This window comes from Astatotilapia calliptera, chromosome 8 (genome assembly GCF_964374335.1).
Source record: "Astatotilapia calliptera chromosome 8, fAstCal68.1, whole genome shotgun sequence".
Classification (NCBI taxonomy): Eukaryota; Metazoa; Chordata; class Actinopteri; order Cichliformes; family Cichlidae; genus Astatotilapia; species Astatotilapia calliptera.
The window spans coordinates 15729589-15852705 of NC_137429.1; the positions used below are offsets into that span (position 1 = coordinate 15729589).

At 40.5% G+C, this 123117-nt stretch overlaps 11 protein-coding genes across 18 annotated transcripts; 3 read left to right on the forward strand and 8 right to left on the reverse strand.

Moving 5' to 3' along the window:
- Positions 1–6242: 6242 nt before the first annotated feature.
- Positions 6243–8187, forward strand: LOC113013059 (neurexophilin-1-like). Its single transcript, XM_026153653.2, has 2 exons — positions 6243–6461; positions 6845–8187. Exons 1-2 carry the CDS (start codon positions 6402–6404, stop codon positions 7589–7591), a joined length of 807 nt encoding a protein of 268 aa, XP_026009438.1. The 5' UTR covers positions 6243–6401; the 3' UTR covers positions 7592–8187.
- Positions 8188–10239: 2052 nt separating this feature from the next.
- On the reverse strand, positions 10240–30388 carry LOC113019360 (speckle-type POZ protein). Of its 2 annotated transcripts, XM_026163019.2 has the most exons (10): positions 30253–30388; positions 20516–20716; positions 20303–20424; positions 18849–19000; positions 18581–18708; positions 18318–18495; positions 18167–18222; positions 15179–15301; positions 13842–13984; positions 10240–11982 (listed from the first exon to the last, which is right to left on the reverse strand). In XM_026163019.2, the coding sequence occupies exons 2-10, from the start codon at positions 20591–20593 to the stop codon at positions 11838–11840; spliced, it is 1125 nt and encodes a 374-aa protein (XP_026018804.1). In that variant the 5' UTR covers positions 20594–20716; positions 30253–30388; the 3' UTR covers positions 10240–11837. The 2 variants fall into 2 exon arrangements, with proteins under 2 accessions (XP_026018804.1, XP_080161230.1); XM_080305104.1 differs by lacking the exon at positions 30253–30388 and having other exon boundaries at positions 20516–20732.
- A 2704-nt stretch (positions 30389–33092) lies between these two features.
- cenpt (centromere protein T) lies at positions 33093–39193 on the reverse strand. Its single transcript, XM_026163016.2, has 13 exons — positions 38868–39193; positions 38584–38704; positions 38365–38509; positions 38194–38287; positions 37966–38102; positions 37783–37840; positions 37505–37641; positions 35411–36487; positions 35000–35323; positions 34815–34920; positions 34394–34567; positions 34186–34290; positions 33093–33487 (listed from the first exon to the last, which is right to left on the reverse strand). Exons 1-13 carry the CDS (start codon positions 38951–38953, stop codon positions 33358–33360), a joined length of 2694 nt encoding a protein of 897 aa, XP_026018801.2. The 5' UTR covers positions 38954–39193; the 3' UTR covers positions 33093–33357.
- Positions 39194–40493: 1300 nt separating this feature from the next.
- LOC113019359 (cytochrome c oxidase subunit FA4-like) lies at positions 40494–42928 on the reverse strand. The gene is made up of 4 exons (XM_026163017.2): positions 42667–42928; positions 41081–41169; positions 40914–40974; positions 40494–40758 (listed from the first exon to the last, which is right to left on the reverse strand). The coding sequence occupies exons 1-4, from the start codon at positions 42715–42717 to the stop codon at positions 40702–40704; spliced, it is 258 nt and encodes an 85-aa protein (XP_026018802.1). The 5' UTR covers positions 42718–42928; the 3' UTR covers positions 40494–40701.
- A 4204-nt stretch (positions 42929–47132) lies between these two features.
- LOC113019357 (protein FAM117A-like) lies at positions 47133–57558 on the reverse strand. The gene is made up of 8 exons (XM_026163015.2): positions 56840–57558; positions 55845–55990; positions 53897–53992; positions 53446–53562; positions 52607–52735; positions 52222–52408; positions 50203–50362; positions 47133–49285 (listed from the first exon to the last, which is right to left on the reverse strand). Exons 1-8 carry the CDS (start codon positions 57156–57158, stop codon positions 48997–48999), a joined length of 1443 nt encoding a protein of 480 aa, XP_026018800.1. The 5' UTR covers positions 57159–57558; the 3' UTR covers positions 47133–48996.
- A 5123-nt stretch (positions 57559–62681) lies between these two features.
- On the reverse strand, positions 62682–75255 carry rundc3ab (RUN domain containing 3Ab). Of its 4 annotated transcripts, XM_026163013.2 has the most exons (12): positions 74872–75253; positions 67225–67340; positions 66888–67015; positions 66677–66762; positions 66503–66592; positions 66327–66407; positions 66053–66218; positions 65652–65809; positions 65373–65492; positions 65175–65225; positions 63917–64017; positions 62682–63832 (listed from the first exon to the last, which is right to left on the reverse strand). In XM_026163013.2, exons 1-12 carry the CDS (start codon positions 74964–74966, stop codon positions 63690–63692), a joined length of 1335 nt encoding a protein of 444 aa, XP_026018798.1. In that variant the 5' UTR covers positions 74967–75253; the 3' UTR covers positions 62682–63689. The 4 variants fall into 4 exon arrangements, with proteins under 4 accessions (XP_026018798.1, XP_080161232.1, XP_026018797.1 ...); XM_080305106.1 differs by having other exon boundaries at positions 62682–64017; positions 74872–75255; XM_026163012.2 differs by lacking the exon at positions 65175–65225 and having other exon boundaries at positions 74872–75252.
- Positions 75256–77384: 2129 nt separating this feature from the next.
- pth3r (parathyroid hormone 3 receptor) lies at positions 77385–88284 on the reverse strand. 3 transcript variants are annotated; one of them, XM_026163007.2, is made up of 13 exons: positions 87924–88284; positions 84627–84732; positions 83093–83203; positions 82795–82919; positions 82140–82231; positions 81883–82036; positions 80038–80191; positions 79904–79964; positions 79752–79818; positions 79565–79659; positions 79322–79463; positions 79171–79212; positions 77385–79071 (listed from the first exon to the last, which is right to left on the reverse strand). In XM_026163007.2, the coding sequence occupies exons 1-13, from the start codon at positions 87987–87989 to the stop codon at positions 78601–78603; spliced, it is 1686 nt and encodes a 561-aa protein (XP_026018792.2). In that variant the 5' UTR covers positions 87990–88284; the 3' UTR covers positions 77385–78600. The 3 variants fall into 3 exon arrangements, with proteins under 3 accessions (XP_026018792.2, XP_026018791.2, XP_080161231.1); XM_026163006.2 differs by having other exon boundaries at positions 82140–82234; XM_080305105.1 differs by having other exon boundaries at positions 78899–79071; positions 79176–79212; positions 82140–82234.
- A 1446-nt stretch (positions 88285–89730) lies between these two features.
- taco1 (translational activator of mitochondrially encoded cytochrome c oxidase I) lies at positions 89731–93114 on the forward strand. 2 transcript variants are annotated; one of them, XM_080305107.1, is made up of 6 exons: positions 89731–89835; positions 90046–90325; positions 90420–90526; positions 91279–91412; positions 92022–92184; positions 92295–92452. In XM_080305107.1, exons 2-6 carry the CDS (start codon positions 90049–90051, stop codon positions 92379–92381), a joined length of 768 nt encoding a protein of 255 aa, XP_080161233.1. In that variant the 5' UTR covers positions 89731–89835; positions 90046–90048; the 3' UTR covers positions 92382–92452. The 2 variants fall into 2 exon arrangements, with proteins under 2 accessions (XP_080161233.1, XP_026018794.2); XM_026163009.2 differs by lacking the exon at positions 92295–92452 and adding an exon at positions 92500–93114 and having other exon boundaries at positions 89732–89835.
- A 1967-nt stretch (positions 93115–95081) lies between these two features.
- On the forward strand, positions 95082–109895 carry kcnh6b (potassium voltage-gated channel, subfamily H (eag-related), member 6b). The gene is made up of 11 exons (XM_026163003.2): positions 95082–96109; positions 97203–97628; positions 97791–98184; positions 98312–98511; positions 98597–98849; positions 98939–99132; positions 99237–99345; positions 99651–99914; positions 100050–100230; positions 101962–102166; positions 102294–109895. Exons 1-11 carry the CDS (start codon positions 95966–95968, stop codon positions 102588–102590), a joined length of 2667 nt encoding a protein of 888 aa, XP_026018788.1. The 5' UTR covers positions 95082–95965; the 3' UTR covers positions 102591–109895.
- LOC113019355 (DDB1- and CUL4-associated factor 7-like) lies at positions 104159–106745 on the reverse strand. Its single transcript, XM_080305750.1, has 6 exons — positions 106701–106745; positions 106433–106544; positions 106213–106331; positions 105897–106106; positions 105629–105746; positions 104159–104265 (listed from the first exon to the last, which is right to left on the reverse strand). Exons 1-6 carry the CDS (start codon positions 106743–106745, stop codon positions 104159–104161), a joined length of 711 nt encoding a protein of 236 aa, XP_080161876.1.
- An 8093-nt stretch (positions 109896–117988) lies between the features above and the next one.
- Positions 117989–118840, reverse strand: LOC113014356 (P2Y purinoceptor 3-like). Its single transcript, XM_026155817.2, has one exon. It carries the CDS (start codon positions 118838–118840, stop codon positions 117989–117991), a length of 852 nt encoding a protein of 283 aa, XP_026011602.1.
- Positions 118841–123117: the final 4277 nt, after the last annotated feature.

Consider the following 123117-nt stretch of genomic DNA (forward strand, 5'->3'; position numbering starts at 1 on the left):
CAGTCCCCTTTTTCACTCACTAATGTGTTTATACACCTCTCTGTATTTAATTATTTGTTATTTTTCATTTCTGGCTGTCTTCTACAGCATTTCTTTACTCCTGTTTTCCTTCTCTCACCCCAACCGGTCGCAGCAGATGGCCGTCCCTCCCTGAGCCTGGTTCTGCTAAAAGCGAGTTTTTCCTTCCCACTCATAGGGAGTCCGTATGATTGTTGGGGTTTTCTGTTTTCTTTGTATTATTGTAGGGTCTTTACCTTACAATATAAAGCGCCTTGAGGCAACTGTTGTTGTGATTTGTTGCTATATAAATAAAACTGAATTGAATTGTTCCAGGAGCCCACTTCTCATCCGTGTGTCCCAATCCTCAACACTTGACGCAGACCTTGTTAATCTGGTCGACATCCAAGCTGGTATGGCTGGTATGGCTTCAGCTATCTTTCTCTTACTTCATATTTTGAGGTATGCCAACAAATCTGCAGCAACTGTGCGATGCTGTCACATAATCTCTGGGTAATGTTTCCAGCATCTTGAAGAATTAAGGTAGTTCTGAAGGCAAAAGGGGGTCCAACCTGGTAGTAGCAGGGTGTAACTCTGAAGCTCTCCTTTTATCTCCTTGAAGTACAGAAAGGGGAAACCCTGCATTATAAGATGAATATTAATTATAGTTTACTGAGGGCAGTACTGTGTCTGCCTTGTAGAGGCAGGGCTCTGCTGTAATATCACCTTTTGTCAGCTTCACGTTGTGCCTGAATATCTTCTGCAGCCTTCTTCTGGCCCTCTACATAGCTATAAAGACTCAATGACTCTCCACCACCTCCTTCATTTCCTGACACTGAGCAGAGAACTCAGAGTCCTTTTCATAGCTTGTCTTTTAGAAAAAATATCTGGTAGAGGGAGCAGTCTGTTTCTCCTGATGTCGAACATGTCCTTATGTTAACAGTCATGCTGTTGGGACAAATGTTCCCTAAGACATTTTCATTAACTGGAAGAGACTGGACTCGAAAGCAGCACTGGTACCGTTCTGATGAGCAGTTTGACATTCAGTTTATTTCAATTACCTGGCATCCACGCTAAGGCAACTAGGTTTGGAAACACAGATTTTTCTCACAGTCGAAATGCAAATTTCAAAAGCAACAGATGGAATCTGTGTTGCATTCTGATGATTGTGCTGACATACATCACACCTGTCTGTTGGCTCACTGCAACACAACAATGTAAAGATTTTTACCCACATACCCACGCAAACATTACAAAGGCTGCTCAGCAGGTGACTGGCAGAAATGTAAAACAAACATGCATACTTACCCAACTTGTTTTGGCCCCATTCCCACTTTCATATTTTCATTTTCATTTTGTAAGAACCCATGTAGCAATGTGCAATGAGGGTTAGTGTATTCATGTATCTAATAGATACAAAATCACTTGAAAGAGAAACCTCCAAAGCAACTCACTCTGTGGGCAGTATTTACTTTTAAGGGAGTAACATTGTATTTTTATATATATTCATTTTCTTATTTGTTGTTCTTAGTGTTTTAGTGCAGTAAAAATCAGATAAGAGTAACATGAAAGTTATTTACCTTGATTACACACACACGGAGGATTGGGAGTGGATAAATACTATTGATGTGTAACAAACTGGACATGAATAACTTAAGCTCATTATATAATATTACACTGCAGTATATTTCTAACTAACTGCAGCTCATTCGCTTTCTCTTGACAATCTTTTCTTTAAAGATATAACTTATATTGGGGTCAACGTAAAAGAAAGACAGGTGAAATTTAAAGGGGGGTCGGAGCTGTAAAATCTGACATAGTATTTGAATGCAAACATGTGATATTTAGAATCCACATGTACCAGTATCTTTACCTGAATGCTACCAGTACAAACAAAGGCACTAGACTTTTAAGCATAGTTTTAAAGACAAAAGGTTTTTACGAATGTTTGACCTTATCTGAAGAGGTCAGCGGTCCGAGGTAACATCTTTAAAACTCCCATATATCATTCACTATATGTTGTCAGTACAGCTGCAGTAAGAAACGGTTTTTATTAGCTTTGTATAGCATTATTGTCACTGTGACCTTTAGATGAATCCCCACCAGCCCTTCAACATGGAGACAGCAGCAACTGCCTGGTCAGCTGATCTTTGATGTCACCCATTTATTACTGGCCTCAACATTTGGGCAAAAATCTTGTAAGCACTCCCAAATTCCTACTTCAGTGGGGCCCTACAAGGGGATAATCCAAATGTGATTTTTTTTTTTTTTTTTAATAGAAATAATGGGATTTAAGAAAGAAATCTTTTTGTAAGTATCAGGGACATCCCAACATCACACTCTGCCTCTTGATGTCAGTTTTTATTATGACTTATCTAAGCTTCTAACATCTGATGTAGCTACTGATTGGAAACAGGTGCCTTCATATCGTAGATCCTTACCATTATAATGTCCTTTTGTTTTAAGCATTTTGTCACTGTTAACTTGTTTTCATCTTTATGTTTTTACTAATCCGTCATGAAATTCATCTTGAAAGGTGTTATATAAATTGAATCTTACTTTAGTTTACATCCCTTCTTCTCCAGTCAGCCTCTGTTGATTTAAATCTCAGCAGTGTGCTGTCTTTCTGTCAATTAAAAACTTTCGCTGGTGCAGCCCACCTCTCATTCTTACATCATCCTCATCTCCCATACACGTTTCCACCTTCTTTCACTCCACCACAGTGAGTGTTAGACTCCAGCAGACCTGTCTTACTCCGCTCTGCTTCATCAGAGTCTAGTTGCTAATAGTTTATTGCTCAAACTCTTTGCTTAATTAAATTATGTCCACTTGTTTCAGTGATCTCTCTACTTTTCTTTTACACTCTCCAGTCGCTCCTATTTACTGCAAACTATGTCAGAGGTGCACACACTGCTGCACACCTGCCCGAATTTCAGCCAGTTTGACTGTGGTTAGGGTTCTTTGTCACCATGTTGGATTTTTGGAGCCAGAAGTAACTAAATTCGGACAAGAGGGTGGAGTGCTAACATAAGGGATCTTAGCAAATCTCATTCATAAACTGTACATATGAAGCCCACAGATACATCCAGCAGAACACTCAGTGTGTGCTGCAGTCAAAATTAGATGTCCATCAAAATTCTTCAGAAGGCACAAACATCATAATTAAAGAGGAGCGGCCATGGCCCAATGAATTCAAGTCAACGTGAACTGTCAGAGTTGCCAGTCTTCAATTCAATTCTTCAATGTCAATCAAAGCAGTCGGTCCCTAACTGTCAAGCCTTAGAAGTATAAATAATTGAGGAAAAAAAAGTTCTTGTAAATGTTCTTTTTTATGGTGTAAAGTTGGGCATTGTGACGTGGGTTTCAGTAAGAACTGATGTGCATTTGGCGCCACTGCAAGGGAACAGCCCAGGAACTGCAGTTTTTGGCCCTTGTTTGACTAAAATCCATGCATTTATGCATTTATGACCACTGAAATTTTTTTTTAAATGCTTATTATGTTTAAGTAAGTTTTGTTTTTTTTTACTTGTTACTTTTCCTGATGGTTTCAAATATAAATGTAGAAAAAAAAAACACTGACACGTCTTCCGAGGAGGAAGCAGAGTCTGGGGATGAGGGGAATGACCCGCCAATTTCCGGGGGCGAGGTCAATGAGGCAGTTAAACAACTCCTTGGTGGCAGAGCCCCTGGTGTTGATGAGGTCCGCCCCGAGTTCCTGAAGGCTCTGGACGTTGTAGGGCTGTCCTGGTTGACACGCCTCTGCAATGTTGCGTGGAGATCAGGGGCAGTACCTGTGGACTGGCAGACCAGGGTGGTGGTCCCCATCTTTAAGAAGGGGGACCGGAGGGTGTGTTCCAACTACAGGGGGATCACACTCCTCAGCCTCCCTGGGAAAGTCTATGCCAGGGTGCTGGAAAGGAGAGTTCGTCCGCTAGTCGAACCTCGGATACAGGAGGAACAATGCGGTTTTCGTCCTGGTCGCGGAACACTGGACCAGCTCTTTATCCTCTCCAGGATACTTGAGGGTGCATGGGAGTTTGCCCAACCAGTCTACATGTGTTTTGTGGACTTGGAGAAGGCATTCGACCGTGTCCCTAGGGGTGTCCTGTGGGAGGTGTTGCAGGAGTATGGGGTGTCTGGCCCATTGCTACGGGCCATTCGATCCCTATACAACCGTTGCAAGAGCTTGGTTCGCATTGCCGGCAATAAGTCGGACTCGTTCCCGGTGGGTGATGGGCTCCGCCAGGGCTGCCCTTTGTCTCCGGTTCTGTTCATAATTTTTATGGACAGGATTACTAGGCGCAGCCAAGTGGCGGAGGGCTTTCGCTTTGGTGGCCTCAGAATCTCATCTCTGATTTTTGCAGATGATGTGGTTCTGTTGGCTTCATCGGGTGAGGGCCTCCAGCTCGCACTGGAGCGGTTCGCAGCCGAGTGTGAAGCAGCGGGAATGAGGATCAGCACCTCCAAATCTGAGGCCATGGTTCTCAGCCGGAAAAGGGTGGAGTGCCCACTCCGGGTCGGGGATGAGTTCCTGCCCCAAGTGGAGGAGTTCAAGTATCTCGGGGTCTTGTTCGCGAGTGATGGGAGAAGGGAGCCGGAGATCGACAGACGGATTGGGGCTGCAGCTGCAGTAATGCGGACGCTGCACCGGTCCGTCGTGGTGAAGAGGGAGCTGAGTGTAAAAGCGAAGCTCTCAATTTACCGGTCGATCTACGTCCCTACCCTCACCTATGGCCACGAGCTGTGGGTAGTGACCGAAAGAACGAGATCGCGGATACAAGCGGCAGAAATGAGCTTCCTCCGAAGGGTGGCTGGCCTCTCCCTTAGAGATAGGGTGAGAAGTTCGGCCATCCGGGAGGGGCTCAGAGTAGAGCAGCTGCTGCTCCACATTGAAAGGAGCCAGCTGAGGTGGTTTGGGCATCTGACAAGGATGCCCCCTGGGCGCCTCCTGGGTGAGGTGTTCCAGGCATGTCCCACCGGGAGGAGGCCCCGGGGCAGACCCAGGACACGCTGGAGAGATTATATCTCTCGGCTGGCCTGGGAACGCCTTGGTATTCCCCCGGATAAGCTGGAGGAGGTGGCTGGGGAGAGGGAGGTCTGGACCTCTTTGCTTAGGCTGCTGCCCCCGCGACCCGGCCCCGGACAAAGCGGATGAAGATGGATGGATGGATGGAAAAAAACAAAACAACTGGTGACAACTGAATGTTGCCTAATGGTGGCATCTGGAGGCCACAGCAGGAAGTGCCCACTAATGAAGACAGGTATGTTAGAAATGGAGCAGATGGCTGTTTGCCTGCTGTTAAAAGCTTGGGGCTATGAATTCAAGGCTTTTCGGACAAGTGGCAGATGACTTTCAGTATAGCTTAAATACACTGATTCTATAATAAAAAACAAAATAATCAGGAAATATGTCGAAGTGGGTGAGTTCCAGGCAAATCGAAAAGTCTTTAAATGCTTCTAGTGGCACCTGAACTCTCGAACAGTAGACTTAGGCCTACTCTGATTAAATTTATCTCATGGACTGCCCAGAAACTCATCTGCACTGTTCTTTCTTATCAGAATTTTAATTACAGGCTGTAAAAAGTTAAAGTTATTTTCTGGTTTGAATTTAAGTTAAATTAACCTATACAAGAGACAATCAGCTAACACAATGTTTACTTTCCTAACAAAAATGACACAAATTCAGCTTACTTTTACTCCATAGTTCTTCACCTGCAGCATCTTCCTTTATCTTTAATATAACTTAAAGGCTATGAAATTGTTGACGTGACTGACAGGAACTGTGAACACATGAGCTGATTTTGGTTATTCTACATGAGAGATTTCTGTGTTTAGATTTAGTTATAGTGCATGTTCCTACACAAAGAAATAAATGTAATTTGTGGTTATTAATGTCGCTCTACTGCAAAGCATCATCCTTGCACTTTATCACACAACCACAAGATGCCAGTATCACATTGTCTTGGATTAGGTTGATTTAAAAAAAAAATAACAACAAAACAAAACAAAAAAACATTTTATGAAAGTGTTGATTAGTTAATTTTTTTCCCTCGCAATAAGATGCAAGAAGATTTTCAGTCAGAGAAAGAAGTGGAGGGGACCAGGGGCTGGCAGATGCTGCAGACAGCGCATATTCTTAAACAGAAGGGTGTGTGTTTATGTGTGTGTGAAAGGGGGAGGGAGGGAGGATTGAAGGGGAGGGAGAAAGAGAGAGAGCAAAACTGGGTGTCAAAATCTTGAGCTCTGAGAAAGCCTCCCAGTCTGTGTGTTGTGAGGGGAAGCAGCAGCACAGTGAAGGTTTCCAGTTGGGAGAGAGTTTAAAGAAAGTGTCTGTTTAGGATATCGGAAAGTTCGCTTTGCCTGAATGAAACGCAGCAGTGGATGGCTCGTGAAGGTTATGCACAATGGAGAAGATTGGCTTTCAGTGCTTTGCTTGGATACTTTTGAAAGGAACCATATGTCTGGTGAGTGAAACACATTATACATTCAAAGTTGAGTTATGCTGCATTTTAAGAGGGTTTTGAAAATATTTCAAGTTCTACATATTTTAGATTTGATGCATTATCCTAATGACGACTTTCTTTGCAGACTTAAGTTTCTTAAAACATGCTTAGTGAGGTTTAACAATATTTGTGTGGTGTGTGAGTCTGACAATATTAAGAATACTTCTCAAAAACTCAACAGTTCTTTCAAATGAGATTCTATTTAATTGAAGCAATTCTGAGACAATATTTCCAAAGCGTTTGGGATTTTTTTTTGTTGATTTGTTTTTAATCGTTCATGCTAGCACTTAGTTTACTTCCCGATGGGGTCAGTCTATAACTTTCTCCTGTGCTTATTTTTCTAGTTGGTTCTTGGACCACACCAGACACACAGCAACTTTACCTTCACCAAGAGAGCACCGCCTCATCCCAGCAGGGCTCACGAGGCTTCTTCACAGCAGAAGAACTCTGTGCTTCAGTCCAGGAGTCTAACTCAGCACACCAAGCTGCCCCGTAATCCCTTCATCCCTCTTTCAAAGCAGGGATTTGGGGAAATACTTGAAGGAAACTCACAGCCGCACTCCAAGCCATCATTAAAGATGAAGCTTCAGCCCATCATGAAAGTTCATGGAACATCTAAATGGTCCGAGACCTTCATCTGGGGGGACTTTTATTCAAATATAAAGACGGTCAAACTGAATTTGCTGATATTGGGGAAGATTGTGGATCATGGGAACGGGTCTCTTGGCGTCTACTTCCGCCACAACTCCACGGGGGTAGGCAACGTGTCCGTCAGCCTCATGCCACCGACGAAAGAGGTGGAGTTCGACTTGGAGCGCCAAAGCGTGATCCACCCCAAGGATTCAAAGACGTTCAACTGCAGAGTGGACTCCGAGAAAACCGAACGCAACAAGAAGGTGATGCTGTGCAACTACGACCCATCAAAGACATGTGATCAGGAGCACACCCAGAGCCACGTCACCTGGATGTGCTCCAGGCCTTTCCAGGTCATCTGCATCTACGTGTCTTTCTACAGCACAGACTACAGACTGGTTCAGAAAGTCTGCCCAGACTATAGCCTGCAAAGTCCAGCCTACCTGCCTGCAGGTTAAAGGACACTGGAGAGTGATGTCTCAGCAAGCCTCTATAGAGAAATCCAGTTAGTGCAGCTATGAGCCAGTTTGATGGATCATTTTGAGGTTCTTCAAGAAATTCGGTTGAAAAGTGTTTTTAAGTTCACTTTAGTTTCTATGTTTTTAGTGCAAAAAATGTGCCTGCGTTAAGATTAAAGTGTTTTAGATCATGTAACAAAAAAAAGGTTAGGGTGCAACTAAAAGTGAGTGATTTACCTGGCAATTGCTTTCTTAATTATTCCTTTGAATATATGGTTTTATGAAACCACAGTATTGTGAAAATACTCACAAAAATCTTGATATTTGCTCTTTTTCTGAACTGTAGTTACCAACAAAAAGGCAGTGGTAGTACTCAGCAGATTAATCAGCTATTCCCTTCATGTTTCTTTGTTTTTTCATGTTTCTTTGGTTAAAGCAGACAATGGTAAGTTTTTGGTTTAATAAAAGCCAAGATATAGTCATCCTCTAATGTTGTTGTAGCTGCAGGACCATAAATACTTGTGGTCCTGCAAATCAGTCCTTCAAAATTGTTTTCATGCCACTGTAATTTTTTTTTAAATAAAGAATTTAATTTCTTTTCGTGTAATAATTTGAATTTATTTATATTTTTATATGATTCTTGATATGAACTCACCCACTCAGAAGAGCTGCAGGCTATAAAAGATGAAGCGCACAGGTTTAAGCTTTGTGTTATTCCAATACATCTTGCTTTCCATTGCTAACAAAGTATGCTTGTCGTTGCCCACACGTGCAGGTTCGCATTATCTTTGAACAGCTGGCAGGTTAAACAGGCATGTCAGACTGTCTTTGAATAAACCTCAGTCTTATAACCTTGTTAAACTGTGTCTGCAGTTTAAACCCAGAGTGGCTCAGAGTGAAACTAAGGTGCACGCGAGAGTGCAGGGGTATGGTTCAGGAAACGGTTCAGGAGGTGCAATTAAACACATCTGCTCGATCACTGCACTCAAGGCACTGGCAACTAACCTTTTCTGCCGGGCAGACGGATGTTTAATGACCCAGACACAGGCCGCTAACTCGATTAAGTAGGTGACAGAGGTTAAAGACACCCCTCACCATCCACCACTGTTTCCAGCTGCTCCCGGAGTGGCTGGAAACAGCAGGGAGAACGTTTCTGTCAACAGCTGCAAGTGCAGTCAGCCATATTACGGAGTCTCAGCATCCTATGCAGCATACTGCTTTTTCTAAATTAGCAAGGACAGAGTGGTGGGAGGCCCATCCACTACCAAAGACATATTAAAGTTCTATGCAGACATTTGATTTCAGCTTCTCTGCAGGGGCGGCACCAGGAAGTTTTCAGTAAAGTGAAAATAATATATGGATAAGAGTGATTTGAAATCGCAAACTAACCTAGATAATTCTCCTTGCTGACAATTACAGTGAACAACACTTTTTAAAAAATGGACTAAATGTTCTTTGTGCAATCTACTGTCCCCTGTTGGTTTAAGGTATTTCCTGTTGGTTTCTCTTGTCAGGCCTAGAGAATATCGTCATAGCAACAAAGACAGTACCCCCCCTTCAGTTTTTTGAGATTTTCAGATTGCTTTTTGAGATTGCTTATACAGTTCTCTTAAGTTCCTGCAAGGGTAATCCAGCACTTTAGAAAAAAAAATTCTGTCATTCTGCCGCTTTGTTGCTGGGCTCAATATTATTGCGTTTGGTTTCAAGTAGATGGTTTACTCAGACTGCAAGGTCCTTAAATTCCGTGGCTGCAAAAAAAAAAAAAAAAAAAAAGCCCAAAGCATCGCCCCTCAACCACTGTACTTGACAGTTTTTTTGAGGTGTTTGTGCTTATATGCTGTTATTTTCACCAAACGTGGTGCTGTGCATTATGGCCAATCTATACCACTGTTCAAAAGATTTTTTGCCAAAGTCTCGTGGTTTGGTTAGATGAGACTTGGCTGTGCTGCCATGTTCTTTTTAGAGAGAAAAGGTGTGCTCCTGCTAATTCTTTAAAACAAGCCACACTTTCTAATAGTAATGTCATGAAATTTGGGTGACACCTAACTCTTGGGTTTGTTTTTTAATTTCTATTTTTCCTTTCCACAGTTTCTCAGTGTTGCACTGCATTGAATGTTCACATTCAATACATTTGCTAAATTGCCAGCACCTGGTTGCCTCTTACCCTGTAAATTCTTATGGAAGCAAGAGGTATACTTAGTTTTAAATTTTAAAAAATGACACCGTGTAATACATCACGTGTTGTGGTTCATCCAATCACAAGACCTATGGATCAGATTATTATTGTTACACAACATTGTTATGTAAAACCTTAATACTTCTTTTTACCTTGACTGTACATATCTTTTATACCGTCCATTGTTATGAACAATATCTATGATTTATTGTTCTCCTAAGCTGCTATACAGTGAGTAATAATAGACTGCAACAACATCTGCCAGAATTTGGGTATTGGAGACAGAATATAGTCTATATATAATAATTAATAGCTAACGATCTAAGACATTTAGGATACAGTCTGTGCTCACTTCAAAATATTTTTCTGTGGCAAAACTCCACAAATTCTCTTTCCTTTGGAGATTTATGTGCTTTTAAGCAAACATTTGACTACAACATACATAACTCAGAGAGACAAAGCTTGCACTGCATTCAATACAAAATAGTTGTGGTTTATTCTTTTGGGAACAAAAAATGGCAACAACTAAGTGTCACTTCTCATATTCAGCGATATCTACAGGAAAGAAACAACAATGGTTCCTTCTATCAATTACCATTTTTCACCAGGTTAAAATGATAACTTCAAAAATGTATTTCATATGGTTTTACCTTGGTGTGCATGTGTTTCACATTATGTCTATTCTGAACATTAAAACGTGTTCATTTCAATTTCATTTCCCTTCAGTCTTCATGCCTGCAAAGAATTTCTCTGTTGAAAATGCTTTTGTTTAAACACAGCTTCAAAAGCACTGGTGTCTGTACAAATTCCTATGAAGAAAAAAAAAATAGAAATAACATTTTTGAGGGGAAAAAAAATACCTCTCATAAAATAACATCGACACGCCTTATCGGACTCTAATGTAACCATTTCTTAACCTCCCTTTGTTGTCTTCTAGTAGGTTTGTCTGTCTACACCTTGGACATCATTTTCTCTCAAGGGCTACAAAGAGATCCAGACACAAAACAAATTTCCCCAAGAATGACATCCAGTTGTGCGTTGCTATTTTCCGTATCCTTTTTAAACTGGTTTTCTCCACTAATTAAAAAACAAACAAACAAAAAAAACAAAACAAAACAAATGAAAACAGATGCAGATGAAGTTTGAAGAGTTCTACATGGGAGATCATGTGTTGGTTTTTTTTGTCACTTGCTGATAAATCTTCTTAAAGGGTACTTGTTCTTGGTGGTCCAGCTGGGTCTCTAGTCCAAGAAGCTTGCGTCAATGTGTGCTTGCCTACAGTATTTCTACTTTACTGCTGGTAAGGGTTGACACGGGGGTGACCTGTGAATTTAGTGCAATGTTTTCCCCACTTTCTTTGGGAAAATTTGATTTTAGGCCCATATCTGCTCTTGCTGCTTCTTTTTTGTTTTTTTTGACTAGCCCTTGGTTGTCTTTCTTGGGGTCTTCTAGTTTGAAAGGCCCATTTCATCTTCTTTAGTCCCTCACAGGCCCACGTGTCCTTTAGTTTTTGGGCTTCTCTCACAGCTCTACTCCAAACACTAAGAACAGAGCAAAAAAAGAAGCCATGTGATAAAATAGACACTTAAAAGACCTTATCTGCAATAGTCCTTCAAGCCTCCAAGTTTCAAAAACGGTTGGCTCTTGTTGGGTTCATGTGTCCAGTTCTTCCTCCTGAACAGATTCCAAAGTAGGAACTACCAAGGATTTTGGATTTATTCACGGAAAAGAGACCTCACTAAACCAGAGCCGAGGAGAAAGGAGAGGGTGCTGTGGGTTTTTCTTTTTCCTTTGTAAACAACAAAACATCCACTTAACAATCCCACTTCTCCCTCTCTTCCTCCTCCTTCCCTCCATCTTTAGAAGAGACTAAATACAGCAGGTTCTGGATGGGGCAGAAGGGGGAGATTTGGGGAGAGGCTGTAGGTAGTGTAGTAGGTAACAGCAAGGGGGAAAGGTTGTCCCTGTGTGTTTGAGGGTTGGGGGGGGATCTGTGTGTTTTTGTGAGTGCATGTATGTGCAAAGGTGTGAGTTTGTATGAGTGTGTGTGGATGCCTTCCTGTGGGACTGTTAGGACTGTTTGAGGCGTTTGCGTGGGGGTCCGAGGAAAGGGCACTGAGCAGAAGCCAGGGAGCGATACGCTTCAGCCACCAGGTGCGGATGAGACGCCACCATGGACTTCCAGCCTGCTGTCTCCATCACCTCTGCAGCATGGCTGGTGGATGAGATGAGAAAGGAAGAAAATAAAAGATTACAAATCAAGTTTTCCTTAAGTAAACACATGCATAACAAATGTACAGACAGGCAATCTGGAAATCCTAAATAATGGCAGATTGTTTGGATCCAATTTTCCTGTGAATAGTACAGACTGCGTGAAACCATTTTACAGGTGTTATACTTCTGCCAAGGTCCACTTGAGGCTGATTGACTGAAATTTCCCTGTAAGATGGTGAGCGTGTGGCTTTGCCAATTTTTAGTTATCATGCAGACTTTGTGGAAAATTTACACAACAATGCTCCAATTACTGTGCCTTCAGACTTCAAAGAATGATAACAGGAATGACTGCTGGGCTGTGGTGACTCCAGCTGCTGGTTTACAATAGTGCTCAAAAGATACAAAATCTCCATTTCCAGTTAAAAGTTTATCCTTAAAGTAGGAGCCAGAATCAGGAGTTCAACTAAAGCTTAAGGGAGAGTTGGAAGCCTAAACCGGTGTAATCCCACATCATGACTGAGATTATAGTGACAATTTTTTTTCTAATATACTTTTTATTCATTATTACCTGAAAGTAGTGAGAGCACAAAGTCATCAGTGAAGTGTTCACAGAGGTCACAGATCAAGGGAAGCGATGGGCATTTTCCCAACAGACTGTTACACTTTCAGTTAAAGGTAAACATCGTGTAAACATAATGGTAATTTTATGATTTTTAATGATTTCGTTCTCATCTTTTATGCCTTAAAAAAAAAAGAAAAAAAAAAGAGAGATGGGTGCACAAATTTTAATTTTGGATTTTCCTAATCCACACAGGGTGAAAATAACACATACAGCCTCAAATATATACATACCTTCTACTAATATTTGGTTAAATGTCCCTTAGCAAGTTGCACCTTTTGGTAACCATCAACAAACTTCTGGCATGATTCAGCCTGAATCGTCTTGGCAGAGTAGTTTCATGGCATAAACCCAGCTCTTAAGCTTAGCTCACAAATTTTCAACAGGGTTGAGGTCGGAGCTTTGGGAACACCATTACATAGGCTTGTGGAAACATCTGACCACACCTGTACATACAGACTATAGCCCTGACGGTCACAGAACTAGCCGTTTGCTTCCATACACTTCATCCTGTTGTCTCCTATTCAAAAGCAGACTCAGTTTTTCTTTTGTACCACAAACTGAAACTCTTTCATTCTCCCATTTTGCCCGATAAATAACAATTAAATGGACACATAGTAGCAGTTAAGCGGAATCACATGCTAATGCAGTTCCTCAATCATACAACATCCTCCCTTCATTTATGCTTCTATGGATACACAGCGAGTTTGAATCCTTCTGATGGAAAAATGTTTTGGGGACAAAGAAGTCCATATTGAAAAGATATAATTATATTATATTATGTTAGCAGAAATGTTGTTAAATCATGTTTTGTCGAGCCACATCGCCCGGCCCTACATTAACAAAAAAGAAAGAAAGATAATAGTAATATCTGAGCCCACCATCAGCACAGACGTGTGTTAATATCACACTTTCAGTCAACAGAGGAGGTGACAACAGACTAGTGAGGAGTCAGGTTGCCCCGATCCCTATGAAAGCCATGGCAGGGTTTAATAATATCAGGCAGACCACTCCACGGGGGCATATGTGAAATTAAAATCACTAACTGGCACAGAGCCATCAAGAGATGAGGCGAGCTCAGGTACTACCTGTAATGATTCCAAGATAAAGAAGAACGACAAGAACCATACTGACATGACAGAGACAGGATGTACAGTGGATGTGGAGGACCTGCGAGTGCGTGAAAAAGGTGTTGGAAACCCTATTGCATGTGACGATGAGCTCTTTTTTCTTCAACTTACTAGTTAATGAAGTCGACGGCCTGCGTTTTGAGCTGGTCGGCGCTGTGCAGGTCAGCGAGGATCAGGATCTCAGCAGCGTTTTCCACAGACAGGCTAGTGCACAGCGCGTCCTCACACATGACCTTCAGTCTCTCCAGAGCATACTGTAAAAGAGTGGATACAAGAAGATTGGCAGTTTCCTCTTCTCCATCAGTATCTATGTGGTCTCTGCTGTCACAGTTGACCATTCCAGTGTTCAAACACAAAGCTTCGTTTCGTCTTGTTGTCAGTGGGGTCTGATCTATAAAATATATTATGTTTTAAAGAGATAAATAGGAGAGTAGGATATAAACATTTCAATGCTCGACCTCTGAGGGAAACTGTCTCAAAGCCAGCTCCACATTTGGTGTCATGGAGGAGTGAGATCAGCGTTAAATCATCCAACTGTTCACTGAAATCATAAAGTCTTACTGGGAAAAGGTTTACTGGGTACACTTGTATCATGCCATGCATTAATGCAACTAATTATCTTTACCTCAAGGGATTTCTGAAAGCTCGCTCTGCAAAATATACTTAGGACTAATTACAGTCTATAAGCTCTGTAGTTGTATAAGGTTTTGTCTGCACTAGATTATCAAGAGAAGAAAGGAGGGAAAAAACATGTTAGATGAAACATTTCATGTGTAGTTGTTCATTATTCTCCAAAAACTGACAGAGAGCCCTCAGAAACAGTGCTGAGCTGTGTGGTAGCATCCAAACCTCATTACAGTAACTTCTGCACTGGTCATGTGACGCACACTCTGTAAAAAAGCCCTTTTGTTTTATAGCCACAGTCACTGCAGAAGCAGGTGGGGTGAATTGATGAATGCAGTTTTTCTGAGGGTCACAACCCCCCCGAATGATTTTTTTTTCTTAACAGAATTCGATCCAAGCTCTCTGTGGGCTTGATTCAAAAGGTCTCTCATACACATGCTCAGTGGGCTCGAATTCCTCCATTGTCCACTAATTGCACCGGTTGACAGTTCAATCCCCACATGTTAAGGTGCCCTTGGGAAAGACACTGAACACCAGGTCACTCCCCAATGGCAGGTAAATCAAATTTTTTCCGAGCCTTAAAAACCCCAGAAAATGGCTCGTTGTATTTGAGTTTTATCAATTCAGTCATTTGTAATTTTATTTTATCCCATTCATGTTCACAGAAAGCCAACAGCAACACTAGTCACGCACGAGCTCTGTGGCCTCAACGTGCAGGTGCCTCAAACTGTAGAAATCCTGAGTATGTGGCCATGTTACAAACAGGCAACAGGCTTTCCCACATCCACAGAGTGTCGGGTAGCAGCTTCCCACTCTTATATTACCTTATCAGCTGCTGCAAGCAAGTCATCTGCCATTTTGTCCAGGTTTGGAGCCTTGTCTGTGTAAATGAAGCACATCATCTCTTTGAAAACCTCGGGCTCCACATCGTTGATCTCCACACGATTCTGACAAGACACAAGGGATGGAGACTGAATGAAGCATCGATGACATGAGCTTTAACTGCACTTCAACAGCACATTTGTATCACACCAGAAAAATTTAAATCCAACCTGATTTTATTTATAAAGCACTTTTTAAAAACCAAGAGTTACAAAGCACGAAAGCACCACAGAACAATAAAACAATAATAAACGAGGGTAAGAACACACTTTCTCATTTTTTTTTTATTCCTCGAGTTAAAAGCCAAGGAATAAAAATGAGTTTTAAGATGCGTTTTTGAAAACAGGCAAAGATGTACAGGGAAATAATTCCATAATTTGGGGATGATAGCTGATGAAGCTTGACCCCTGGTTTTCAGACAGGTTTCTGGGACTTTCAGCCGGTCCTCAGCGACCTCAAGGAACATGTAGTTCAGCAGGTCACGTGCAAAAATATATATAGTGGTGCTGATCCATTAAGAGGTTTTAAAAAGAAATAATAAAATCTTAAAATGAATCTTAAAAATGAACGTAGAGCCAGTGGAGGGAAACCAAGACAGAGGAAATGAACCTGTGGTATTTTGAACTAACTGTGATCACAGGAAGCGTTACTAAGGCCAACATAAAGCCCATTACAGTTCTCCAGACACACTGTGTTAAAGGATGCTCAAAAACATTTAGAAATAAAGCAGATTTGATCTCGTATAAAAGCCTCAAGTGGTAAAAAAACAAAACAAAAAACATTTAATGGCATCATTTATCTGCTTATCTAGTTTAAACTAGAGCTGGGCGATAGAACGATAACGATATGTATCGCGATATAACTTTTACTCGATAGAGAAATTAAGCTATCGCGATAGACCTCGCCGCTCTTGTCCTCTTAAAATAAAAATAAAAATAAATAAATAAAAAAAAAAAGAACAGCCAATCCAAACTAAGTAGCGCAGAGCCGAACCAATCACAGCCGCAGCGTCACGTCGCGTGACTTGTAACGTACAGCACAAGTGCCTAGCCGCACATGTGTTTGTTTGGGAAGCAGCCAGCGGGTAATGGAGCCAGCGGGTAATGGAGGAAATGAGTGTGCCGACTAGAAAAATCAACCGAGCGTGACCGAAGAGAAAACAGATGATGGTTCCAATGCCGGAGAGATTGTCGAACGGAAGAGCCATAGAAGTTCCGTAGTGTGAAGGTATTTCGGCTATTTCAAGTCTGACAAAAAACAGAGTAGCGTGCACTGTAAATTGTGCCGAAAGCAAGTCTGGAAATACAATAAACTGGTGCATGCGTCACACTGTGCGCCGCGTTATTGTTTCGGTGAAATGAATTTCTACAATACTGTTACTGTTAATTCTACTCTCTGCAGTGTTTAAATGCTTACATATACACACAGTTACTGTCCCTCCACACATACGACTCGGTTCTGCTTCTATGCCGCAGCTTTGTTTACTTTTTCCCACCGAGGCTTCTAGACTTCTGATTGGCCAACATTTCTGCACGGTTAGGAATCTAGCGCCACCTGCTGCTTTGGCATGTTCCTAGCAGCGTTTTCCTTCATTTCTGCCTTTATGTGTGGACGGGATTATTTTTTAAAACGAAAACGGAAAATCTCCGTTTTCAAAAATACCCGTGTACGCGTGGACGTAGCCTCAGTCTCTGACTGGAAGCGCTAATTCGTCATTCGGCTTTTGTCAGACTAAAGTAACTGTTAAAACTGTTTGAAAAGCTAAGCTATACAACAAGGAGAGATTGAGAATTTCCTTTTAGTTCTCAGTTTATTTGATATTGACAAAAGTTAGTCAGTTTTGTCTGTTCTTCTGTAAAACAAACTAAGATTTATTTTTAGAATTAATATTTTGTTTCTAAGTGGAATTGACAATTTAGTCTGTTTCGTTTGTCCTATTTTGAAACTTAAACGCTTTAGCGGCTGCCTTTTGTGTAGTTTGCAATATTTGCCTTTATTTATCTGAAAAAGTCTCATGTTCCTTAAGTACATCTACCCTGTTGAACTTATTATGGGAAATAAATATTTAAATAAAAACAAGCTGCTGATTATTTCACATTTTACTTGTGAGCAACGGCACATTTAAATCTTACAAATATACTTATTTGGCTTATATCGTGATAGATATCGTTATCGCCTGAAATGAAAAAAACATATCGTGATATGAAAAAATCTCATATCGCCCAGCTCTAGTTTAAACACAGTCACAGTCCACTATGCGTCTAACATGTAGCTGCTCAGAGGGGCACAGGTCCAGGAGAAGATCAGCACACTGGGTCAAAAACAATGACCTCATTCTTAATAAAAATTATTTATACTGCTGAGATGCAGAAATCAGTAATTAAGCAGCTTTACATGAGCAAGAGAACATTTTTTATTTAAATATTTGGAGTGCACTTGCATATTCATCAAGTAAGTGTGAGACTGTCTTGCATATCAGCCTAGTGTGATCCATTATTTATACCTACATTAGCAGTCACTTAATAATACCCATAGGCATTTGTGGTTAAATTACTGAAAGGGTTCAGTTTGGCTGAATTCAGTATTATCTGTAATTTAATAAATTCATAAAGGCCATTTTATCCCAACCACTCCTGCAATCTCACTTCTTACACTCACCTGTGCAAAAATGAAAAAGGAAAAAAAAAAAAAAAAAAAAAAAAGCTATTCTGTGCATCTGCAGCTTTGTCAGTGAAGGATGAATCCTGACCCCCAAGATCGGCAGGACAATTGCATTTCAGCTGTGCTATCATTCAGTTTCACCAAACGGCTCTGTGCTGCAGCCATTTGACAGCACGCAATCCTTCACTCGTTTTAACCTCACATCACGGCAGTGAAAATCTGAGGATTTAAAAAATAAAAAATAAAAAGCTTTGGGACCTTGGGTTTACCTTTTTGCTCTCTTCCATCTCGTGCTCAAACATGGCGCTGAATACTGGGGAACGTGCTAGGAAACAGGAAGAGAACAACTTGCAGTCATGGCGCTAATTAGCAAAAACTTGAATAAATTTCAATATATAAACATGAAGAAGACGCTTGTACCTGCTAGGATGGCTTTATGTGCTTGAAACTCCTGGCCAGCCACACACAGGGAGCAGTCTGTGAAACGTGAGTTCTCCCACAGGCCGCCCAGCTCGTCTGCTAGCCGGCAGTCGGGTACCTTTACCATGTTCATGGTGTTCTGACCAGAAATGTTGACAGAGTCCTGCACCACACTCACCTCAAGGGGACAAATGTAATGAAATGCAATGCGTCAAAAATGCAAGGTCAGAAAGAAAAGGCAACAGCAAAATGTAGCCACGTACCTCACAGAAGAGCGTGAGCTTGTCATCAGGTAGAAGGCCGTTGGCCTCATCTAGGAGGAAATCTCTCCGGATGAACTTTTTAAAACCCCAATCCTTCCCCTGGACAAAACGATACGCCCTCTGGCTTTCTGCAGACAGAGCAGACACAGAGAAGCCACGATAAGGAAAGTCTAAGAAGAAACTATTTTACAAAAGCTCAATGCAGAAAAATTATTAACGCCTACAAAATCTGAAAATGTGTCTGTTTCACTGAATATTCTGTACTCACCCATGGCTTTGGTCTCCTCTCCCTTGGCGTTGAGGATAGAGAACTTGAACTTGGCACGCACCTCGGCTTTTGGACAGCTGACCAGCAGCAGGTAGAGGGACAGGTAATCTTTGCTCTCCTCATCCAGGCCCTTGGGATTCACCCGCAAACACCTGATGGGGACAGAAGATTCAACAAGAAGGTCAATGTAAAAGTGTATTAACCCTTATTAGTATGTGTCATTCCTAACCAGTAGGACTGGGCTATATTATACCGTTCACGGTAATAGCGGTGTAATTTTGGGCAACGATAGGAAAATGAAATATCGCGATAGAATATGGGTAAAACGCGCATGCGCAGTGCCTTTGTTTACATACGCACATGGCGGCGACGCAGAATGAGAAGAGCAAAAGCGGATCGTTGAATGAAACAGATGAACCAGAATTGGTTTGTAAAAATGCTGCAACGACAGTGGTGTGGAACTGGTTTAGCTTTCGTTCGTCAGATACACAACAAAACACTATTTTTGGTAGAGCATGCTAGCGGGCCGTCGTTATTACAGTGTTGTTTGGAAAATACGGCACACTTAAAATTAATCCTTTGATTTTTCTGAAAATCGACACTGCCCCTCATAATCCCGTGTGCCTTATGTATGAACTCTGGTTGTGTTTACTGACCTCGAAACAATTTTATGTGATACACGCTCAAAAATCTGTCAAATGTTTTAGAACGACTTTGCTACACCGCTTGATGGATTGTCGGAGCATTACGGCTGCTGTCAGCAATGAATTTGCAGTTGCACTGTTAAATTTTTATATAACTTTAATGCACATAAAAAACAGCTGCTTGTTTAAGTGAAAATACATTATTAGTGCAAAAACCCCCATCAAAGTTGTGGAGTTGTAAAGCATTTTGTCTAGTGTCAATTATATCGTCAATTATATCGTCAGTTATATCGTTATCACAAATTTTCAAATGTATATCGTGATAAATATTTTTGGTCATATCGCCCTGCTCTACTAACCAGACTATTATGCTGTGCAAGGAAAGTGCAGAAGTTGCACACCAGGAAAGTTTAATGATTTCTTTGTTTTGGTGTATAAGGCTCTTTTATTGAAGTTGTACTAGAGGTCATTCATTAAGGCTAAATCAGGCTAAACCTGTGTTATAAATCTACATTTATGTTACGTTTGTACAGATTAAGAGATTTTAAAAAGAAATCTGATTAAAGCTAGGATGCTACATAAGGAAATGTTAGCCACGCTTTTTTGGATTTCCATGAGAATCCACAGTGAGAGATTTCTGAGAGATTAGAGCTTGGATGGCTCTAACTGAAATGATATTTGAGCAGTTTGCTTGACTGTTTGTAAACAGCTTGAAAGGCCTTCCATCAGACAGATTATTACATCTGTGTGTGTCAGTCTGAGCGGGATTATCCAAATGTTTGCAACAAAGCAGCCCTCATTCTGACGCACCATTTCAGCTTGTCATTGGCCCCAGAAGAGAAGGTGGAGCTCTTGATGACTTCCCCCATCTCCTCACGACAGAAGCTGAAGTTATTGATGGTCCACATGTAAGAGAACTTCACCACTTTGATCTGTTAAAAGGAAGAATACATTCAGAAAAGGCTTAGATTCATTAATCCGAGGTTCAATCAGACAGCGAGCCTGAAACAAGAGTCATTTCACCTGAGTGTAGCACCAGCTCTCGGCCACAGGCCCGCTGGACATTTCCGCAGGGGGAGGGGGACTCGGGACTCTTGACATTGCCAGTGTGACAGATGTTTGGGGCAAGAGGGTGAGGAAGAGGAATCTGTCACTTCCACTCGTCAGTGTTCAGCCCAGACGTCCATCTGCATCGGTGCGTGTCACATGGAAGCTGTTTGCCCCCTGCAGGCAGAGAATGTGATGAATTAGTCTGAACCATACAAATGTTTAAGTTTCACTCACACACTGTACAAAAAAAAAACAACCAAAAAAACATTTTACTGTGATGCCTCCATCAACCACTTGAGCTGCAGTTTATATCCAGACTGTAGAGACTAGTGCATGAATTCATGAGTTGTGGATAAAAAAAATAAAAAATAAAAAGGGAGGTTGCAGGGACCTTGAATTTCTGATCAAGCTATCCTTGAGTTTAAGTAAAAGTTTGCAAGTGACCTCGACCTTAGCCTGAACATTTGAGCCAAATTTGAAGTTATTCCCTGGAACAGTTTAAGCCATACAGTGTTCACAGAGACAGGACACTGGCGCTGGATCTTTCATTAATCTAGGTGAGACCGAATATCATTTCATTCGTGTGGCCCCTGCTGCACAATACTGAGGTTTGTTGGCTTGGAGTTAGATGAATTGTCCCTGACCCACTGGAGGACAGCAGGAGATCGATGGCACCATGCCTGTTCTAAGATCAATAACTGCTGCAGCTGCAATTAAGTCTCAAAAATGAACTGTAAATAAACAAGCCGTCTCCTAGGACTGTGCTAGGAATTTGGACCCACTGGCCACGCTCCCTAATTAACTTAAAGTCACACAGAAGCGCCATGCAGATCAGTACACGCACGCACGCACGCACACACACACACACACACACACACACAGAGAACAGACTTCATTCCTTACACACAAATAAGCCACAACATTAAAGTGTTTATATTGATTATCTTGTTTTAATCCAAGATTCTCATGAGAAGCCTTTCTGCCCTGACATTCACACACTCCCAAAGCTGCCCGGGAACAGCTTGAGGAAGTTTGGAAGACAACAAAGAGTCCAAAGCTTAACTCCAAACTCCCCATTTCTCCTAGTAAAAAGGTGGTGTCAACCATAAGGCACAGGGGCCTGACTGCTTCATGTCTCTATTGTAATCTAAACATCAATAAAAACCTACAAGTCAAATATCAATCCACAACTGAAAAGACAAAGAACAAGTGCAATATTTTCCCTCTTTAAGGAAAGTTTAATACAACCGTTCGCCTCTTTTGTAGGTGCCCTTTAAAAGATTTAAATAAATATCCGTTTATTTTTTTTTATTTTGTGGGAAATTAAGACAAACGGGGCTTTAAAAAGCTTTGAAATTTGATCTAACAATCTAGTTTTGTTGATGTTATATGGTATATAACACAAAAAAATAGTTCCCCACATCTAAACACAGAATTGTATAGTGGGTTTTCACGGTGCGTCATCAAACTGGAAGTCGCCATATTGGAGATACTGGAGTTAAACAAAGCGCGCGCAATCAAACAGAGTCTAAACGTCGAACGAAAGGAAATGGTGAATTATTGCCGTGTTTATGGCTGTACCAATCGGTCAGACTGTGAAAAACATTTGCAGTTTTATAGACTGCCAAAAGTTATTACAAATCAGGGAGAACAATGCCGAAAGTTATTAGAGGAAAGGAGGCGGTTGCGGTTAGCGAAGCTAAACCAGGATCTACAAGGCAAAAATCTAGACAACATTCAAATTAGTTCTGCCCATTTCTTTTTCTATAGTTAAGCATACTTAATAAAATATACTCGAACTATGCTACTTTTTGGTAAGGGATGATATCATACAGTTAAGGTTTGGTTGATTAAAGATGTTACTGCATTACTTACTTTGGCATTCACAACACATCTGTCGCTGATGACTTGATACTGCATCTCCCTCACCCATCCACACACCATCTGGTTATAGGCCTCCAAATTTTATAAGATTTAAGGTCTTCTGCTGTGTATGGGCTTGGCGAGAAAACCAGATAGTTGACGATATCAGGATATGCAATAGACGGAAGACTCTCCAGGTCGTCATTGATCCAAATGAAGGAGTCAATTCGTTTGGATCTGCACCACCAATAAACCTCAACTTTTCCAAATATCGTGCCCTTTGCTGCGGACCAAGTCCTTCCCTGTATGCCTTTGCATCTATAACGCATTTGAGGAGCTTTTCTGTGGTTTCAGACAGTGTTTGCAGTGTTTACCTCCGAGTGCCTCTGGTTTATTGGTGTTGTGTTAACACAACACGAATCTCTGTTAATCTGTTTCCATCCCCCCCATTTCTTATTTCCATTTCAACAGTCCTTGAACCGTTCATCCGTCTCTACCGGTGTCTCACACGCGGAGCCTTTAATGTTTTTACGTCTTCATCCATAAATTCAATTTGGGACCAAAACTTGGTGTAACAAGTGGGAAGGTTGGGACCGCCAAGCTTTCTGATTCTGATAATTACACCGAATGCAGGTGAGATGCCAACAGTGAAAGTTCTTCAAGGCTCAAGGAATTAAATACTGGATTCAGGACTAACTTTAGTATTTGATTTGCAATGGATATTCATGACTATCCATGTTTCCTTAGCAACCTTGGTTAAAATCAGCTGAGCTCATTACTACAGCATAGAGCTGGGCGATATGAGATTTTTTCATATCACGATATGTTTTTTTTTCATTTCAGGCGATAACGATATCTATCACGATATAAGCCAAATAAGTATATTTGTAAGATTTAAATGTGCCGTTGCTCACAAGTAAAATGTGAAATAATCAGCAGCTTGTTTTTATTTAAATATTTATTTCCCATAATAAGTTCAACAGGGTAGATGTACTTAAGGAACATGAGACTTTTTCAGATAAATAAAGGCAAATATTGCAAACTACACAAAAGGCAGCCGCTAAAGCGTTTAAGTTTCAAAATAGGACAAACGAAACAGACTAAATTGTCAATTCCACTTAGAAACAAAATATTAATTCTAAAAATAAATCTTAGTTTGTTTTACAGAAGAACAGACAAAACTGACTAACCTTTGTCAATATCAAATAAACTGAGAACTAAAAGGAAATTCTCAATCTCTCCTTGTTGTATAGCTTAGCTTTTCAAACAGTTGTAACAGTTACTTTAGTCTGACAAAAGCCGAATGACGAATTAGCGCTTCCAGTCAGAGACTGAGGCTACGTCCACACTTACACGGGTATTTTTGAAAACGGAGATTTTCCGTTTTCGTTTTAAAAAATAATCCCGTCCACACATAAAGGCAGAAATGAAGGAAAACGCTGCTAGGAACATGCCAAAGCAGCAGGTGGCGCTAGATTCCTAACCGTGCAGAAATGTTGGCCAATCAGAAGTCTAGAAGCCTCGGTGGGAAAAAGTAAACAAAGCTGGGGCATAGAAGCAGAACCGAGTCGTATGTGTGGACGGACAGTAACTGTGTGTATATGTAAGCATTTAAACACTGCAGAGAGTAGAATTAACAGTAACAGTATTGTAGAAATTCATTTCACCGAAACAATAACGTGGCGCACAGTGTGACGCATGCACCAGTTTATTGTATTTCCAGACTTGCTTTCGGCACAATTTACAGTGCACGCTACTCTGTTTTTTGTCAGACTTGAAATAGCTGAAATACCTTCACACTACGGAACTTCTATGGCTCTTCCGTTCGACAATCTCTCCGGCATTGGAACCATCATCTGTTTTCTCTTCGGTCACGCTCGGTTGATTTTTCTAGTCGGCACACTCATTTCCTCCATTACGCGCTGGCTCCATTACCCGCTGGCTGCTTCCCAAACAAACACACGTGCGGCTTGGCACTTGTGCTGTACGTAACAAGTCACGCGACGTGACGCTGCGGCTGTGATTGGTTCGGCTCTGCGCTACTTAATTTGGATTGGCTGACCTTTTTTTTGTTTGTTTGGTTTTTTTTAAGAGGACAAGAGCGGCGAGGTCTATCGCGATAGCTTAATTTCTCTATCGAGTAAAAGTTATATCGCGATACATATTGTTATCGTTCTATCGCCCAGCTCTACTACAGCAGCATACTTAAGGCTTTGTAATATGTAACTTTTCATTAACATAAATATCCAATCAGTCAATCACATGACAGCAACTCAATGTACTGAGGCATGCAGACAGTCAAGACAGCTGGCTGAAATTCAGTCTTCTCCTGGGGTATGATACTTCATATGTTTTTGACGGTGGCAACTGGCAAGATGGAGACACAGAAGAAAGTACAGAGAAAGAAAATTAAACTTAAAGTGATAGAGAGGCCAAATAGAAAAAACAGGCAGCGAATGAAAGATGGAACACCGTCCAAGGAACTATTCACCAAGATAAATTGCCATGAAAACAGGTTGGATGGAGACAAAAGAAAATCAAACTGAGGTGTGAGAGAGCAATCAAATATAGATTTGTGGACTGAGGTGAAGATGCACACTGTATGGAAACTTTACGTTCTGCACATTTCAAGAGCTGCAGGACCTCTTAATCAAGACACACAGATTTAGGGTAGTGCACTCATAACGAAACAGCTGAACTCATCAGCCTATCAGGTCTTAGAGTTTATTTTCTTTAAAAACAATTATTGCTCAACCCAAAAACTGACAATCCTCATTTCTTCAGTCTACAGCGAGTCTATAAAGCTATATGTGCATGTAATTAATTATTATTATTTTCTTTTTTGGTCAACGTGGCAACAGAGTTACTGCTAATTTAAACAGGACGTTATCTGCTGCTGTAGCTTTGCACTAAAGCCACACAGCAGTTGAAACAGAGAGTGCCTTTTGCTGTCAGGAAGGTTATAGAAGCACACTATATGACAGCATTTACTGCAGGAATTGTTCATCCAACACACCTAACAGTTAAGACATTTTTATAGATTTGTCACTGACAAGTAATAGAAGGAGTACGCTGCAACCCTATTTTAAAAAGGTTTGTTGCTTTATCTTATTTGAAATTGGCAAGTTTTCGTGTTGTTTTAGTGTACACTGCAAGTTGCATGCAGCAGCTGGTTTGCTGTATTTCAGATGAAGCTGTTTCATTAGGACTTGGTGTTAAAAAGCTCTTGATACTAACTTGCATCAGTCTCTTTGGTCTTTGTCAGTATCCTGTCAAATATTTTTTGTGGCGTGTTCCCATCTCTGAATGGAGGGCCTATGAACAGAGGATGACACGTGCTGTGCAGATTATAAAGTTCTTTGTGACAAATTTGTGATGTGTGAAAATACTGAATCATTTCCATTTATATAGTGTAACTTTAAAATGTCATTCACAGAGGTCAAAGGGTTTGTGATAAATTCATGCAGCTTAATTTACACCTGATAATCTAAACACTTATCACCAGTTAGGGGGAAGTACTAAAACTCATTCTGGCAGTCCACTGAGCCTGTGCAATTAATGTTAAAAGACAAATGCTACAACTGCTAACCTGGCTAATGTATGTTATTCCCTAATAACCATGTTAACATTTTTGACATATTTAAAAAAGTACAGCAGAGCTTTTAGATGTAAGGGCAGGGACAAAAACAATGTGTTAACGCCTACTGGAGGAATGCAGTTTCCTTTAGTTTGCTGTAGCTTATCGTTCACATCGCTTTGGCTCAAGCATGCTGTTGTGCTTGACTGCAGCTTAGAGTCCAGTTATCTTAACCATTTTCCTTCTGGTTGTTTAGTTATGGGCTCATACATTCAAAGTGTTCATACATTTCAAGTAAACTGTCAGAAAGGTTTTATTTTATGACGTTACACCCATCTATCTTAACTGCTTATCCAACTCAGGTAGCGTCTCATCAGCTGTTACTGGGCAAGAGGCAAGGTGCACCCTGAACAGCTTTCAAGGCTATCACAGGGCCCACACATAGAGATAGACAACCAGTCACACTCACGTTTACACCTAGTTTTAGAATAAATTGAAAGACCTAACATGTGTGTCTTTGTACTGTAGAAGGAGGCCATTGCACCTGGAGAAAACCCATGCAGGTAAAGTGGGAACAGGCAAAATCCATACAGACAAGCTACAGCTAGCAAGCGGGTTCAAACCAGGAGCTCTCTTGCTGTGAGGAGACCGTGCTAAGCACTCCACCACCATATTGTCCATTTATAATGGTAACATAAGGGGCATAAGCAAATTAAAAAGTATTATTCATTTGCTTAGGTCTTTTCTTTAAAAAAATGTAAGCAGAAAAAAAGCAGTATTGTGTAAGACAACTATAATCATATTGGCAATATATAGTCCAATCATTTTAGCAAAAGGTAGGGCAAGGCTCTTACAATAATAACACCTGGAATCAAAACACAGCAGATTGCAAAAGTACAGGAAATAAAACTCCATTAACCTGCCAATTTGTCAAGCCTTTTCAATTTTCAAACACAAAAAAGGCCAAACTTCACAGAGCTGCTGACATCATCCAACGTGACAGCTTTGGCTACAAAAACCCACCGAGTAACTACACAACATAAAAAGAAAATAATAGGAAAACAAATCTTGGCAAAGGGTGACATAGACTATAAAGTGGATCTGAGTTCAACACAAAACTCCACGATTACTTTGCAAACACAAAAAACGATCCTGGTATATATTGAGAGGACAGCTGAGACTGCGGTAAATTTGCTCAGCTCAGATGGGGTCCAGTATGTTTGGTTTGCGCCTGACCAGAATTATCACAATCAAAGCAAACCCCCAACACTGGGAGCTCTGGATGTGGGATTGTGAGGATGTGTGACTGCATGAGAGCTAAGGTGTTTATAGACGGCACAATGAATGACTCCTAGTCTGCAGAAGCCTGTCAGAAGAGGAACTACCCAAAGCGTAGTGCCAAAAATCACAAGTGGGGTGGGGGGCAAAAACTAAGACAAAAAGTATGTTGTCTAACTTGAATCCAAAAGAGCACCTTCAGGATATTTTAGAGACAAAGGAAGAGAAATGCAACGAGTCAAGCAGAAACAAGCTCTCCGTATATCTGTGCAGCGCTATGCAAAGGAGGACTGAGTCCATCACCAACAAATGAAGGTGGATATGCGATAAAAATAAATAAATGATTAAAATCATGGTAAGAAAAGTGTAACTGTTGCTGCATTTTCAATGGCAAGTAAAAACTATTACCGTAGTAATATTTTTCCTATTCAAATAAGACCAAATGCAGTTAATGCAAATGATCCTGCTGTATACTGGACATGTTTTATTTGTAGGTGATAAAAATAATAAATAAAAACCTGTGGAGATGTGGAATACACACTGTGGCAGTTATGTGTTTCCTGACATTTTACTCACCTGACTTAAAAAAAAAAGAAGACGAAAAAAAGGACAAATCAATCTCTACTCTAAATTAAAGACTGAAGGTTTGGAGGCATTTCAGACAGCAATTTTCAACGGGGGGGATGAAAAAAAAAAATTGCAGGCCTTGTCGAAGTGTCAGTGAACACAATGTCTGTTTCCAAAGCTTTGGTCTTTGAGGACTGCAGTAAGCCACAGAAAACCTTAAAACTATAATTGGTACAGGGACCGGGGATCGATTGCAGGGCGCGTGTTCGGCCTCTGTGGGAGCGATTTCATATTCTGCCCTCGGTCACGGTGCTCCTCCTTTCCTAAAAACTCAATCTCGGAGAGGTATGAACTATTGATTTTGCTACAGCGATCAGCTTGCCTCGTTCTCATCCTCAACTTTGCGCAGACCCGCAATTACACTGAAGGGGATTTGACAGGGCGAAAAAGCATTAGCAGCCAGGTTTCGGCTCCTGTCTGTACTTCCCGAGCAAAACCCCGCTCGCTTCACCACGTACATGAGGGTTAAAGGGAGGACAGGCCTCAATGCATTGCTAAGATCACTGGTCACCTGGTTCATATTGTTACCAACAGATACACTTATTGTCTTAACCTCCAAAGACACATGGGAGTATCAGAGTAGTATTACTGTTTTCAATTTGCTTAATTTTGTATCAAACATTGGTTTAGTTTTTGGGGGGGGTTTGAAGCTCAAAAACTAAATGATCCTTTGGAGACATTTATCTAACCACACAGTACTCAACTGAAATGAAATAAGTTAACATAGACCTGGATTTAGGGTCAGTGTGCTCATAATAATACATAATCCCCTACATCTTAATGAGCTAATAAACCCAGAGTGCATCCCTTTAGCGCAAATCCTGACATGTCAACCATGTCTATTATGTAAGAAGGGAAAATTAAGTAGCACAGATGCCATTCATTAACACAACAGTCAGTGGTCTGACTGAGTGGTCTGAATTTTTTAAATAAAAATCACCCAAATATTAATTAAAATGTTCTTTTGATTGCAGTAATTTAAACCCATCACTGAGCCCTTCCTAGGGATGAAGCCAATGCTTGTGACTCAGAAATCACAATCATATGCATTAAGTTGAAAACCTATTTGAGATTTCAGCTGCAGCAGTCACTCTGCAACCTATGCGTTTTTAACAAAATAGCAATGAAAGCTCACAGGCAGTGGATTTTTCTTAGTGGGTGATCCCACTGAAGGTGAACTCAGCTCAACTGAGTTAAGTATAGGGGGGGTGAAAAAAAAAAAAAGATGAGCTCAGGGAAAAAACAGATTAAAGGCCACTTCAAGTCTGCTGCACGGCAGGTTTTTGATTTGGCAAAAGAAATGCATTGCTGGAATCAGTGCAACTGCTGCAAGACAGCCCTGCACTGCAAGTAATACTCAGCATCACCTAAATATAGAGCTGCAAGTCTATGTTCTGATAAATTATTTGATTGGCGGGGGGAACGGCTTCTTAAAAACAAAGTTTCTCAAAGCCACAGTTTACAACTCAGTTTACCTGCCAGAAATACAGCACAGCTGCATCAGAGATGTAGACGTCCTCCTTTAGATTTGAGATAAACACATAAATAACACGACTGGTTTAAGACTTTGTTTGTTTACACTGACCTGACTCACTCATTACTTTGTGCCTAAACCGAGAAGGCAATCAGTGTTCACAGTGAACTTTGACTCACAATTTCCACCCAAACAATAATCCCTGACAGCTGGTCACCTCACCACTTTGTGAGCAGCATGGTTTATATACTTTACAGGAATACAAGTCATAACCACATGAGCACTTCCACGGATAAACCTTTCGAGTTAAAACAGCCTGCACTGACTGAGCAGTGAGTGAATGACTCCAATAAACAGTATGACGGAGGCCCAGTTGTGAATTCCAAATCTAATTGAATGCAACACCACAAAGTTTAAACATGGTATTTTTCTGAGTATTTCTTTGAAGTTGAAGAGCCTGTACTTTAATTTAGTTCATGCCGGGAAGTTAAACTCACTTAATGTAGGCGGTGACAGTAGCAGGTAGTTAACCTGCTAACAATGTGCACTAATCGACACCGGTATTTCGTTTTGAAATGGCACCGCATTTTAATTACGAATGCAGACCATTGTGGTCATAAAAAAGAAACGTGACAGTCTCTGGCATAGCTATTAATACATAAATCCTGCCGGTAATCCAGACAATGCACCAATAGCACCACAGCTTAAGCGGGGAGAGCTAGTTGGCTAGTTAGCCCTTTGCCTTTAGCAGCTAACCTAAGCCAAACAAAAAGGTCGGGGAAATAACTGCGCAAACTACAGCTAAAAATGCTACACGACTACCTTTGTCGTGTTTCTTTAAGTCCTTAATCCCTATCTCACGGCTTTCTTTTTATTTTCCGCTAGACTCACCTTAATGTTGGATTTAATTACAACGCTAGTTGGCCGGAGTCTTGTGTTGTTGTTAGCTAGCTGGCTGTTGAGCTGGACCACTATAGCAGTGTCTCACAAATAGCACACCCTGCTGTCTGGGAGTAATTTCACAAACCACTGCTATATATCCATCTATAAATGTGGTCTGAAGTTCATAAACACTTATCATCATGTCACGGTGATTTTCAGCTTATTTATTTTCAGCCTAATTATTTGTTTGAACTATTCTTTTCTGGGGTGTAATGACTGTACAACAACAAAAGTATTCTGGGTGCACAAGTTTAATTCCATTTTCAAATTCAAATTTTATCTGAATTAACACACACAGCCATACACAGTACAACATGTGGTGAAATGCTTATTGCTGTGCAATACCCGACCATTAAATGACAGTAAGATTTACAGATTACTACAAAATTTACAGGTTTTAACTTGGAAATTTACAGTAAAAATGTGCAAATAACAGTTCATGAAATAAATTATGAATAAAAAAGAAAAAAGAAAGAAGAACTTATTAATTATAAGAAGTGTGCAAAAAACCAGAGTGCGTGTGGTGATGTGATGCGTGTGGCAGAGTCCAGTCCTACACCTGGTTCAGGGTCCGAATAGCCTGGGGGAAGAAGCTCGTCCTCATTCTTTCTATTTTGGCCTTAAGGGAGCAGAAGCGCTTCCCAGGCCTCAACAGTGAGAAGAGTCCATTGTTGGGATGGTAGAGGTCCATCATAATCTTCCTGGCTTTAGTCTTTCACCGCTTGGTGTAAATGGACAGCAGGTCAGGAAGTTCTGATCGAATGATGCGTTCAGCCGAGTGCACCACTCTTTGCAGATCTTGTCTGTCCTGCTTGGTGCTGTTCCCAAACCAGGTGCAGATGTTTCCCATCAGGAAGCTCTCAATGGTGCAGGAGTAGAAGTTCTTAAGCACCCTCAGTGGCAGATGGAAGTCTCTAAGTCTTTTGAGTTTTCTCTAATCGACACAGGGTCAACATTGTACATACAGGCTCAAATATAAACATACACTCACTTAAATCTTTTATGTGTTGCTTAAGGTTTTACAGTGTCCAACACTCAGAGCAATAGGAAAGTACAAGTAGCTCACTGAAGATTTAATATGAACTGTAGATTTACACAAGCTAGCAAGGTATTTTGGAGCCATTTCTAAACAACGGCACTATCCAAGATAATCAGTTCAAACTTTATTAAAGTACAACTTATTTTGATGTCTCATTTTGCCAAGGTCTGGAAGAAGACCCTCGGATAAGAGAGAAAATTGGTTAGGATGTTCAAGAACAACAGCTCTGGCCAAGAATGCACATCTATTCCAAATCTGACACCTTCAAGCTCAATTTAGAATTAGATTTGCTATATGGACAAGCCAAATACATTCTAGGGAAGAGTATTATGGTCAAATGAGAAAAAGATGAGCTATTTGGCCACAACAACAGAGGGATGTTTCAAGAAGTAAAGGTTGGGCTTTCAAACCTAAGAACACTGTATCAGCTGTCAAGCATGCTGGTGGTAGCATCATGCTCTGGGACTGCTCCCAGTGGTGCTGGTACATTGCACACCTTAAATCAACAGTTAGATGTTTGAAACATAGACACAACTGAGTGTTTCAATAGGGAAATGATCCCAAACACATGTTACGTTGATTTTGGAATCAATAAAGCAGGCTAACACTAAGCTTCTAGAATGGCTGTCTCAAAACTCCAATGTCAACCCTATTGAGAATTCCATCAATTCCTCCAAAAAGAGTGATTAAATATCCAGCTAGAATTGTGACACAGGCATCTGTGACACAAGCAAGTTGTGTCTCAACCATAACCCTTTGGTTATGGTTGAGACACAACCTGCTAAGGGGCATTTAACCAAATATTAGTGGGAGAGTATATATATTTCCAATGGTCACCAATGTGTTGCAAGAAAGACCAATAACCATGGGAAATTTTGAATCACCAGTTAAAATAATTCCAGTAACTGCATGTCTTTGGACTGTGGGAGTAAGCGAGAACATGCAGACTCCACACAGAAAACCCCCCCCGACCAGATGATGGATTCAAACCCAGGACCTTCTTGCTGTGAAGCAACAGTGCTAAACCCCATACGACCATGCTGCCCACTTGTATCCACTTAAAGTCTTTAAACATGTATGCTGTACAATCATTCCACCCTGGAAAAACAAGTTTAAAAAACCCATTAAAAGCCCCAAATCACCATGACATTCACATGTACATAATGTATCCAAACAAAACTAATTGAGCCCATTTAAAAAAGAATAGTAAATAGCCCTGTAATCTCAAGCAGAGATAAATAGACATCAGCTGTTCAATGTAAAAAATGAATTAAGAAGCATCACATGTTATTAGCGCCTGTTTGAGTGTGTATATATAACAAAAGCTTAAGCTTTTATGGAAAACATTATTAGCAGCAGAGGAAGTCTACCACTACAGCATGTTTCTTGCTTATTATGTCCTCCTTTTTAAACCAGTCATTTGTGATGAAATATATCGATTGCCTCATTTAGTGAGCAAGGCTGAATCACTCTGGACCAGGCGGTGCTGTCCTCACATTCTCTCCATTTTTCAAGTACTCTCATAAAAACACAATTTTTAGGCCATCTAGTCTTTCTGAGCCTTATAAAAGCAGTGTATATCTGCATAACTTTCTTAATAAGCAGCACAAAGCACAGCATGATGGGCTGAAATCCTAATTTATCAAGGAAAAACAAATAATTCAAATGCCCCTCACGATCCACAAACATAAGATATTTCTGTCTGAGTATTTCCTTAATAATACATGTGTGAAGCACAGATATGTGAAACTTTATTTCAGCTTCCTTTATTATTATTATTATAAGTTTAGACACTGCTTTGTTTCATATTGTAGAGAATACAGTTGGCACGCATATTTGCACCCATGAAAACATACCTAACAGCAACAAAGTACAGTTGTCCAGAGACTCGCAGTAAAATAAAGATACATGCATGTAATTTACACATTTACAGAAGCTTTTATGCTCCAATGAATAAAGGCATTGTTTGAACGCAGTGTACAGAAAAACAAGTAGCAGTCCAGGAGATGAAAGATTCACCTCCGCTTTGCAGGGATAACAACATTTCCACTGGTTGCGATGGGGATTAGAAGCCTTCGCTGGTCCATGCGAAGATATTTTTCAATAAGCACTTCCACTGGCACCTTGTCATTCACATAACCCTGCCTGCAAGTTACAAACACATACTGGTTAAGTTCCATGTTAGAAAATTTATGTGAAATGTCAGAAAATAGATCATGAATGAGGTGTGCTACCTATAGGCAGCATTTAAGATATTCTACAGGCTTATGCTCTTATTACAGTCAGATATAGCCTTCAAACTACAAAGAGCTCAACATTGCCATCTAGAGGTCAGAATAATCCAAGCGTTGCAGAGTGGGTTTTTTCCTCCCCCTTACTGTAGAGTCAGTGCCTTACCTGTACAGGCGGGCACTTCTGGCTTAAAATACATATTATTTTGGGGCCTTTTGCCTTTATTAGATAGTGGAGCGTGGACAGGAAAGACAGGCCTACACTCAGTATAGGTTTCTTGATTTGCTTTGTTTTTTGGTTCATTTTATTCATTTATTGATAACACACACCAGACAAACTAAACAGCTAGCTAGTTGACATGTACACTGAGATATGCAGAACAAGGTATTTAAATAAATCTGTACATGTTTGCTCCATAAAGTTATATAGCAGTGTTGTACTGAGCCTCCTCAAACCCTCCTAGGAATACATAATGCAGTTTTGTGTATAATGTAGTTCGCTACATTTTCAAGTGGTATTTAAGTTTTGCTTTTTCCTCCTTAATTAAACAAAGGGGCTTTATGACATTAAAAACATCTGATTGCAAAAAGTCTTGAATTCTGCCCTCATACCTTTTCAGCAGAAGTTCAACGTCCTCGACCTCTATGGTTTTTCTCTTTGCATGGGCAGCATACGTCTCTAGGTCCTCAGCTAGCCGGTCAAAGAATTTATCCATTCTGTTAAAATTACAACAAATCTGTTATATTAAAGCAACACACAGTTCTAACAGACAAAGAGACACTGCATGTGATTAATGGCGAAACACAGTGTGTTACTTACATTTCATTTAGGACAGGGTGGATGTCTGCAGAGACTTTTGTTTTGGCAAATTGCTTAAAGACGCCCATAAGGTAGCTCTTAGGAAGGATAGTTTCCTTTTTAGAGATCCTCGTCTTCCTCACTCTCCTCTGCTTAGGTTTAGCTGCAGGTAAAGGTTCTCTTGTACCGCTGGTACTGGTGGAGATCAGAAGAGAGTGTCAGTGAATTGCCGAATAAAAACTTGATTCTGTACCTGTGCTACAATAGCAGTTTTTCTATTTAAAGTAGAGAAGCTTTTAGGGAGTTAAAAGAGCACTGTGTCAGCTGAAAGGTCCATATCCCCAGCTGAGTAGGTACTTCTTTCTCCCTAAAAACAGTCCTGACTGAAACCCACAGGACACACAAACACACACACTTAAGTGTAATAGGACATGCAGCTTACCTGGCCTGATTGTTCTTTAGAACAGAAGGTGATGCTAAAGGATCAGGACGATTAAAATTAATTTTCTGTCTGACAAACGCTGGAGTCTTGCAGGGGAAGTCTGAAGCTATCAGAAAACAGATTTCTTAGTCATTCTGAATGCTTAAATAGATATTTTACCAGTGCATGTTAAAAGAGAAAATAACCTTCATCCTCTTCATCATCATAATCTTCTTCTTCTTCTTCCATTTCTTCTTCTGGTTCAGCAGCATCCTCAGCTGGAGCTTCATCAGGCACAGTTTCACTCCTACCATCTTCAATGTCATACGTTCCCTCTGACAGAGGAAATGAGTTCTCTTTGTCAGCCTCAGGCTCATTCGTTGTCCCAGTGGCCTCTGCCTGTCCTTGGGTTGAGGATTCGGCCACATCAGGGTCTCTGGTGTGAGTCTGACCACTCTCATGGCTTCCCATCTCAAAGCTGGTGCGCAAATCCAGAGTGCCATGTCCTTTGAATTTGGCATCAGGCCATCCTACAAACAAAACCACAAACAATATTTAATCTCAATCATACAGATTTTTAAATGCTAAATGATTGATTAATTGATTTTTTTTTTAACCTGCAAACGTAGCATTAGGGAAATCCTCTGCTGCCTCTGTAACCGGCACAATGAGACCGCCCTCAGAGCGATAAGCCCTCCGGCTGATGTGTTCTGAGTCATGTTTCAGCTGAGCTGATGCCTCCTCTTCATTTTCACCGCTGAAGATCTCAAAGTCATTTTCGTTCTCAGACTTGGTCACGTGCTCATTTCTCTCAGATTGACCACTAACATCCTCTTCAGGCAGGGCTGCTACAACTTCATCAGTGTGATATTCAGTGCCACCATCCTCTTCATCCTTTTCGGTTTGAGAGTCTAGTACAACGTCCTCTTCCTCAGACTGAGTAGATGCTTCAGCTCCCTCTTCGGACTGGGAACCAGTTTGAGATTCTTCTACGCCTCTCTTGTCTTCTTCCTCTTCTTCAGTCTGATCCTCAGCCACATTCTCGTCTTCAGACTGAGAACCTGCGTCATCACCCTTTTCGATCTGCGAGTCGGCTGTACCTCCATCAGTGTTAGAGTCAACTACATCTTCCTCATCTTCCTCCTCCTCCTCTTCAGTTTTAGAATCTGCTTCAGCTTCCTCTTCAGCCTGTGACCCTGCTTCAACACCCTGTTCAAGCTCGGAATTGAGAGCAACTTCTGCTCTTTCCTCAACGTCTTCAAACTGAGCTGCATCCTCGCTTACACCGGTCCGAGATTGAACTACATCTTCATCTCCGTCAGATTTTGCCAAGACATCTTCAGGTTTACTGTAAACTGTTCTCCTTGCTTCCTTCTTTTCAGATTCATCTTCAGTTGGAAACACACACAGTTGGTCAGTTTCCAGCTTGCTCTGCTCCACTTCCATTTGCTCCTCTGGCTCCATCTCCCTCATGTCCTTCTGCAGCTGAGACGCCACGACTGTAGGTTTGTCCTGAGTAGCAATGATAGAAAAGTTGGAGGTCATGGCATCAGCCTGGGCGTAGAGAGCCGTGTTACAGTTCACGATATCGGCTGTGATATCTGGTTCGCTGAGTTTGCTTAGACCTAAGGTGAAGCCCTCAGAGTGAGTAGATTCACCAAGCCCCTGCTCCACAGGTCCAAAGCTGCTCATACCTGGATGACAGGAAGGAGGAAAATGTAAGATGGAGGTAAAGAGCAGGTGCAAATAACCTACAATTCTTTTCATGCTGTACGTCTGTTCTCACATCACTGGGCTGAAGTGTTAAATTTATACTCAGTCGTAGGTTTGCACTGAACCTCTGCAGAATTTAACTAAAACTTTCACCAGCAGGGGGCAGCACCTTACTTGTAGGTAGGTTGAATAGTTGTTGTATGTGTGCCGGCAACTTAACCAAAGGTTACATGGCCTTGTTACACAATCTTGTGATAAAAACTGGCATTAAACAAAATTACAATCCAATATAGTTCCACTTTTTTTTTTTTAAACCTCCCTTCAGCACGATTCTTTTTGAGACATGGTCCCAAGCAGCTGTTTCTTTGCAGTCTGGTAACAGCTTTACTTACTGAAACATTTTCACATGCACTCATCTACAAAATGTATGAGAGGTGAAGAAGACGGTGGAGATACGCGTCAGGGGTGGTTTGTGGCAGAAGACCAAAATGTCTGAATAAAGGACCAGAGGCCAAGCTGGGGCCGAAGATGTTAAGAAGTCTGAAGGACAAGATTAGAAATGAGTATAACTCAGGTTTAGTCAAAGTCTGGACTCAAAGTTACAGAGGCAAAGCTGAGGGGGTTTGGACATGTGCAGAGGAGGGATAAAGGGATTGAGGATAAAGATGGATGCAAATCACTGACAAATTCACTGTGGTGACCCCTAAAGTGAGCAACCGAAAGAAGGTGATATTTAAAGTGACTCAATAGCAGGTCAAAATACAGTGACAGTTCTCAAGGTGAAAAATCCTGATAGTGAGATTATTTAGCAATGAATGAATCAATTATCAAATTAACCAGTTGGTAACAACAGTGTGTGAGATTATATTACATTTCTGGTTAAGTTTCTGTGTTTTACACCATATGGTTGTATGGCTGCTGTGCCTCAGAAAGAAATCTTTGAAAAACCTGTGTCCCATTAGAAGAATGTAATAAAGTATTTTGAGCGCAGTGTTCACCTCCCATCCGTCGTTTATCTACAGCAGCACCAAATTCTTCCTCTGAGATTTTCCGACGATTTGAAACTTTTCTCTGCAGACCTCTTTTCTCAGTCTTAGCGTCAACAAACGGAGTTTTTAAATTCAAGGAAGCAGAGCTGAAAAACAGATTGGACATAAACTAAAAAACATAAAAAACAAACATGGTGTGCATTCACACGCTGATCATTAATTCTAAACCTAGTCATGGGTTTGATCCCTGATTAGAATTAATATTTTGCATTCTTTGTACACTTTACCTCAACACAGACAGTGATGAATTGTCATCTATTGATAGTTCAGTTTCCTCTTCAGCTTCTGGAAGCACAAACATCCAGCATACACAGTAAGTGTTCACATTGCTGCAGAAGCACAAAAAAAAAAAAAAACCCACAACCTCATTTTTAATCTGTGTACCTCCTCAATGCTCGTTTCAATCTTACCATCTCCATCTTTAAGTCGTTTTTCAAAAGCCGTTGTGTTAAAACTCCTGCGCGGTCTCTTTCGGCTCAGTCCCTTTGCAGTGCTGGCTGCTGGGCCAACTGTTACATCAGGCAGGTCCAGCCCTGACAGCTCCATACTGAAAGTCAATTCAGCTCAAAAGTTTATTTTCCATCACAACCAGGATTAATTCAGTAATACCATCAATCACCCTGTAACCCACAGCTCACCTGTGATGCGTTTTGGAGATGGTCGAATTGGCTGAAGGTGGCTCCGGCTCTTCAGATGTTTCTGTCTCATGAACCACGGGGGATTTCACCGGCTCTGAAAACCAAAACATATAAGCAAAAGCAAAACCAACCGAAACCAACCAGGAATTAAAAGAACTCTAGTTCACGCACCTGTCCGCAGGATGTTTATGAGTATGTGTCTGGGAGTGTCTCCGTCATTAATCAGTACTGAAGATGTGGCAGGCATGTTTGCCTTTTTTAACACAACTGAGGCAGTCCTCCTTTTAGTGGCGGGGAGGGATTTTCTGGTTATGCTCTAGAAAAAAGGGACAAAGTTAATAAGTTTAACATGCCCACGAATAACAACTACGCTGCTCACCTCTATTTTACCTCATGGAGCTTATGTCTCATGCTCCGCCTAAGGATCTCCTGCGGGGTTTGGGGACCAGCATCTTTCTTGCTGAGCCTGCTACTCCGCCGGGTCCCGCTGCTACTCGGCTCCTGTGAATTACTGGAGACAAGTCATCTTACGATTAATAATACTGAATACAAAGCCGCTGAGACTAACGTGCGACAACCACAAGTTTGTCGTTAGCGATAGCTTAGCTAGCATTAATGCTGAAAACGCCAGTGAATAAGACTTTCGTGGTTCTCTCCCAGAAAATGAACCGTACCTGCGTGTGACAGGGGTCCTGGGTGGCTCGGTGGTGAGAATATGTTTCAGCAGGACCCGAGCGGACAAATCCTCCGTGGGATCCATTTAGCCACCGAGGAGCAAAGTCAGCTGGTTAGCTGAACTCAGCTAGCAGACAATTGCGGGCAGTTAAACGTCAAAAATGTCAAACAAATGACTTTTTCCACAACGACGCTGTCCAAACAAGCGGTGCTGAGCTGAAATTAGTGTCGTTTATCTCAGCTTTCACCCGAACGTCATTTGTGCTCTGATCCTTGCCTTGTGTTTTCTGTTTCAACGGACTCAATTCTCATATGGTCCCGCGTTATTTTTAAGTGAAATCTCGCGAGAAGAGAGATTTGGCTTTGAACCTCGAGATCGCAATGAAATAAATAAATAAAATTAAAAATGAAATTTTAATATTGTTTTCAGAAAAAGCAATAATATAAATGAATAATTTACAAAATCAGAGCTATGGAATTTTTTTCAATACTGAAATTTTATTTTATTGTATTTTAGTTTAGTTTAGTTGTCATCCATACTTCAAAATTGTGGGTGATTATCCATTATTATTATTATTATTATTATTATTATTATTATCATCATCTTAATGAAACTTTTGTGAAAATATCTCAAAACAAAACAGAAAATAACTTGAAATTTCTGAAAATGAAGTCGAAAATTTGAGCTAATGACTCGACATTTTGAGATAATAATCTAAGGCAAGTGAGGTGTTTTGAATTTCTGTCAGGTGTGCACTAAATTTTGACCAGTGGAGTGCAGTGCGATAAACTGGAAAATAAACGTGAGAGCAACACAGTTCTCAAGAGAATTTATAATATCATAATTCCCTGCAAAACAACATGTTAGTTACCACAAGGGGTGAAAATTATAAAAATGTTTCATTTTGAGAAACTTATCCTACCCTTTATCATAAGATTGGACACCACTACCACCACCAATTTCAAATTTGGATTCATTTGGCATACCTCAGGCTTTTCTCCCCATTTCCATTCCTGAAGAACATCCTACCTGCACACCATGCCAAGATTTCAACTAATAGCTCTTTGGGAATCACTATGTTGGTGCAAAAATACAATTTTATGTCTCTCAGACTCTGTTATCCTTGGCATTTTTCATAGATTTAGTTAAGGAAATTGGGGCAAAAGCTTTGAGCTTTTCAAGAATTGCTCTAGAACACATTAAAAATTACAAGGAAGTCTGACTAGTTGGAAGCAAAATATAAAAAAAGCAACAAACAAAACAAAAACAACACACACAAACAAGGGATGGCTCAACACTGGATTTAAAAAATTCAAACTTACTTTAGACATTAAAATGTAAAATCTGTGTCAATAGAATAAGAATTTCTTCTTTTAGGTTCAAATCTAAGACCAGGTGCAGATGATGGTTAAACCATTTAGAATTTGAGATATATGCATTAAATATAAGGCTATTTAAATAATATAAACAAACATCAGGTGGCACTTGTTCTCATTGTCTCAAATTCTAATATAGTTTCTTTGTAAACCACTAAAAGAGCACATTCTTGTTTCTCACATTTTCTGATGTGTTGTAATCTTTCCCCTCAGCTCTTGCCTGTAATAAGCATGCAAGGGAGGCGTTAAAGATTTAAATAGTCTTTAATAATTTATGGCAGCAAACTGATAATTATATTCAACAATCAGTAAAACAGGTGGTTGTCTGTTTTATTCATAGTCATTTATAGGTGAATGATCCCTTTGCCCAGCACACTGGAAATAAACTTTCATTTGCTGTCATAGGTTGTTTGATTTTTTTTTTAAAATAGTGCAAAGGCTCCTCGTACGGATGGCTTAGAAGTCTGGCCTGTCCTTCTTCAGTTTGGAGTAATCCATGTTTACTGCAAGAAGCTGGACACACACACACATAAAAACAAATATGCATTATCATATGACTGCTGAGATATGGACTTTGACGCAAGATAACAGAAAATTATGGCCTGTCCTTTGTAGAAACATGCCTGCTCTATAACTTGACGTAAAGGATTAAGAAAAACGGCTCGTACTTTGTACTGCTGATTGGGCTTCATTTGGTTCCAGGGTTCAGGGTTGTTCTTGTGATCCCATCTGAAGACAAGAGGAAAAGCCGTGATCGAAACAACACATCCCCGAGTAACCGAGGAAAGTGAAAACGCCCGCTTTTCTATAAGTTTAAATCGTCTCAGATACTTACGACACGTCTGGGTTTTTCAGAGCCGCCCTGGTCAGGGCCAACACACTCATGGTTGCCCCTCCACTTATGAAGATGAACAGGGGGATCAGCTTTGGAGAAAGGGCATCAATTAGTCAATAAAGCTATTGCTTTATCAATGCCAGTGGAGCAAAACCAGAAGAGAACAATATACAGAGTTTTAAAAATGTTGGGCACATTTTCCTTCTTGAGTTTAGGATGGAGGAGGAGAAGTTGCTATAAATCTGTGTAAATCTGTTGCTCTCTGACTGGAAGTGGTAGTCCTAGATTAGGTTACCAGATGTCAGAAACTAAAACTGCAGACATAAAAGATGGGAACAGACAAGACGGACTCTGCTTTCCTCTGCAGCTGCAGATCTTGCAGGATTTCCAGTGTGGAGCCTTAAAGAGTATGTTTCTATGTTTGATCTATAAAACGTTGATACATCTTTGTTATCTGCGTCCTTTTGGATCTTATTCAGCATTTCATCTGTTACAAACCATGTGTAGGAGTCCAGTTTTTCCTACTGTGCATTGCCAAGACATAATGTGTCTTATTAAGTTTTAAGATAAGGGCAAATAGTTGTTGTCCCTGCTTATATCACCACACTTTGACCCCGTGGCCAGTTGCATGTGTCTAACAGCTATTAATACAACCAGGGCCACTTTCTCACCTTGCTGCTGTGGGTAAAAATGTGCAGTTGTCCTCAAAAAGCCTTGCTAAGGCAGTGCTACTTTTATAGTAACAGTCTATGATGTATAAAATGCACAGAATTTCCATGTTGGTATTGTTATCTCATGACATAAGAGGATTGTTTAAACAATGAAGAGTTTTCACCAGCAGGGAGCAACAGGCTGCTCAGTCACAGAGCAGGAGGGGGACAAAGCATTTCCATCCAGAGGTCTATTAATATGGAGGCTGCCACAAACCAAACCCTTTCACACCGTCGTCCTTGGAGAAATAAACCCTCACATGCATTTATCTGGCCTTCACTCAAGCTAATATGGAAACTACTCCACCGCTATACGTGCTGCCACCACAAACCCTTTCGCATGGCTACAGACGCACGGTGGCGTGAAACAAGCGACCCCCCCCCCCCCGCGCGCGCGCGCGCACACACACAGATTTGAACCTTTAGATTATCGTCATTATAACATTTCAGTAACAACAGTATCAGTGTATCACGCTCAGTAGGAGCAGGTGATGCGGTTGTCTGATTCTGCGGATGCCAGAGCGCAAAAACGAACTCTGTCAGGAGGTTGCGGGTGAAAAACCCAAGAAAAGCTTTCACGGGATTACACGAATACAGTGATTAAAACAATAAGAATGTAGTGACGTGAAAATGTTCTACCAATGTTTCTAACCGAAACCTGTGAGTCTGTCGAGGAATTTGAGATTTCCGCACTCAGAGCTGTATATGAAATTATTTTTGCTTTTATAAATAGTAAAATACTCTACGAATGCGTACTTTAGGGTGTCAGTGTGTGGATAAGTCACAAAAACTGTTTTCCTGAGCCTTTACAGCTGATCCCACATCAGGTAATTAAGGAGAGATCTTGGGGGGGAAACGGGAGCGGCTGAGACTTACAGCTGGGTGGCTCTTAATCTGCTTGGCGACGACCCCAAAGAATGAAGACATGGTGGACAGTCCTCCCGCTGACCGGCTCCGTTAACGTGAATATCTGCGGGCTGAAGGCGCGCCTCTCCGGAGGATCTCCTGCAGTTTCCTGCAGGCCTGAACGTACAATTGAACTGCACCCTACCTCCACGCGCTACTGTCAGCCAATCCCACAATGCAACGACAGCAGCTGTGCGAACCCCCTACCTGGGCTCATATCTCTGAGCGCTACGGGGGGTTTGCTCAAGTGGATTTTAAACCCTCCACTTCCATTTTTATTTATTTTGAGCAGCTAAAGTTGGACCGTTCAGACCAATCTATAGGCTCAAACCAGCACGCGCGAATATGCGAATATATATATATATATATATATATATATATACACACATACATATACATATATACACACACATATATACTACAATAGCCCGACGGGCAGGGAAGAGATAGATTTTGGTAGCCCGACTGAAAAAATCGCTAGCTCCAGGACGTCGGGCTAGCGATATTGCAAGCCCTGTATCTGATTGAGGAATCACTCATCTTTGGAAAAGAGAGTTTATTACAGAGAAATGTCTCTTTCCAAAATAAAAGCTATACTATCCGCTTCTTCTGGGCTATATTCTCAGCAGCATAAGGAGAATCATGTGCTAACAGCTGTCTAAATGACTCGGCTAAAGTTAGTAGCATGCTTGTTGTTTTTTGTCTGCTTCCACTTGTCTTTGCACTAGGATGATGTCGGCGTAAATGTGCAGTCATATTCGTTGTGTTCCCACTAGTGCTTTCAGGTTAATCTCGTTGAAATAACCTTAACGCCACAACACGGCAAATCTCCGTTAACGAGCTACCGCCGATCGCCCCGTGCATGGGGCTAGACGGCCAACACTTTAACGAGCTAACTGCGCTAACACACTAGTTCCCACTAGTAATTGAGCATTGCATGGCACATCCAACATACTGTTTTACTTTAGTCCATGACTCGCTTACCTTCAGGGTCATACGTCACATGAAAACCAAAATAATTCCAAACGCCAGATCTGAATGAGGGTGGGGGAGGTGCCCTGCGCTCTTCCTTCTGACTATGCTGTCTGTGTTGAGCGCTCAGTGGATCTGCGCTCGACAGTGCAGCCTAGGCGGAGTAGTCAAACGCAGATTCACTGAGCGCTCAACACAGACAGCATCGTCAGAAGGAAAGTTGATAAAATAAATTACAAATGTTATATTGTTCGATACATATGCGTACTGAACCGAAAGCACTGTATCGAGCGGTTCAATATCGATACGAATATCGTTGCACCCCTAATAAATAAATAAATATATATATATATATATATATAGAGAGAGAGAGAGAGAGAGAGAGAGAGAGAGAGAGAGGAAATGACTAACTAAGAGAAGTATCTGTCATGGTTGGCTGTGTGGCAGGCAAGCAGAAGTGGTGGACCCAAAATAGCAGGACTCTTGGAGATGGGAATAAACTGAAAACGCAGCTTTATTGCTGGAGGAATGATTCACGAAATAAAACTTACAAAGACAAAACTCTAAACCGAGGTGCTGGAGGACAGGACATTACAAACACACAGCAAGTTGAGGGTACGACGCGACACTGACACAGAGAAACACAGGGCTTAAATACACAGATGGCAGTAATCAAGGGATGAGAGACAGGAGGGGAACACACCTGGGAGAAATCACAGCTGACGAGACAGGGGAAACGTAATCTGAGCACACTCACATACGACACAGACCTTCACAATAAAACAGGAAACTCAGACACATGGAACCAGACAAGACATTGAACTAAACAGACAGATTCACAAACAGACGGGGTGACACCATAGATAGACAGATACAGACGCAGACTCAGAGGCAGACCGAATATAACACGTAGAACTCAAACAATAATAATAATAATCATGATAATAAATTGGAAAATGATAATAATAAACTTAAAGCGCTGGGTCACCGACCCAGGACCATGACAGTATCAGCACGTGATGCTGTTTTATCTAGCTGCGATGGGATTTGGAAGTGTTTACAGTTTGTCTGAGGTTATCTGGTTCAGGTTAGATTTACAGTTACAATAAACATCCTTAAAAAGTTTAAATAAAAAGGTCACAAACTGCTCAGAATGGTTTCACTTTCAGTTCTGTGACAGATGCCGAGCAAAGCTCATGAAAAGATCGGTTTACAAAGTGTATATTATCAGTGACTTCTTCAGGCACACCTGTTCAATTGTTTACTAACCAAATATGTAATGAGGAAATTACATGACAGCAACTCGGTGCATGTAGACATTCAGATACAGTGCTCAGCATAAATGAGTACACTCCCTTCAAAAAGCACAAATTAAATCAGTAGCTCAATGAACAAAAGAACAATTTCCAAAATTTTCACACGACTGAGTTTTATTGAACACTTGTTTAACTCCATAACATGAAATTAAGGTTAATAATATAACTTAGATCACAAAATCTTCAGTTTTACTAAAATTGGATGAAACAAAAATGAATACACCCCGCAACACAAACTACTACATCTAGTATTTTGTATGACCACCGTGATTTTCAAGGACAGCATCAAGTCACAGAATGAACAAGTTGCGACATATTGCAACATTATCTTTTTCCATTCTTCAAGAATAACCTCTTTTAGAGCCTGGATGCTGGATGGAGAGTGATGCTCAATTTGCCGCTTCAGAATTCCCCACAGGTGTTCAATTGGGTTCAGATCAGGAGAAATACTTGGCCATTCAATCATCTTCACCCTGTCCTTCCTCAGAAATGCAGCAGTAGCTTTAGATGTGTGTTTTGGATCATTGTCGTGTTGGAAAAGTGGATGACGACCAAGTGCACGGAGTGATGGCAGCATCTTCTTCTTCAGAATAGAGCAGTACATTGTTGAGTTCATGATACCATCAATGAAATGCAGCTCCCCAACACCAGCAGCACTCATGCAGGCCCACATAAGGACACTGCCACCACCATGTTTCACTGTAGGCACCATGCATTTGTCTTTGAAATCCTCACGTTTATGACACCATACAGTTTTGAAACCATTAGTTCCAAAAACAGTGATCTTTGTCTCATCACTCCAGAGTATAGAGTCCCAGTAGTCTTCATCTTTTTCAGCATGGGCCCTAGCAAATTCTAGGCGTGCTTTTTTGTGCATGGGCTTTAGGAGAGACTTCCTTCATGGACGATACCTATGCATGCCATTCCTCTGCAGTGTATGCCGTATGGTGTCACGGGAAACGGTCACTCCAGTTTGGCTTTCTACTGCTTTAGCTAACTGCAGTGAACTTGCATGGTGATTTCTTCAACCCTTCCTTCTCATCAGGAGACGCTCCCATTGAGATGTTAACTTTTGTGGACGGCCTGGATGTCTAAGATGGTTGCGCTTCAATCTTTGTTACATTTTGTGATCACTTTTGCTACAGTATTTTGACTGATATGCTGATCTTGTAGCCCTCACCTTTTTTGTGTAAAGAAATTATTTCCTTTCTCAGATTTTGTGACATTTCTCTTCCATGTGGAGCCATTGCTGGCAGTATGAAATGGGAAGGGCTTTTCCTTGTTAAGTAATGCCCTTTTATGGTCACCTGTCTGCTGGACACCTCGTAAATGAATCATTAGACTCACCTTTGGTTGAATGCCTGGTAATTCGAATTTTGTAGTCTTAAGTGTGGCTTTTCTCCTTAGACTATAATTGGGGTGTACTCATTTTTGCAACATGGGCTTGAATGAGTCTGCACACACACACACACACAAAAAAAAAAAAGGATTTTCCTAACAAATTAACAAATCTTGTTTGCAATCAATGGCCCACATTTGTGGGAGTATTTTTGTATTATAGTATCTCATAGAAAATGTTGATTCTGAAAGGAAACTAAAGGTTTTCTGACAAATGTAAAGGGGTGCACTCATTTATGCTGAGCACTGTATCTTGAGACAATGAACCAAACTGCTGAAACTTTAATGTTTGTGCCACCAATAATCAGCTTTCTGGGAAAAAACAAAACAAAACAAAACTGAGAAGCATTGTGGTGAGTCAAAGGTAAGGACTGAAGAAATCAATGTGACTCAAGACAAGAGGAAATTACACGTCTTAGTCAGGCAGTTGTCAATTCCCCTGCCCCAGAAAATAGTGAAGATTACAGTATATGGTGACATAATGACACACGGTACCATTATAAGATTTTCTAGTGTTTTCTTTTACCCAATTTAGAAACAAATATTCCAGTATGACTAGATGAATGCACAAGGTTTGAAAGTAGCTTCTTAATTGTAGGAGAAATGAAAACTTGGCAGTATACGCACGGGACTTCACACCAATAGGTCTGCTCTTTAACACCATGGCTGCATAGATTGTGTGGTGAATTCAAAACAAAGCACTAAGAGCTAAAAATGCTAAAATGAATGTAATAAACACAGAAGACATGCTAGCATCATGTATTTATGTAGACAAAACACAGAACCTGAGATAACATTCCCAGTATCCACAACCGGGGAAAGAAAAAAATCTTTGATTATTTGGAATAAGAATATTTCAGTCCATCAGCATTTCATCAAGATGCTAAAACTAGGAGATGTTAGTCAAAAGATCAAAATAGTCAACTTTCAGTTCACATGCAAACAGAACTATCAGAGGCTAAATTATGGAGGAAACCTCTCCTCTGTAACACCCTCTGCTGGAAGTGCATAAAAATCCACCCGATACATGTGACATTTGCCTGACAGAACAAAACTAAAAATGACAAGGGTCTTTTTTTTTTTCCTTTTTAGCTTATGTAGCAGGTATTTGGGGAAAAAGGGTAAAAAACAGACATCACTACACATACATATACAACCAAGTACAAAAGTGAGTATAAAAATAAGAATTGCGACTCAAAAGTAGTAGTTCAACTTGTGCAAACATGTCTGCGAGAAAATAAAACTATATGATCGTTAACTTGTCAGCTTGGCAGAACAAAATGATCAGGGAAACTGAGGACGACAAGTCTATACCACTAAAACTGGTTAGGTAGTCAACTAGGCAGTGAAACCTCAAAACTAAAACGTACCATCAGGCACAGATCTAGAACGTCAATAAACAACATGCAACCCTTTTTTGCAAGTAAACAAGACATTTTAAAAAAGTACTACTCGTAAAGCAAGAATGCATGTGATGAAGCCATTAGGTGCTGACGCTACCTGAACTTCTACATCTACAAAATTCCCTTTACAACAACCAAAATGTCATTTCATGTTGTCCTTTAAATCAGGTAAAAACAAAGTACCCACTGATTTGTCACGCTTCGTACACTAGTGACTGGTGCAAGGAAATAAGTGAACAGCAGATAAATATCTTTGATAAGATGAAAAAAATAATTAAACAGATGCAGTTTAAAAATAAGGAACAGTATCAACAAAGTTACTGTTGTGGCGTCTTTGAGGAAATAACTGTGCAGGAAGTGAGCAGTCAGTCAAACAAATCAAGTGAAAGTTTACAGAAAAATAAGTGAGCAGTGCTGCTGTAAGACAGCACAGTGTCTCAATTATTTTTGGCTAAGACAAATGTAAATATCTTTGGGTAATAACAGAACTAAATTTGTTTAGTTTAGAAGTGTTGCAATTAAGGAAACTCAGAGCACTCTCCTTTGCATTGTGACTCATTTTCTCAATAACCTTCAACATCAAGCCCTTTTCAGACATCCAGTGGTTTCCTTTAATCTCGCTGCATCTGAAAGTCTCAGATTTGCTAACATTTATCCATCACTTTCAACATGACGAGTGAATACCTGATTACAATGGCTCGCATGCATTTATTTATTTTTTGCTGATCAGCTCACTACAGAGCATCCTAGATAACAACAAGCAGCACATAAACAGCACTTTATCCGTTACTAGTTTGTATAAACACTCAATTATTCCTCCCATAAGCATTTTTTGCTATGCCTAATTCAAAAGCAGCTCTCTGCAGCAGTGTTGTGTTGTAGGGGAAGCTCCAGCAGCACAAACAGATGACCCATTTGTGGTTGTGCAAGATTTAAGCCTTTAAAACTATGATTGCTCTCAACTAGAGTTGATGCTGGAAATATAAATTCAAGTCTTTTGCAGGGGTGCACAAGTCTCAATGAAGCTCTAATGAACATTAGTGATGCCATCGCATGGCTGAAAAGGGCAACAATGTTATTTGTTTGTACCTGTGTGGCAAAAGAATGAGCTACGATTTAAAAAAGAAAAGAAAAAAAGAAAAGAAAAAGAAATCTAGACATCTGTCCCAGACCACTCTGTTCATTTCCAAATAAACGACCTGGAGCCGTTTTTATAAAGCTAGCCCCTCTCCAGAACTTTCTCCCATCACAGTGGTGGCTGCAGGAGGATCTGGACGAACAGCCCAGGTGTTAGAGGAGACCATCTGACAGGAGCTTGTTCCCTGGTTCAAGCAGTTGCTTGCTGGAGAGCCAAAGCTTCTGAAAAACATGTCCATGGAGGGGAGCAGGGGCTTAGGGAGGCTGACTGGGCAAAAGGCTGAACCCCCATAGGGGGTGAAGTTTACCTTGTTGGGGTCGGGGCAGGAGGAGATGAGGGCCATCGTGGGTTTCTGTGGAGAGCTAAAGAAGAAAAGGAGAAGAAAAACTTATGTCCATAAAAGTGATGCAAAAAGTTTGGTTACATTCAGTGCACACAGTCAGATTTCTTACATTTAGTTCAACAGCATTTCTTTATCATGTGGAAAAATTGAGACATAATGTTGACTCTGCACTTCTTTTTTTTAAATGTTAAGATATCTCTGGGATTAAATGTGGTTAAACTTCTTTTCACTGACAGAAAGGGAAGTTTCACTGGTCCAGCAAACTTAAGATCAGAGTGACTTGTATGCAGCTCACAATGTAAAATGAGTTTGACATCCCTGATCTTTGTAGTCGCTGCTTGTGCTTACATGTCAACATGCACGAGGCTTTACTCAAGCCAAAATTTTCCCCTAGAAGTCACGGACCCACTAGAAAAGAAAAACTAAAATACCAGGCAACAGAGTTTTGTAATTGTTGATTCCTTTTAATGAGTAACGACTAGTAATTTCACACTGTAAGATTCCGACCAAGTTAAAAACAAGGAGGACTTCGAATGCTTTAGTGCTGACAACATGAAGTGTTGCAACATCATCAACTTGTCTGTTTGGCAGAACAAAACTCCCAAGCTGAACAAACAAACTGCTTTGAAGGGGGACTGTTCTTACATCTACAGTTAATGCCACTAACTCACTCTAACAGAGTACAAGGTAAACTCTGACTCAACTAAAAACTATGACGTCATGCAGGAAATCACATTCAACTTTGGGTAAAGACACTGAATTAGTTTGTTTTTCTAGTGTTTATTTTTTAAATGTGACCACCAGGGGGCATCTACATGCTGACCGTGTTAAATGACAGGGAGTATACAGTATTTGTCTAATTATATTTCATTATCCAGAGGTGATTCATCTGTCTCCCTCTAGCATGCAAACAAAGCAAAATGAATAAAAACCTACCTGATCTCCTCCCACACTCTCACCCTTTCACAGCCCTCTGGAGGTTTTCTCTGGAAGCAGCAGCTTTTGTTGGGCCCGGGAGATGAGGCGTTCAGGAGAGGAGAAAGGTCAGCCTCATTCTGGGAGGGGAATGGAGACAGAAGCCCACTGTCTGTTGAGCCTGAAAATAGGAGAGAAAACATTTGTGAGAATGATATACATATATATCTCTATCTATCTATCTATCTATCTATCTATCTATGATTTGAATGTTCTGAGGGGCAGAAACAGTTTACTCACTTCTTATCAACCTCACCCCCTTAACAATGTCTTGTCATTTTCTCTCAAACTGTCTTCAGCTTGGTTTCTGGCTATGACTGATCAACATTATGAAGTTTTCAGCTAGAGCCCATCCTTTCCAAGCCTAGATACACTGTGTTATGTCTGAAGTCCTTTCTGGACTCAAAGGCTCGTGCAGACAATGTGGTGATGATCATCAAGTAATAATTTTCTGGCACGCAGTACATTACAAACACAGGATTTTGGGGGGTATGGGACAGACTCCCTAACAATCACTTAGGCATTTATTGATAGGGTTTCACTTCACCCATGTTCCCCAAATTGAGATTCAATTTGAAGAATAAACAAAGGACTGAAAAGAAATTAAAACCTTAATAGCAGTTTGCATTCTTTTGACATTTAGAAATCTATTTATAAATTTCCTGATGCACAACTAAAGGAAGTCAAATTTCAAGGTCTCAGCTAGAGATGCCACCTAATTCATATGTTCCTTGCCAAGTCCATGATCAATGTCAGAAAGAACCTATAAAGAAATTATAAGTGAGAGGGAAACTTACTATAAACTAAGACAACTACAACTCTTTAGTCCATCAAGCCAACACCAAAAAAACCAATAACTTCCATGGTGAATATAAAGAACACATGTCATGCCATATTTGCATTTTGCAGACATATTTTTGGCAGAGCTGAATTGCGTTACTGAAACCGCCACAAAGTTATACATCAGTGCTGCAATTTTATGTCTACATGCGTCTGCTAGAAATACACTTACCAGACACTTTTTAAAAACACACAGTTTAACTGCTCATCAATGCAGTTATCTAATCAGCAAATCTCAAGGCAGCAGCTCAGTGCATTTAGGCAAGATGACCTGCTGACGTTCAAACAGCAGAATGAGAAACAAAGTTGAGTTTAAGTGACTTTAATGTGGCAGGGTTGTTCTAGCTGGATGGGTTGGTCTGAGTAATTTGAAAACTGTTGATTTATTGAAATTTCCTACAGAACCATCTGTAGAGTTTACAAAGAATGGTCTGAAAATGAGAAAACAACCAGTGATTAGAGCTTCTCTGGGGTAAAACACCTCAATATCAGGAGAATGGTCAAGACTGGTTTGAGGACATAGCAAGGCAAAAGTAACTCAAGCAACCAAAGTATGCAGAAGAACATTTCTGAATGCACAACATGTTAGAGTGGAGCTACAACAGCAGAAGGCCACACCGGGTGCCACTCCTGGCAGCTAAGAACAGTAAAACTGAGGCTACACCTCACACAGCCTCACCAGAAATGGACAATAAATGGTTTTTTTTTTAAACCCAACAAAACCTTGCCAGGTCTGAAGAGTCTCGATTCAGATGGCAGGGTGTGGATCCATTGCATGTATGATGTAACAACATGCCGGTTGGTGTAGGGGGAATATTTCTGTGCCACACTTTGGACCCCTTGGTATCAACTGAGCATTGTTTAAATACAACAGACTACCCAAGTACTGCTCATGACCATTTTCAGCTCTTAAATACCAGTGTACCATCCCCTGATGTGTTTAACACGTCACGTCAATGTGGACCGAAATGTGAGGAATGTTTCCAGCACCTCACTGAATTTATGCCATGAACAATTAAGGTAATTAATACCTAATACCTACCTAATACCTAATAAAGTGGTCAGCAAATCAATACTTTCACGTTTGTTCTCACCATTATAAAAATTTAAATTCTTATCTAAAATGTCTGACAAACTAACCTTGGTGCAGGTCTGGAGGAGCATCTGAGTTGGGCTGAGAGGTGCAGATGTCGTTGGGAGAGGAGGAGGGTGAGGAGGAGGTGGAGGATGACGATGGCGGGGGCGTGGTGGGGGGGTCGCTCTGAGATCCACTGCTGCAGCTCTGCAGAGGCACCGGAGCCCGATGACCATCTGGAACCTCGAGCAGCTGTCGAGACAAGAAACTGCACGTTTTAGAACGTTTAATTAAACGAAAATCGGCCAACGCAGAAGTTTTACTTCAGCAGAAAACTACATGTGCCACCTCTGAAACCCGCCTTTCTTTGCAAATAAAACAATGCCTAAACATCTTCACATGTCCATGTTGTGTAAACAAGCATGTGTGGGCTCTGTAGGTGATAATTACCCTCTGTAATGGATGTAGTGACTGGCTGATGAACATGCCTTCCAGCTCCTGGTTGAGGCCCTCCACGCTGCAGCGCAGGGGAGGGACCAGTGTAGACAGGGGAGCAGGGGGGATGGGAATAGGCTGAGTCTGAGCACATAAACAAGTGAACACAATTTTATTGCACTACTCCTAAGAGCCAAACACCAGGACGTTTTTGTTTTTTTTTTTTGTTTTTTTTAAGAGTTCCCTTCAGCTTCTTTTATTTCCATATTTTCCAAAAACATCAGGCTAAATGTACTTTTTTTTTTTTTTAATTGTTACCATTAAAAATACAACAACAAAAAAGCAACAAAGAAAATGGAAACTTTCTTATTTTTTGAGAGCACACAGGCATTCAAAAAGTCATTTGCTTCAGACATCTCAAAAATCCAGCAAGCTCAATGCTGATAATCAAACTAACAAGTGTTTTCATAAACTGCATGGGGCTGTCTCATCACCACTTTGGTTTATTTGAGAAAAAAAAAAAAAAAAAAAAAAAAAAAAAATCACCACAGCCCAGTGGAGTGTGGGACCACACACCAGCTGTGCTGAAAAAGCAGAACCGTGCATTACAATCTGAAAAGCAGAAGCTAGCATGATGTAGTGATCTTCCTGTTTCCTCAGTGTTTTATTTCATTAACTTCCTGCAGAGACCTGCATAGCTTAGTAATGCGCTCTTGTGAATGTAAATCAGTGACAGGTGTCCATATACGGTACAGAAGAAAAAACAAATACACCTAAATTTACTTCTAGAGACATCTGCACTAAAACCTCAAGTAACTCATTCAGTGTGCTTGTGTCTGCTGATGCTAAGGTACCTGAGCAGCTCCAAGGCTACGGCCCCCCTGAGGATAGCCCCGCTGACGGTCTTTGTCATGTGCCCCCGAGACTGCAGGTTTGCTGCACTGCTGCAGTTGTTGTTTTAGTTTAGTGATCTGAAACAAACACATGTTAATCAACCTCTACGTGCAAACACACAAAGGAAGTCCTTTAATCCCACATGTCGAACGCTTAGTATCAACAAACAAGGATTTTATTATGTTTTTTATGTTGGCTCAATGTTCAGTGAGATCATGAGAAGTGAGGCTTCGTTAAAAAGTATAAAAAGGGGAACGTTGCAGATGACCTCAGTCTCCTGTTGCTCAACAATGTCAATAAAAGTCAAGACTTTTTCAAGAACTTGCCCTTTTTAATTTAAAAAAAAAAGGGTCAAGTTTAGCAAATCCAGGCATTACAAAAGCATGTTGCGCAATCAAAAGTTGAACTGACCTCTCGCAGATGCTCAGCACTGCCCCATGATGCTGATCGCTTGTGGCTGCTGCTTCCTCGCCGGCTGTGGGATCTATCGGACCATGAGTCTGGGGTCTGCGGTGGGAAGAAAGCAGCCATGAGAACTGATGTTCTTCATATGCAATCACATGTCTTTAATATGCATTTTATTAAGTATTTTTAGGGTTTGGTCTAAAGCTGTCATATGATCATATATGCAAAATGAAGGGAAAGCTATAGAGCCTTGTGTACAGTTTCTTTATGTACTTAAAGCAATAATGACTCAATCATTAATTACAGATTGAGGCCATTTTCAAAATTTGCATTTCTTATAATACTTCGTGGTTTCTTTGCCTTCAGTGCAAGCCAGACACAATTAGAGACCATTACATATGCCATTTGTTTCCAGATGCACGTCACAAGTGTGATAAAACATCTCATGAGAAAATATTTCACACAGTATTCACAGCACAAGATAATAAATTCCAGCAACCCAGAACTGTAAAAGCAGGCAGCGCAGACATCACACAGCTTCTGCTTCTTCAGTGGTAATTCGCTGTTATTTTTCCATCATTGCACAAATCATTAGCTGCATTTAAATGGCATAGTGCAAGAGGGCGGACCAACTACGATCTGTGATACTGTGTACTTAGCTGGATGATAAGTTGCACCTCAAGCTGCAGACCTGCTTTCATGTTTTAACTGTGTACTGACACCAGGGGGCAGTGTCAGAATTATACGGAATAACTTGTTTGGGGGGGGCTACTCTTCTGGGTTCTGCTGTTACTTAGCTTAGCCCCTGCCACGGAGTAGATCGAACTCGTAACACAGGAAGAAATGTTTTGTATTGAAGTGAAAACTGTCCACTGCAGCCACAGTTGGCTTTTTTGGTCACTGGTTAGTTGTTGTTGTTTTTTTTTTTTACTCCTTCCCATCTGATAAACTTCACCGTCTGTCCCTTTCTGTCTAAGCTCACTTCTTAGGCAATTTACAGCACCTTTCCTGACAGTCTACAGGAGATTGCTTTTTTGTAGGACTGCAAGAGCGCATCTGCATCAAGTGCATACCCATAATCCTTCTCTCTGTGTAGCAAATGACCTAAAACGCAGCAGATTCTGCTTTAAGCAGCAGCCATGGTTGCACAATGGAGGTGCGCAGCTTTGCCATCCCAAGTCCACATATGGTCTGCTGTCACCTGAAGGCACCATCAAAAACATGTGGCTAGCAACGTGGAGCTCTCTTTCATGATTTTACTTCTCACATCTCCTCAGTAGAGCCAAAGCACCACACAAGCCAACAGCAATTGCATAAATCATGCTGTAATATTTCACGTTAAACAGGTCACGTTTAACATGAAATATTACAGCAACACTTCACATATTTTAATCATTGGTTTCACACTTAGTACAGATCAACGTCTCATGCTTAAAAGGCCAACATGCAGCCACATCGCACCATCCACACCCACAGACTTGTCAAACTTGCAGACGAGCTAAAGAGCAGGAGAAACTGAAAAACAAAGACGGAGGGAGGGAGGGAGGGAGGATGTGGGCAACCAAAGTGCAGTGGCGAGTGCCTGCACGGAGCAGAGAGGATGGGTGCAGCCAAAAAGGCCTCGTCAGCTGACTTCGGGGACTGTTGTCGCGGCTGTAGTTCTCACTCTGTAATCGCTGTGCAAGCACCGGACACCCCCCTACCCCCACCCTCCCTCAACCTCAGAGCAACTTATTTCGCTGCAAAAAGTGCAAGCTAATCTTGTGATGTGACCTAACCTCTATCCCCCCCCCACCCCCCCCAAAAAACAAAAAAAACAAAACTGAGAAACATAAAAAAGAAAAAAAAAAAAAAGCTCTAAATTGAGGAAGCATCATTGATAAATGCCATTCCATTCATTTTTCTGACACTCATAATTCCCACACTTGAAAGCATTATTCCCTGTGGCGCTGACCTGGGTGGATTTGTCCTGGCGGGGTACACAGCTCGGGCCTTCTGGTTCTTTGGGCCAGTGTCCTTGCAGGTACGGCCCGATGATGGCGTCCAGAGACATCGTCCGCCTCATGCCTGGGCTCAGCTGGTGGGATCTGGCCTTTCTAGCTGTCAGTTTCGCAGAGATATTTTCTTATTATTTATAAAAAGCTTAAAAATAATCCACACTAATCGGTTTTTCCTCAGGAAACTTGCAGCATTGTAGTGGCAGACACTTATTTTAAACGCATTGCATCATTTTCACCTTCACATCAGAAAGCCACACATGTAATGCTACTTTTCACAGACACTGGCCTTTAAATCTATTTTAAAGGTTTTAACGTACTGACAGTAAGCATCAAGAGACTTCATGTCACAGCCATCTACACATGATACAAAAAAGACAGTAGGGTCTCTTAAAAATGGACAAAAATGCTCTTTAAGACGCTAAAAATACTTAAATAGTTTTATATTTGGGGCTACCAATATCTGGATATTACCCTATAAACACCAAATAGTCAGTTTGATTGACAAGAAGAAATTATAAAATATATTTTATCATTTTTTAAATTTCGAAAATATAACTACAGATTTTGAATACTTCAATATAGAAGTAGCAAAGTTTCCCTTAAAAACACACACACACACACACACACACACACACACACACACACACACACACACACACACACACACACACTAAAAACATATTTTATAGCTCGTGTTACTAATTAAGACAGTTTATATTATGCTTGGATCCGGCTACCAACTTGCCCTCTTTTACTGAGAATTTGCTATCACAAGTTTGAACATCTTATCTAAAGTCTGCAAATGTCCTACTGGGCAACTAGCAGATAAAGCTGCTCTGCAACTGCGCAGGACTGCAGAAACTCGCACCCAGCTTTCTACACCTATCGTGACACTACGTGAGGTCTTAAACTTGAAAGGATAAGGTGGAAAAAGGTGTTGAGCTCATACCTGGCTTCCCATCTATCCTGTTGGGTCTCGGTTTGCTGGCCAGCTGATATGGGACAGTTGCCTTCAGCGGCTGTGGACCCAAAGCAGCACCCCTCGTGTGTCCAGCTCCACTTCGACCGGACATCTTTACAGTGTCAAATCTGGGTCCACTTAACTCTAAATGACTGTTATTAGCTGTGGCTGTCCTGCCTGGTAGAGATGTGGGGGAGCTCTGGTGATGGTGGTGGCTGGCTAAAGTTAACCAGCAGCGGCTCTTTCTCCTCTGGTGCTGGTGATGACTACTCGAAGAAAAACCGTTAGAAAACTCAAGGCGAGTCATTCAGAGGCCATGTCCGAGCACATACCACTATAACTCGACCAGTAAAACGTCAATACGAGCTTGTGTTCTCGTCTTCGCCGCTGAGCATACTTTTTTTGGTCTCCTTGCTGCTGGCTGTGTGGCGAGTTAGCAGCCTAGCAAGCAAAGTTTCTTTGTGAGGATGTTGAGATATTTCACCCCGTTGTCGAAGGAGGAAGCAGCTCCAGTTTCAAAAAGTCACTTTTACGTCAACTCCCACGGCTTCCGAGCAAACTTTAAAGTGTGTTTCATTACAACTTGTCGGGCTGGAGCGTGTTTGTTTTCTCTCTCCTTTTTAAAGGTGGCCGTGAAGGATGCGAGGCTGAGCACAGCTCCCTAGCCCTCTGCGTTCTTGTTTCAACGCAAACTCCAAACAGTTCCAGCACCACGCTGGTGTGGATTTAATTACGTGTGTGGGCGGACCCTGCTCCCAGATCTCACTTTTTGATTGGTCGGGAAGCCTCAGATTTCAATTCTATTTGTCAGTGCGCCATCAATCCCTCATATTTAGGCCCATAAAGTTTGGTGTCCCCGCCCCCAAATTCATATCTGAGGTTAGCTTATTTTTTAATGTTAAATTCGTGTTTTAAAAACAAATTTAAACCTTTTTAAAGGAGAAAACCGACTATTGTAGCTATACCTTGACACATGAATCAGCATACTTTAAAGCTGCTGCAGTAGTTTACATGTATTAAAGGGCCATGCTAGTGGCTTTTCTGGCCTAGCAAGTAAACATTACTTGTGTAGAAAGATCTACAGAGCACTCTCTTAATTAAGAGCAACATTCGTTTGTTATTACACCTGCTGTTGTAAAAATAAGGCCATTGATTCAAATGGCATAAAAGCTGAAAAGAAAATGCGTTGAAGTACTTAGAGTCATTGCAGCACTACTATATCTACAGCTCCCAAAAAATAAAAGTAGCTCATTAATGAAAGAAAATAATTGGCTCCAAGTGAAGTAGAAGTATAAAATAACACAAAATGGAAATAATAATGTAAAGTACGCCTATGGGAGGGCCACTGAAATGTACATAGTTGCTTCTCACTCCTCCAAATTATGTAAATTTTATTGTAGTTTTCATTATACCGTGAATAATGTCACTGCAGAGCAGCTCCACCTTCAGATGCAAAGAGAAATCAAGCGCAAACATGTAGTCATTTACACTGTAAATATAAAAAAGTAATATATATTAAAACTACTAAAGACAAAGCTGTAAGTGCTATTGGGTGGTAAGCACTGAGACAGTCAGTGGCTGATTAGTTTGGGTACAGGAACGACTGTTGCAGACTTCACACAGGTTGGGATGAGCGCTTGTGATGGCTGATCTGCACATGCTTGTTTGCACCTTCCCAGGAATCCAGTCAGGATCAGAGGCCTTCCTTGTGTTCACTGACCTGTGCCCCAGCCTCACTTGATGTTGCTGTAAGGTGACTGGGGAGACTGAGAGGCTGACACTGAGTGCTGTGTGAGTCCTCAAAGCCCCTGTAGCAAGTGGATGAGGTGATCTTCCACCTTCCTCTTTTATCCCGCTCTCCAGCTCAGCTCTAGCAGGATTGTACAGAGCTCTGCAACCTGATCTAACAGTCAGAGCCGCGGTCTCTGAAGACAGTCCTGAGCTTCCCTGTCATCCAGGTTTTCTGGCAGCGGTATTATTAGCACAGTACTTGATACAGAACCGACTCCGTGTGTTCAGCTGATGTTCAAATATGTCCCAAACAGTGTGTTCAAAACAGTCCGGTATTTATGAGAGGGCTTTCTGAAGTCAGGCTTGATAGTCTTCAATAGTCTTCAGTTGTGGCTTTGTTTTTGCTTTTTGTTTTTTTTGTTTTTTTTGTTTTTTTTTTTGGGGGGGGGGGGGGGGGGGTTGTCTCCTGAGAGGGGTGCAAGCAGGAGTGAAGAAAGACGTGGTCTGACTGGTCTTACTGGGGGAGGGGTATGGCTTTATATGAATGCTTGATATTTGAATTACACACTTAGTTCCTCCTACGCTGGGCGGCGCATCGGGCAGCTAGTGATATTTGAATAAACATGATCAAATGTATTTTCTGCCCTAATCAGGCAGTACACATGTAAATGAATCCAAGAAGTACTGAGCTGAGGGTTGTCTGATGCCATCAGGGTGAAGCTGCAGTCTGTTTCGCAGGAATTCCTGCTAAACCCTGGGATCAGGTGGAATGCAGACAGCAGCGACAATCACCACCGTTCGCTCTACTGGAAGAAAAAATGGCCGGTATTTAGCTGAGAGAAACTGTGGGGCCTGTCTAAGATCATGCTGTTATTTGATCGGTCATTATGCACATACATTAGAGTCATTGTTTCTGTTCCCTGAAGCTCTGATTTTCATGTTATTTTGACATATTTGTGTTCTCCTCCACTGGTTTGCTTCATTGCAGTACAACAATAAAATAATATTGCTGTAACATCCTTGATTTCCTTAATTTATCATATGTAAAAATCATAAACCTCATGCGAATTTGCTAGTTTCTTTCTTACAGCAGCACTTCTCTGGGGTCTACGCTGCATTAGCCTTTACCAATAATGTTATTTGACCAAAAAAGCAAGACTTGGCTAATTAAAGAAAACTTTCAAGAGATTGTTTTTAAATACACACAATGTAAAAAAAAAGAAATGCACCAACACCAATGGATGAATAAACGTAGGAGAAATATAAACAAATTCCAACAGTGTGACATGGTTCGCAGAGCTCTCTCTGGTATAAAGTCCATGTTATCTGCACTAAATGAGCTAGAACATGCAAACTCCCCCCGGAGCGGTCATCTAAATATTTCATCATCAACTTCATACATTTGTTTATTTGTAGACTAATTTCCCCTTCATGCAATCCTGAGGCCCAGCTGGGTGTGTGTGCACCATCTGGGTGGACTGTGAAGTGGTTATGGGTGGTGTGGGTGCGTATGTGTGTGCGTATATGAGACAGTGTGCATTGTGGAAGATAAATATCCTGACTGTGTAAAAAGGGAGTGCCGATGGTGGGACAGAAGAAGAGGACTGAGATAACAAAATGCCACTTTTAGAAGCCAGAGCAGTGTAAGACTCACCATCCGGCGCCCTCTGCAAAAGCTAACTGTCCTGAAACATGCGTGTCTTACACGGGACCCTGTCCCCGTGCTTAGATAACACATTTGCTTGCCGGGACACCAGAATGGGACTAAGAGGGCTTTATCACAGAAAGATGAAGCGTTAAACCATGTGTTTACAGCATGCTCATCTGTCTAGTATAAATTCCAGCAATTAATGTCACTCTCACAAAACCACCAAAGACAAAGACAAATAACTAAACACAGCGTAGCACCACCCCACAGGCATCCATTCATTTACAGCCTGGGAGTTAATTGGACAGTATGTCGACCTGGAATGCGTCTTCCACGTAATGCTTTTCCAACATTTACCAAAGGACTTCCAGCTCCTGTTTGCTCAGCTCTGTGTATTTGTCTGTGTTAATGAATAAATGAGCCTAACCTCTGACCTCATGTGAGCTATCTCAAACTAATTTAAAGAGAGGCGATGTCATGCTTCACAAAGTCAGGTCTCAAGGGTAAGACATGAGAACAAAGCGTGACCCAGGCCAAAGGGGGACGAGGGTGATGACAGGGAGGCTTCTTGGACCTTTAGTAAAATAATCAGCTGTGATATCAGCTTATGTGGAGGGAGTGTGAAAATGAAAGTACACCAATTTTTCCAATTTTAAATCAAAAAAAGCCCAGATCATCACCCCTCCGCCACTGTGTTTAACAGTTGGCATAAGGTGTTTGTACTGATATGCTGTGTTTGGTTTTCACTAAACGTGCCAGTGTGCATTATGGTCAAACATCTCCACTTTGGTCTCATCTGTTAAAAGGAAATTGTTCTAGAAGACTTGTGGTTTGTTCAACTCTGCAAACCAGGAAAAAATGACTATTCTCTGTCCTTTATAGAAAAAAGAAGCTTTCTCCCGGAAATCCTTCCAAACAAGCCATATTTGTTCAATCTTTTTCTAATTTAACTGTAAAGAACTTTAACATTTATCATGCAAACTGAGGACAGTAGAGTGTATGTAGCTCTGTGGTTTTTTCCAGTTTCTCTGACCAAGAGGTGAATTTGTCGGCACGTCCACAGCCTGAATGCTCATGACCAGCAAACTGCAGTAGAGGTGCTCACACTGCTGATGAGTTAGTGAAGTGCAATTAATTAGCAGCCACCTACCCTCTTAATTCCTGTGGAAAGCAGGTAACTCATGAGGGTGTATTCAGTTTTTCACATTGATTTTGCATTTCAGTTGTTTACCTGTGTGTGACAGCTGGTATTGAAGGAAAACAGAGGAGGTGCCTTAATTAGAAGTTTTGTGCATATATTCAAGCAACTACAGGGGGTTACAGATGTGTTTTGTGAGTCGGGATCAGGTGTGCAGGTGGAGGAACACTAACCTGTGCACCTTTGGAAGTGAAGGTGCCAAGGGCGTAGATTGATTTACCAGAGCAGCAGTGATCCACTAGCTGTTCCAGGCATGGGGTATTGTTTTGATTTGTTGGGTTTTTTTTGAGTGGTCCATCCTGGCAAGTGAGCCTGTATGGACAATGGTTGCTTCCTTTGGGATGGACCGGGCATTTTTTTTTTTGTTCTTTTTGTCTTTTTTGTTTGTCTGTCCATTTCTTGAATATATGCTTGCTTCCTTGTTACAAATCCTATTGATTTTATTCAGCCTGGTCTCTGTTTTTCATGGGCTACAGTAAAACTAATTAGGTGTGGAACTCATTAATGGTGTCTGATCACTTAGTGTGCTTTTGATTGGTTGCAGTGAAATGGTCATTGGTCTGTTGTTGAGATTGGGGAGCGACTGACTGTGAAAAAAAGATTTGTTTTCCTTAATTTTCATTGAAAAAAGTTTTTTGTTATTGCTAGTAACCTGCTGTGGGTTTAACATGAGGTTGTATATACCCAATTTTAAGACCTGCTAAGGACCAGATTCTTTTTTATGATATGTATGTTCTTTTTCCCCATTTGTGTCTGAGTATTAAAACAACCCATTATGCCAAAATCAACATGTCACTGGATAGGTGTAGTCTAAGTGCAGTCAGATCATGGACAATATGTGCAGGAAAGTCTAGGTAACACGATATCATGATGTCCAAATTTTATCAGAGATCAGATTTGTCAACCTTATGGTGCTACAAAATATTTGGGAGAACTCAGAAGCTAAAAGAACAATTCATGCAAAAGTACTTAGTAATTATATAAATCAGGGGATAATGTACAACAGTGTGGTAGATAACCCCAGCACCTTGATTAATGTCTGTACAAAATGCTATGACAGTCCATCTAATAGATTATAGATTCTTCACTCGCCATTTAAAACTCTGACCTGCTGGTGGCGCAACAGAAAGCATCCCTGAGGATTAGCTGTAGTGCTTAGAGGAACTATTCTCATAGGATAGGAACTGAGCGATTTCAGCCTGGATCGAAGCGGTAGATATGCTGATGGTATATCCATTAAATACATAAGCACATTTAATGTTTCAAAAAAAGGCAGTTTTATTGCAGTTTTAAACGTTTCCCAACTCTCAAAAACGCCGCATTAAAAAGCAATTTACACATGTGTGACTGACACAGGTGAGTATGTCGTGGACGTAACTGTAACAGAAAAGGAAAGCTCACAGAAAGAAAAAAAAATGGCATACGCATGTTGCACATTCACTATTTCTCTCCTGCTCAAACTATTCTATCAAGCTAGGTTTGTAGAAAAAGACAAGGACAACACTCATTCTGCATAGTCACAATAAACTCTGCGTTTGTATGCAACAGATTTCTGTTTTTTTTTAAATGTTCACACTGTGGCATCTCCACAATCCTCTGTAGCCTGTGTGTCTAACCTAGCGTATGATTGAATAAGGTCTAAACTGTCATTGATTTTAATATCATAAAGTAGCTTCTGTTATTTATTTTTTTAAATAATCTTCATCATAAACCATCTGACTCGCCACATTAAAAGCTTCTGTTCTAAAATCTTTTCATGCTCCTGTAACAGTATATAATAGGGCTGTTTCTCCATAAGGATATAGCAGCTCACCCATCTTGTCAGTGTTATTCAACAGGCAGAGTAAGATAGGCTGACAGATCGATAAGACACAGACAAAAGGACAGCGACACACAGAACGACCCTACAGCGAGCTTCGATGAAGGTGACCGGTTCAGATGGGTGACTGTAAGTGAAGGAGGGTCAGACTTAAACCAGCTGCTTTACAGTGCAGGAGGCTTAATGATGTCACGACAATGAAAGGCAATGACGCTGTAGGAGGCCATGAGGCAGTGCGGCAGCTTGCTCCTGTATCTTGGCTGCACAGGCCCAGAGAGCGTGCAGGCTGCTCTTCCACAACAGGTGTAAGCTGAGAGAGTGCTGGGTTTTAAAAGTAAAGGGACTCAAGTCTGTCAAGCATCTGTCCGCCCACCGAGAACAGTCGTTTTATTTTCACGCCGGAGCGTCTTAATGTTTCTTGGCAGTGTTTCTTTGGTGCCCCCTAGCTGGGAGAGAGGGCAGGACTGTTCTCTGTGCTGATGTTGACCAGGCACTCGCTGGACTTCAGGCTAGTCAGAGATTTGCAGCTTGGGAAGGACGCCAAGGACCCACACAGGCCCATCATGGAGGGGGTGTAGTCCTTTTCTGGGAGGGTGGGACAAACATATAACGGGAGGGTCAGTTTAACTGTACACACATGTTTCATCGCTTGTGTGTCTGAGTTGTCACCTGTGCACCAGGCCCTCCCATTCTGTTTCCCATGAGTCCTCTGAGAGTCAGAATCCAGGCTGACCTCCACTGACAGCAGCTCTGTGCTTGGAAAACTCCTCCTGAAAGAGAAAACAAGGCAAATATTTATATATGGCTCAAACCAGGTTCAAATTTTGAATTAAAAAATTAAAATGTTTTCTATACAGGTTTACATGGACATAACTACGCCATTTGATTTTTGCTTGTGATTTACACAAACTGCTAAGTGCTGTCTGATCTTTGATTGAACAATATTATACACCCACCAGCCACTTCATTAGGTGCACTGCTAATCAACACAATTATTTTATAAACCAGTCAAATGGCAGCAAGTGAGTGCAATTAAGCATGTACACATGATGAAAACAATGTGCTGAAGTTCAAACTGAGAATAAGAATGAGAAAGAAAGGTGATTTAAATTACTTTGAACGTCTCCAAAGGTCGATTCTGTTCATCTGGACGTAGCGTTTTCAGTGGGAGAAACGTTTCGTCACTCATAAAGTGACTTCTTCAGTCTCAGCTGACTGCAGGTTTCCCCAATCTTATAAAGAGTACATTTTCATAATGACTGAAACCAGCCCACTAAGGGAACAATGGGCTGGGAGGTCAAACTTTGAACGTGGCACACCTGATGCCAGAGTATTTCATAAACTGCTGATCTGCTGGGATTTTCCCACACAACTGATGATATATACCACAATATAGTGCATTTTCTGTAAATTTAGTGAATAGTTTATATAATCTGTCCACCAAGAGTACTATTTATTTTTCACATTTAAATCAAATAATTAAAAATGAAATAAATATGGGCTGTACGCAGTATTATCCAATAGCGATACTAACTAGATGACCTCAGAGTCACGCAAGAGCTTCCCTGAGGCCACCGGGTATCACTGCTGTTCCTGTATGGAAACCAGCATGTCTGCAAACATCTACTGCAGAGTGTCCAGTCTCGGAGGAAGCGCACCGTTAAGCGCATACAGGAATGTTGTTCGGCTCGTCCACGTATCTGTTGTTGCAGCTACAGAAGTAGCTGCCTGTTTAGGAATGAGCTCCTCGATTTGTTTTGGTTAGTCCTTCTGTGTTGCCATGGTGACTATTGCAAACCGTCAATTAAAACAAATAAACGATAGCCTATAACATGGAACGATAGACATTTGAATATCGTCCTCTAATGTATTTCCTCATCTGTAGAGTTTAGGAGAATGGTCTGAAAAAGTGAACAACGTGTCTAACCTTGAAGCAGATGGACTTTTTGATTCCATGCTGTGAAGAACTGAAGCAGTTCTGAAGACAAAAGGGAGTCCCAGCCAGTATTAGCAAGGTGTAACTTAAAAATGCGACTGGCTGGTGTATATTATTGTTATTACAGAGTTTGTGCATATAGTCAAATTGCAACAACGAGACAAAGTAACCATGCTGCCTGTAGCAAACCTGCGAAACAGCTTCAAGTCCTCTTGGCTGTCGAACGGCTCGAGCGTTGGCCACTGGTTGACAAGTGGGATTGAGAGGTTTTTCGCCAAGTGGTTGGAGTCACACGGAATCAAGCTTGTCCTGAGACATGTGAGGGTAAAACATAAGTCCCAACAATAGAACCACTGAAAAGCAAACACAGTCCACGGTACTCTGCAGTGAAGAGTGTTCATCAGTTAAGCTGGCATTGTGTTAAAGCTATTTGCTTAAACATGCTAGCCATCTGTGTGTTTCACTCACAGTTGCTCCTGAAGCTCCAAGACAATGGCCTCTAGTTCCCTTTTCTCCTGTTGGCTCTGGGTCTGCAGCTCCTCCAGCCGGGCCTTTAGCCTCTTGTTCTCCATCTCTGTGTTCTTCAGCTGTGACTCACGCAGACGCACAAGCTCCTCCAGGTAACCCTGACAACACACATTCAGACTGAGCCAAAATTTAAAAAACACATTCACCCTCGGATACTCATATTAGACATCAACCATCTGTGAACGGTCATAGTAATGTAGAAACGATTCCGCAGTATAATCTTTGTTATTAACTGACAGATTAATAGAGTCATGAAACGATGAACGTATTTATCTGCATTTATTAACCTTAGATTTAGATCAAGCAACAGCGACAGAAACACATCATGTTTGTCCGCCCACCTTTTGTGCATTGACAATCTTGAACCTCTGCTCCATCTTGCGACACTTTGTGCTCCAGCTCTCCTCGTCTGTGACCAGGGGGATGTAAGGATGTTCAGGGACGCTGTCGTCACTCGCGCTGCTGTCAACACTCTGCCGATCATCGTCATCGCTCAGGTAATCATAGCTGTGACACGAGCAGCCAGTATCAGTATCTTATTGACTTTGAATGGGCTGTGCAATGGTGTTTCTGTAACTTTCAAAGTGTTTCTGAAATACATGAAGGTTGGTGTACCTTTGTGTAAATTTCAAGTATGGAGTATAGTCAATCACTGCAGGAGATTTCCCATCCAGGGCCTCCCCTTTTAAACAGAAGCTGAGGGAGACAAACCAATCAGAAATTAGAAACTTTATACATGCATAAGGATTTTAAAAGTATCAGTCTGATATCTAAAAGTCAGGACGCCCCACCTAAAGTCTATAGCTCCAAGACCTATTAGCATCCCTGTTAGCACTGTAGCTTCTTCTCTTAACATGATGGCTCCCTCTGCATAGAACCTCCTAAAGCACAAAGACAAGTGCAGTTAGGTGGGAACATGTTTGTACGAGGATCAAGTGATTTTTATTATATAGAGAGGTGCTAACTTGGTTGTCCTGCTGTCCCTCAGAGCAGTGGCGATGTATTCAGATAGCCTCTTCTCCATCAGAGCTACTCTCATCCAGGCTCGGACCTGAAAGGAACACCAAAGCTAAAGAAATTAGTCTGGAGAGTCACAAAAATGACTTCTAAATTAGTCCCAATAAATCTACATATTCTTTTATTTGTAATTTTTTTGTCATCGTATGATGGTCTTGCCTTGGCTCGTGAGGTGCTGATGTTTTCCATGCTCTCAATGCTGCTAATGCAGCTGTTGGGGACTTTAGCACAAGCCAGGCGGATGTAGTCCCAGTAACTCCTCTGACCATCGAACCAGCTACTAGAGCCTGACACAACAAGCATGTGAAGTGCGTTAGTTTTAGTAAGCACTGAAAAACACGTTGTTACACTACACATATATTACTGCGAATAATAAAACAACATGGTTCTGCTTGCCGAAGCTGCTAAACAGGACAGAAAAGTTTCAGTAAACACTGTAAGAGCCTTGATTCAACAGGACGTTAAGTCCCAGTATGTTATCTCCTCAGTTTAGTACCTTTGAAACGGTGGCTGAGGATGTGTTCAAGGATGGCGGCGAAATTGACAAACTCTTCTGATGAATCATCGATGGGCTCGGCCGTGTATTTCTCCAGCAGGGTCTTAACTGAAAACCTGTGTGTGGTGGAGAGGAGCGAGGAGAGCACTTATTCGAGCACTTATTCAAGCATAGAGGGAAAAGATTAGTCAGGAAAAACGCTGATGGGTTACCGCTGTCTTCGTTTCAGTTTACAGTAGGCAGAACATGTCGTACATCAAACTATTGCTAAACATTTGTGAATCACACTTGATAAACCACACAAGTCTGTTTAAGGATGCAGTCGCGAAAGAACACAGTGTTCTGCCACTGTGATACATTTAGTTAGCTCTTAGGTTTAACCCTAAAAAACAGACTGAACATTTTTAATGACTACAATTAGAATGACTATTCATTTTCTTACATGATTTCTAATATCATAAAAACACAAATTACAGGAATATGCACAGATTTAAAGAATGTACATGAGCAGATTATGTACAGTATTGCGCTCTACGTTTATTTTTCTGTGTTCAAAAATTTGTGATGGCTGTTCCAGATGACACGGGATGGATCCTTGGATCAGTGTAGAGAAAACAGGAGATGATAAGACTGTGGAATCGCTCTATCTTCTGCCAAATTGCTTGCTTAATTTGGCAGAATATAGAGTAAATAGTAAGCACTGAAAAATCACACAATTCTCCCCAGACTACAGAGCTCTGTGCTGTTTTTATAGGAAGCTGAACTCTTGTCTCTGTATGATAACAATTTAATGTGTAAGAAAGTTACTTTCTATATTTGAAGAAAAATGGTTAAATATATATGTTGTTATGTGAATTTTTGGATCCGGTGTCATAAATGTGATGTACTTGTGTGATCAGTGAATGGTAAAATGGCAACAATGGGAACATTTTAAGACTCTGATCTCGGTGTCAGACTGACCTTACTGAACAAAATACTCCACGTTGTCCTATTCTGTCAACACGTAATCTTTCAGATATACCACAAGCTAATGTACAAGTTAGGTTTTGTACACAAGGGTCTAAATGTATTCTGTGACCATGGCAGATAAGAGAGATAACTTGTCTCCATAAATATCCTAGGTTTCCTTGTTCAAAACTCATGCTGTAATCTGTACTGTACAATTAACAAAGGTCAATGAAACTCATAAAAGCAAAATATCTGGGTGGTGTTAGCTTGTTAGGGCAGGGCATAAAGTAATTATGTATGATACAGCTTAATAATAGTTTATTTTTACAGCACTTATCAAAACTAGAGTTACAGAGTACTTCCCAGAAACACAGAATAACAGAACAAACAAGGAGGAGATTATACAAAACAATGAACATATCAGCGGACACTGTACTGGTCCGTAGTGGTGAAAAGAGAGCTGAGCGTAAAAAAGCAGCTCTCGATTTACTGGTCGACCTATGTCCCCACCCTCACCTGGTCATGACCTCTGGGTAGTGACCGAAAGAATGAGATCACAGATAAAAGTTGTGGAAATGAGCTTTCACTGAAGGGTGGTTGCCCTCTTCCTTAGAGATAGGGTGAGAAGTTTAGCCATCTGGGATGGGTAAAGCTGCTACTCCTCCACATCAAAAGGAGCCAGTGTAGGTGTAGGCATCTGACAAGGATGCTTCCTGGGTGCCTCCAAGGTGAGGTGTTCTGGGCATGTCCCACCAGGAGGAGACCCTGGGGTAGATATGCTAGAGAGATTACATCTCTTGGCTGGCCTGGGAACGCCTTGGTGTTCTACTAGACAAGCTAGAGGAGGTGGCCGGGAAGAGGGAGGTCCAGGCTTCTCTGCTTAGTTTGCTGGCCCTGCAACCCGGCCCCGGATAAGTGGAAGAAAATGGATAGATCGATGGATGGAATTTACATATCAATTAAAACACAAGACTTAACATCAAAATAAAATAAGGTGAATCTTAAAAGAAGACACTAATGAGGTGAGCTGAATTTTCTCAGGCAGGTCATTCCACAATCGAGGAGCCCCAACAGCAAACATTCAAACGCTCAATCGACTTGTGTCTTTACATGTGAGGTGGGAACTGTTAATGGGTTTCAGACCAAGGATCTCAGCTGAGCACTGGTTGGTAGAAGAACTGCAGTTTGACTGTATATTTTGATGCTGGGCAATGAAGGACTTTAAATGTAATAAGTAAAATCTTAAAATCAATTCCTAGAGAAATGCACAGCCAGTGTAGAGTCATCAACACTGGGGTAAGATGTGTTCAGTTTTCAAGGTTCTGGTAACAATCTGGCAGCTGATTTTGCATAGTCTGAAGTCTATTTCATGCTTTCTGATTGATATCTGTTAAAAGACCAGTACAGTAGTCTAACAAAGAGGAAATAAAAGCATAAAAAGCAAAATAGTCAGAGTGTCACTAAAACTCAATATTGATCGAATTCCCGCAATATTCCTTAGGTTATAGTATCAGGACTGCGTCATCAATCAATCAACCATTACTAATCTGATTTCCCATAATTATAATCAGGGTTAGAGCACAGAGTTCAACTATTTGAAATTGTACAAGCGTATCTCCATCCCATTTGAGTGTGGATGTAATTATGTGATCTCTGACAATGTACCTTCCATTTCCTGCAGAGTCTCATTTCTACACTTCAGTCTGATGTCATCCTTTTACTGTGAGGAATATGTTCATCGAGCACTTTCAGGAAACTCCAACAACTTCCTTTGTACTAGATAATTTCAGCTGATGACATAAGTCTCCCGTAATACATTCCTGACTTCCAGGATCTTCCTGTGAAAACCCTTTAACTTTTGTATGTGTTGAAGATTTGAACAAATAAAATTAGTTCAGAGAGACATAACTCAATAATGATAATAATCATAAATCATTTGGCAAGATTTTATCCATAATTTCATAAATATCCTACTTTTAAATTTTGGCTGTAAATATTGATAACTGTGGTGATGTATGGGGAAAACTTTTAGCTGAGTCACTGGTCACTTATGCGCGTCATCTAGTCTCCATGGCATGCAACTACTTTAATCCACTTTACCCTATTATCCTGTTTTAATTTTGATTCTTGTACATTGAGCTTGTTTCTTATTTCATTACACTGTAAAAACAAAGACTTTGGAGAAAATAGAGGGTTATTAAAACTCAAGGGAACAAGATATTACAGATATTAGCAAGCTGCTTTTTGTTGCTAATGCTAATTAGCATTAACGATATTAATAACATCAACTAGCATTAGCATAACAGTAGCTGTGTCCCAACTCCTAGGCCACAGCCTTCGAAGAACCCGGCCATCATGGTCTACGTGGGCCGGGTCCTTCGAAGTCTGGAAGTGCGAGGCTGTGAAATGGGACGGTCTAGCCTTCAGATTTGCGTCACCAGCTGTCTCGGTGGAGTTGAATAAACTCAGCTGTCTGCTCCTTGCTCCCTCAAATATAACAGAACATTGGAGTAAATTCTCAACCATCTCACGTTTCTGTTTAATCAGTTTTCTGTTTGACGTTTATTTAGCTGCATGAAAAGTATAACTTTAATCTCAGCCAAAACGATTTACTAAGGAACAAATAAAACACTGAAAAAAGCCAAACAATAGTATTTTTACATTATCTAAGTGACTTATATGTTTAACCTGAGTAGCGAAAGACCACGCAGGGTCTGAAAATGTGGCGGGAGTTCGGTGTTCTCGACGGCTCTAGTGGGTAACAGACATCTGTGAAAACGTCAGAGCCCTTTTGCAAATATGTGATGTCTTGATAAACCGAGCAGATATTTGAAGTTTACACAGCTACATTCTTGCCTGAAAATATCTTAAAAGTTTATTTTGTGACCCAGAAAGAGTAATATTAAAACTAAGCCGCCATTGTTGGAAACTGGAATTGGCTGGGCTGCGCTATGAATTCTGGGATAGGTTGGGCCACGAAGGATACACCTGACCCATCCTTCATATCCAGGAAAATGAAGGACGGATTTCGGGGCCTCATTTGGAGCGGCCCTTGAATTGGGACAGCCCTCATCGCCTGGCTGTGACGTAATCGGCCTTCAATACACAGACGATCCAGCAACGCACACGAGAAAACACAGGGCTTAAATACACACAGGGCAATCAGGGAATGGGAGACAGGAGGGAGACACAGCTGGGATTAATTAGACATAACAAGACAAGGGGAAGCAAAACTAGAAACACTGACAAGAGACATGGACCTTCACAATAAAACAGGAAAGACACCGATAAATCTCTAAACAGGCAAACCTAACAGACTAGGAGACAGAACATAGGAACTTGAAACATGGAACAGGAGAGCACAGAGGACACACAACACTAGGGATAATCACAAACAACCCAAAATAAACAAAACCACAGAATATTAATAAATTTAAACATAAACAAGGAGTCCACAGACTCCGGACCATGACACAAACAGCATAAGTTTGTGATATCAGGAAATGAGTATTTCACATCGCTGTGGACGTATTTCCAGCATCAAAGGTCTGTTTAAGGTCATGCCAAAGCATCTGAAATTTAAGTCTGGATTATTTTAGACCACTCCAAAAACCTCCTTTTTTTCTTCTTGTTTTGTTTTGTTTTGTTTTTGAGTCATTCAGACATTCTCTTTCAGGATTTTCTGGTAGAGAGCAGAATTCATGGTTCCATCAATTACAGCAAGCCTGAAGCAGCAAAGCATCCCCAGACCATCACGCTACCACCACCATGCTTGGCTCTTGTTACGATGTACTCTTTTCATGAAAGGCTATGTTAGTTTCACAGCAGATGTAACAGGACCCAAACCTTCCAAAAAGTTAAACTTTTATCTCACAGATAGGGCTGCCACAAACGATTATTTTGATAGTCGACTAGTCACCGATTATTTATGCGATTAGTCGACTAATCAGATCATCATCCACTGGACGTAAAACTACAGCTTATTGCACCAGCAGCATCTGCTCTTATATAACTATCATTAGCTTACAGCTTTAAGTGTTTAAGGTGCTAACTAAAAATAAAGACAAGATGATAGTTTATTCAATTTTAATGAAATTTGCAGATTGTTTCGGTGAAGTTTAATGAACTCCTTGCTATCTAAAATATAACAGGACAACGGAGTATATTCTCCAGCATCTCACACTTCTGATAATCAGCTGTCTGCTTGACGTTTATTCAGCTGTGTAAAAACTATAACTTTAATCTCAGACAAACTGATTTACTCAGGAACAAATAAAATACAAAAAATAAAAAAGCCAAACAACAACATTTTTAATTTATCTAAGTGACTCATATATATTTAACCTGAGTAGCGAAAGACGGCGGTGGGTTAGAAAACAATTTGCCGGGAGTCCGGTGTTCTCACCGCGCTAGTGACCTAGCCCCCGGCTAGCTATCGAGCTGGTGGGTAACAGACGTCTCCGAAAACGTCGGAGCGCTTTTGAAAATATGTGGTGTCCTGATAAACTGAGCCGATATTTGAGGTTTACACAGCTACATTCTCGCCTGAAAATACGTTAAACGTTTATTTTCTGACCCAGAAAGAATAATAAGAGTAATATTAAAACTAACTAGCTGCCGCCATTGTTGGAAACTAAGCTGGGCCGCGCTATGATTTCTGGGACACAGCTGCTTCTTCTTCGGGGTTTAACGGCAGCTGGCATCCTTGTGCATGCAGTGCTGCCATCTTCTGTTTCAGTCCGTTATTACACTCTTAAATCCTGCTACTTATTCCTGCGTCTTTTGGGATCTTACAAAGCTTCAAACGACGCGTCGACTATTAAATCAGTCGTCGACGATTTTGATAGTCGACGTAATCGTGACTAGTCGACAAATCGTGGCAGCCCTACTCACAGAATGTTTCCACAAAAGTCTTGGGGATCATCAAGATGTTTTGTGAGACGAGCCTTAGTTTTGGTTTCTCCTTGAACTCTCCCATGGATGCCATGTTTGCCCTGTCGCTCTTTTATTGTTGAATCATAAACTCTGACCTAAACTGGAGCAAGTGAGACCTGAAGTTCTTTAGCTGTTGTTCTGGGTTCTTTTGTGACCTGACATCGACTTTGTTTCTGATCTGTTCATGAGTTTCTTTAGATTGTGGCAAGGTTGCTTGTGGAGGTCTTTTGGCCTGCTTCCATTTGTCAGACTGGTTTATGTTTATATTTAGGTTATTTCTTGATTCACCATGTCATGCAGTAATCAGACCTTGCAATGGTGAGCGAAACTGAACTCAGCTTTCCAAAAAATGTGGATAATCACAGTAAATGCATGATTTAACCAGGTTCACAATTACACTTTCACATAGGGCTAAGCTATGTCCTGAAAATTGACAGCATTTTTTTACCTTAATAAAAGGAAATCATCATTCAGAATTTCACTTTGTATTTTTTAAGTTATCTTTGTCTAATATTAAAAAAAAAGAAAAGAAATCAGGAAGTAGTGAAATATTTTTCCCAGCACTGTGCATTTGTGGGTGTATATTTTCAGCAATATACACCCACAAATGATATAAAAGCTCACAGGCAAAGAATTTTCAGTTTATTTTAAGCACCATTATTTCTTCAGCAGTGACCACTAAATGTTTTCCTGGACACTAAATAATTCAGCAGGACTATTTTCTACAAGAACACCTGTCAAATACTATTTGTCCAGTGACGGTAAGATATGCAGTGAGCCGTGAGAAGGAAATTAACCATCTCCTGCAAACAGAGAGAAAATATTATGGCTAAATACTGGTCATGTTTTGCAGAGTCACCATCTTTATGTTTTACTGGCCACGTTCACATCTATAAACAATGCTTATCTTATCACAAGCCACTGAGGCAAGTGATTTCACTCCCCATTGTTCCAAAGGCAACAATGCCTCATTCAGCTGCATCAACTGGATAATAAATGGCTGACTATCCTCAAAACGAGCACAATCCCTGCATTTCCTGTGTATTACAAACAGCAGGGCGGGGACCTGACCTAGATTCACCTGTCATTGGCTCACAGAGGTCCTGCTTACTTACTTTTTTTTAAAACCTTTTTTTACTGACTTTAATGCTCTCAATTTACATATAAGAAGCTACAATATGCAGTGGAGCTGAAGTGAGCTAACACTCCTATGTCCACCTTGGCAACTGACCCCTTTTAGATTATATAAAATATTTTATGCATTGGGAAAATCCAAATTTAAGTCACAGCAGCTTTAAATGTGCTGTGGGCTGTGGATGTCTATCTACGTTGAAGCTGATGCATGACTGAGCTGAATGATAGCACAACTACTGCTGGATGAAGTGGAAGCATGCCTGCTGACTTACAGGCTAAATGCTCTGTCCCTTTACATAACCATAATCGTTAGAGATCATTATGTGCCTGCACCGTCAGGTCAGTGTTTGAGCCTACTGAAGAACAAATCTCTATCCAAAATCACAAAATCCAAGCAGGACTTTATGTAAAGATCTTATACTGCCATCCTGCCTTAAGTCCCTAGGGTGCCAGCTAGTCCTTGCTCCAGGAAGGGTGTCGTCATAGCGACCACACCATCAGCACTGGGATAAAAATTGCACTGACAAAGATAAAAGTCACACAGAGAGGCCACTGTCTGATGCAGCACTGAGGGCATTAAAAATGTCCATCACCATATACAACATAAGGCGTGTTGGATAATGCACTCACCTGCAGACCGTGAGGAGGTTTTTCCTCTCCACCGCGAGGTTCCTAGTCGATGCTTTTTTCGAGACATCTCCCATGGCCATCGCTGCCTGCTCCATCCAGGAGTAGGCAGCCCTGGAAGCAAACGACCCCTCCCTGTGGGCCACCGGCCCTCCTCATTCACTTGTGGATGCCGGAGAGGATGCTGGCGGCCCGCGTCAAAGCCGCTGACAGACAGCGGCGGCACTTTGTGAGACGACGGAGGAAACTGCTCGACACATTAGACACACCAGAGCGCGCGGAGCGTGGGCTTTGTTTTTATGTTTACTTCTGTGACCTGCTCACGGGACTGAATTGTGTCTGCTCGAGCCCCCTCTTTCTGTCTCCGCCCACTTTTCTGACTTCATCATGCCGTCATTGGATCGTTTCGTGTCGTGCGGACCGAATTACGTCACCGGCTCCAGCGACACGCAGTTTCTTTGAGAGCTTAATATAATATATAAAGACCAGGGATTATTTATTTGTTTGTTTGGTTTTGTGCTCACAAATTTATATTTTACAAAAAAACCCTAAAATAGACATTTAATATTTAATATTTATATTTGCAATATATGTATTGTTCAAAATCCTCATCATTTTTATCTCTTTAAGATAGCAAATGCTCTATCTCAATTTTGGAAATTTCATTTGCTATAGTGATTGAAATGCACATTTTTATTATAATTATTTGTTAAGACTGTGTATGGAAAGTAATACAATCATTAAATTTATCAATTTTTATTTTGAACATATGACACATTTTATACACGTTGAAAGTTTATTTCGTTTTTTCTGTATGTTTAATTTATGCATCAATAATAAATGATAATTTTCTATATTATTATAAATAGATATAGAATAAGAGATGTGCTTGGACCTTTTATTTAATGCATTGTTTAAAGATTGTGTTGGATTACGGCAAGGCTGGGATGGTCAGTTTGGTAAAGTAAATCCGTTGGGCATCTTTCTTTGCCTTTAGACAACAATTCTGATGGCAAAAGAGCCAAACGGGACAGGCCAAAAAAAAAAAAAAAAGGAAGGAGGTTCTGCAGCATCCGGTCCCGTACCAGCAGACTGAGAGACAGCTTCTTCCACCAGGCCATCAGACTGCTGAACACGTCATAGACACCTCACCTCCACTACTGGAGCTTCAACATTATGCACTCCATACTGTACAGTAATGCCACTGAAGAAAAAAAAAAAAAAAAGAAAAAAAAAAAGGGAAGATTGTGTTGGATGTATTTGAGACTGAAATTTCTTTCTTTTCTTGTTTAATAACTGTTCCTGGTAAAAGCTTTGTAGCACAATAAACCTGATATCATCACCACCACTGCGGTCACCGTGCTGGCTCACTTCCTCCTCTCGTAATTTCCAATCAACATCCTCCCGTCATTTCCCTGCTCTTGCTATTAGAGGAAAGTGCTCGTGTTTTCAGCTGATTTAGTGTCAGCACAGCAGTGGTGCAGACACGTTGGCCCCAAACCTTTTCTGCTCGAATGAAACGACAGCTGGTAGCAACCACAGGTTGGTTGGTGGGTGGGGGTTGGGAGCTTTTGGTCCTGGACTAAGACACAGATCTGTGTCTGCTCCACATGTCTGACAACACAAAATGTGTGAAAAGTTCATTTAAAATTCATTAGTTATGAATAAAATCATAAGCATAGCCTAAATGAATGATCCAGCATGTATATAATGATTCTAAAAATGCCGTTCTACATCATGAGAAAATTTTCTCTTACTCTGAATATATTTTTGATTATACAACTTGTGCAGAATAAATCTATGTGACTTTATAACTTTTACTGAAGTAAAAAGTCTAAATCCATAAAATTGTATGGCTGAGGAATAAAAATCTTGGACATGCCACTGACTGGGATTATATATATTTATGACACAATAGAGCTTTATAATATTGGAAATAATGTACTTGAAGGCTATGGCAGACTATGTTTCACTGTAAACAATAAGCACATTTCTTATGTCTTAAATGAGTCGGATGTTCTTTTCATGCTGTCCACTCCCCTCAGTGTCCCAAAATCACCTTTTCAGCAGAGACTTTATTCTAGTATCCTCCATAATCGCTTTATTATCATATCAGATATTTCAACCACAGCTTGTCTTTTGTCTTCTCTCCCTCCCCTCACCCCCAATTGCTCGTGGCAGATAGCTTCCTCTCCCTCAGCATTTTTGTGCTGGAAGTTTCTTCCTGTTAAAAGGGAGCTTTTCCTTCCCTCTGTTGCCAAGTGCTTGGTGAAACGGAGTTATCTCATTGTAGGGGGTCTTAACCCTACAATGTAAAGCATCTTGAGGCAACATTTGTGATTTGGCATTATGTAAATGAACTAGACCATGTTTCAATTATTTATTTCTTGAATTCAATTAAATATTTCTTGTTTTTCTCTGTGTTTGGTCATTTTTTTCTTTATGCAGCTATTCCTTAGCTTCCAGTTATGTTTCACTGCCACTGCCAGATAATTAAAATCCATAAGTCACTTCCATTACTGCTGTACAGTTTATTTAAAATACTCCCCAAAACACTTCTTAAAATACAAGTGTTAAATTTACACATCATAAACACAGAACATGATTCTCTTTTAATGGGCATCTAAAATATGTACAGGCATGGTTTTCTGTCTGTTTCTCTGCGAATGCCGGTGGATTGTGGCTTAGAGGTTTGTCACTCCTGCTCCAGGTCTCCAAATGGCTCAGGTGCCTCTGTCTGTGAGTCAAAGATTGAGGGGAGTGTGTGAAATTCTGGACAGTGTTGTGAGGGCGTTCAGGGCAGAGGTTACACGAAAGAAGGAGTTGGAGTTTTGCCTGCATGGGGCGAGAGGTTCACGCATCAGCCTTCAGGGTCCTGTCAGACTGATAAATAGGTCTGCAAACCTGGACAGCGACAAACATGAAAATAAGTCCAGACATGCTGTCTAGGTGCCTTTAAATCTAATCTCATTGTGACATTTGGATTGTAAAAAGCGTTCACACCCTCATTAATGTGTGGCTGATATGTGGAGGTGTACATTTAGGCAGGGAAGGGCTGTAGGAAGTGCAGTTTGAACAAGGAGGTCAGTGTGAAAAATGCAACACAGGAAAGACGAGAAGAGGGAGAAAAAATTCTCCCTATTTATACATCCAGGTCTGTCCTTTGACTTCTCTGAATTCTTTAGTTTAGGATTTCTCCGTTCACATCAGCTTGAAAAATCCACAACACATCCACACACAAAAACATCTGTCTTTATGACATGAGAATTTAGATTTAGAGTTCTTAAATTGTGGTCCAGTCACTAATGGTAGCCTATGAAAGGATGCTCGACTGTACCGTGACAGCTTATGTCATACTATGATGTTGCAACCCTGAAATCGAGACCAGTATTGTATTATTATCATTATTTTTATCACACAACCATGACACTTACCACTATAAATATAACAAGCAAACTCTGATTAGCCATATTACAAGCAAGAATTGGATTGGATGCATGCATTTCTTTCTACTGTATGTGGCTCTGAGCCATTAAAAACTTCCCAGCTTTAGTCCCCAGATTTGCTTTTCTATAGTAACTAAAGTCTTTCAGCACCCTTTCACCAAATTAAGATGCCTTTGGATTCCCCTATTTCTCAAAATCCTCATCTAAACACACATAACAAAACATAAAGCAGTGCTCCTAATTGAGAAAACATGTAGCTTGCCGTGATATTTCAAAGTAGCAGCAATCACAAGATGGTCTCCAGCTCTTTGGGAGATAAGGAGCTGATTAGATCTTCTTCTCTGTGGCTTTTGCGGTCATCATCTCCTTTGTTGGCTTTGGCTTCTCTGGTAAAACCTCCTGACTCAGCACCTTCTGGTTTCCACACACCCAGCTCCTGCTGGGGGCCTGAGGCCTCGCTGTCAGTCGAAGTGTAAATACGTAGGTTGGTATGATGGTGGGGGGGAGTTGTGGAAACTTGACGTGGCAGTGGGGGTCTGACCCCAGAACCAGAGGCTCCACCTGAGCCAACCACCCCTCCAGCAAAGGACAGAGCTCTGGGATTGGCAGCAGACAGGCACACGCTGTGGGTGGTGGTATGTGACATCATGCCGCCGTAGTAACAGCTGCCTCCGCCGCTGCTGGTGATCCTCGCTTTCTGCTTGAGGTCTAGCACCAGGCTACGTCTTAACCAAGCCTTCTTTACCTCGGTTTGCACCTGGGAACAAGATTTATTTAATTTTAGTTCCTTTATTTTGTTTACCAGATAAAAAAATATATATAAATATGAGTCGATTCTGTATTGTAGCTTTATTACCTCACCATTGCAGAAACAGTAGATAAACGCCACAAAAAACCCCTGCAAAGATATGAGATTTTATTCAAAAGAATCAGCTTTCATTATCATTGCAGTTGAGCTTACAGCATATAATTGCATGCAGTGCTTGTTTTTATAAATGTGTCCTGACCTGGGAAGAGTTGAAGAACATCTCGTAATGCATCTGCACCTGCCACAGCAGCCCAGTGACCTCAGTGTAGGGAAGAGCCATGAACACCATGTAGTGAACTCCAAACAAAGGCATGAGGACTAATGTGGACTTGAGTAGCTTCCTGCAGAACAAAGAGTTTATTTCATTGATGTTTCTTGTCAGACAGATGGGAGCTTAAAGTCCAGAGATTAAAAACATCCACTATTTTCCTTGGAGGGTTACCTGTACTGCTGTCGGGGGTCCAGTTTGCCCGTGTTGGTTTCCCACAGTTTAGAGGCCAGTACACGAATGATGTTAATGAACAAGAGAAAATTCACCTGCAGGGAAAGAAACCGAAATCCAGATTTAAAACAATATACTCAGAATATCAGTCTTTAATGCTCTTCTGATTTAAATCCCCTTTTCTTACAACAATCGCAGCCAGAATAGGGACTTGATAGATCCATTTCAAGTTTCCGGCACTGAGATCCCAGCATCTGGAAAGAGCCATGAATCTATTTCAGGGAGCATTTGTTGTAGGAGTGTAACGTAAACATAAGATAAATGGATCACATGACTCACTGAGTGTCTGCCAGTGAAGCTCGTGCGCTGACCCAAATGGACACAAACACAGCTGGAACACCTATGACGAGCACATGGGACTATTAGAAAAACTGGCATTAGTCCAAAGTGTCACCTGCCCCAGTGTCACTTACCCCAGCCAGTGATGGTGAGGGCCCACAGGTAGTTCTTGTCAGACAGGAAGGCCATGAAGATGAGACTATGGAGGTACAACCCCTCCACCAGGATCCAGTAATGATTTGTTGCCAGGAAGTACAGGAAGAGAGTAACAGCTGCTTTACAGCCAGCCTAATGACAAAAACAGAAAATATGAGTAAAACTTGTGATAATACATTCACTGATCACTTTGTTAGGTATACCTGTTCACCTGCTTGTTAATGCGAAAATCTAATCAGACAATCTCACGAGAGAACTCAGTGCACGATGTAGACATGGTCAAGGCGACCTGCTGAAGTTCAAATTGAGCAGCTGAATGTGGCATGGTTGTTGGTCCCAGACAGGCTGGTTTGAGTTTTTCAGAAACTGCTGATCTACTGGGAATTTCCCACACTACCATCTCTGAGTTTCTACTGAGGGTCAGTTCTCTGGGAACTAAAGTATGCAGAACAGCATCTCTTAAGGCACGTGTTGAACCTTGGGCTATGGCACCAGAAAAGATCACCGCACTTCTGTCAGCTAAGAACATGAAACTGAGGCTGAAACGTTGTGTGGTCTGATTAGTCTCGGTTTCTGCTGCTACAAAAGTAGGGCAGGTGGTGGTAGGGTCAGAATTTGGCACAAATCACCAGATCTCAGTCCATTACAGCAGGTGTGGGCGGTGGATTCCTGTTGTGGATGAAGAAATGAGAAATGTGCTGTAACTGTCATGTAATGAGTGTGTGGCGAACATGAAGTGGACCCAGATGCAGGACTGATCAGATGGATTTAAACTCAAAATGTCAACTTTATTAAGGTGGAGGAAACAAAAGATAAACAATGACTAGGCAGAGTAGAAACTGATAAAAGTGACTGATTGAGATCACACATAAAGTGAAGGAGAACGTGATGAAGAACAGAGGAAGATGCAGACAAATAATACACACGAGTGTAATTTAGGGACGTGGAAACGCATGGGAACAGAATCATAACTAACAAGACAAGGACGTCATAACTCAACATAACACATATGAGACAGAGGACTATCAAAATAAAACAGGAAGTAACACGCACACACACACGCACACACACACACACACACACACACACACACACACACACACACACTGAGACTCAGACTAAGGCATGTGAACTTGACACTGGGACTCGGGATAAACTCAAAAGGAGACATGACAGGCTGGGGAGACAAATGGAGAGCACACAGAGACAGGATTACAAAGTTATTAAATAGACAAGACAAAAACTGTAGACAGCCATGAAGACAAAACACAGAGAGACCAGACGAACACGGTGACATAACCAGAAAGAAAGAGTAAGAGTAAGAAAACAGAGATGAGAGATGAGACTAGGACAGACTGGACAGGAAAGAGGCATTCACATGATAAAAACAAGAAACTGGAAGTATAAATACTAAAAACTCAGAGGCACTAGGAAAACTGAACTCAAAAGTAACTAATGCAGAAAACTAATGAAAATCTCTTCATTCCAAAAGAAAGAATCCCAAGACCAAAACAAACTCAAAACACTCTGTCAGAGACCCAGCATCCTTAGGCAAGATACTAAGCCCACGGTGCTCTCTGATGCATCCATCGGAGTATGAATGTTAGATAAGTGTAGAAAAAAAGTTCTTATATGAGCGAGGTGTTTTGAGTGCTTATGTGCAAATATGGTTTGTTTAGCTTTGCAAACAGGCCATGCCATTGTGAACTACCGCTACTGTGCTGACTGCCATACAGCCGATAGTCTTGATCACAATGAAGTATTTAAAAAATGAACAAAACTGAATAACTGGTGATAAGAAATAATGCGACGTTACAATTTACCATATGGGGCTTCTGTCCTGTAAAGTTGGGCTCAGCTTCACTGCCATCAGATATGGAGTAAAGCACAGCGTCCTTCACAAAGATGCTGACCGCTCGACAGATGAAGGAGGTGAAGAGGTGAACGTGGATGTAATTGCGTGTGCAGTGGAGACGCCTGAAAGAGAGGAAGACGTCTTTGGATGCAACAGACTGAAGTCCGGAGATGCTGTTCGGTTACAGGTTTATGGATCAAAGCTCGTAAGCTGTTTTCTTCTTACTTGAAGTAGCAGAGAATGAAGACTGCCACCAGCAGGGATGCGAGAGAAATGGAGTAGCCGATGGTGTACATGAGATGGAGTCGCTCAAACACCTTCTGAAACACAGCAAAACATCTTTTCATATCTGGAAACAGAAGTGACTGAACAGATTTGAACACATTGGTAATTTTGTATCTTCAGCACAATTAGCACACTGGAGGGAAAAGGTCTTTTGAAGACAGGCCTAGAGTATTTTGTAAGAATATGGCCGGTTTACACATATTCTGTCATGTAAAGATGCAAATGCACACTTACACATTACCACAAGAATCTTTAGTGAACCATCAAAGCTATAAACATAGAGATTTGACACAAAGACTAGCATAGGGGGAGTGTGGCTATCCCTTATAGAGAAAATTTCGAATCTAAAAATACTAGCAAAAACTTGATGTAAAAAAGAAACGATGTATTGTAACATAAAACCTTGTAAAAGATCATTTGTAACCTGGGCGTAATAAAGTTGCAATACTGAAAGAGCTAAAAAAACAAAACAAAACAAAAAAAGAATATGGCTGTTGTTGTACTGTCTTCTAAAGAAGTTCTGTCTCTTTTCTGCTGTTAGATAAACGTGCACAAACAGATTAATTCAACCCAGCACTGGATCAAATGCACACACCTCCTCGTGGCTTCTGTGATTGAAGGTCAGGTATCTGGTGCATTCGCTGTAGTTTGCCCAAGTGCGGTTGATGCTTGCCACCTGCTCCCAGTTGCCTGACACATCACACTGACGGTAGGCTCGCCCTGTCCATGGGAGGGCAGGACATAATGATAAATTTTTTGAATAAGGAAATCTTTGATTTTATACTTTTCAGTTGCATTTTTCTCAAAACTACTGCTTCCTGGTTATTGAGGTTGAAGGATGCTTTTTATACTGTGTAGATGATCAGATGCTAGTATCTCTGGAGCTCTGCTACCTCTGTGGTTGAAGTCATAGATGTACTCCGGGCACTGAACTGAGACCAGCTGACCTGCTGTGCTCTGTGGCCAGCAGATGATCCCATCCCACTCTGGGGTGCAGTCGCCATCTTCAACAATGGTGTGAAAAAAGTGTTAGCAAGCTGATAGATCTGTGTATAGTTCACACATTGTGCCACCTAACGCTGTACTTTTATTCGTAGACTGCTCTTGAGTAGCTTTGCATGATTCAAAACTTAAAATAATCCTCAGTGATTTAAACTTCAGTTCATATTTTATCTGAAACAGGCCCCTCCTTGACTCACAAGGATAACTTATACATGAGCTGCCCTCATTATCTAAAACCTCTCCATGTTTAATATCAGAGGTGAAAATCACAGAACAACCCACAACATCAGTGTATTGCAATTTGTATCTTTTTGCAATATACTGCAATATATTATATTCCAATTCATCACCTTTTTTTTAAACTGTTAATTATTTCCTCAAAGTTAGTCACCTCAAGGTGCTTTATATTGTAAGGTAAAGCCAGAGAAAACCCCAACAATCACATGACTTCTACAAGCAAGCACTTGGCGACAGTGGGAAGGAAAGCTCCCTTTTATGTGAAACAATTCAATACAGCTCTGCAGTATTGCCACACAACAGATTACAATACTATGCTGTGTCGATTTTTCACCCCACCCCTATTTAATACCACTGTAAGGGTATATATGTGATACACAGTTAAGGGGAGTATAACTGGTGCATTTGAAATAAACATAAACAGAAAAAATACATATAAACACAAAAGTATACCCATATACCTATTAATCTTTTTTACATGACCATAATGTTACATCATTAAGTTACCGAAATACTAAATAGGATTTTAATGCTGCTACCAGACAAAGTTTAGCTAATTTAAACTTCTTTAAATCACATTTGGCTGCTTTTACCTGTAATAATACATCATATAAGTCCATTATTGTCTTTTTATGGCACTTTTAGCACTCCATATATAGATTTCCTTCAATATTGGAGGTAAAATTGTAAATGAGCTGATGCATAAACATACTTGCTTCCAATGCTTCCTCAAGATTGGTAAATCAATAAAAATGTAACACTTAAAGCTTGAGTCACATTTCCTGAGAAGATTTGTAATATTTAATAATACCGCATTGAATCAGCTTATCAAGCATCAGCTTCTCCATCGCATTTCCAAATTAAAAATGCCTCGCTGTGTAATAAAAGAGATATTGGAAAGCAGGATATTGGACTGGGTGTTGCATCTGATCCTAAATAAACAAGTGATGCAATAAACAGTTGATCTAATTGTGTGTTTGGACGTGCACTCACTGACCGCCTGTTAAAAAAAGGCTCTTATTTGACAGGACCTTCTTTGAAATATTAAAAGTCAGACATACTTCCAGTGTTGACTGCTTTTTATTTCTAACTGGAGGCTCACAAAGTCATAGAAAGTATTCAAAACCGGGGGGAAAGCAGTTCCATAAAGAGGCACTCTGTATAGTGTTTAAAAAGAAGTCCCCAAACCTTTAATGAGGGGCATTTGTGCCTTGATGCTCCTTTCACATCTGGCATGAGCACCAATCAGAAGGTAGATCTGCTCATCCCGTGTGATGACATCATCAGAGTCAATCTGTAAGAAAAGGAACAAAAAAGCATCACATGAATTATGAAGACACGCCCACCAAGTTCTCAGTAATACTACGTATAGATACATTATTGCATATATGTCATTTCAATGGTAAACAATAGAAAACAAGATTAATACATAATGATCAGCATAAATCATGTCATTTATTTATACTGAAGGGCCATATAACCCATCTATGCATCGTTCTGAGATGATCCTCATGAAACTCTCTCTGAAGTGATTCATCAACCACAACCTCTCCCAAAGATCTGATGTGCTGCCTCCAGGTGTTGTGAAATAGTTGTGTGAGAGTGCGGTATGTGATGATGGCCCGCCAGGCCCTTTATTCACAGCAGCTGGGCTGCCGCTGGCCACACAGGGATCTCATCCTCGGGGGCCATGCTTGTGTGAACCGGTCAGCACAAGCAGCTTTGTGTTCCCGGGTGCATTTCACGACTGAGCATCAAAACTAGCAGAGCATGAGAACGGTTTGGCAGAGGGGAGCAGCGGAGCAGACAGAAGATTTGCAAAGGAAGAGAAACAAACAAAGCAAACTGCCACCTCTTCAAATTATCGAAAGTCCTTTTTTTCTCCTTTAAAATTCAGTTTTTTTAATTGATGCTTTAAGGGCCTTGTAGTGAATCAAATGGCCTGGAAGTCATATAGACGGACAGACTGTATTAATCCCGTAATTACAGCAGCACAGGGATCAGCAAGAAGTACAAACTAATAATATGAAACATTGAAAAACAAAATAAAGAAGAAAAGAAATCTAGTATAGAAATTAAAAAACAAAAAAACCATATAAGTAATTTTTACTGTCATTCAGTGGACTTTGGCTTGAATAAAAGAGGTGAGTACTGACTCTCACATGCTAAAGAAAACGATTTAGTTGATTTATAAATTACCATGTAGGTAAATGAATACAACGTTACAGTGAAATAAACTGCAGCTGGCTAAATGTTTGTTTCTAGTAACGCTGGACGCTGAGCAGCGATCATTCGCTGTAGAGGTTTGATTAATGTTTACTGTCAAGCAACCCTTTGAGTAAATATAGAAAATCGGAGGTTTATTTATTCAGATAAATAATCATTTAAACATTGTGCTTATTTAACAAGATTAATTACTTAAAGTTACCATTTTGGGCATAAATATTTTTTGAGTGTATAAAGATGCAAAACATATGTCTGCTTTATAATAAAGGTGAGAAATCCTGTTATCAACATTGCTAATAGATAATAATTGGTAAACAGAAGTAATACTAATACTAATGGTAAATAATTGAAATCTTTAACAACGTGTAACTCTGAGGATTTGGTACTTTGACTTGTTTTTCAAATTTTATTTCAGTGATTTTAGGAAATGATAGATCTGAAAAAAAAGAAAAATTGATTTATAAAACTTTATTAGATGTTACTTTTGCAATATAATGACTAAGCAGAACAATGTAAAGTGGAGGAAAAACGGTCTATCATATCATGTATGGACCAACTTTGAAACACAGACTATAAAGTTATGAATACCATTGTTGGTAATAGCTGTAGTTGTGCAAATGAATTTCAAAGGTTCAGCTACACAAGTCAATCAACCCTCAGACCTGTAAATGCAACAACATCCGGCTTCTTCTAGAAATATCTTTCCACAATTTCACTGCACTTTCATTTCTTGCCTTTTTGCTCCTGATCGAGCGCACAGGTGAGCCGGTAGCACTGACACGCTGTAAATCGCTCTATTTTCAAGATTATGTTTAATTTTTTGCATTGGAGAACTCAAGACTAGCTGCTTATGTGTCCTCATCAGTGCTTGGTTCTGAACCACATAACTGAAATTAAGAAAAAGCAACATTAAGAAGCTAAGGCACCAGGTGGCAACACAGACTATAGGGGGCTTTTAAAATGTGTTAATCTTATAAGCAACACATTTTTAAAACTGGGAATGGGAAGAAACTTGATAAATAAATAATTAAAATGTTTAAAATACATCTTATATGTTTAAATATTCATTTACTTTTTATGTCACAGGGAGCCACTGGAGATTGATAAAAGGGCCGCGTGTGGCTCTGGGAGCTGTAGGTTTGAGACCCCTGGTTTAGCATATCCAGGCATCCTGTGTAGTTCAAACCCTTCACTGTTGAGTGGATTGGATCTAACAGAGAAGTTATCTGGGCCTCTTAATACAGAAGGGGAGCTTTTTTGTTTTTCTCCCGACACAAACTGTTTAAACTGCCTTAGCCTCCCACCTCCATGATCCTGTTATCCTGTCCGAGATCAACACTCAGGATGGACACGGGGGAGATCCAGAGATGAAGAAGGGCACTTACGGTCACTGTTAGCATGCTTCAGTCAGCGAAAGGTTAAAAGGGTCAAAGCTGATTATGGTTTGTGAGGTAAAGCAGACCACAGGTGACTTCTGATAAAGGAGAGGGATGGTTCTTGTGCTGCTGTGATGTGAAGTTTTTTTTCTCTGCCTCGAGAAGAACTATATTAATATATCCACTTTTTATATGAAAAGAAGTATTTTTCTACTCAATTAAATTTCTTATGAGCTTTTTTATAATTTGTCTCAGTTGTCTCATGGTTTGATGCGAGATTCACTCAAAATAGAGGAATGGAGGTGGGTTAGAATACTTTTTATTTTCCTCAGCAGGACTGCTGGAAAACTTATTCCTTATCACCCCATCAGTTAACTAAGAAGACACTGTCATCTCAGTCTTGCTGCTGAATGTCTGGCATGTTTCCTGAAGCATTAAATAAATCTAATTCAAAGCATCAAAGCGGATCACAGATACATGAAATTTTCTAACTTTGGCCCAAACTGCAGCAGTGCGGATGTGTCATGTCTGACTCAGGGTCATAATAAAGTGTAAGATATGCTGCTGCTGTGTGAAAAGTTTAAATTTAGGACACAAGACGCAAGTGAGACTAAGAATTTATCTACTGCTCCAATCCGTTTAAGATCATTATTAGCCCTTTTAAGTAAAGTTTGCTTTGAAAAAGCTTACATTAGTAGAAATCATCAAGAAAATTCAATATCTGGGTTTAAATTGCACTTATTTGACCTCATTTATGTTAACAGTAAAGCAGCAGAGAAATAGCAGCAAACCAGGAGTAAAATATTTTCCCCTGACAAACCCCATCAGTGAATAACTGTTCAATAATTAAACAATTTAAATATTATGAATGTAGTCAACTTACCAGCGCTGAGGCTGTTATTACACCGTGGAAAAAGTAAAAAACAATAATTCCTTGTGCAGACAACATGATGTCTCTCCAGCTGAAACAGAACAGCACACCTTTCACTCTCAGATCATTTTATCCTCTTCAGGTTGTGCTGAAGGAACTTTGTCCTAAAGTTAATGTTCTTCTCTCGTGTCCCATCTGTGCTCCTTTATTAGTCAACAGGAACTGTGTTTTGGAGTCTCTTGAGGTCCAGAGGTTTCTGCATGAAGCTCAGTTGACATTACTAATGAGTTTTGAGGGGCTGTCTGTGGTTGGATGATCTCTCTTTGGGGAAGAGAGGAGCACTGAGGAGGAAACCTCCTCCTTCGCTGCTCTTAGGACTGTTGGGATGAGATGGGTTGGCCTTGATATGCTGTGGCTTCCATTCACTTAACTCTTTGCTCTCCTCTGCTGTCATTATCTCTCTGTGCTTGACATTTGGCTTGTTTGTCTGCCTTAACCTGGTCTTTTCTATTCCCACTAATAGGACTCTTAGTTTTTACTAGTAACATAATTTAATACTTGGTTTACAGCATGAGTATCCCGCACTGGGAGACTTTAGAAAGCAGTGATACAAACCAGACTCATAGAACTACTTACCACACCAGTTAAAGTAATATATATTACATAATATATATTCTGATATGCATGAATGACAAATGCACAAATTATATGACAAACATTGTTTTGACAGGCATTTTTGAAGAACTTATATTTGTATGCATGGTGATAGTCTGCTGTACTCAGTGGTCCTCAGCCACAATCAGAAAACCCAGAGACACTTTAGATTGCCATGGTTTTTTATCTATCATATGTTTTCCTGGTTCCATACATTTAAAAAGTAATAAAGCAACAGATAAATAAATAAATAAATAAATAAATAAATAAATAAATAAATAAATAAATAGGAAAGTGAAGATGAGTCTGCATTCGATAAACAATACCTCTGACTTATCAATAAAGGTGTCTCTGTCATCTTTTATTTTCTACTTTTTCTACTTTTTTTTTTTTTACTGGTTTGAAGTTGTTCTAGTGAGGTAGTACCATCTTGTTTTGGGGGTGCTACTGGTTTGTGACCTGCTGATGATGTCAGATGTTCACTTTGTGATGTCAGACTTTATCATATGTGCTGCACTTGGGTTGTTTATGTGATGAGAAGCTTGCCCACATTTTCCAACTGTCTGAACTAGTGAATGATGAAGTTTGTTCAGTTTATTTCTTATTTTTATTTCTTATTTATTCTCATCCCAAACCAGTCGCTGCAGGTGCCTGCTCCTCCCTGAGCCTAGTTCTACCAGAGGTTTCTTCCTGTTGCCAACTTCTTGCTTAAAGTGCGTCATGTTATTCTAGGATCTTAACTCCACAATATAAAGTACTTTGAGACAACATTTGTGATTCGGGATTATATAAATAAAACTGAATGGAAATGAATATTTTCTGTGTTTGTTGTGCGTGTTTTGTAATCCTTTCTTTTTGTTTTCCTGACTATTGTTGGTTGTTCGGGTTTTCTTTGTATTATTGTAGGATCTTTACCTTAAAACATAAAGCGCCTTGAGACGACTGTTGTTGTTATTTGGCGTTTAATAAATAAAAATCTTTTTTTTAATTCATTTTACAACTACTAAAGACAAAATTGGTAAGTGAGAATGTAGTTATTAATTCATTAAATGTTCTATTAACATTTCCGTAACTCCTGTGGTCAGTTATTTAAAAATATATGTATAGTAATGCACACTATTACGAATTTACTGTATCACAAATGTCATGATTTAAAATAATTTAACAGCCTTTATTTTGACAGGTCCGATTCTGACGTCATCTCAACCCGGAAGTACCGGTCTGACAACAAGGGCAGAAGCAGCTGCGTGCTCTCCTGACTTGTCAGCTCGTAAGTTGGAAAACTTCAGACAGTTTTTATTATTTACTGCGGTTACAGCAAAGTTTGGAGCTCTCTCCCTCAGACGGAGACTTTCAGCTCACTCATTAAACGTAGTCTTTGCTCCACATTTCCCACGTGTGGGACTAATAAAGGTTATCTTATCTTATCTTACATGTGCAGCAGGAGCGTTCATGTAGTTGTGTGTCTGTGTGTGTGAAGGGCATGGCGGCTCCGGTGCTGCTGCTGTTGAGAGCTCTCCGCCCCCCTGTGTCCGCGGCTTGCAGCAGGTTCCCGTCTCTGGAGCCAGTTCTCCCGCCGTCTTCATGTGTGGTGTCCTCAGGGTGGAGGACTCCTCCTGCCCGGACACTGCAGCTGTGCCCCGCTTTGTGTGCCGGACATAACAAGTGGTCAAAGGTGAAGCACGTCAAGGGACCAAAAGATGAGGCGAGGGGGAGGATGTTTATGAAGTTTGGTATGATGATAAGAATAGCTGTCAAAGGTACGTGAGAATGGGTTTTGTTTTGTTTAATCGGAGCTTCACTGCTTTACGGTTTCTGATTGGATAAAATTTCACTTCTGGTTGTCATCCTCAGAAGGTGGATCTAACCCAGAGCTGAATCTAAATTTGGCCCACATACTGGAGCAGTGCAGGAGCAAGAACATGCCCAAAGCATCCATAGATGCTGCAGTCAAGAGTGCGGTACGTTGATAACCTTACTGGCACAGAGATACAGAAAGCATCTGTGGTGCCACTTCAAACAGATCCTCCCCAGTGTGAGCACAGAGCATGTTTGCAGGTTCCTGCATCCAATAGTTTTTATGCATTGTTTAGCCGGGTAGCAGTCTTAGGTGAGGGTCATTAAAAATCTATAAATATAATAGTAAAATGTGACACAGTTAAGAACAAGTCAATGGAGAACACACGGTCCCCGTTTTATCCACTCTTTTAGATTTAATTTTTAAGATTTTCTTGCTTGTTTTTAATTGTTTGAATTGTCCTGCCCCCTTATTTATCTAAGCTTTTAACCATCCACACTCCATTACAGCACTAAGGTCTTCTAATCAGATGATTCTGGATGCTCTTATCACAGGGCTAAAAAATAACGGGCATCTGGCATTTTCAGCTTTAGGCTCTTCCCTGTGGAACCACCTACCCCAGAATATCATTAGAGACCTTTGAGTTCTTACTCAGAACTCACCTGTTTTCCCTGGTTTTTAATTTGATTCCAGTAACAGTTGTTTTAAATGTGTTGTACTATTAATTCGCAGTTTGCCCATCACAGAAATCTTAAAGCCTGCTGTAAATACAAGAGTCAGTGAAAATCTAATGTGGTGGTGTACAAAAATATCAAAAAGTGTAATTGTCCAAATACTTAAGAACATAACTGTATGTGTTATTTTTTGTGATACTGTGCTGCAGTCATCTTCTCGTCTTGTGTCCTGTCTCTGCAGGAAAAGGCCAAGCCAGCATCTCAGCACATGTTTGAGGCTCGGGGACCCGGCGGGTGTCTGCTGCTTGTCGAAGTCCTAACCGACAACAACTCACGCACCCACCAGGAAATCAAACGCCTGCTTAACAAGAATGGGTCAGGCCCGGCTTCCTGTAGTCTCACCTTTCTGTAACTGTGTCAGGTTTACGAGCGTTTTCACACCATCGCCGATGGTTTTAGTGTTAACCTGCTCGACATGTACTTAAGGTTAACAGATACATCAATTTTCTCTCACACAAAACAAATCCCAGCTGTATGCAAAATCAGTGTTAACAAATCTTAAGAGATTACCTGAGAATACCTTGATAAAATATTCAAAACATGCCAGAGGAGCAGTGTTTTAATTTTTAAAGATTAGAAAAAAAAAACAAAGAACATGGACAGAGAATATCAGATTGTTATAGGACATTTCAGGTTTCTACACACACGATACAAAAGATTTGTTGTAAAGTAGCCAGTAGATGTCCCTCTAGTTGCAGGAAACAGCAGTGATGAAAGCTTAATAGTATGTTGTAATGTATGTCTTTATTAAAGATTGTATTGCTGGTATAAGTGATGAAAAAACAGCAGGGAGATGTATTTAAGCTTGCTTGTTTACTACTAACATGTTCTTATTGTTTTTATTCTTTTATTGAAGAAGTAAACGTATCTGTTTGTAAGCCTTCGGAATAAAAATTTTTTTTTAAATTCTGCTTCCATCCTCAGGGGGATGCTGTCAGACGGAGCCCGGCATAACTTCCAGAGGAGGGGAGTGGTGGTCGTGCCAGGTCAGAACATCACCACGGAGAGAGCACTGGAGCTGGCCATCGAGGCTGGAGCCGAAGACGTCCAAGAGACGGAGGATGAGGAGGAGAAGCCCCTGCTGCAGGTCGGACATCAACCTCCAGGAAAATGATTTCAGTTTTGATATGTGCCTTTAAATAACTGATTGGAATGATTTAATTCTTTGAGATACCGACAAACAGATGTTTTTTTCAGTTTTCCATACAGTACAGTAGAACACACAACCTTCAGATCTGTCCTCAGGTTAAATACAGTTCAGTTTGTGCATTCAATACAAAATGAAAAAAGAAATACTCAAGGTCTCTGAAATGTAGAAATCTAAAATAATAATAATAATTACAATATTAAAATAATAGGTACAAATTTTATTTAACAGCTTGATCTACCTCTTTGTCTTTAGTTTCTCTGTGATGTGGCTGACCTGAATAAGGTGAGGGCCTTATTAAAGGAGCTAGGAATGGAGGTTTTGTCCTCTGGGCTGGAGTTTGTTCCCCGCACACACGCACCCCTGGACGAGGATCACCTCGATGCTGCTTCAATTCTAATAGAAGCCCTCAATGACTGTCCAGATGTAGTCAGAGTGTGGGACAACATCCAGGCTCACAGCTGAGGACAGTCTCTGGACACTAGGTGGACACTAACTGTGGAATATTGGAGACAAAGGATTTGCCAGCTGACACCTCATGGGTGCCGATACTGCATGTTATCAGTAAGAACAGAGTCTTGAAATTAAAATTGAGAGTCTGAAAGTGTGACTGTATTAGCCTTATGGATGTGGTCTGTATGTGGGGGGGAAGCCATCCTGAAATACACTGTGCTGTGGGAAGTGAACTGCATCTCCATACTGACGAAAGAATTCATCATGTAGGTTTGTAAAAGTTATTAAAAGAGGTGTTTTAATGAGTCCTTTTTGATTGAACATGACCTCAAAGTTAACCTTTGGACTCATAGAAGGAACAAGTGTTTGTGGATTAGCACGGATCAGTTTAAAATAAAACGTCAGCCCTCATCCAGACATGAGAGACAGCTTTGCGTAATGCTTTTGTCTAGAATCTGTTTTCTATAATAGTCACAGTAGAAACATGCACAATAGACATGCTGAAAAAATGCAAACAACAGGTCATAACATGTTTTTATCCTCTGGGCCTCCAGGTCAGAAGGTCACACTTTAACTGGCCCACAAAAAAAATCTAATTGATTGGCTTCCTATAGTCCCTGCTTCATCCATAATACCTCGTCATTAAGATAAATGTGTTTGTAAAGCACCTTTCAAGGCCAAAGTCAGAAAGTGCCTGGCAACAAATGAAAAAAAATTAAATACAGTATATCAGATACATCAACAACACAAAGTCTTACATATAATTACTGAAATGCATGTCTGAGTAGGAATGTCTAGCCTTTTTTAAAAGCCTCTTCTGAATCAGTAAAACAAAGATAAGTGCAACTCATGCCACCCCACCCCAAAGGCCTGGTTTCCACTCATTTTAAAATGAGACACCACCAGCAGTCTGTTCCAAAGTCCTAAGGGTTGAAAGAGTGGGTCAGTAAGAGTTTTAACATATGCCGGGGTGCATTGCCATTTAAATTTTAAAACTGACTAGAAAGTCAACAGGGAGTCAGTGAAGATATATTAAAGTTAGGGGATATGAGATCTCTTTCTGGAAATATTAAAAGACACGCAGCTGCATTTAGGACAGATCGCAACCAATTATTAGTCCAAATCTGCAAAATAACTAGTAACTAAAGATTTAAAATAAATTTAGACTCAGCTCAGCTCTAGGTATCACTGCGAAAAACAAAGGCTGTGGTAAACAAACCAGCAGGGCCGGTGATGGTAACTTCTCTTTCCTTTAAAGTGTCAGGCAGTTAGATAAAGAGCGTTCAGCCGTATGATACAGAATTGAAAGAGTATGTTTATTTTTTTAAGAGTTAACGTTGTAACGCATTATTTCCTTAGCAGGTACTAAAATAACCTCAGATGAACAACAAATATTGATATTAAATTATTTGATAGTTTTTTGCTGCTTTTGTACAAGACCAAAGTGGAACATGTGGGGAAACCTAAACACAGCACAAACACCTCATGCCAACTGTTAAACACGGTGGTGGAGAGGTGGTGATTTGGGCTTGTTTTGTGGCTACAGGTCACTGAGTTGACCATGAACACCTCTGTATACCAAAGAATTCTACAGTCAAATGTAAGGCTATCTACTTGACAGCTAAAGCAGGTCAATGATCCGAAGCACATCAGCAAATCTACAACAGAATGGTTGAAAAATAAAAGAATGAAGGTGCTGCAATGGTCCAGTCAAAGCCCAGACCTCAGTCTGAGTGAAATGTTGTGGAGGAACTTTAAGAGAGCTGTGCAAAACAAATAGTTGCAAAACTCAATGAACTGAAGCAATGCTGTAAAGAAGAGCTGGAGAAAAATTTCTCAAGAATGATGTGACAGACTGATAAAGTCAAAAAAGAAAATGAATAACTAGTATTTCTGCTAAAGTTGGTTCTGCAAGCTATTGTATCTGTTTGCATCATAAGGGACCTCAAAGGCCAGAAACCCCATCACTGGCCAAAACAGACCCTCATCTGACCAATGAACTTTCCTGATGTACTTTTTTCTTGGCCCTGGGCCATCGGGTCATCGATTAGGTTGACCTCTGAAAACATTTGGCAGTTTTTCAGTTAGGGCATGTAAAGTATAGGCGTGATACATCGCTTGTCTACTGTTAAATATTTTCCTTTGTCATCAAAAATGTTTTAAAAGAGGAAAATATGATATAACGTTTTTAAGAACCAAATAAAAGAAATACAGATGTTAAAGGTTACAGCTGAAGGACAATGTCATAATGGGTCATTTCTCCCTTGTATTAACTGTAGTGTCAACATTTTAATCAATAAGCTTGCACTTCAGCAGTTTGCATGGAACATATGGAGTGGACACCATTCCCAACTTTGTTTTGAATTTTTCAACTTCATATCATGCAGCCTGAACTATACTCAAAATATAATCTAATTTTAATTTAAACCAAATTAGAAAGCTGAAATGATAATTTGATGTCAACAGGGAGATCTAATGTAATGGCTCTGAGCCCATTTGTTCTGTTATCAATGCTCGTCATCGATTTTCCGGTCGGTTCTTCTCAGCTATAGCGTGGCATTGATTGGTTTCCAGTGTCGGGGAAAGTTGCACAGTCGCATGCGAGCAGCAGGACAGTCCTCCGCTGCGTGCCAGAGTGAAGGCTTCAATACTGACATCTGCAGCCACAACAGAAACACAGAGTACTTTTGTTTTACTCAAATATGAAAGAGGAGACTGAATGTTTTCGAAGACACTTGCCCAAAAAGTGTTTGAAATGATGGATATTTTGGATGCGTATATATGGTAAAGGAACATCCTACTTTGAAGTTTCAAATCAGGTATGTCCTGTTCACTTTTAGTGATGTTTGACTGAAGATTTGATCGACTATTGAAAGATTGTTCAGCTATGTAAATCCTGCCTTTGCCATGCAGGGATTAAAGTATTGACTCCTTGCACTATGTGAGGGCATAGTATTTTGGGAGGGGCACAGCTAGACTTGCATTCTGGGAAATTTAGAGTACAGAGGAGTTTGTATTAGGAAACAGAGCTGTATCAAGACGTTTTCAATAAGTGTCTTTATATAAACAAAAGCATAATAAAGTAAATTACATCAGGCTTACAATAATGGTAATCTTAATACACTAACTATTGTAATATTATGAAAAAGTCAAAATTCTTTATAGAAAATGATCAAAATTTTTTTTTTTGAAACCAGCTTGGATGTGATCTCTTTAGTCTAAATATAAAGGAGTGTTTCTCTAATCATACACAGGACAGCAAAGCTCAATGTCTGACTCAGACCTCATGAAGGGTGGGGGACCGGCCATCAGGAGCCCCGAATGCCGTTCATCTCCGACTCCTCGAATGGAGTTCCACGGCTCCTTCAAAGTGGGGGAGCGCTCGCCCAATGTCACAGAGAAGGTCACACAGGTATGGCAGCTGAGAACCTCACATGGGCTCTGCAGGTCCCATTTATGAGATCCAAATGACTGAAATGTATTGCCATTAATGATCACATTCACTGCTGACCTGGTTCAGTCCATCACTGGATGTGAAAGTAATCATGTTTTTAAATACTGAGAACAAGATGGGCTCTAGAAAGTTTCCACGCTGGAAGACTTCTGTTAATTAACCTTTTAAAATCAGTTGGTGATCAGGTGACTGGTTGTATTCATCATTGGGTGTGAAGTAGAACCTAAAACTGAGCCACAGTTAAATTAACACCTACTGTTAACACTGCTGGACCCCTAAAGCTCAGTGACCTGCATCACTGCTCTGTGGGATCATGTGAGATGGATTCAAAACAAATGGAAGGGGCATGTGAACTTCCATGGGGGTACCCGGTAATCCCTGTCTCTCTGACTGTCAATAATCTAATTTATCTGTCTTTTTCATAGAGTTATTTGCAAAGTTGGTGAGATTAAATAATACGATATTGAGGGTATAGGCAGAACTCAATGACAGTGAAAGCACATGACCAACTCATCATTATTGGCTTCCAGCAAACCAACATCCTGCGTTCAGTCAGTTCTTAGACTGTTGATAACAGGATGTTGTTATTTTATCTATCTTTAAGGTTTTGTGAAATTTTGGATATGGTTCCCTTATCTGGATCTAACTTTTCTGCAAGTCTTGTGTCTGCTGAAAGACACTAATGACAGGATGGTCAAGGATTTGTTGGACCTACAAGGTTGCAAAACTAAAGCACGCAGCCTCCAACGAGAACCTGGTCAAAACAGTACGTGCTCTAACAAGGTCTATTGGTTAGTTTATGAGAGAGATTTAATAGAAACACTAATATTTGTTTTGTAGAAATCTAGGTTTACTGTTTTCCTTTGCATGCAAAAGATTAGGTGTTCTTTTCATCAAAGAAAGAAGGGATTTGGGTACATGATGGATATTTATTCACCTTCTGGGAGAAGAAGTATATTCCTCAAAATCAATTAAAACAGCACTCGTTAAATATTTTGATTTCCCTGTGAAATAGGTAAAGAGCATACTGATGAATTCTTTATATGCTTAGGTTCTCTCTTTGGAGTCTGATGTGCTGCCTGAATACAAACTCCAGGTACCAGAAACGACATGGTGGATCTTGCTTCACTACAGCCCCTTTAAGGCATTTTGGGACTGGATTATTCTCCTTCTGGTCCTCTACACAGCTGTTATTACTCCTTACTCAGCTGCCTTCCTGTTGTCTGAAAATGGGGATTTACGCCAAAGGAGTTGTGGCTACACATGTAACCCTCTAAATGTGGCAGATCTTACGGTGGACGTGCTGTTTATTGTGGATATAATCATCAACCTTCGGACGACCTATGTGGACCAAAATGACGAGGTAGTCACGCAGCCGAGCCAGATAGCAAAGCATTACATCAAAGGCTGGTTCCCTATTGATTTGTTTGCAGCAATCCCGTTTGACCTTCTCATTTTCAGATCAAGCTCGGACGAGGTAAGAATTCTGATTCTTTGTAAAGCTTCAAAGGTTTTTATCCTTAAGTGTCTAAACTTTAAAAGTTGTTCCCTATTGAGTTTCAAAAGTTATTGAAGCTGTTTGACCTTTTATCTGCCCATCCCTGTCTTACATGTTCCCTCTTGTTCATGGATACCAAAGATGGCAACCTTAACAAGCCTCCTGAAAACAGCTCGGCTATTGCGATTGGTCCGTGTGGCAAGAAAGCTTGACCGATATTCTGAATATGGTGCTGCTGTCCTCTTCTTGCTCATGTGCACCTTTGTACTCATCGCCCACTGGCTAGCGTGCATGTGGTATGCCATTGGCTTTGTGGAGAGGCCGTACACTGAGACTGGTTGGCTGGACAACCTGGCTGAGCAACTTGGAAAGGCGTACAATGAAACAGACTCCAGCTCTGGTCCTTCAGTCAAAGACAAGTACGTCACAGCTCTGTACTTCACCCTGAGCAGTTTGACGAGTGTGGGGTTCGGTAATGTGTCTCCAAACACGAACTCAGAGAAGATGTTCTCCATCTGTGTCATGGTCATTGGATGTAAGTTGAATAACCAATGGTCATTGTATTTAAGTCTTTAGTTGGGTACTGGTACAACTTTATCATTATTACATCTGAAATGACCCAATCCTGTTTGTCTTCTTGTCCTCTTTCTCTTCTGTATCAGCTCTCATGTACGCCAGCATATTTGGCAATGTATCTGCCATAATCCAGCGGCTGTACACTGGTACAACCCGGTACCACACCCAGATGCTGAGAGTCAAAGAGTTTATCCGCTTCCATCAGATTCCAGGTAGTCTGCGCCAACGACTAGAGGAGTATTTCCAGCATGCATGGACATACACAAACGGAATAGACATGAATGCTGTAAGTAAACAAAATGGTAATGCTCCTTTGATGTTCTTTATCTCTCTTATTGTTACGTATCTTCTGACCGTATTTCTTTGTTCAGGTGTTAAAGGGATTTCCAGAGTCTCTGCAGGCAGACATCTGTTTGCACTTGCACCGCTCTCTGCTACAGAACTGCAAGGCTTTCCAAGGAGGCAGCCAAGCATGTCTCCGTGTCTTATCTGTGAGATTCAAGACAGTCCATGCACCTCCTGGAGATACTCTGATTCACTATGGAGACATCCTCGACTCTCTCTTTTTCATCTCACATGGTTCCATCCAGGTCACCAGAGAGGATGTAGTGGTGGCCATATTAGGTAAAGCTATATAACCATACATTATTTTACTCCTTAAGTCCTCTCAAAAATGACCTTCTCAAATCAAATAAATCTTTGTCCTCTTACAGAGAAGAATGACATCTTTGGTGAGCATATCCACCTTTATGATGAGCCAGGGAAATCAAGTTCAGACCTACACACCATCACCTACTGTGAACTGCACCGCATCCTTAGGGATGACCTTCTTGAGGTCCTGGATATGTACCCAAGCTTTGCAGACAACTTCTGGAGGAACCTGGAGATAACCTTTGACCTGAGAGATGTACATTGACAGTTTATTGTAACACACTTCACCTAATGCTAAAAACAGATATTTTATACTGTCACTTTGGTGAGATAATAAATATTTTTTTCTGTCGTCTTTAGGCTGATCAAGAGCCACCAGTAATAATAGATGATGATTCTGGTGATGACTGTGAATACCACCACAAACCAAGATGCAAAATACACTCACTGGACTGCAGAAATAGGCCAGGTGAGATATGAAATGCATAGAAAGTCGTGCAAACAAAGCAAACAATGTGAAAAGCCATTTCAAATCCTGACTTAAATGGATGGACATTGAATCATACTGAGATTATCCATGGAATCCAAAGATGCTTTAGACATGCCTGTAAAACAGGCCTTACAGATTTGAAAAGTTTTACACCACCACCACCACCACCTGTGTTTCAACTTGACTTGTAATTGAGCCAACTCTGGCTGCCTGACACCCCAAACTGTGGGTGTCATGCGTGGGAAAACTGTAACTGAAGGACAGAAATGCTTTTCTTTGAACAGATGGAATTGATCACGAAGACTCGTATCCCCTTCAGGCCTGCCATCAGTCATTTTCTCATGCCTGCTGGGAGGACAGTTGTAGCTGTGGATCGTCATGTTCGCAGGCAAGTGAGGACTTTGAAAAACCTCTTGCCCATGGTGCCAAAACAGAGCATTACTCTGCAGAAGCTGACAGGCAGGATTACTCTTCATCTGCACTACAACTGCACCCCCAAAGTGGCACCTCAGTGGGGAAGGATGCAGTGTTTGACCGGGGTCCTCAAGGTAGATGGCAGTCTTGATTTTGTCATGCAATTGCAAGATATAAATTTAACTGCAGTCTTGATTGTTACCCTGTTTGAAAGGTTTTGGTTCTTTTAAACGTGTCACTTTGAAGCACTGTCTTGATATTTTCCTCAGCCTCATCTCTGAATGTGCCAGGGATGTATCAATACTGGTCAGACAGACAATCACAGCAGTTTTCCAGTCAAGCCTGGCGATCACCTTCTGTCCGCAACTCATGCCACCCACCACCATTCACAGAAGAAAGGCCCAGTGAACTTGAGACACGCCTTGAAATTTTGCATTCACAGCTCAACAGGTGCATTTGCTACCGTTCACCTTTTGATCTTTGCTACTTCTGAGAAAAAGATACGAGGAGTGACTTTGGCTCAAAATGTCACTCCTCAAATGTTGCATTGCCTAAATTCCCTCAGTCAATGAATTTTCTGTCTTATCTTAAAATGGGTGATGAGTTAACATTTACATCACCCAAGAATCTTGAAAATTTGCACAAATTCATTTTGCATGTATACATCAGCAATGTGACGAGCCTTGCTGTAAGTAATAGAACCAATGGCTTAGCGAAGGAATCCTGACGTAACCCTGAGCATTACATTTCTACACCTGAACAATTAACATATCTGTAGAGAGTTTCTTTAACAAGCAAAAAATTCAAAAACTATCTATACTATATTCATTTCCATATGAGCATCACTCCAAGCCATACTTTTTTTTAGTTCCATCTAAGACTTTGAGCACTTTTTGAATTTTTCTTTGTCGAAATCTGACTTTATGCAAAAAGTTAAATTAAATTCCAGTTTTCATGTCTTGTGTTCAGCACAGAACTCAATTGAAATCAACAGCAGAGAGGAAAATATTCATGGCTCTCCAACGACTTTGTATTATGTAGAAGTCCCTCCTTACTCTTTGTTTGTTACCCCCAAAAATCAAACAACTGGTTAATGAGTATACATTTTCCCCTTGTGACAGGTGGTTACCAGATGGTTGTGGACTCGTCTGTAAGCCCATATGACTAGGCCATTAGCAATCGATTTCCCAGCAACTGCTACCAGCCTCCAGCAACCAATTGCCAACCAGTGGAGGATTACATATTTTCTCTCACAACTGGTGGTTACTAAATGGTTGCAGACCAGTTTCTAGTCCTAGGTGTCATTGAAATCTTAATCACTTGATTCTACTGTATTGATCACTGCATGTGCAAAATGGTGAAAAGTTAATGTCACATGTTTAGTGGTTACATGTTTCCAAAGCCTCAGTACTAGCTTGCTATATGTAGTTAACTTTTCTACAGCTAACTGAAAATAAGGTGCTAAAATCTTCCTGAAACATAGCCAGCATAGCATAGCAACATAGCATTTTGGACAGATAACATCATTTTGTTAGTTTTTCTGTTACATATTGCACAGGCAATAATTTTTCCCTGCAGTGAGGGTAGTTTTCATAGTACGATAAGTTACATTACATTACGTTGGAGTCAAAATTTATCATATTTGCACAAACATTTTGAGCCCTAAGTTATCAGTTTATGCTAGCAAGCTCTAGTAAATTGCAGTTTTGAGACTATATGTTAAATTAATGCTAAGTAAAATATAGAGAAAATAATCAAATTGAACTCACCAAAACAAGAATCAGACAGCATGGATCTGTTAAGTTATTAATTACATTAACTATCTACACAGCTAGCCATATTACATGTTCTAAAAGGCATCAGCACTACAAACACATTCAACGGGGGCGGATTGTAACTTTGGTATATTCATATTTTAAGAATATCCAGTAGGCTATTGCAGCCTGCATTGGCAACCACCTGTCAGTCTATGGCATGCCTCTAATTATGCAAACTTTCATTTGGAATAAAGTTTAAAACCAACACGTCAACAAGCAAAATCAGCAGGACGTAAACATGACATTATTTCTGGTGTAAATTTAAGCATGTAACATTTGGGTCTGGACATGCAATTTATTATCACTTTGCTTCATTCTTCTCATACTTCCACCATCTTTTAATTAGTACCTCTTATTTCCTCAGACTGGAGACTCGCATGACAACTGACATCAGTGTTATTCTGCAGCTTCTCCAGAGACAGATGGCCCCTGTACCTCCAGCTTACAGCACTGTATCATCTAGTACTCTCCACGCTGATTCCCCTGGCCTGTATGGGGCTGGAACTCCAGTGCTGCATAACATGTATCCCATTTCCCCCATACAAATGGACAGCTTGGCACCGACACAGGTATGGTATCAAACCAAAAAAAAACACGACAATTCATCAGTTAGGCCAAATATCTGAAAAACACTGTTATATATCTGAAACGCATTTCATTTTCTTTCATCTCAACATTTTGTGCTTATTTACTAAGACCTCGGCTGAGACAGACCTTAAGCAGACCAGCAAATCCCAGGACTCACTGTCCAGTGGGATCCACGTGACTGCGGCATCTGATGACACCATGTTCATGGCTATCACCCCTGAAACTGACACACATACTGGGCTAACTCCTCAGCTACCCCAGCCATCAGTCAAATCCTCCCTCATGGACAGTTCCAGGCTGTGTGGTAACCTCCGCTACCCCTCACTACCAGAGAGCCTGGACATACAATCACGATTGGCAGAGATCCAGAAACACCTCTCGGATCCTGTCCTCCCCATCGTCTGACAGTCAGTGTCACCTACTTCTTAAAGACATTTAGAAGGAGCTCTGTGACCAGTCCATCCGTTTGTCATTGAAGAATTATTTATAATTACACTTTTTACTTTACTATTACTTTGGACATTGGACAGTGTTGAACACAGACAGTGCTTGCAAACAAGGATTTTACACACTGCCCAGCCAAAAAACAGCAGTCACCATGTGGATTTACCTAACCAAATACGAAAGACCCCCCCACTGGATTCGGGGTCTAGGTTCACCAATGTTATGTGCCCAAAAAACGAGGTCAGCTGACTACCTGAATATACAGAATGATTTTTTTTCTCTGATGATGGCACGGGAATATACCAATCTGACAATGCCAGGATTCACCAGGTTTAAAATGAGCGGTTCAGGGAACATGGAGGATAGATTGGCTACCACAGAGGCAAGACCTTAACCCCAGTGGGAATCTTTGTGTGTGCTGGAGAAGACTTTAGCAGTCTGACTCCCCCATCACCCATCATCAATACAATTTTTTGGTGAAAGATTAATGCAATTCTGGATGGAAATGAATAATAATTATCACTTCTTAAAACCATGGGGAAAGTGTGCCATCATCAAAGCTAAAGCCAGCCCAATGAAATATTAGCATGTGACTTGTTCTTTGGCTGGGCGGTGTACTTCCTTCACACTTGCCTAAAGAAATAAACTTGAAAACACTTAATACTTTTGAATGAACAACTAACAGAAAGGTTGTTATATTTTATATAGATAACTGCTAATCCAGAAATGTCACCTCAGCAACCTTAGTGAGTGGCGTCCCTGTTCATGTATGGATAATGATCTTTTTAAATTCTAAAGAATTTCCCTGCAGACCCATTTACTCTAGCCTGACCCAATACTGACACTTTGAGTCCACTATGTTTAGTGTAAATATTTAGAGAATTATGTTGGCCAAGATTAATCAGGTTAGGCTTGGTTTTATACACCTGTAGCAATCAGACTGAAAAAATATCCAAATTCAAAGATTAAGAGGTGTGGCTGATAATTTAGTTCACATAAAGTATCTTTAATATAATGCACTGCATTGCATAAATCCGCAAAGTTGTGTTAAGTAATTTTAATTTTATGTCAGCAACAATAGAAAATAATGAAGAGGGAATAGAGATAAGCTGAATTAAACAGCAGTTACTGACATAGCTAGCATCTTTGATCTTGTACCAGTAACTTCCCTGTAAGAAAGACTAGGTGTTGATTTTCTTGGTATTATTGTAGGGTCTTGGATGGCACCAGCGGTGATTACTGGAAGTGTTCCTGAGCCCTGTTTTTACCTGTTTTTAATGCAGTGTCTTTTAGAGATATATTGTACTGTAGATGATGTGATTTGAAAGTGGGAATTTTACATAGAGGACACTGTTCCGAAATGTATACCATTTTTGCAGATTACTGAAACTCTGCCTCTCCATTTTCCTCTTGTTACCTGTTGCCGAAAGCAAACAGGATGACACACAGTAGTAAACATGGCCTTGTCCCAGCTGTTTCCAGATGTGTTGCTAGCACTTAATTGAAAATTAACTAATATTTTTCACTAACTAGTAAAATTTGTTGTAGCAGATAGCAATCCAGTCAGGCTGGGTGGAAGCCCACTGGACATTATTGATCTGTCCCTCGGCTGTGTAGGCCAGTATGGGGTCATCCGCTACACAGAGGACGAGGAGATGAGATTTCAATCAATTTATCTTATTTAGTCTGGGAGAAAATAATGTGAGTAGACACAACATATTCCTGTTCTGAGTCTGGTAATATCTGCAACCAGGCTTTCCTTTTTTGGCAGGAGGAAAGATGGAAAAAAAAATCTGCCCCAGATAACAGTATGGCTTTACTTGATTCTTTCCAACAAGAAATTAGTCAATGAGGTGGAAACCTTCACTAATCTGTTTCTTCTTCCCAAAGTATCACACACTCTGCAAAGTCATTATCTCAAATCCAACCTCTGATTCAGAAGATGTTTTCGCATAAAATACAAAATCTGAGACTTTTGCTGCTCAGCTCGTTCTTAAAGGGCTCCGTCTTGTGTTGAATCTCAGTTACTGCAGTGACATTCACATTTCAGATCAGCGGCGGGCAATTAATTTTTTCAAGGAGCCAAGGGGAAACTAGGGCCATTGTGGAGGGGCGCGCCTCTGAACTACTGGTCAAAGTAAATGAAAATGTGAAATGGGCCAACACAGTATCACTATTTAATCAATATGTCTGTGTAGGTTCTCACCCATCTGGGTCATGAAAAGCTTGAAAAGAACACAACTGGATATCTTTAAGTTTTCTGAAGACAAAGGATAGTGGACTGTTTGAAAGAAGAAAAGAAAATCCAGCAGTGATACTGACTGAAGTGCTCTGCAAGTCAAAGTCCAACAAACTCTGATTCAGTGCTCTTGCCCTGATGAAGTTAACTATTTTAGCAACATTGTTAATTTTTAGCACTCACACAACACCTGAGTTGTAATACAATGCAAAAGTACCAATTTCAGAATTCATTTTAGTCACTTTATCTTGCTTTCATTTCAAAAGTCAGACAATTTCCCGTCAGATCTGAACAGTGCAGTAACTCTAGTCCCTTTCACTGAGTGCATTGTTGCCAGCTCCTCTGTAATCTCGAACTCTTGTGTTAGACCCCTACAAAGGTGAGTAACTGGGCTGTGTTGCTGATATAAAAAAATGCATTTACAGTGAAGCTGCATAATAAATAACACAAGTTTAACAATTAAATTTTTATAAAAGAAGAACCCCCTTCAAAATAAAAAGCAACACAGTTGTATTGTGATTTTCCACAAAAAAATTGCAAAAAACTGTAAAGCATTATCTGATGGGGAGTTTATCAAAGAGCGTTTGGTGGCTAAAGTAGGACAGACTGCATGTTTTATAATTATTTACATCTAAATCTTAATTTCCCATTGACCTTAGGAGGGCCAATCAAATGTACCAGAGGCCTAGGTTTCCTTTAAATAACGATATTATGCAGTGCTCTAAAAACTACAATCAAGTGTTTTGCTACAGCTGCCTACCTGCAGTACAGATGTGACAGGAGGAATGTGGCGCCCAGGCGATTCCGTTCACACAGGCCCTGTGGTTGTTGAGTCTGGCTACCGGAGTACAGGATACACGCATGTCTAAAATCACCACCTGAGGATACACAGCGACGCTTTACATTTTTAGAGCTTCTCTTAAATTGACTTTTCAATACAAAATAAAAGGAAAAAATGGTTAGATTGACATTTCCACTGTGCAGTTTCATGATCTGAGCAGGAGCCCTTTAAATGGAGCAGCACTAACCTCCAAGCTGTCCATCGCCATGGTAGCTAAGTAGTTGGGATCTTGCTTGTTCCAGCAGAGTCGGAGCAATGGGTGATGCTGTGGGTCGTCGTAGATGATTGTGCTGTGTTTGAGGTGTCGGAGGTCAAACATGCGGACCGAGCCATTCGCACCCACAGAGGCAAACGTATCCCTGCCCCCGCCTGCTCGGCTAAACGAGATGTCATACACCTGCGATACAAGCAGACAGTGGCCCACATGAGTCTGTCACTCCAACATGTTTGTTTTAAAGGACAGCGCTTCAATAAAGTTTGATGGATCATCTAATAACTTTTACCTCCTTGTCATGAGCTATGAGCTGTGTCTTGACGTGACCTGTCACCAAGTTGACCCTCCCCAGCACCTGCCCAGTCTCCAGCCCCCAGATTGTACAGGTGGTGTCTATACTGGAAGTACCTGCACAGAAAAAAACAACAACATACATTCACAACATTTTTTATTTTCAGTTTCAAACATTGTAATTTGGGTTTATCGATTAAATGCCCTGAGGTTTTTACCTAACAAGTTTGGGTCCACCTCGTTCCAGTCAAAGGATGTGAGCTGTGCACAGAAATCTGAATTCTTGTTGTTGTTGAGCAGACACTCCAGACGGGTCTCTCTATCACTCACCTGCCAATCGACAAAACATCATTGTCTAAATTTAACTTCATGTTCTAATACCATAGACAGTATAAAAGATGAACTTAGCTTCCAGGTCTGAAAGTCTAGCCAAAGCGAAAGGGCTTAAACTTGCATTGCTTTTTTATGGCCAGCAGGGGGCGATACCTGTGGGTGTGCAAACAAACTTCTGGTTGTATTCAGATCTGTCATTTTGGATGTGTGACAATGTATGGTCAAGTGAATAAGGGTCACAACAAGTCACACATCTCTAGAGACTGGTCTAGAACTAACTTGCAACCACTGGTTGTGAGTAAAAATATCTATTTCCCAACCAGTTGGCAAGTGGTTGTTGGCAGTCAATGGAAAATCAATCCCTAGGAAAAATGTGTATTTCCCAACTGGTTGATAAAAACCTCCTTGCAGTTGCTTTTGTCACAGCAGACTGCCATGGTAATTTGCATGTAAGATGCTGACTTCTCTGCGAACTCCCAGTAGTCTCAAGAGCTTGATAAAATAACAACTGGACTTCTTCTTAAGCACTTAAGACTAGGTGTAGGTTCTCAAGTCATCCTATAACCTGGATGACTGAAAACCTACACACTCTCCCAGCTGTAGTGGAAAGTGCGACCCAAATCAGAAACCTACAAAGTAACAACTATGCCTTTTGAACCACGTTGGCCGCAGCAGCCCATGAGTTTATGGTCTCAAACACTCATTTCAGGTCATGCTGGAATTTCTTAGTAATGATTACTGAATAGATTATAAGAAACATAATGCCTCTGTAGTAGTGATGTGTCGGTCGCGAACGAAATGGCTCTTAGAGCCGGTTCTTTGACGTGAATGACTCTCACCCTCTCTCTCGCACTTTTTTTCCGCTTCACTCCGCATGCAGCCTTGTGCTTTGCGCTGGGCAAAGGGGGGGAGGGGCGGTAGTTACACTCAGTAGCACAGGAACAGAGCAGGAGAGAGAGACAGAGAAAGAGAGCCGGGACAACAACGTCACATTAGAAAGGTATAGTAATCATCCACAACTATTTTCAGTTGCAGATGATAAAGGATTCAGAAAGTTTATTCATGCAGGTCCATATGACAGAGAATATGCATGTTCTTTTTGTTTTCATATTATAATTTATATTTAATTGTGTTGTGGTTTGCAGTGTTTTGTGTTGTTTCACTTTAAATTTGTTTAAAAGGAAAAGGCTGAAAATTTAAATATTGAAATGTGAATAATTGGTTTTTGTATTATATGATTTATTTATTACATTTTATGTGGAGTGAATAAATAAAAGTATATTTACTGTGGCCCCTAGAGACAAAGCATGTACAAACTTCAAAACACGTAAAAACTCCAAAACACGTAAAAACTCCAAAACACGTACAAAACACAACAGAAGTGCTCCAGGATGCTAGGGCGCAGTGTTGAGCTTTTGTTACCTAGTGGCTACACAAGCCAGGAAGTACCAACGACCGTATTTGATGTGTGGTAGTAACAGGTAAATGAACATTTTTTTTAAATCATTTGAATATATATGAGTGCTTGTGTATAAATACAAAAACAATACACATATGCTTTCAATTGTGTAATTTAAGTGATCTAAGGAGCTCTGTTTTGGAAGTTAAGTTAACGCTAGAAATGTGTTTTGGAATTTGTACGTGCTTTGTCTCTAGGGGCAACCGTAGGCTTTGTCTCTCGGAGCCACCGCATATATTTATATATAAACATATATAAATAAAACCACTTTTTTTTTTACATTAGTAATTCCTTTTGTGCATAATTTTATATTTTATATTATTGTTAATAATAAATTAATTAAACAAAACAACCCGAAGAGCCGGTTTGGAGCCGAAAGAGCCGGTTCTCTAAAAAGAGCTGGAAATCCCATCACTAGTTCATAATACGGCAGCAATGGCGGCAACCGGAGGACAAAAATAGTATAATGATGAGCGTCATGGAGGCGGCTAGTGCTGCTTTCAAGGACCAACAGGGGTATTTGCAATTACTGCAGGAAAGAACAAAAGGACTCAGAAAGGAGTGTTTCAGAAAAGAGAGCTTTGATTCTCGTGCGATTTAAACAGGTAGTGCTGTTAACTATATGTTACGTTACATTACTGAAAAATAAGCAAGTTGAGTTAGTAATAAAATGTAAATGAATCATCAATCTCACGTCTTTGCTTTGGTTTTTTACGGTGTTTAAGTGCCACTTTTGTTCATCTTAAAAAAATTTTTATTCTTAACTTACTTTGTGTTTTATAATATTTATTTGACGTTAGAGTGGTAAGTTTACGAGAGGCAATGGAAGGTAGCACTGCAGACCTGAGCAGCTGCAAATAAAACCCAAATAAAAGAAATTCCTTAACACAGCAGTTCCTTGAATGAACCTGAGGGAGCTATCTCCCATTTGTTGTTGTGATACCTACTCTACTAAAAGATCCAGATGTTTCTACGCCTCCACGAACACATTAGTAATTTTCACCAGAACACAACAATTTATTTTATCATTTGAAAGTGAACTTGGAGGACCCTTAACAGTATGCGTAGGATTATTTGTCAGCACTGACAGCATTGCTATTTTTTCCAGCTAACACCCGAAACATTTGTTTGCCCAGTCCTCATGCATGCTTCTGTGAGAGTTTACAAAACAATGTGTGCAAATTCGGATTATATTTGCATCACTTCCAAATACATTTGACATTCAGTATTTACTCAGCTCCTGGCTGGAATTTATCATAGATCTGTGGTAGACCTATAGTTTTGATTAAAACCTTTGGTCGGCATCTGTTATAGAATATGGCTTTTTAAAAAATTGTTATTAGCCATGTCATTAGATTAGTTGCAATGAAAGAGAACATACAGTTCTCCGACCTTTCACTACACAACATAAAGTAGTATATTAAATACACATTTGTACTACTAGAAAAACTCAGTGTGATTTGGACAAGGGAGCTGTGAGAAAAAAGGTATTCTTACAATTTAACATCTCCCACCCCATCCAGGAGACTCTGACAGCACTGAGCAGCTCCTTCAGTGGCAGGCTGCGGCACCCACAATGTGGGACGGAGGTCTTTCCTTCCTACTGCTGTCAGACTCCACAACAAGGACTTCTCAGCTGACCAAACACACACATCCACACATGTGCAATAGCAATAACACTAAGTCTGATTCCCTTTTTCTGACAACATTGTATTTTATTCTGTTGTATTGTGTACATGATCTTATTCTTATTATCCTATCCTATTCCAGTGATTGTTTCTTAATTTTTGCTACTGTAACTTTGCACGGTCAACTTTCTGTTGTAACAAAATTAATTTCCCACGGGTGGGACTAATAAAGGTTATCTTATCTTATCTTATCAGGGTAAAGGTTGTGTTGGAGTCACTGGCTGTCAGAGGGTGAAAAGTGGGGTATGCTCTTGATAGGTCACCAGTCACTCACAGTCTAAATGTACTCACTAGTTAAAAACACTTAATTGTATATTGTTTTTCATATCCTTTAAGACAACCAGTTATGGCATTGCTCAGCTGTTCTGGTATGTATTCAAAGATCCTGAAAATCTGTTTTTGAATCAAAAGAACGACGTGGTGAATATATATGAAATAAACAAAAAACACCATAAATCACTGTATCATGAATTGCTACCAGGAAGGTGTAATATGTTAGCATGCTATACTAAACGAACATGGTGAACTTTGGTGCCAAAGAGGCCAACAAATTCACAAAACCGCAAGCAATTCTTCACTCTATTGTTGGTATTGTTGTTGAATCATTATGCCAGCCCAACTATGTCTTTTGTCTTTCTGTCTATATCTCCTGGGTGATGTACCTTTGCTTTTTTTCCAAGATGATTTGCAAAACCTCCACTAACGCCACATCATTAATTTGATGGATGCTTGGCCGCATTTATATGCAGCAGTTCCAAAACGTTTGATGCATTTGTCCAGGCAGCACATAGCACTAGAACGTCACTGCAAATACTTCTCTGACCTCTATCTCGCTGATCTTTCATCTTTTCTCTCAACTGCTCGGCTCAGCAATGTTGCTAGGTATATATCCTCAATACAAGCGTGTGTCCAACAGCTCAGCTGCATCTGAATTTGTGTGGGAAAAGTTTGACTTTTCCTGGTGTGATGGTGTTAAATCTAACGTGTATGCTTGGGCTTTTTGTTCAGTGCTGTGCTTTGTTTTTGGTTTTCCTGCCACTGTTGCAGTCCTCTGGGAGGTGTTTAAAATATGCAGGAGAAGTACATCGTTATCACCTAATGACTTTTTCGTACTTAACCTCTCCACCATGGATGCTATCTTCTTGGTTTTCATTCCACCTGGAATAATGAATCATTTTATTTGGATGTATTGGGACTTTGAAGCAGTTTGGAACAGTGTTTATGCCTTAAATTCATCTGGAAGACCGCTCCTGATGGCTTGTACCTGTCTCGACTGTTACCTGGCTGTGGTTCATCCAGTCGTTTACCATAAGAGGAAAGGTCTGGCTCCCAGGGTTGTGATGGCTGGCATTGTTTGGACTCTCACGATCGCATCTGGGATTGCATACTTTCTTGTCTACAAGTTGTACTACAGCATGTTTCCAGTTGTGGTATTTTTAATTGCCTTTGTAATAATTGTTATCTGTGATAGTTTCATCATCCATACACTGAAAAAGTCTGGCCCTGGCAGAAACAACATCCACCCCCAGAAGCAAAGAGCCATTCAAACTGTCATCTTCAGCCTAGTCATGGTAGTCATCTCTTACCTTCCTCCAATACTTCTCTTTTTAATCGGGGGACCTCTGATGCCCAGTGACAAGATGTTCATATGTACTATTGGTATTCCTATTACAGTTACCTCCACTTTGGGATCTGTTGTTATGCCCCTACTCTACCTTTATAATGCTGGAAAATTGGATTTTTTTAAAGGTTGGATGCTGCAAGTTGTAATTTAAGCATCAGTATTTATTTCCACCCAAACAGTCAAAACTACTAGCTGTATTTCTGTGTATCTGTCGCCTGTTGTCGAATGTTTATAAGATTCTCTAACTTCATATTTACAGGTCTTCCCTTTTATATAATTCTGTATGTGTGTTACACGTTGGATCTAATATTTTATTTGGGCCAATAGGAAAAAAAGTTGGAATAACAAAACCATGGGAAAACAAACCTATACATTTAATAATGTACAGTTAAGACTTGTGTTTGGGACCTGTGTGCTTTATCAGATGTTAATAATAAAATGAGAATGGCTGTATTATGTATTTAAGCTGTGTTCCTCCACAGTAGAGAATAGGTGGGCAATAATGACTCTAATTAAGCAATTCAGGAGGTTTTTCTCCCATTAGACCAACAAGATAGAATAACAAGGCATGTTCTTCTGTTATTATGCAGAGGGAAGGTGTTTTGAAATTTAATTTTGCTGATTTTTTATTTGCAAACAGCAGTTTTTAAATCAAGTGTGTCTGTCTATGCTGCTGTGTTTTAATAGTCTTAAAGTTTAATAACTTTAAGACTATTAAAAACTTAATAGTTTTAAAGTCACTTATTATTAAATAGCTGAAAAAGTAAGAACATGTGCAAGAAGGGTGTAGCTGTTGCAGTAAACAGTGTGTTAAGGCAGGAATGATTTCCTGTGTCGTTCAGTGGTGCTTTTCGGTAATCTCAGTCTCTCACTGAACGAGCTCCTGTGACAGACCAGCATGTCATGGAGTGGGTGGGAGGTGTTATCCAACATTGTCTTTATCTTGGACAACATCCGCCTCTCCGACACCACCTTGAGGGAGTCCAGCTCCATCCCCACAACATTACTGGCCTTACGGATTCGTTTATCGAGTCTGTTGGCATCTGCGACCCTCAGCCTGCTCCCCCAGCATGCAACAGCATAGAGGATCGCACTGGCCACAACAGACTCATAGAAAATCCCGAGCACTTTCTGGCAGATGTTGAAAGATCTCAGTCGCCTCAAAAAATAGAGACGACTCTGGCCCTTCCTGTAAAGTGCTGTGGTGTTTTTAGCCCAGTCCAGTTTATTGTCAATGTGTACTCCAAGGTATTTATAGTCCTCCACAATGTCAACACTGACCCCCTGGATTGAAACAGGGGTCAAGTGTTTCCTGGTCTTCCTGAAGTCCACGATCAGTGCCTTGGTCTTTGCCACGTTGAGCTGCAGATGATTCTGCTCACACCACGTGACAAAGGAGTCGACCACAGCCCGGTACTCTGTCTCATCATCCCTGCTGATGCATCCAACCACCACAGAGTCATCAGAAAACATCTGAAGATGGCAGGTCTCTGTGCAGTGGCTGAAGTCTGTGGTGTAGAGGGTGAAGAGGAAGGAGGAGAGGACAGTCCCCTGTGGTACCCCTGTGTTGCTGATTACCTTGTCAGACACACACTGTGGGAGACGTACATATTGTGGTCTTCCTGTCAGGTAATCAACAATCCAGGACACCAGAGAAGCATCCACCTGCATCGCTGCTAACTTATCACCCAGGAGGGTCGGCCTGATGGTGTTGAAAGCACTGGAAAAGTCAAAAAACATGACCCTCACAGTGCTCGCCGGCTGGTCCAGATGGGTGTAGACACGAATGAGCAGGTAGATGATGGCGTCCTCCGAGACGAGGCTGATAAGCAAATTGAAGGGGATCCAGATGTGGTCTTACTATGGGTCGCAGCTGGTCCAGGATGAGCCTTTCTAGGGTCTTCATGATGTGGGAGGTGAGTGCCACGGGCCTGTAATCCTGGGGGCCACTGGGACGTGGCGTCTTTGGTACAGGGACGAGGCATGATGTCTTCCACATCACTGGTACCCTCTGCAGACTCAGACTCAGCATAAACAGTTTATGAAAGACTCCTCACAGGTCTTGAGGACAAGGGGACTCACTCCGTCTGGTCCAGCAGACTTGCCTGAGTGAAGTCTCCTCATTTGCATCTCAACCTGGCATTGAGTGAAGGTGATGGGTGGGGGAGGGGTGTCAGGAATCTCACAGGAGGCAACATGTGAAGAGAGAGGCTGGCACAGTGGTGTGACTCTGGATTCCAGGCTGACTACAGGTGAGGTTGTGGGGGTGGGAGCAGACACTGTGGTGTCGAATCTATTGAAAAACAGATTCAACTCATTGGCTCTATTCTCACCTCCCTCTGCTCCCCTGCCGTTGGTTGGCCTGAATCCAGTGATGGTCTTCATGCCCCTCCACACCTCTCTCATGCTGTTCTGCTGGAGTTTCCACTCCAGCTTCCTCCTGTAATTGTCCTTAGCCTCTCTGATCTTGTCCTTTAGTAACACCTGGACCTTCCTCACCTCCTCTTTGTTGCCCTCTCTGAAAGCCCTCTTCTTGTCATTGAGGAGGGCTTTGATGTCCTTAGTCATGCACGGCTTGTTATTTGGGTAACAATGAACAGTCTGAGCTGGAACAATGGAGTCGGTGCAGAAAGTTATGTAGTCTGTGATACACTCAGTAAGCCCATTGATGTTATATTATATGTATATATATGTTATATGTTATATAATAATATAATAATAATCTATCCACATATGAAGTGTGAATTTCGGCTCACTTCTTAATATATTACCTACAGGAAAAACATCTCAGCTCTTGCTCCAGCACTGATCCGCTGGGCACATTGTGTCTCTCTCTGTGGTCTTTAAAGCTCATGACCTCAGTTGTCACACTTTTTTTTAATATGATTTGCAAAATTTCCACTGTCAGGAAATCAGGACACATGTTTAGACAGCAGTTTAAAGATGAGTTTGAAACGTCCAGGCAGCCCATTACAGTAAGACCTCAGCACAAACACCTTCATAAAACCTCAAAACAAGGTACAGTTCTCATTTGTTTGCGTTTTTGTTTAATAATGATTATTTTTATGTACATTTTCCGTTGTTTGCCGACCAAAGATGCCGAGTCTCAGCATCTTTTGCACATTTGTTTGATTATATAAAGACTTCACATCACATTTTTGTTTTTTATAATCCAAGTTGCTTGCTTACAGCCTTTTTATGCTCTTGAGACTATGCTGGGAGACACAGCAAACCTTCTGCAGGGAGGGGTTGGACTACCTGAGCAACCTCTGTAGGGTCCATGTATCTCCTCACACTACCAGTAGTGACACCGACACTAACACTCAGCTAGTTATCTGAAGTCAATAGAACGAGAAGTTTAACTTTAAGCTTATACTCTGATTTAAAAGTTTTCCTTTATTGTATTTATTTATTTGAACTATAGTAAATAATTGTTGTACTGTATATTTCAGGTCTTTTAGCCACTGTTCAATAATGCTGCTTGGACTTCATCTTCGATACAAGCCTCCCTCCAACAGCTCTGCCCTGGCTGGAGTTGAAAGGTCTAACTTATCCTGTGATGGCACTGAACCGGCCTTTTATGCTTGGGATGTTGTCTCAGCACTGTGCTTTGTTTTTGGTTTTCCTTCCACTGTTGCCATCCTCTGGGAGATGTTTAAAATACACAGGAGAAAAAATCCATTCTCACCAAATGAGTTGTTCATACTTAACCTCTCGATCATGGATGTTATCTTCTTTGTCTTCCTTCCACCTGGAATACTAAATAACTTCATTTGGCTGGGGTGGGACTTCATGTCAGTTTGGTGCGGTGTTTATGCCTTGAATATGTGTGGGAGACCGCTCCTGATGGCTTGTACCTGTCTCGACTGTTACCTGGCTGTGGTTCATCCAGTTGCTTATCACAAGAGGAAAGGTCTGGCTCCCAGGGTTGTGATGGCTGGCATTGTTTGGACTCTCACACTCGCCTCTGGGATTGCATACTCGCTTTCTTCAAATTTATTTAACAGCATGCTTCCTGTTGTGACATATCTAATTGCTGTTATCATAATTGTTATCTGTGATGGTTTTATTTTCTATACATTAATAAAGTCTGACTTTGGCAGAAACAGCATCAATCCCCAGAAAAAAAGGGCCATTCAAACTATCATCTTCAGCCTGACCATGGTCATCATCTCTTACCTCCCTCCAGTAGTTCTTATTTCAGTTGAGGGGTACCTGATCACCAAGCTGTCGATTCGTCAATGTATCTTAGACTATCTAGTTACCCTTTCATCCTCTTGGGGATCTGCTGTCATGCCTCTGCTTTACCTGTATAATATTGGGAAATTCGATTTTTTAAGGCTTGGACGGTGCAAGTTCTAATTGAAGCCACTTTTAATCGTTTTTGCACATTTCTCTTGTCAAATCAGTCCTGTAGAAGAAAACAAAATTTTTTCAAACAGTCAAAACTAAAAACAGCTCAGTTTACAGATAAGCCCTATTCAGACTGTTTTTTTTTTTTGTCATGTGCACATTTAGATCATAGAAAGTGCCCCAGCCACCTCTATTGGGTGGGTTTCTGTTATTCTGTGAGTCTATATGTACTTTTTTCTCTTCTATGTGGTTAAAAAATGAAATAAAACAACAATGGAAACCAAATGAAGAAAGCTTTCATCTTCTTATACAACCCATTTTTGGAAAAGTTGATGTACTGTGTAAAATGTAAATAAGAACGATTTGCAAATCTTATGAAGCCACACTTAATTCACATTAGAACACAGAAACCAGATCAACTGTTTAAACTGAGAATATGAAGTATTTTTAGGACAGGAGGCCATTTTTAGCATCAACTCATGTAACACAGGGCACATGAAAGATTTGCTTTTAAACCTTTTGATTAATTGAAAGCACTAAAAGCAAGACAGACACTCTTCGTGTGAGCACAGAAGAGTTTTCCACTTTGTGTCAATCCATTTTAAACGAGCTTTGTCTCAGAGACGACAGCTGGGTTTCTGGATCGTGTTCACATGTGGCTTTTGCTTTGCATGACAGAGCTTTAACCTCCACTTGCTGATAACACAGTGAACCGTATTCACAGCCAGTGATTTCTGGAAGTGTTGCTGAGCCCATGCTGTGATTTCAATGACAGAATCAAGCCTGTTTTTAATGCAGCTGCCAGGGTCAAAGATCTAATATAGAGTTTTGGCTTTGTCCTTTGCGCACAGAGATTTCTCCAGATTCTCAGATTCTTTTGATGATATTACCTCATGTGACTAATAAGAAATTAAAGTTTCACACTTTTACATCCAGTAACATTATTCCAAATTTGTTCCACAATGTGTAGAGATAGTTTTAAGTAGACTAGCAAACCACTACTCATCTTTGCTTTAAGAAGCTCTGCCTCGCTGAGATGCTCTTTTTTAAACCCAGTCATGTTACCAACCTGTTACCAGTTAACCAAATGATTTCAAAAATGTTTCTCCAGCTTTTTTAAAAAGATATTCTAACAATGTATTTTCTCAGTTAAAGATCTGAAATGTTTCATATGTTCCATTGTGGATACAATTGAGTTTAATGAGATTTGTAAATGATCGCATTCTGATCTTAAACAACATTTTACATAGTGACATTTTGGGAACCTGAACTTTTAATTGAATGTTGTTTCCATTAATACACTGCACATATACTCTATTCATTGTTAATAATAATAATAATAATAATAATAATAATAATAATAATAATAACCCAAGACTTTAGAACAAAGTCGTAGGTGGTAAAACGGCAGAGAATCTGGTGACATAAAACCTTTATTAGCTTTTAGATACAGATACTATCAGAGAAAAACAAACTCTAGAATCTCAGACTGAGATTTTAATCTGATAAATTGAATGAAAAAGTCCAATAAAGAGGTATGAAAAAAGGTCCTGCTCCCATTTACAAGCCCATAGACTGGAAAACTTTGGGAAATCAAGAACTTATTTTCCATGATTGATTTACATGGGCTTCATCGGGTGAATGATCACGTTACAAATGTAAATGTTGAAGGCAGGCAGGTCATCTTTCATGACACTCATCTTCACACAGGCGTGCAGGTATAAGCAAACATCGTTTTCATAACTCAGTGCAGAAGTCGTAGGAAACAATAACATGTTAAGTAATGTGAAAATTGTATATATTTGCATTATTCAAATATACGAGCGAAACCAAAGGTGCATTTCTCCAGTTCACAACAAAGTACATCCATATGTTTATATATAATCATACATAGATATTTATTTTAAAAAATGGAATATAGTTGTAACAATGTGAAAAGTAATAATTTAAAATTAACAAGAGGCATCAAAAGCTATATGTGATATATGTGTTTTACATCTGTGAGCAGTGGAGAGGAGTAACTTTTCTCGTTCTTTGAAACAGTCTGGATGATACATGCATTGAGTGCACTAAGATGGAACAACTCAAGTTATTTTTAATGTCTGTGCAATCAACTGCAAATGCATAAAATTATATTTCATATTATATATTATCTGCTGAATTACTATTCTGCTTCATTCTTCTGCCATTTTTGCAGCAACTTCTATTTTTAATCCATTATTTTCTGCTTTAATAATTTTAAAATGATTAAAAATAAAATCTGTTCTGCTTTTATCGTGCCAGACCTGTACTACACCTTTATATATGCAAATCCTTCCTAGCAGCAAATATTATTCAACCTCCCCAGATTGCCCAAATACAGCAAAGGCATGATTGCACTTCCTGCTGTCGGGATGATCAAGACAGGTATTGTTAAGACGCACTCGTATTCGTTGTCATCTCTGACAATGAGATGCCCAAAGACGTACAGCAGCACTGGGGGGAAATATGAGGTGATGGTCATGACCATGCTGTTGGTGATGATCTGGAGAGCCTTCTTCTTCCTGGGGTGGAGGTGTCCCCCGCTGCGATAGGACTTCTTCAGGGTCCAGAGGATGGAAGCATCACAGATTACAATTATGGGGAGCGCAATGAGGTACACAAACGTGGCCCATGCACTGTGGTTTAGCTCTTGATCAACTATGGACATGGACCCTTGAACCATCGTAGCAGTCCACGCAGCAGCAGCCATAAGGACCCGGGGAGTCAGACTCTTCTTTGTGCTGTAGGCGATGGGATGGAACACAGCCATGTAGCAGTCCAGACAGATGCATGCTGTTAGAAGAGGTCGTCCAGCCAGGTTTAGAGCATAGAGAAAACTGATGAAGCTCTGGAAAGACATGATGTGCCAGAGGAGGAAGTTAGTCAGGCCAAGTGGGACAAAAAATAGGAAGACCAGGTCCATGACTGTGAGGTTGATCATGAAAACATCATTAGGGGTGATCGAGGTTCCAGCTCTGTGTCTCTGAAACAGCTCCCAGAGAACAGCAGCACATGCAGGAAATCCAACCAGAGAGAAGAGAGCGCTGAAAAACACCCAGACTATAATACCTGGTGTTACGTCTACACAGTGTCCCCACTTGCTCTCCAAAGGCTCGCTGGAGTTGAAGGTTAGATTCTGAGAGAGCATTTTGAAGCAGTAAGAGGTTCTCACTGATCGTCTGCGCCTGAAATGAAACAGAAATGAATGAGATTCTCCCGAGGAAACAAAAATCTGAAGACGCTTGCTTTTCCAGTTTCAAAGTCATCTTACCTTCACGATGCGTTCTTATTATTGGGAATGATTTTGTGTAGATGCACATAATTTGTTTCTCCTATGAAAATGCTTATTTGAATATGCAAGTGACAGCGAGGATCATTTTTCAAGCTTGGCATGGACTGATTTATTATTTTTTTAAGTGACTAATCATCTGATCTTAGATCCTGCAGATTTAACAGTTATTAGAGGAACGAGTTTTCTATTTATTAACCAGCAACAAGAGTAAATGCTCTGGTTACCTTTAAAAAAAAAAAAAAGCTTTCTTTCACATGGTATAGTTAAAGGTCAGAAGTCAGGGGTGTGACCTACCTAGGAGACTACTTTAAATAACTATTCTTCATTATTCGTCCATGGATACAGTGACTTTTGCCGTTGTGTGCCAGTGTCACAGCTCATGTCGGTCAAACTTAATCAACTTTTCTCGAGTGATCAAAGTTAGAAAAGATGTAGCAGATTAAAACATAATTCTGTGAACGAGTCAAAGCTGATGCACAATAAAAGCATTAAAAGCATTTTCACAAAGAACAAATGTACAACATAAGCAGGCAATCTAACAAGAAATAATATATTATTTTTAAAAAGCAGTGAGGTTTTTATATGTTTACATCTCTCTTTAAAAGACTGTACTTTCTCCATGTTTAATGATTCCTGTTGGTAGAAGACCTGCAGAAAGTGGTTGGACCATGAAGCCGTTTAACTTTCTACCTCAATGATACATTTTAGGTAGAGCTTCCTGATTATACTTATAAGGTTAAATTATTTTTATGTATTTAACAACGAGAATAAAACTACTGCCATTAAACCCTTTTACCTTTGAGCCAAAACAATGCTTCTAGGGTTTATATATTACTTGACAGTCTTCCCAGTTTCTTTGTGCTGAGAAATGATTAACTTCTTGGATTATGTTCACAGGTAATATAGTACTGTATTAATATAACACTACAGAGTAGAAGCAAAGTTACAAGAGGGTAAATTATAGACTGAATTATAACAACAACTAAAGGTTGTTGATCTTCAAACTTCTTGAGCAAACAAAACTATGAATGTCAAGTCCAAAAAAAAATAGTAAGATCTGGGATTAGGACACACCTGATCCAAACTCTCGGTGTGTGAAAAAAGGAAAATTTTAAGCCTAATCTTAAAAGTAGAGAAGGTGTCTGTCTCCTGAATCCAAAATAGGAGCTGGAGAATAAACTAGAGAAAACGGGTGATCCGATCTATTACTATGGAGCAGAAAGATTGGGAACAAAACAGCTGAGAAGGAAGGTTAGGGTTAGGATAAGGAAACACTGATGCTACTCGAGTCCAGAAGACACGAGAAATTGAACATACTATGAAGAAAAGATGGTAGCTGAGAAAACAATGGAAGAAATCTTAAGTGGAGAAGAGCGCAGCCATTGTCCTCCTCTATGCAGATCTTAAGGGTTCCCTAGTCAGAGTCAGAGGACTTGCGACTAGGGAACCCTCAGAACATAATGCAAGAGGAAGGAGAAGGCAAGAAGCTCCATCTACAGTGCCCACTCGGGTTTGCCTTTTCACAAAAGAAAAGAGCAGTGAGGTACCTTCTGACATACCACCGATAACATCTGATGGATGATAGTCCCCCGTGGTGCAGCAAGGTTAAGAGGGCTGTAAGCTTCAGCTCCAACAAAGAATCGATCCCTCTCCAGGTCAAAGGTCAAACCCTACTTAGCACACTGTGATGCACGAGAACCAAAAACTAGCTTACAGTCAGTATCACCAGTGTGCCAAATGAGCTTTCACCAATTTCCGAGATTGCTCTAAGAATCTAGGAAAAGTTAGTATCAAGAAACTTTTAAATAAATCAAATAAAAATGGAAGAATTACATATGTATAGACCAGACAGTCAGGGTAGACTTTAGTGTGTAACAGCCTTGTTTTTTCTTTGCCACAACATATGCAAAGTTTCCTGAAGGCCATAAAGTGTGAACAAAATGCTTCCATTTCCTCAACATAACCAGGAAAAAGGAAAGTCACTAAAGAAACATTTAATATAAATGTTTTTGCATTTTGCCAGGTGATGGTCATTAGCTCATAAGTAACTGCACTATATCTCATGCATAAACATCTTAACTTACCATCCTGTTTTAGTTTTGGTCGTAAGCTCACCAGTAAAAGTCCAAAATGCAGACCTCAGGTCCAGTATGCCACGTTTGCTTTAGACAGCTCAAATTTACATCAATTATTCAGTTTTTAATGCTCTGATTTGTCAAAATTAAACCCTGTCCCCGTGGGACTCAAAAGCAGCTCCACTCCCCACCACCAGGTGGCAGGAACAGCTCGTGTGAATAACATTCAGTATTTCTAGATCTGATAGACAAATTTAATGCATTCAATGTTTCAACAAAAGGGTTTGAATGACATTTTTCACCCTTATTAACTCTCGATCCCCTGACATGTTGGTTCAGATTGCACAGCTCAATGTGGGTCCATAAATAAACTGGATACGGAGGAGACTCGTTTTTCACTCTAAATGTTTTATTGTTTCGCCTTACGCAAACATTTACATATAAAAAAAATGACCATTTCTTCTTGAAATAACTTTGCTCTGCTCCTTGCCCACAGCAGAGCATCAATGTATTCAAATTAGCTACCACTGATTTACTGACCAACAGAAAGATAAATCTGCTTAAATGCAAATACAAAAGATATATTTCTCTCCAAATGTATATTGATACAGATATTTAATTTTACAAAACCTTCAGCACACTCTGGTTAGTTAGCTGTTCCTTCCTTTCTGGTTAACCTGTCAATGAAACGTGCAGGTTCTTGCTTCAGCTGCACTGGACACTTATCAACAGGCTTTGAGTTGATGTTTAACACAACTATAAAAAACAGGCAGAGGCCTAAATTTTCTTTTGTGCCTTTTCTTCCTGTTAAAAGGGAGTTTTTCCTCCCCACTGTCACCAAATACTTGCTCATAGGGGTTTGTCTGATTTTTAGGGTTTTCTCTGTATTGTTGTTGAGTCTTTACCAAAGTTTCAGGCAACTGCTGTTGCCATTTGGTGCTGTAGGTTTAGCTTTTTCCAATCAGAAAAGCAACTATGACTAAAAGCTTTGTGTTTCGACATTCACCTCGTCATCTGAGAGATTCTGCAGTCGGAGTCATCCAGATACAGTTCATTATTTATGAGTGCCATCATTGTGGTTTAACGGCAACCAGATAAATAATACATTCATAAACAAGGAAGGAACATCTGTGAGCGGTGCTATCACATCTTACGGCTTGGTAAAAAACAAACAAACAAAAACATATTCTCCTGCTTTTATAGGATTTTTGTTTTAATATCTAAAATAAACACAAACTCTTTCCAAATCTTCCAGAAAGTCCATTAATTTTCTTCTGGTTATGGAATTCTGGTAGTGGTCGGGCCTGCAGCCTATCCTGACTGTTGTAGCGGGGTACACCCTGGACCTGTCACCAGTCTTATCACAGGCAGTGGATCTGAATGAGTTCAATCCACGGGTTACAATCCCATCTCCACAGCAGCTGGGGTAGACTCCAGCCCTCCTTAAAAATCTGAACTGTATACAAATGTATACATCAGTGTTTAGGTTAACAAAAATACAACAGGACCAACGCTCCTAATAAACCTTAATCAGATCTTTCAGTGGAGATATGAGGTTTCCACATGACCGCAATGACACCTATGAAGGTTTTCATTCCAAAACACCACACTGTATATCCACAAAAAAATAAAAAACCTCACTCAAAACTTTAATTCTAAATCAGGTTAGTGTAATATGATAGCTAAGGGGTTTAAAACAAATCCAGTATATACATTTTTGTGTGTGTAAGAAACTGTAGTTTAAAAATCAGGCGTAATATTTAATAGAGATCTTATTCTGGAACAAAACTCTTCACAACCCGTATGAGAACGTCAAAATAAAAGACAAAAAACAAGAACCGCAAAGACTTTCAGAGTAAAACTGACATGAATGAGGGGGCAGTGCTCATTTCAGAACAAAGTCTCACTGATGTCCTGCTCCAGCCATTATGTGGACAGTTTATACACGTGAAAAGAGCCTCAAACTCAGTAGTAGTTGTAAGGTGGATGCGGTTTGGTTTAGTATGCTAGGCAGAGAAGGAAGGAAAAAAAAAAAAAAAAGAGAGAGAGACCTCGCCT

Coding starts and splice junctions, on each gene's coding strand:
- kcnh6b (XM_026163003.2), top strand. CDS start 95,966: ATGTCTGACTCAGACCTCATGAAGGGTGGGGGACCGGCCATCAGGAGC. Junction 98,185..98,311: donor CTGTGTCATGGTCATTGGAT/GTAAGTTGAATA, acceptor CTTCTGTATCAG/CTCTCATGTACGCCAGCATA. Junction 99,915..100,049: donor GTTTGACCGGGGTCCTCAAG/GTAGATGGCAGT, acceptor TATTTTCCTCAG/CCTCATCTCTGAATGTGCCA.
- LOC113014356 (XM_026155817.2), bottom strand. CDS start 118,840: ATGCTCTCTCAGAATCTAACCTTCAACTCCAGCGAGCCTTTGGAGAGC.
- rundc3ab (XM_080305106.1), bottom strand. CDS start 74,966: ATGGAGCAGGCAGCGATGGCCATGGGAGATGTCTCGAAAAAAGCATCG. Junction 66,593..66,676: donor AGGGACAGCAGGACAACCAA/GTTAGCACCTCT, acceptor TTTGTGCTTTAG/GAGGTTCTATGCAGAGGGAG. Junction 65,810..66,052: donor AGATTGTCAATGCACAAAAG/GTGGGCGGACAA, acceptor GTGTGTTGTCAG/GGTTACCTGGAGGAGCTTGT.
- LOC113019355 (XM_080305750.1), bottom strand. CDS start 106,745: ATGACAGATCTGAATACAACCAGAAGTTTGTTTGCACACCCACAG. Junction 105,747..105,896: donor TGGCGATGGACAGCTTGGAG/GTTAGTGCTGCT, acceptor GTGTATCCTCAG/GTGGTGATTTTAGACATGCG. Junction 104,266..105,628: donor CTGTCACATCTGTACTGCAG/GTAGGCAGCTGT, acceptor TCCTCTGTGTAG/CGGATGACCCCATACTGGCC.
- LOC113019359 (XM_026163017.2), bottom strand. CDS start 42,717: ATGTCTTCATTCTTTGGGGTCGTCGCCAAGCAGATTAAGAGCCACCCA. Junction 41,170..42,666: donor AGATTAAGAGCCACCCAGCT/GTAAGTCTCAGC, acceptor CTTTCTCCAAAG/CTGATCCCCCTGTTCATCTT. Junction 40,975..41,080: donor CTGAAAAACCCAGACGTGTC/GTAAGTATCTGA, acceptor TCTTGTCTTCAG/ATGGGATCACAAGAACAACC.
- LOC113013059 (XM_026153653.2), top strand. CDS start 6,402: ATGGAGAAGATTGGCTTTCAGTGCTTTGCTTGGATACTTTTGAAAGGA. Junction 6,462..6,844: donor TGAAAGGAACCATATGTCTG/GTGAGTGAAACA, acceptor TTATTTTTCTAG/TTGGTTCTTGGACCACACCA.
- taco1 (XM_026163009.2), top strand. CDS start 90,049: ATGGCGGCTCCGGTGCTGCTGCTGTTGAGAGCTCTCCGCCCCCCTGTG. Junction 90,326..90,419: donor GATAAGAATAGCTGTCAAAG/GTACGTGAGAAT, acceptor TGTCATCCTCAG/AAGGTGGATCTAACCCAGAG. Junction 90,527..91,278: donor ATGCTGCAGTCAAGAGTGCG/GTACGTTGATAA, acceptor CTGTCTCTGCAG/GAAAAGGCCAAGCCAGCATC.
- cenpt (XM_026163016.2), bottom strand. CDS start 38,953: ATGGATCCCACGGAGGATTTGTCCGCTCGGGTCCTGCTGAAACATATT. Junction 38,705..38,867: donor AGGACCCCTGTCACACGCAG/GTACGGTTCATT, acceptor ACTTGTCTCCAG/TAATTCACAGGAGCCGAGTA. Junction 34,291..34,393: donor CACCCTGTCCTAAATGAAAT/GTAAGTAACACA, acceptor TAATTTTAACAG/AATGGATAAATTCTTTGACC.
- LOC113019360 (XM_026163019.2), bottom strand. CDS start 20,593: ATGTCAAGAGTCCCGAGTCCCCCTCCCCCTGCGGAAATGTCCAGCGGG. Junction 15,302..18,166: donor AGATGGAAGAGAGCAAAAAG/GTAAACCCAAGG, acceptor GTGTCTTGTCAG/AATCGTGTGGAGATCAACGA. Junction 11,983..13,841: donor GCCGTCGACTTCATTAACTA/GTAAGTTGAAGA, acceptor CTCATCCACCAG/CCATGCTGCAGAGGTGATGG.
- LOC113019357 (XM_026163015.2), bottom strand. CDS start 57,158: ATGACTCGCCTTGAGTTTTCTAACGGTTTTTCTTCGAGTAGTCATCAC. Junction 50,363..52,221: donor TCCTCCAGACCTGCACCAAG/GTTAGTTTGTCA, acceptor TCCTATTTTCAG/GCTCAACAGACAGTGGGCTT. Junction 49,286..50,202: donor AGAGTGTGGGAGGAGATCAG/GTAGGTTTTTAT, acceptor TTTCTTCTTTAG/CTCTCCACAGAAACCCACGA.
- pth3r (XM_026163006.2), bottom strand. CDS start 87,989: ATGTTGTCTGCACAAGGAATTATTGTTTTTTACTTTTTCCACGGTGTA. Junction 83,204..84,626: donor ACAAATGCCCCTCATTAAAG/GTTTGGGGACTT, acceptor CCATTGTTGAAG/ATGGCGACTGCACCCCAGAG. Junction 79,819..79,903: donor GCTTCACTGGCAGACACTCA/GTGAGTCATGTG, acceptor GGCTCTTTCCAG/ATGCTGGGATCTCAGTGCCG.